The sequence below is a fragment of the Amia ocellicauda genome, chromosome 22 (assembly GCF_036373705.1).
Source record: "Amia ocellicauda isolate fAmiCal2 chromosome 22, fAmiCal2.hap1, whole genome shotgun sequence".
Lineage (NCBI taxonomy): Eukaryota > Metazoa > Chordata > Actinopteri > Amiiformes > Amiidae > Amia > Amia ocellicauda.
Genome location: NC_089871.1, coordinates 16,704,095 through 16,820,688, shown reverse-complemented (window position 1 = coordinate 16,820,688; position 116,594 = coordinate 16,704,095). Strand labels below are relative to the sequence as shown.

Sequence of the window (116,594 nt, the reverse complement as noted above, 5' to 3'; positions counted from 1 at the left end):
CTAGGTTCAGTCCCGACTCATTTTGATTGAAATCTGATGCATTATTAGATTAACTGATTTTTAATCTGTGAAGGAACTCTCATTCCTGTTGCTTATTTTAGTTTCATTTTATTTATTTTTCTTGCTCTGTGCCCATATGCATAAAACATCTCAATTACTCCTAGGAATCACACTAAAAGTTAGTTTAGGAGTAAAATTACTCCTTGCTCAGAGTAGGAGGTAGACGTTAGTCATCATACACCTATTTATAGCTGGGAGTAGGATCCATTCGTAGGAAAGACTAATGGCTCACTGTGACGTATTTTTTTCATTTTTGAAAAAAAAACAACTGCGAGATCACATGAAGGCAAGCAGAGGCGGAAAGACAACTATACGAATATTCTAAAATAACTCAGCCTTTTTAGTTATAATTTGACACAAAATAAGTGTTTCCCCCTCATTCCATTACAAGGAGCTTATGTGCTACTTTGAGTTAAAATACAAGGTTAATTTCACATTCATAATCGCAATCATAAAATATACATAAAACATCTTAAATGTAACCCTATTTATTCTTCTGTTGTACATAGGAAATTCACAGGTGGAATCACTGGATAATTTTTCATTCATTTTGCTGCTTTTTAAAATAGTTTTATTTGTGTTAAAACATTGTTGGATATAGAATTGTTGTAATGTAAAACCCTTGATGAATATAGGCTAGTATTGATTATGAATTGATTAGGATATCATATAGGCATAATCATTGAATATGAATGTTGCTTGTTTTGGGGGAATTTGCCACGCAATAGTGGGGACATAAATAAACTGTCGAACAATCTCGGGTGCTGTTAAAGCCATTCTGGTTTGATGGAAAATTCTGCTTATTGAAGGTTGTGATTATGATCCCAAATAATTTTTCAGTAACCTAGAATATACATTTCCTTTCCAATCTATGTCATCACAATAACTTTTGTAACTCAAGCATCAAGTTGGCTTTCAATTGATTAAGTGTAAAATAAAGCACCCCATACATTTACACTTTACATTTAATTCAAATTGAGTGTACAGGACTTTAATTGCACTGAATGTAACTCTCCTGCTCTGATGGCAGTTGCCGCTGGGTGTGGAGATGGAGACACTGCCAGGTGTCTCTCTGCAGTCAGTAGGGGGAGCTGAAGCAGGAGTTCGGGAATGTATTTCCTATGAGTTGCTTCTGAAGAGGTTGCTGTGTTTCAGGTTGGTGATGTGCATAGAAGAGAGATCTGCGAAGCAAACTACAGAGCCATTGAGGAGCACAATCAGAGATTCCAAGAGGGCAAGGAGACATACGTAATGGGCATGAACTGGGAGACCTGATGAGCACCTCTTTACTCCATGATCTTATGCATCTCAAACAATGTGCCATCTGTTCTCTGCTGAGCTTGTGTATCTGTCTCACTCTCTCTTCTATCCTGTCACTCAGACCACAGAAGAGTTTGTGAACCTGACTCAGGTGACCATGTCCAGGGCAAACACGAGAAACAACAATCAGCTGATGGCTGAAGAGCTTTGTGATGCGGCCAAAAATCTGAATGTCAAAAGCATTGACCCTGGGATACATCACTCCAGTTGAGGATCAGGTAAGTCCTACCATGCCACTATTCTTCAAACCTTGGCAATGGTTGCCTTAAGGTCAATGGAAAGCATCTTGAAGGCCCTTACCTCTTAACCACCCTCACCGCCTAAGTTGTCTTCTCTTCTCATTCCAGGACTTGTGTGGGTCCTGCTGGACCTTCAGTGCTGCAGGAGCTCTGGAAGCCCAGTGGATGAAGAAGACAAACAAACTGATCCCTCTAAGCAAACAGCAGCTGGTAGACTGCACCTTGAACTCTGGAAATAGAGACTGCTCTGGAGGATTGTCTTGCATTGCCCTGGAATACATTAAATCCAAAGGAGGGATCCAGGCTGCAGCCACCTACCCCTACGCCATGAAGGTGAGCCATCACAGTGCCATAGGAGTTCTGAGGCTGCCCACAAATGAAACAATACAAAGAGAGAAAATTACAGATAGTCATAATTACTTATTTTCAAAAATGACGTGAATAATAAATGCATAATGACACAATTTCCATGACTGATTCTGTTAGGAGAACTTTATATATCTCATGCTTTTCTCTCCCTCTCTATCTCCACAACCAGGAACAGGTCTGTGCTGCTGACCAGAGCAAGGACTGAGGACTGAGAGGCAGAGTGTGGTTAATTATTTTGCATTTCTGAGACATATGCTCTTGTGTATCCCTGTATTGGGGCCATCTGTGCTAGGATGAACCTGCATGCAGTCTCTTATTGAGGCATTGTTGTGAGCAATCTGATTCATTAGCTTTGTTTATTTGGCACCTAAACTCCTCTCCAGCACTGCAGCTCTCTCCTTGATTCTCTTGCAGGAGTCTTCTATGACCCCAAGTGTACCATCTGGAAACAGGCCATGGTCTTGTTTGGATTCGGTACTGAAGGTACTGACAAGTACTGGACTATCTAGAATAGGTGAGCATTCATTGACTTTAAATTGACTGTATTGATTTTAATGCATTTGCTGTGTAGACCAGTGACACAGACTGTTGCAAGTAATTGACAAGTGTAGAAGAACTATCCTTCAGCACTCCTTGTGATAATTCTGTGTTGAGAGGTTGTATGTAAACCCAGATTCCTACTTAAGTCCTTATGTTTTTAGTGGGATTGTCAGTGTAATCTTTGAAGTATAAATAAGCACAACTCCTTGGGCAAACAACAAAGAAACTGGGTTATCTGGGTAATTAGGTTATCCGTATGATAAATAAAAGGGGCTGGGAACTGGATCGGGAGAGTGTAATTGAGGAATTCTAATACATTTTTTTGCCAACTTGATCTCTGGGTATTTGGGTGTTGCTGAGGAGGGAAGCAAGAATAAGACTAAAACATACAGTACAGCAGCCTATGGAGGATTTACTGTGTAGAATTTGTCTTGTTCAATGACAATTCAATGCTGTGGCAGCAATAGCTTGTGAAACTCACTGTGCACCTGAGAGACCTAGACTATTCTTCTTTATCCAGAACCATTGAAATTCATAAAGGCTTGCAAATTTGTTTAGGATCTCAGCCATGGACTTCCAAATACCAACAACGGTCTGTATTACCAGTTGCCTAATTTCAGTCTGTCACTTCACTTGTTCTTTGATCCCAGTGTTATCGATGAGCTAGAAATAGTTGTTTGAGTTGGTGAAGGGGCATGGCAAGGAAGATCAACATTGTCATCTCTTGACTTGTGCGCCCCCCACAGAAACATTGCTGTGCTCTTTTCCAGCTGGGGCCCTTACTCAAACCTTAAATGTTCTTAAATATGAATGTGCTAATCTAGATATAGCAGCTTGGGTATAGTGTTTGCAAATAATGTTCTCAATTGATAGGTTAATAGGTTTGTCATGGTGCCATCCTCATTTCAGAATTATTTTTATAAAAAGGTCTTAAAAAGGATAAAGGCACATGGCTTAGTTCTAAATACATGGAAGGAATTAATAAAACAATGAGAAAGACCTGCCAATCATATGAAAACATGTACAAAAGCTGCCCAATAGGGGCCCTGCTGGGAGAAGGAGTCCCACCCCCGTGCTTATTATGTAGATATGTATTTACTGGAGGAAAAGCATTTTCCAAAATCATCCTTAGTGTTTTTGTCATGAACCCCAGAGTTGGCACAGCTCTGAGGGATTAATGGCTTCGATATAAAGTGGGAGGTATTGAGTCCAGGGGCTGACTGTGATTATTAGCTGCAGCACAGCTGTCCCCTGCCCTGGGGTGGGTCTGGGAGTTCAGGAGGAGGGTCCTCCTGGGGAAACAGTGACAGGACTCTCATTCAGGACAGTCCCCAAATTAATTCATCATTACTGGACTGGAAAGCACAAGAGAAGAGAGAAAGAGAAGGCAAGCGAGATAGAGGAGAACAAGAACAATCTGAACACATCTTTTTGGTGTTTTGAGTTTGAAACAGAGGAGAACCATTTTGAGATCTTCTCCTGCAATTCAAACTTGAATGGTGAAAATACACTGAAAATAAGGCGACTGGGGTGAAGTATCCAGCACTCAAAGTTAGCTTATATAACAAAGGTAACAGCTGGTAAAACTTGAAGTGTTTTGCAGAACTAGGCCTTAATTCACCTCAGTCCTCAATTCTGTTAAAATCTGCAAAAGTTCAAGTAGTGAAATTCAAACACTACATTATCTGTGTGACTCACAACATATCTAATTTGTCTTGGGCTTTTTCTTTCCCAACGTGCAATTTCCACTATTTAGTTTAGAATTCAGAGGTATCTTGGGATCTCAAAGTTGATTACACTATTTTCTTCTATATCCTTTTTTTTTTTTTTTTCATTTTGAATCCTCAAGGGGCCAGTGCAGACTGATTCAAACTATATAACGACAAAGATCGTACAGATCAGTTGAGGATTGTGGTCTGGGCACTTTCTCTGTTTTAACCAAATAGTTAAAAAATCTTGATCGAGCAAAAGGAAAACGTTATACTGATTGTTACTGACTAAAGTGTAATTAAAGTTGGATGTGTTGATATTATTCTGATTAAAAAAAAACGCAATTATAGATCAGCAATGACACTAGTTTTCAGCGTGAGTAGTCTGCACTGAGAATAATGCGGTTGTCTGTGTTGTTATTAAGAATTAATAACTGTGGGAGTTTTATCATCTCCTTACCATTGCATTTCAAAATAACGTTCAAGACCGATAAGGCAAAACGTCATCGCTAGCAACTGTGCGAAGAAAACAATACAATTAAAAATATATATAGTTTTAGTAAATTCCACATTCATTTTTTTATCTGATAAAATACACACTTTAATTAAAGGTTATTAGAATAAAATTAGTTTGGATAATTTAAGAGTATTAATATTTCTACATACCTAATTGTAGCATTGCCTACATCAAACGATTAGTGTGGGCATAATTAACAGTTGTTTAATGTTGTCTTGTTTTTGTATTGTTAAACTCCTACATAACAATAAAAAATAAAAAAACACCGATCTGAAACATAAAAACCAAAGGGAAAAGTGGACGTTAAAAGAGATACAGGACCTTGACATTTTATTGATTGGTCCCGGACGTTTAAAACCTAAAGAAGCAAAGAAAAAGACAACACTATTTGTCAAATATCCTGTCCTGGGCTACACAAATATTCAAGTGAATGTGAGTCGGGACTTCAAGATAGAGGCGGGGGAAAGGGATACTTATAGGAGGTTAAGTGTAAAAAATAGACGTGACATCTGCAGAAGAAAAATAAAAAATCTCATTAACTTCATTCATTATGTTTTGCACAGCTTGCCTTTTGTGGCCACAGACGGAGACCCCCCCACCCCCCTCAATGCTCCCCGTCTCCACTCCTTTGTCCTTATTATTGTCATGCCGGGTTGGGATTTCTCTATGGAGACCACAAGCTGAAATATGAGGATGGGAGGGAATGCAGCCTTGGTAGAGAGAGAGAGAGAGAGAGAGAGAGAGAGAGAGAGAGAGAGAGAGTGAATATGTGTGATTCCCAAATGAGTGTGTGAGGAAAGAGACCGCCTTCCCACCCCTCCACCTCCTTTTTTTTTTCTTCTTCTCACACTGGCTTTGTGTTCATGATGCTCCAGTGCAAAGCAATGCCGTTTACAACCTCTCGCCGGCTCTAGCATTGGATTGCACCCTTCAGTCCTTGCAAACACCTCCCAAATCTCGCAGTGGGTTCGCGGGTCCATTCAAAAGAGCTGGCAGGAGGCAAGAGGCCCGGGACAACCCTGGCACCTTGTTATGTGTGACTATTTATTCATTTGCAATCGCTCAGAAAGCAAGAAGCTCACGACGGACGAAATACGGGCTACTGTGTTATCCTGCAGGCTACCGAGGTTTATTCATCTGCTCCGATGAAAAGGACAGCCTAATGGATTGAGATGCAGCTGGAGAAATTGTAGCAGGAAGGATAGAAAAAAACATCAAGCAGAAAAACAAAAACGAGAAGAGTGCTGTTCCTTGAAAAATCTCTACTTTTGTTTCAGGGTGTTGGAGAAAGGAGAAAGGTGAGACATGCCTCCATTTCTGTCGTGTGTGTCTATAGTCTAGCACAGGTGCATGGCTGACTGACAGCAGTGGACATCAAAGCGTGGTCTGCAGAAGGATGCACCTATTTTTAAACGGTATCGGACCAGTGCATCACTAGAGCTGCTTCAGGTTTAGAAATAGTTTTAGAAATAGATTTTAAAAACGAATTCTGTCCTGACCTACTTTTTTTTTTTTTAATTGCGAGAAGGATTTTACCTCTGAATAATATTTTACCTTCTTTCTATTTGCATCGCTGCATATGGAGTAATGATGGTGATACATTAAAAACAATTAATGATAAATTAAAGCGCGTTTAATATTAATGTATCATGACAGGGTGTTTCATTTTCCCAGAAGTCATTTGCTAAAATGGAAAGGAACATCCATCAGAAAAACCTTAATAAGACCAAATTAGAAATCTGCTAATCATTTTAATAATAATTATTAATAATAATAATAATAATAATACTTGTTATTATTGCGCTATTAAAATATATGTAAATGTTTGCAACATCATGTTTTTAATAATAGATTGTCACCATCTCTATCAGCAGTTTTGCTTGATTCTGAATTTAAGCATCTACTGTTTTGAAATATTTTAGCCACAACTAAGTAATCAAATAAATGTGATTTGGACGTCTTGGTATCGAAGAAGTGCAGTTGCGAAAAGCTAGGTGCCTTAACAGGGGCTGGGTTGCGCTTTTTTTTTTTTTTTTTCTCTCTCGGTACTGCGGTGTTCCTAACTGCAGGAAGCCTGATATACCACCCCCAGATCCCGATAGAAACCCCAGAGCTGCTCAGTGGACAACAACCAGGCAGCAAAAGCCAGGAATTGAGACTCAGCACACGTCCCCTGTCCACCTGTCCGGTTCTGTGCTCCTGGACCGGACAGAATGTTGACCCTTCCAATAGAACCTGCGCTTTCTTTCCCCATCGGTATGTTTGAGCCCAATGCAGGTTTCCCCTATTAACGACCTGAGACAACCGTTTATTAGGATGTAGTGCTATTGAGACAGTCCCGGCGGAGCGCTTGATATGATGTAGCCTACGTTGAAAAACTAATTACTGTGTTTTGTAGATGGGTGCGATATCTGTAGGTAGATAGACGGGGACATGTGAGTCTGACAGCGATATGAATGCACCTGTGTGTCAAAAAGGATATCCATGCAGGCACATCAAAGACAGGTAAAGATACAAACTGATGCGTACAATCCCTTTGTCACTTTTTATTTAAAAATGTGCTTGGTCATTTAGACTGGTTATTATTATTATTATTATTATTATTATTATTATTATTATTATTATTATTATTATTATTATTATTATTATTATATTTTAAGTGTGTCTGATGATTCTTCCAGCTTTATGGATGTCTTTTACTAGGCAAAACAAAAAATAATGAACTCACCCCAACATGGTTATTGTATATTATGTTATATCATACCACCTCTTATATGAGGTATTTTTCCACTATGCAATACTTGCATTACAGTACATTCTTCTTGAAAAGCCTGTAGTACCACTGCAGAGAATGTGGTATGGCATTTTCATTATAAAAAAATGCAGATTCCGTCTTCTCAGCATTACCACCCTGGGTATACCAACGCCATTGTGGATTAAAAGTGTATGGGAATATATTAGACTAATCGCCAGGGAAGAGGTGAATGTGTGTATATATCATCACCATCAGCCTATATTGATCCACTGCTGGATGAATGTTAGATAGACATAGATATAGTTATAGCTATTTTATATTTACTGTGTCCAGCTCACTCATGCATGTCACTGTAGTATCCAGTTCACTATCTGTGGTCATATCCTCCTTTTCAGTCATAACTGTTTATCCCAGCAGGGTTACAGTTCAACCCAGGTAGCTTCCTTCCCACCTCACTATATGCCAGATCCATTGGGTTTAGTATAGTACAGTTAAATTGAATAAAACCAAGTCAAATATATTTTAAAGTGGATTTGTTAATTTCTCTCTCCTGCTTTACACAAATGTCTCAGTTTTATGCAGCAAATTGGTTTTCTGATCTGATTTTCAACAGTGGTCTTTTAAATAATAATCGTGATGACCCACACAGTGGCTTTGTAAGCTTGTAAATGTCTCCCCTTCAACACACAAATGCACAAACTTACCACACCTTGCCAGTGGAATTACCTCAACATTGTCATAACAGGCTTGCTAAAACATGACCAATATAACTGTCAGCAGTAATGCTTCCTCAATGTTTAGTAGTTAAAAGTCTGTCACTTTCACAAGCAAGTAAATTGGAATGGCTGTAAAATATAAGATATCTCTTCAGTGAATGCCAATGGCGAGCAGTGAAAAACTGACTGACAAGCTGACCCACATGTTATAGGTTATTTTGTCAGATAGAAGAAGAGAAAGTCATTTTGCTATTGAACCATGGTGAATTCAATACACTGTAAGATTCCCTCCAGTCTTCAGTCTACCAAAATCTGTTGAAAAGGGAACCCAGGCTCACTAATTTTGAAACATTTGGTTGGCAGTCCTATTCCTCTCAGTATAGGGTTGGGATGGTTTTATTTTGTCCTGTTAAGTTAAGGTTAACATGATCTTTTGCAAGTGCTGGAAGATATCTCTGAAAGCTGCCAAAATGGCCATGATATTAAGGTATCATGGATAGATCACTGTTAGCACTGCTGCCATACACAGCTCCTGGGACCTGGATTAGTTTCCGGCCTTGGGTGCTTGTGTGGAGTTTGTCCTCCCCATGGTTGCGTGGGTTTTTGTTGAGAGTTTTCATCTTACAACCCAAAGACAGACTGTTTAAATGGATTGTTTTTTCTAAATTGCCCTGTAGGTGTGTAGGTGTGCTACAATGCGATGGACTGGCGATCTATCCAGGGTGTACTGTGCCTTGTTCCCTGTGTCCACTGGATTATGCTGGATTTCACTGTGATCCTGTACTAGATGAAGCTGTAATTGAAAATAGATGGATGGTTGGTTAAAAATATGTGGAAAGGAAATGTGGATCGTAAGCGTGTTTTATTTTATTTTAATTATAGACACATGTGCTTGAATAATGCTACATTGTTTTGAGTCATTGAAGAATAGTGACATCAATTAAAAAGCAGATTGTGGCACAAACAAACAGGGTAGTATAAATATACACATGAAATTCACATCAGTAGTAGTAAATTGTTTCCTTTATGCTGTGGGAGAGAATCATTATTTTATTATTTCTCTTTCCTGCTCCCTCTCTCTATCTGTCTCTCTCTCCATTTTCCATTTCCAACTTATTGTAGACTAGCTCACATTATCTACCCCCGGCAGCCTTTGTTGTCAGTTTTCTTAATAAACGAACAGGTCATTGTCCCAGCCGATAGATAAAAACAGGCTTTCTCACACCTCATGGTTTCCTTCGTATGAATGTAAATTGTTCTTACCTCTGAATGAAGATCTCAATGAGAAAGCAGTCTCTCTCAGTGCATTTAATTTCCCTTTTCATTCATTTGCTTTCCCTTACTGGAGGCAAGCTGGTCCTTTCTGGCAACAACCTTGACTCTGTTCAACTTGGCTTGCTGAAGGATGATTGATCCTCGATGGACTGAATAGCCTTTTCTCTGACAGAACCCTCTTTTTGTGTTTAAATGAACTCACACTTATGGTGCGCACTCCTGGTATCCCCATCAGAACAGAGCTGTTTTCATGTTCAGAGCCTTGTCTTTCGCTCTTGTAAACTCGCTCAAAGAAAAACAGAACATATTAATGGACCCTTTTTTCTGTAGAACTGTTTTCGGTAAAAAAAGACATTCAAGGCAGCTAGCATCCTCGGTCAAGGAAACAGCCTTCCTTTAAACAAATTACTCCTTTTGTTCTTCTAAATTTGCTCTTGGAGCCCGAGGAACAGCTCATGGGTTTTCCTCAGTCCAGACCTTTCTGCTGCTCATAAGCTCACATGGAGTGGATCTCTTCTTCAGTTTAAAACATCTGACCGGCTTTTTTTATTTTTAAAACAGATTAGGGTTTTGCAATTGCCTTACATTTTGATTTCTTTCATTGTATCCAGCACAGCTTTTTTAACAATTTATTTTTTATAAAGATTAAAAATGTGATCAAGATTGTAGATTGTCGGCCTTCATATATTTGTTCTCCTAGTGGTTCTATGCACTTTGCATGGATTAATCATAAGAAAATTAAGCAATCCTAGTTTCTAATGGAAAAACCTGCAGTGCTAGGCCAGATCCCCCTGCTTTTGTGACATCGAACCAGTCCTATTATTTTCGTGAATTCAAATTACTTTCTCCTTCTACCTCCTAGCTCCCTGACAACTTAATTAGTCCTCAGCTGGCAGTAGGAGAGGTTAATAGGCAGAGGTAAAAAAAAAAAAACAGTAAGACAGTCTGTCCTGTTAATGACTGCTTGGCGAAAGAAAGAAAGAAAGCTGTCAGTCCGAAGCCCCCATATGAGGTCGAGGGGGGTTTCGCTGTCCAGCTCTGGGTCATACCGGGGTCATAGTATACCCTACCCCTAAACTCCCAGTAGACACTTCAATCATAATGCTGTCTTTAGAGATCAGAAACTGAAAATGAATGAACTGTTTCAAACATATTATTCTTCCCCTGTACTTGCACCATGCCTGTTGTAACGCACACATCCAAGAAAGGATTGGAGATGGAGCTTGCCATGATAAGGCTTTAGATAATTAAACTTGATGGATTGATGCCATGTTTGACTGAATAATATCTTTCTGGTAAGAAGAGCAGTTCTGGAGACTGCAGGGCTAAATCAGGGCAGGGGGATTCCAGATGCTGGATTTGGCCAAGGATGAGAAAACTGGCTCTGACTTGCCCACTGCTAATTCTGTTTGACCAGTTTTGTGCCCCCGCTGCACACGACTTGCCTGTGGTTTTGAGTGTATTTGCGCTCCAGGCTTTCAGGACTAGTACAGCACTATGGGAGAAGGCTTTTTTTTTATCACAGTTGGTCACACATCTTAAAAGCTGATTCCATTAGAATCACCCTGATCCCTGTGGAGTTCAAATATATGCCATGTGTATATATAGATAAGGCCAATATCTAGAAATTGTCATATTCAGTGGTTAAAAATATGTTGTGCTAATGCCATCGAAAAAGCCCATCTTAGTATGCAGTCAATGCTGTTGTATTGTTTTCTACCTTTATTCCAGGTCCCTCTACCATGCATATGTCCCAAATCACTTCCTAGTTAAATACATGTGTTGAATGTGAAAACCTAGGAATTATAAATGAATCTTGTTCAGTATGTTGTTTATTCAAGGGTTTTCTTTAAGATGAATAAATGTGCACCCATTGTACATAATATGTGTGAGAATCTACGTTAACTTGGTTGGCAAATGCTCCAGGTTTCAATAACTGGATGTGTGGTTTTAGGTTGTTTCTGCCTGGACATCACCATGATTTCGCCCAAAGACAAACCCAAGAAGAAGCCACCAAAAGACAGCCTCACACTGCTGCCATGCTTCTATTTTGTGGAGGTAGGTACCCACTTTTTTTCCTTCAACTGACTTTGTACCGTAACTCCAATCACTTAATACAGTAAGGAGAAAAAGGTGACCACGCACTCAAAGGTTTACAGCTGAACATTTGAAGTGGCAGCTATGACCTTAAAAAAGTAAATACAAGTAAACCTCAAGTTATTTGTGTATGTGGCCATTGCTGTTTTTTTTTGCCAAAATGCATTGTGATATAATAGCGTATCCCAGAAATGTATAATGACAGTTTTTTAGGTCCAGGTGTTTTTAGTTATCTCTGCTTGTAACTGTATCAAACTTTAAGGTGTAGTTTCTCTATCCAGTTTGGTTCCCCTATTGTATATTTCTGTATTTTTCTAAGTTGTTTGTGCTAATGTTATAAACCAACTGAATCTCGCGGAAGCATGACACCGCACAGGGCAGGGGTAGGCTTATCCATCACAGAACTCCCATCCACAAGTACTTTGATTACAAAACCAGCTTTGCCGTTAAAGATAAGTTAATACTTCCTGGACTGGGGTTTGAAGTCTGGAACAAATGGATAGTAACAATAAACAAAGCATGACAATATTCATTGCTATTTGCAGCAGATTAAAGAGCAAGTAGCGGGGTTCTGGAAATGTGTCAGCTTATGAATTGTGCCTATATAAAGTTAATTGATCTAACTAACACATTGCCTAACATCTAACCTATTGGGTTCAGTTTTGCTTTTCACTGCAAGTAATTCATTTTCTCAGTTATTTATTTACTAATATGGTCTTTTTGACTGCGTGCAACATTAATTTGCTGTCCTTTTCAAGAGCAATTTGTGTTGGAATAGATAGCATGGGGACTGCCAGTCTAAGCAGAAGCAAATAAACAGTGTCATGCTGTTCACATGTAATGGAAAAAAAGAGGTACCAATTTAAATGTAAATGATGTGAACTAATCCTTGGAGTTTGAGGTACGAATAAAGGAGGATGTGTAAAAGACGGTCAGTAAAGAGCATTTTCTCTGCCTTGCTTCTGTCGGTTCTAAGTCCTTGAATCTGCCATGATTTTCTTAATTAGTATAAAATCCTTCTTAACATCTTACAGTTGTCAGTGTGTGAACTGAGTGGAGGTGATGTGGACAGGATTTTTTTAAAGATTAAAAATGTGATCAAGATTGTAGATTGTCGGCCTTCATATATTTGTTCTCCTAGTGGTTCTTTTCACTTTGCATGGATTAATCATAAGAAAATTAGGTGATCCTGGTTTCTAATGGAAAAACTTGCAGTGTTGGCCAGATCCCCTGCTTTTGTGATATTGAACCAGTCCTATTATTTTAGTGAATTCAAATTACCTTCTCCTTCTACGTTCTAGCTCCCTGACAACTTAATTAGTCCTCAGCTGGCAGTAGGAGAGGTTAATAGGCAGAGGTAAAAACTCCCAGTAAGACAGTCTGTCCTGTTAATGACTGCTTGGCGAAAGAAAGAAAGCTGTCAGTCCGTGAAGTAAAGAGCATTTTCTCTGCCTTGCTTCTGTCGGTTCTAAGTCCTTGAATCTGCCATGCTTTTCTTAATTAGTATAAAATCCTTCTTAACACCTTACGGGTGTCAGTGTGTGAGCTGAGTGGAGGTGATGTTGATAGGAGTTCCAGTGATCTGTGCAGGAGGGGTGTAAAACAAGACAAGTTCCTTTAAAAAGGTGCTTTGCAGCAGATTACTCTAATTTTTCCTTGTCTGTTTTACATGGCTTAATTGTTACCGGTGAAATAACTCCTTCAATAGCCATTGCTGCTAAGTTCTATAGATCCCCACCCTCCACCTCCCCAGATTGATTGATTATTTACTTCTCCTTTTGTCACCCTTACAAAGTTGATGCCAGGGTAATGATTTTCAAAACATTTGCTTCTGTCTTCTTTTCCTGAAAGTAATTGTCAACATGTAAAGTTGTCCAACTATTTTGAGACAACACAATTAAACACACAGAAACCTCCCCCTCCTCTATTTACTCACAGTTTGTAAAAATCAGTTACAGTTTATTGGGATCAAAACCTCTACGGGTTTACAGTACAGGTTTGATTGTCAGGTTTGGAATTCAACTCAGTGTAAGCGAAGCAGCAGAGAGAGGGTTAGATAAAGTTCACTCTCAAAGGCCAGTGCTACTTTGTATGGGATCTTCAGTAATGGATTAGTTTTAGTAGATGTCCTACAGAAGTATCCTGCATTACTTAGTTAGTTAGTTAGTTAGTTAGCTCTCTTTTACTAGACATTCTGTATTTCATAAGAGACATGTGTTTCTACATGGAGAAAACATTGAATTGTCTGTGGATTTATTTGCATGGGTTCAAAAGTGTTTTATGTGCTTTTCTAAGCAGTCCAGAACAGGGTTTATGAACATTGCTATATGGACTAAGAGCTTTACTGAAATGGCATAAGCGCAGGTGTTTGGTTTTCAGAAGGTTGTCTTCCTGCCGGTATATCTTTCTTTCCCAGTTGGTGCTGGCAAGAGCTTGTTAGCAGTGACCAACTCTCTGCCGTCTGTCTCTCTCTCTCTGTCTCTTTCTCTCCAAGCTTCCGATCGTAGCCTCCTCCATGGTGTCTCTGTATTTCCTGGAGCTGACAGACCTCCTGCAGCCCGCCCAGGTGGGCTTCCGGTGTCACGACCGTTCGCTGAGCATGCCCTATGTGGAGAGTGGTGACGAACTGATCCCCCTGCTCATGTTGCTGAGCCTGGCCTTTGCTGGCCCTGCTGCCTCTGTGAGTAACCTTGCTTTTAAAATACACACATACATTTCTTAAAACAAAAATGTGGAGTGAGTCCTTGTGAAATCCACAGAGTGCTGCATTGTCGCATTGATATGATCTTATATAGGAGTTATATAGTGTTGCTCATCTCTCTCAGATCATGATGGGAGAGGGCCTGGTGTACTGTATGCAGTCCCGCCTAAAGATCCGTCCCAGAGCTGAAGGCAGCATCAACGCTGGCGGCTGCAACTTTAATTCCTTCCTCCGGAGGACTGTGCGCTTTGTGGGTAAGTCTTCTCTCCTGGTTTATCTCTTAGGCTGCAAGGTTGAGGGTCAATAATGCAACAAATACCAGAACTGTGAAAATAATATCCACCTTTTTTACACACAAATGATTATATATATTTACATGTAGAAGGAGCATATGACAGATGAGAACATTTTCCATAGCCAACAGGTTCACGTTACATGTTACTTGCAAATAAATGTACATAAAACATTTTCTTATTTAATTATAAGACAGCAAGATATGAAATTGTTGTACTCATTACTTTTTATCTGTCTTTTTCATGATGTTACCAAATAGAGTATGTCACAGTTACTGTTGCTTATTAACTGGATTTGGGTCTTTTATTTTATTTTTAACAAGCAAAAAGGAATTCTCTAATCTCTGGGTATTTGGAAGGTGTAAAGATATTATCGCAGTTATGAATACATTTATTTATCTACAGTGCCAGGCCTTTTAGTGTGCCTTCATTGCAGAATGTGAAACATGACGTTTATATCTGTAGTGGTACATAAAAATCAGCCCAACCTTGTTATGCTATCTGAAATGAGAAATTACTTTGTTTTTTACATTTTTTAAATGTGCATTTTGAAAAGGTAAGATGTCTGTCAAACTTGGTGTTCTTCGATCTGCAACAAATTATATGTTATTTTACCTAATGATAGTCTTCCCGCAATCTATATATTGGTGTATACATTGGTTCTGCTGCTAAATGGGTGATGATGTAAAGAAAACATGGCAGGAATATTAATTCAACAGATGTAGCAACATGAGAATCTATCACTGTATTTTAATAAACCTCACTGTTTGCTCTTCATCTCAATTAGAATTCAACACCCACAATACAGAGGTGTATTTAACTTCACCATGTGACTTATTGCATAAAGCCAACATAACACGCAGGTGGTTGACTCTCATTGGACAACGTAATTAGCATTATTTCTACACCCTAATATCTTCAGGCAGCACATTCCATAATAATGCTGCTTGAGCTTCAAAGGTATGGCCTCCAAAACCAACTCTAGAGAATCTAGGAGATGAAATACAGAGAGACCCATTAGAGCGCAGCACCCTAGTAGCAGTTCTAATACTAAGAATCACTTTAAGATAGATGGGACCTATTCCATTTAGAGCTTAATATACCATACAAAGAATTTGTAAATGTGTTCGCTCTCAGATAGGGAGCCAATTTAGATCTCTTAAAACTGGAGTGATATGGGACTACAATGTAGAATAAAGGAATGGATCAAATGCCTAACAAGACCAGGTTGTTCTGGGCCACTGTGATCTTTCAAGGTCTGTCGTGAAAATTGATCTCAGCATCTGAGCTGAATCCTGCATTGCAAAAGGAAAACAGTCCTCAAGTTTTCCACACGTTCTGAACCAAATCACTGCTCAGCTGGTGCCAGCTCCCCAGAGAGCATGTCTTTTATACTGCTAGCTTTAATGAGGACCTCCTTTGTGCCTACTGCAAGACATTCATGTTTTTATTCTATATTGTTCACCACTGACCCTGTTATTAGCTGTGACCTGAATAGAAAAGCTTCCTAAACTCCCCAGTGTACTTTAATACCATGAAGGAATGACATCTTCCTACCTTCCAGGTGTCCATGTTTTTGGACTGTGTGCCACAGCACTGGTGACCGATGTGATCCAGCTCGCCACTGGCTACCATGCCCCTTTCTTCCTGACTGTCTGCAAGCCCAACTACACACTGCCTGGCGTCTCCTGCGACACCAACCCGTACATCACTCGGGACATCTGCTCTGGGCATGACCAACATGCCATACTGTCTGCCAGGTATCTGCAATGGTTCATGGTGCTTTAAACCATACTTGTAGAATAACACACTGCAATTGAATATGTTGATTCTAGATTCCAGATCATTATTTATTTTTGTATTTTTTAAACAAATATTTTGCTAGTTGTACATTTAATGAACGCCATTTTGTTTTCCACACTTCTGCTCATGGTGGACACTCTGATTGAGAATATCAAGCAGCTCCTAATTAAGATACACCATGTGTGATCATGCTTGCACTGAACAAACTTGGGCATCGCCCAACCCTGACTTATTTCACCTTTCATAGATTTATTGATGATCAGTCTAGTTGTGCCACAATATAATCAGGATTATTATTTTTTTTAATCTCTGAATATTCTAATTGCTTCAAATATCAAATGATTATTTATTTATTTTCCCATTGTTTTTCCCAAGAGATTTTAATACAGCCACTTTGTTTTGCAATAGGAAGACTTTTCCTTCCCAGCATGCCACCCTCTCTGCCTTTGCTGCTGTCTATGTATCAGTAAGTATTCTGCCATGTCTCGGAATTCTCCACATCTCTCCTCCTTATCTGTGGAAAATAATATAGATGTAGTGTTTCCACAAGGAGTAGTCTTGATTTTACACATTTCAGGGGATTTGACCCATTTTCACACAAAATACACAAGGCCTGAAACAAATGAAAAGGCTGACAGAAGAGAGATGGATAATGAAGCATTCAGGGAATAAACAACAGACCCTGACTGTCTTTTAAATCGCCCATAGCTCAAAGCTTCTGGCTTCAAATTCACTGATGTGGGCTATGCAGTCACTCTCTATTGGTATACAGTCTCTTTCAAATTTCTTCCTGCTGTTGCCTTTCTGATGACCCCTTAACATAATCTTAAATTATAAACTATAGATCCCATTTTATGACTTTATAATTATGCCTATATTGCGTTTTAATATCCTTGTGATTAATTTGATTTCTGTTTTTAGTGTTTGTATGAAAAGCGTATGCATCTGTATCTTTGGTTGGCTTGGCTGCGTAAATGCAAAACAGATTCCCATGAAGAGTAACCACATATTGTTTGCTAATGTGATGACCACTGTAGTGCAATCAGTTGGGGGTGGTTGACTGTTCATCCTAGATTGTACGACACCCCAGTAATTTAGGTGTGTTTGGAGTTTTCCTCACAGGAACAGTGAAGGATTAACCTGAACTGTGATTTGCATTTGATTGGTGTTTTGTCTTTCCCCTCAGATGTATTTTAACTCCACCATCTCAGACAGCACCAAGCTGCTGAAGCCAGTTCTGGTCTTCGCCTTTGCCATTGCAGCTGGGCTTACAGGCCTGACCCAGATCACCCAGTACCGTAGCCACCCCATCGACGTCTACGTGGGTTTCCTCATTGGGGCCGGAATCGCTGCCTACCTGGTGAGTGTTGACTTCGGCTGAACCGACAACTGCCATGAGTTACAGCCGCATATACCAGGAGCATATTGATAGTGCTTTATGTTTGTTTATGTTACCAGGAAAGCCCATCTGTTTCTAGCTCTGTCTCTTTCTCTCTTCCTCTTACCCCGTTTGCTCCAGTGTTTCTGTACCAGGAGCGTGGCTTATACTCATTCTGTGCTTAGGCTAATTATAATGCTGCAAGAGTGCATGTCTCATCCTTCACTCTGCTACCCTAAGGGATGGCTGTCTCTGGTTTGGAAAATCACTCGGGAATGAACTGATACCACTGGGATGCCAGTCATTTTTCACTCTCTCTCTCTCTCTCTCTCTCTCTCTCTCTTTCATCAGAGCAGCAGAGACTGGATAGATTCCTCTCTCATACACTATAGGATTCTAAGCATTATTATACAGCTCATCTGATTCTGTTGCACTTTTCTTTCTTTCATCTATTTTATTTGTCCTCTCTTTTTCTTTCTTCACCCAAGGTGGAACTGACTCAGCGTTTCATTTTTTGAATAAGTCCTTCAGGAAAAAGAAACAAAATCAAATATACAAAGGCACATAGAGGACCCTTAATGACTCAACACTGAACCCCCACGCTGTGTGAATCAATGGGCATGTTTTGAATGCACTAAACACACTAATTAGCTGTCTAGGACCGTGATGTTTTTATTTATTTTGTATATATTTTAAAAGCGATCTACAAAAAGATTTAATAAAGAGCATATGGAGACCCTTTTATCAGGGTCACTGAATCAAAGGAGAACAGAGAACAATGCAACATTGTGTTAAGCTTTTTCCTTAAGATCAATTTGCATCTGAGGTATTGCTTAATTTACTTCATGGGTGTCTTGGTGTAACATAAGAATAAGAACATAAGAAAGTTTACAAACGAGAAGAGGCCATTCGACCCATCATGCTCATTTTGTGTCCATTAATAACTAATTAATAATAAGTGATCCAAGGATCCTATCCAGTCTATTTTTAAATGTTCCCAAATTTTCAGCTTCAGCCACATCGCTGGGGAGTTTGTTCAGATTGTGATGCCTCTCTGTGTGAAGTAGTGTCTCCTGTTTTCTGTCTTGAATGCCTTGAAGCCCAATTTCCATTTGTGTCCCCGGGTGCGTGTGTCCCTGTTGATCTGGAAAAGCTCCTCTGGTTTGATGTGGTCGATGCCTTTCATGATTTTGAAGACTTGATTCAAGTCCCCACGTAGTCTCCTCTGTTCCAGGGTGAAAAGGTTCAGTTCCCTCAGTCTCTCAGAGTAGGACATTCCCTTCAAAATAGTTCCAGGCAATAGTAATTTGACATAACTCCTTTAAACATTGAAGCTGACTGTTTTGTTCTGTTTCCTTCTTGTAGGCCTTCCACGCTGTTGCCAATTTCAAGTCGTCTGAAGATGCTGCCACACGTCCCCCCCGGCCGCCCCCCAAGGATGCTCTGCGGGCCCTCACCCAGCGCGGGCACGATTCTGTGTACCACAAGGGACATGCCTCAGAGAGTAACGATGAGCTTTCAGGCCCGCAGCGCCTGGATGGCTTGAACAGGCAGGTGCAGCGAGAGAAGGTGTCCCTCGGCAGCCTGAAGCGGGCGAGTGTGGACGTGGAGCTCCTGGCGCCCCGCAGCCCCATGGGCAAAGAGAACATGGTCACTTTCAGCAACACCCTCCCGCGGGTCAACACCCCCTCCGCCGAGGACCCAGCTCGCAGACACATGACCATCCACGTCCCCCTGGATCCTCTACGCTCTAAGCAACTGGTCTCCGAGTGGAAGCAGAAGTCAATGGAGCTCCGGAGCATGAGCCTGAGAGGGGACGAAGGGCGGGACGGCAGCATGGATGGTTCAGATTCGGGCGATGACGGGGGGGAGGAGGACCTGGTGATGCCTTCTTCTCTGTACCCCACGGTCCAGGCTAACCGAGCTGGCACCGGCCCCGGTAGTGTGGGCGCCAGGGTAGTAATCCCACCTAGACCAGGGGTTCCCCAGCTAGTGCATATCCCAGAGGAGGCCCCTCCAGTGTCCCCCAAAAGCTGCTCAGGTGCCCGTGCCAAGTGGATATCCATCGCTGAGAAGACGGGTGGTCCCATCCCCACACCGGGATCCCTGCGGGCCGCCAACCAGCCACGGATCATGCAGGTCATTGCCATGTCTAAGCAACAAGGCCTGATCACCGTCACCCCCAAATCCTCTGAGACCTCCTCCTCCTCTGCCACCTCCACCAGCTCAGAGTCACCACACTACAGGCCCCCCTCTGAGCGCGACAATGCCAGTATTGTCACTGTCGATGCCCACGCTCCCCATCACCCCGTGGTCCACGTGTCATCGGGGAATGGTAGCCCCTGGGAGTGGAAGAGCAACGCCAACGGAAGCGCCTCCGAGATAAGGGAGGCCTACGAACTCAATGACCTCAACCGGGAGGCCGGCCGTGGCTACCGCCCAGTCAAGAGTGTGTCTCCAGGATCCTCTGCCAGCGACCCTGACCAGGAGCCCCTGACCCACTCAGACCTGGTGTCTGAAAGTCGCAGCCGGGAATCAACTCTGCGCCGGAAACCTCCACTCTCAGGGCAGGAGAGAGAAGTCCTCCCACCCCAGACTGAGCAAGACCCTTTCTATAAAAAGCTCCAGGCAGGAAGGCGGTTTAAAGAAGGGAACTAAAACCACAGTATTTTTGTTGGGGTTCTCCTATTCATCAAAGGCATCTTTGTACCAAAGTGGAAACATGCTTTGAATGGGAAAAATATGATTGTTGCCTCAACTGGCCTTGCAGCAAACAACATTATTTTACAACAAGACAAAAAATGCCTAAAGAAAACATTCTGTTTTTGAACATTTACAGGCTTGATGGTTCAAATCAGGTTTGCGTGCAAAGTTTATGATAAATATGGCCTGAGTTCACTTCCAGAAACTCCATTGGGGAAACTTCTGGGCTCCAAGGATGTCTTTGAATAACAACAAAAATGCACACTTGCATCCTTGTGCTTTCTCTTTAAGTACTAAAAGCATCACAACATAAAATCCCAACAAAACATTACTGAACCTGAAGCCATGCTATTGACCCCATTTTTGGTTGTTTTAGTATATTTATAATATACTGTAACTGACTCCATTGTCTTTTCTCATAAAGGAATACTTGATAGACTGACTACGTAGTAAGGAAATGGCCTTCGTTTTGTAGTGGCCATCCCTCTGTTGGTACTTGATCGTCGAGTAGCACGTTGCTGTTTTTTTTTTTTTTTTTTTAAGGAAATAGATTTGAGATTTTTATTTTGAGCTGGACTCATTGGATTCCCGGTGTTGCAATTTCTCAAAGAAGTTCAGACTTTGAACTATAAACGTTTTTTTAATGCTATGGCATAACTGGTACACTTTAAGTGGCTGCAGCTCATTCGCTTCACTTTCCTCTACCAAAGTGGCTTCAAGCTGCAGCTCTCCACCACTGCCAGTGTGATGAGGGCCATTGAATGCACACTACAGTATAATGTACAGAACTTCAGAGCACTGCCTAGGAAATCCAGGAGCAAAATCACCAGAAACTCATGGGAGAATCTGATTGACTGCCACTATTGTGCTTACTGTGAAACTATGTTTCTAAAGAGACTTTATATGGTCTAGGTTTAGGTCTTTTACTTACAAACCTCAACTGTTTGTTTTAAGTTCAACTGCTTAGAATGAATTCATAAACAAATAATACATACAAACCTACATGCACACTGTACAATAGAAATACAGAGATCTGGCACACACAAAAGAAAAGGAAAAATATCATTTGAGATAACGCAGGTTCTTCACAGTGAAGTAGTCTACCCTAAATGAAATGGGGAGATTATGATAAATTGAAAGATTAAGATAGCAAATAATTTTCTGTGCTTATCAGGTTTTTAAAATCCAAGTGAATGGCAGAGCAGCAGTAGTAAAAGGTAAACTGCTGTCTTCAAAATAGCCTTAAGAATGGTCTGAAGACAGCAGGCTTTCTGCAGGTAATTAGGGTGAGTTCATATACTCCTTCCACAAAGAAATGCACAGCTTTAATTTGAAATGAGAAAAACCCATGTTCAGTCCTGCCATTTCTTTGTGTAAAACAATCCTATTTTTGTGCAACTATAAGCTACTAAGTTTCCTGCAGTGATCTTCAAATAGGCACATACTTTCTTGCTAAATCCTATAATAATTTGGCATCGAGTGCAGATTGCTTTTTTTAATTGAACTATTTCACCCTGGGGACTCCATCTTTGTTTCTTGATTTCTCGATAGCAATAATTTATTCCCGACCAGCTTTCATGTTCTATATCTTTTTGAAGATAGTCACAGACAAAAAAGCCTACTGGTAACGTCTGTAGCCAGCAAATTAATTATTCCTTTTCTGAAAAACGAAATGTCTCTCAATGCTATTAATGAGCCAGTCTCTCTAGGGAAATAAATGCAAGGTAAACTTTGGCTAAAACAAACTACGATTTACATTCCAGTTTTAAGTATTATGGTGCACAATACGAAATCACACTCTGCAGGCCTAAATCTGTTTTGTTTGCAAGTAGGATTGTGAAATGAATTGAAAAAAATTGCAGAAGAGCGTTTACTGACCCTAACATGATGCAGAACAAACTTAAGTGGAAAGATACTTTCTGTTTTAACTAACCCATAAACAACAGGTTAATATTTCATTAATATCAGGAAAACCCATTTGTAGGGGGAGGTTAAGTGAAGGGTTTTAGACTGGAGTAAGGGGTTAAGTGACATTCTTTTGTCAAAGCAATTTGTAACCCAACGCAGTATCTCTTGGGTTATTCCAAATGAGTGACTAAATTAGATCAATTATTTGCTGAATTAGAATATTTAAACCTATGTTTTGGTCCATATTTACTGTTTAAAGCCACTTATAACACAGTGGTTGTCTCTCTCGATGGACCACGGATCTAGACACCTGTGCTGGAGGAAAGACTGGGGGGGTAAGAGTGATGATGTTATTGTTTTATTTTTATTGTGTTTTTTTTTCTACTTATCCTTGAAAGCCTGTGGTTGGTGTAAAATCTTTGCAGTTTCGCAGCTGGTCTCCTGCATGTTGTGTATGTGGTGTCGGTTGGAAGTTTTGCTTTGTCAGTAAAAAAAAAAAAAGAAAAGATAAAAAAAAGGAAACCGTCTGTCTCTGGCTGTCAGTAAGATTGCTTCCTATGGGGAGATGGCTGCCCCAGAGGTTGTCTCAGATGGCAAAGTGATGCAAATTTCTGTGGCAGATGAGCACTGCTTCTCTCCCTGCCAGCGCTGTCGCAGTCAGAACTGATAGTGTGAGTCATGAGCCGCTTTCGACGTGGGAATGCTCAAGCTCATTCACGCCTAAACAGTATTTGAAGGGCTTTGTTTTTCTCCCCCTCCTGCTTTCTCCCTTTGTTTTGATTTGTTTTAAAATATATTTCTTTGTTATTTCACTCACATCCCCTAATTCCCAGTTGCATTTTTGAACTGCCTCTTAGAAGATGACAGATTAGAAAAAATAACCTAATGGATTACTAGCAAACCAAAAATATTTGTGATTGCAAAGGCTGGTTGATTGGGTTCATTTTCATCAGCTTTTTCCTGACCTAAGGCATTTCTATGGTAGTTCGGTCTGTGATTTTCTTTTTTTATTTCTGAGGATGTTTTCATTTCGTCATTTTCACTATCTACTGAAATTACTATTTACTGAAAAAGAAAGGTCTGAATTTCACCAAATGAAGTTTGCACAGGGAAGAATCTCATTGTTGCACAGTCATCAGTACACAGTCCTGTGTAGCATTGTGCATCACTCCTTTACTTCCCCCACCACACTTCCTCACAATCCAGTTTGAGTAAACCACGTTAGTAAAGCAAATTATCCCACCATAATAAACAGCAGGGAATCGAGCAAAACAGCGATGATACTAATTTCAACCAGGGGTGACTCTGAGCACAAAGTAGAACCCAGTGATTGGTTCTGTACAAACTGATTAAAAATCTAAAAACTGAACAAGGTATTATCCTGTTGATTACACTAATCTGCCATAAACCTCCAACTACCGTGCCTTCAGTTATATATGCAAGGTAGTGGTTACACTTGGTAAAACGCTAACTAGATAAAAGTAAGTCTTTTACAATGCTGAACTGACAATTGCAACTGACTATATTACTGAATTGACTGATTTGAGAAGAAGGGATTGCTCATGGAAAAGGTATTTTTAAAAATAAATCAACAATGAAAGACCCAATGTGGCAACAGTGTGGAGTAGTGGTTAGGGTTTTGGCCTCTGGAGTAGAAAGTTTTGGGCTCAATCCCCAGGTGGGGGGCACTGCTGTTGTACCCTTGAGCAAGGTAGTTTTCCTAGATTGCCCTAGTCAATGCCCAGTTGTATAAATGGGTACAAATGTAAAACTAATGTGATATGTTATAACAATTGTAAGTCACCCTGGACAAGGGTGTCTGCCAAGAAATTGGATAATAATGTGCCAAGAAGGAAGAAGCTCCAGCTAGTAGGTGTGAGAGTACTAATGTTATCCCGGCAAAATTAACTGCATCCACATTTCTCCAGTTTTTATTTAAACTGCAAATAGTGGGCTTCTGAAAAACATACATTACGAGGTGAATATGGAAGAAGCACAATATTTATAGAGTTGAAGTAACCTGTGATGCAATATTTATCAGAAAAACATTTTGCTTTTTACCCGCTTCCATTATAGAACGTTTTTTAAATGTAGGTTTTTAGGCAGGATTATACTCAAAAGCAGGCCTCTCTAGGCCTTCATGATGACAGCCTGCATGCGCTGGCACTTTTCTGACCCCTGCTTAACGAGGTGATAGCTGTCAATTGAAATTGCAGCACACACTGCCATTCCACTTGACCAGCAATTACCTCCAGCTGTACTCGGCTCTGTCCCAGTAGAAGCAGCACACAGCTCTCGTAGGCTGAAGAGTCGGTTGAGCCGAGAATAGAAATGAGTGACTGGGTTCTACCACAATGCCAGGCGACTGCTGGAGTGGAGACAAATTGTCACAGGATGTGGGTGTTTAAAGCACCCAATAAGGGGAACACCATACTTACAGGAAGAAGAGGCTGAAAATATCCTGTTTTAAAAAAGGTAAATCCCATTTAACTGGTTTATTTTTTCTTGACAGATCTGTAGTCTCGGTCCTTTGCTTGCAATGGATGTATTATGTACAATCAATTCTTAAATGTACTGGGACCAAAGACATGTTGAACAGACATGTTGTTCTCGGTGCATTCATCATAGGTTGTAGACCCAATCTTGGCCTTAATGATTGCTGCAGTCTATTGGAGCGGTAGCCAGAGTTTTTTCAACAATTCACCCTGAAACGACAGTGTTATACTCTCAGTCTCGACATGGGTAAGAGGCTGGGAAATTGCATAAACGCTGGCAGTACGCTTATGCAAAATTTCACTGGCAGTCAGGTGCCCTTAAACAAAAACATATGCATTGTGCATGCCATTCTGTATATTCTATTCTGGGAGGTAACTGAAACATTTACATTTAGTTTGAGGGAGTGAATTTCATGCCCCCATTTTCAGCCGTAGAATCTACTACTACTACTGATGTGAGCAATTGAGGAGCAGAATTTGCCACCCCATCTTCAGCTGTAAGAAATGTGATTATGTGTTTCTTAGGAAGCTGTGAAAAGATGATATCGCTACTGCAGGATGCTCAGCTCTTGATTCTGCCTCGATTATTTGCCATGCTAATTTACCGGCTCAGCTAAAATAGCTCCATAAAAGGCTTGTCGAAGATGAAAAATTAGCCTCGTAGTATGCCATGTCTTAGCCTAATCTCTGTCCTGTAGTTTCTCCTATACCTCAGGCTGAGTTAATAACAAATGTAACATCACATTAAGTTTGCACCTGTTTTCTTTCATGACAAAAGCACACAATGAAATTGTAAACAGTCCCATAAATCATTCATGATGCTTAATTGCCCATAGGCCGTTTAAATGTTTTTTTTGTCACGTTAGGATTGTCCTTTTCTCAAACAATGTGCAGTGAATGTACCTACCTCTGTTGCCTAGTATCTACACACCTCTATTTTTCCCTTTCCCATGATGAAATGCTCCCTGAACTGAGCATACTGCTAGAGGTGTTCCAGTCCTCACACTTCCACATTTTTGTCACTGCACCAGTCTTTCCTAACACCGCTCTGTAAGCATCACTGATTCTCAGTTGCGCAAGAACATCTCATGTTCATCCACATAGCAAAACAGCCACACTCTTATCTTCCTGGGGTTGCCCTGAGGCCCCTGTGCAAAATTTCTTCCAGAGTCAGTTAGTCTGGGTTGGCGCCAGACATTTTATAACCTGCAGAGGTCTCCAACTGACAGAGACAGCAGGTGACCATTTCTCAAAAATAAAGACATCATCTGACACTGAATTAATAAATGAAAACCATTTAATTAACCAAAGATATTCATTTCTAGCTGGTGTAAGTTAGAAAGGCTTTCTAAAGTTAAATAACCAAAACATTAATGCGTGGGTTAGCTTCTCTGAGAGAATTGTTTCCTTGTGTATCTAATAAGATCATAGAATCACATTAGGCTAAATATACAGTAGAGAAATGGTTATCTCTAGGCTTGTTTTCACATGAGTCAGTAATGAGTTTCTCCATAAGCAACTGCTTTCCCTCGGTGCATCAATTATGGATGGCCAGAGGGGGCTGAGAGCGAGGGGTCCTGAGGGCTGTGTGAGGGTGTCCATCTGTGAGCCCCTGGGTCAGAGCTGTCCAGATGATTGCCTTGACATACTCAAGCAGTATGACTCAATAAAATCAACCCTGAGGGCTATGGGTATTAATAGCATTTTTGGTTTTGGCTGACATATCTCAAAGCACTAGAATGGGAAATGTCCATCTTTTGCCTCTTTAATCACCTAAGTTTCTATAGGAGGCTTCAATATCTCAGAATTTTCTTCTTCTCCCTCCCCCTCCCGGTAAGTTATCTCTGGAACATGTTTTCTCTAATGAGGCTATTATGATTCCCAAATTCAGGTCTCTGTTGTTAATCCATCTGTGCTGTGCTTTAAATCTGTGCAATTGTTTCCCCAGACATGGCAGTTTTCTGTGAAGTCTGGTATGCTCTTTCTTTCCTGTGTTGCATTTAAAGTCTTTGTAGTTTCGTCCTGAAATTAAGCATTTCACCTCACTGTGGGGCAAAACCTCACCTCACCAAACATGACAGATGGAGATAGTAAGTGAAAAGAAGCTCTCCCTGCACCTTAGTAATCCAATAATCATTTTTTTGAAAGATGCTAAATAATCATAACATGATCATCATAAAATCTGCACCATCATTTGGTACTCTGGTCCTTTAAAAGAATTGGAAATCAATCCTCAATCTACATTTCTAAGAGCAACTGTGTCACACAGATGTGTTTGAAAGGGTGCAATCAGTGTTTCATTTGGTTCACTTCACTGTAGTCACCTCCCAGGGATCACGTGTTGGATGGGACCTACTGGAGTTGATCTGAGTCATCAGGAGAAAATAATGACAAGGTTGAATTAAATACTCAGAGGACACATGGGTAGGCTATTTCTTCTGACTCACATGAAGTATGGAAGGTGTCAGATAAATATGTGTAAGGCATTAAAAGACTGCAGATTACAAAGCTCATTTTTAACACCTCTAATCGTGCTCGTCTTTGACTTCCATTTCATGTCTAAGTATTAACCTTTATTTGAAAGTGACCATAAGCTGGTAAATGAGCTGAGAAGCTTTCAAGGGGATTGATTTTAGTTTTGAGCTCTTGCTCTTTTCCTTTCTCTTTCAAGGGGAAAGGAAATTCTGAAGACCATCTTTGTTCTCTTTCATTAGAAGGAGGAAACCTGCAGCCAGAGCTGTTGTGAGCAAAGTTTCACAACCAATCAGTTCACTGACAGCACCAGCAATCTTTGTTTCAGGGACTGAAGGAAGATTTTAAGCCATTGCACTTTGTCAGTTCAGAATTATTTCCCTGCATTATTGCTAGAATCACCTACATTACAGGTAATTTCACTGGATAATGTATATGATCCTGGTCAAAATCCCTTCACTGAAATAGCTTAATCAACAGTACCTCAATCACTGGGATCATGATGAATCACTAACTGCAATCCAACCAAGACTAGTAATAACTGCAGAACCAGCAGCCCTGCAGCTTGATAACACTTGATTAAATACATTGATAAGTTTTTGCAAAACACGTTACCATTGCTAACCAAAGCCTCTCCTGCTGTGAATGGACCACCTAGCACAGCTGTTGCTAGTTACCAAGATGAAACATGCAGTTATTTTTCCTGCTCCTTGGAAGAGCAAGCTGAATTATTTGTTTTGGGGTAATTATGGCCCCCAAATGGGCTTTTCATTGTACCCATGTGATGCCATCAACAGAAACTATAGAGTTTCTACCGCAAGCCCCAGACTGAACCTGAAGTGACTTGTAAGTGTAACAATAACTTACAGACATGGCCGAAAGTATTGGTAACGTTCCACTTTAAAAAAAACTATTTTTCTCTGAACTAAGTAGAAATTGATGAATGTATTTGGTATCCACCATTCTTTATTCCACATTCAATAGAACAGAAACTTTGATTTTGATTTATGTTGTAACATATTACTTTAAATAGTAAAACAAATGAAAATGGCACTAACAAGAATATTGGCACCCTTAACATATTATTTCATTGCACAGCCTTTAGAGACAATAACTGCAATCAAGCGCTGTCTGTAGCTCTGAATGAGATTTCTCGACTGGTAGTTTGGCCCACTCTTCTTGCACAAACTGCTCCAGTTCTCTTTGGTTTGATGGGTGCCTTTTCCCAACTGCGAGTTACAGCTCTTTCCACAGATGTTCAATGGGATTTAGATCAGGATTCATAGAAGACCACTTTGGAACAGTCCAATGTTTTCTTCTCATCCATTCTTGGGTGCTTTTTGAGGTATGTTTCAGGTCATTATCCTGCTGGGGGACCCATGTCCTGCAACTGAGACACAGCTTTCTGACACTGGGCTGTATGTTTCACTCCAAAATGCCTTGATAGTCTTTTGATTTAACCATGCCCTGCACAGATTCAAGGCACCCAGTGCCAGAGATAGCAAAGCAACCCCAAAACATCACTGAGCCTCCTCCATGTTTCACGGTAGGGATGGTGTTCTTTTCTTTGAAAGCTTCATTTTTTTCCTGTAAACATGGTGTTGTTATGATTTACCAAAAAGCTCTACTTTTGTTTCGTCTGTCCAAAGCACATTCTCCCAGAAGGACTGTGGCTTGTCCACATGCATTTTGGCAAACTCCAGTCGGGCATTTTTGTGTTTCTCTCTTAGAGGTGTTCTACCATGGAGCCCATTTTCAATGACGGATGGTGCGACTTGAAACTGTTGCACCTTGAGCTTAAATGTCAGATTGGTCAGTTTTGAGGTTTTCTTGGTTCTTTCTCCACCATTCGAACAATCATTATCTTCATTCTTGGGTCAATTTTCCTCTTGTGGCCACATCTAGGGATGTTGGCTACAGTCTCATTGGCAACAGTGCTCAACAGTGCTCACAGGAAGCTCTTTAGATATGGTCTTGTAAGACCATGCTTGGCTATTACCTTCTTTCTAACCTCCTCAGACAACTCTCTGGTTTTCCTTCTCTTTTCCATATCCAGTGTGATACTCACAGTGACACAAAACAGCAGAGTGAGTACTTTTCTCCATTTAAACTGTCTGAATGAGTGATAATGCGATTGAAGACACTTGTGATACTAATTAAAAGAGAATGGTCTGCTTGAGGTATCACTGCAATACAATGATTTCATATAATATAAATAATATTGTCCTGGCCATTTTAGAATGTCTTTATAGAATAAGCAAGAATTACGTTCTTTTCAGTTTTTTTTATTTTGTTCCACTGCAAACCAAAGACAAGCATGTATGGATGACAAAAGATCTTTTAATTTCAACACTTTTCAGTGCAAATGGTGCATTATTTGAATAAATAATTTTGGCCCTGTATGTACCTGCCACTTAAGTGTCCCTCTCACACCCATCTCTTTCTCTCTTAATTTTGCTCACCATTTTACACTGCATGCAATGTTGAGTCACCCATTACTTAATTTATATCAATACTGTCAGACAGGGTGATACCCTTCATGCACGCAGGGCAGGAACTAGCTTTGTTGTTAATCATCGCTGTTAATGACTAATTAAATGGAGCACTGTCTTCCCAGGGCACTGTGGACTTTAACAGTGTGGGTGGCAGACACATACACAGCTTCTGTGAAGTGAATACAACGCTATCGCTGTTTGACAGCAGGCTAAATAGTGTCCATCCAGATCCTCATTAACATATTATATATTGGTATGTTGCAGATCCCCCACCTTGTGCCTTGTATTCTGAGATATGATTCTGTTGCAACAGCTGGGAAAGTCCATTTGCATATTTCACAAACAACTGTATCACTGAATCTCACTCCTTGAACTGCTGCTTTTTTGGTCTGTGAAAAATCTCCTTCTGGATTTGTTTTAATTAATACATTGCCAGAAACCTCTGATTAGCTGCTTACTGCCTCTGATCATCAGCTAAGAGTAGAGTGGGTGCTCCAATTATTTAATCAGTGTAATTGGCTCTCTAGTAAAGATGTACATTTAAAAAAAAAAACATATCCTGATTTGAAATCTCCTAGGAATGCAGGGCCAGGTGGTACCCTTAATTTCAGTCAGGGATACAGGCCATTTAATATTCACTGCACCTGCGCTTGACTACTTAGACGGGACATTTAATAAAAAATACTGCACCCTGCACAAGTCAGTCATGCATCCAGTTTTCTTGCTCCACTGGCTAACTTGGTTTTGTAATTTTATTCTTCATTATATAACCCACTACTGTAAATAAAAAAGTTACATATTTGTTCAGTGAGTGAGAAATGAAGTCAGACATGTTTTAGAGGTCCAGTATTTAGTGTATCTTGATATAGTTCATTGCACAAGGACAGGGGAGGGGGGAGTTTAATTTGCCCAGTGAAGCAAATAATTAGTTCAGTTAGGCAACTAGCAGCAAGGGAGAATTGAATGCCAAAAAGAAAAATCTCTTCTGCTCTCAAAGACAACACAGAGTCTGACACCTTTTTCCTGTAATGAACCAAAGAGGTGCTTTGGTGTGTTTCAGTTCAAGGGGTCAACAGGCACCAGTGATTGGCAGCCAAAAACAAGAGAGTGATGAATGGTTCAGGTCAGTGTACTTCAAATCTAGTCCTGGAGGGCCAGAGTGTTTGTGGGTTTTCATTCCAACTGAGCTTTAAATCAGTTTATTGAACTAATTACTCACTTAACTGAACTAATGTAATCCCTTTCCCAGGTCTAATGCAGGGGACATTCAAAACATGCAGGACTGATGCCTTCCAGAGCTAAAGACATTTCCACACTGGATCCGATGATGTGTGACTATTACATGTGTGAACAGAGTAAAAAAAAAAAAAATCCTATCTCACCTTGCACACTGAGTCTGTAATTGTCATACGATGAGGTCTATTCAATCCAAATCTATGTACGTTAAAGATGACATTGACCATTGAAAAACAACAGGAAGTCATGTGGATTGTTGCACTTTATTTGTATCCTTCACAAACTGTGATGAACTATACAACAAAGCAAATAAAGACTACAAGGTCATCAAGATGAAACACAATATATGGCTAGCTTTTGTGGAGGATCTAGGCATGCATGGGTGAGTGGTACCTATCGATGTAGCTAGAAATCTTCTGGTCTGCTCAAGCACAGATAAACAACACAAACATTGCACTTTCAAATAAATAGCGTTGAACCATGCACTCTTTTTTGTCTATATGGTGAGGTGTAGTTTGTGTGCATTACGTTTAAAAAATATATATCATTGTAGTTTAGGAGGTAAAGAAACAGTGGCGTAGTTTGCGAGACACACACCAGCGCAAATAGTGGGAAAGTATCTAGTATGGTTGTGATGGATCCAATGTGCAATTTCCTTGACGCACAACTTTTCGGATGAATGACTGCAAATTACGTATCAGATCCAATGTGCAACGGCCTTCATTCTGTAGACTGGTCTTGGTGCTGGATATGTTCCAGTAGGTCGAATATACAACATGTTTTCAAGTAAGACCAATCATGATTAAGGACACTGGTTAATTGATCGTTTAATAGCCAAACTTGCACTAGCTGAAATGTAAGTATAGTAGGTTTCAATTACAATTCTGGAACCAACCAACTTAAGACCTCAGCTGGAAGGAAGCCTGAAGACACTGCAGAACTCCAGGGCCTCTTCCTCAGACCAGCATATGGGTCCTCAAATCTCCATCTCCAAGTTCACACCAGCTTTTTCCTTTTTATTTCCCAACAACATAATGAAGCTGCACTGTGTCAGAAACATCTTCCAGGATATGAAGTTGAGAGCCTTCTAAAGACAGGCCTGCTGTTTCCTTTTCATTTCTTGGCATTAATATTTTTTTTATCCTTTGCTGTAAATGTAAGTGTTGCAGGAGGTGTGGGGCAGTGTGGGTGTGTGTAATATGAGGTGTGTATGTGTTGAGGTTTTCTTTTATATTAATTATTAAATTTATTGGTTTGGTTCATTATTATTTTGCTTTTCCTTCACTTATTAGTTGTTTTCACTATGATTGTATCTTTTTACTTGTATTTTACATTCTTTTACTTTCATTGAGCATGGTTGCATTCACTGTGCACATTCCACACTGTGGCAATCACACATTCCAAAACACCTCTCCTCATTGGACAATCACCTCCCTGCACTGGACCATGAACTCGGCTTTAAAGGCAGCTAGTCTGCATGCTCAGGAGGAGCCAGGAACAGAGCAATCAGGGGGGACAGGACCTGGTAGTAAGCATGAGCATGCAGGATCAGTGGCATGACTGAAGCGATCTGCAGAAGTGGACTGATATGGATGGAGTGCATATAAGTTGAGGACTGATCTCGAACTTATTTGGAACACATTGGGCCGCTTCTGTAGGCTGCCAGGCTGGAGTATTTTCCTGCTCACCTGCAAAGGAAGTAGCACAGACTGCTACTGCCCAATTTTGCAGGGTTGGTGGAGAAGGGAGGGCTCCATGGATCAGTGCTGGTGGTGAGTCTGGGCCTGGAACATTGTGCCTGTGGGAGGGAGATGGGAGAGCCGAGAGACCTACATTATAGGTTCAACTGGCAGTGTGCAGTTCTACCTACCCTGCCCGATCTGTGTAGCAATCCCTCTAGCCTGTTTCCCCTTTTCTTGAGGGTCATGGCACCACTTCCAGACATGCATCGCAGCAGGCACCACTTCACCAGGAAAGTGGTGTAGTTGTGGCACTGGCAGTGAGAGGCAACCACAATACTGTAGTACATTTTGAATGTGGACCTCCTGCAGTTGCTATCAGACAGGACTTTTATGATATCAGTCATGATGTTGCACAGGGTTTTCTGTGATTTTATTGCATCCAAAAACAATTCAGAACCACTGCTCATCCTCTGGCAACAACATGCACCCTTTGTATACTTCAGGTTTGTCAAATCCTGCAGTTCTCTACTTCTAAAATACCAGTATAAATCTAAGCCCATTTAAGCAAACACTTCAATTGTCACTTCAGGTGACATCACACAAGAGAACTTGAATCACCCAAAAAACATTAAGGCATTAAAGCAGTTACAATGTCAGTCCTAGAAGACTGGACTGCCTGATGGATTGGTATTAAAGTACAGTGTTAAATCTTTAAGTAGATTGTTAAATCGCCTGTATCAAGATTACTCAGCTGGTTGATTATTCCATATGTTAAATGGTGTGCTGTGCAGCCATCTTTTTGTGGGAAAGACAAATGAAACCACAGGCTGTTTTGCCTTTAGTGATGTTCAATTTATGCTCTGTTTGATCCTTACCAGTAGAGGCTGCTGTCCTTAACAATAGCTAGTGCAAGGTATTGGTTATAGAACAAGAGACCAGCATCAATTCTGTACCAACCTTGCTGTTTTGGGTTGACGACGTTGGTACTGACAGCACAGTTCTTTGGATGTAATTTTCCAAGTGAAAAATATCAGAGTTGCAGAATTGGAATTGATCTAATTGAGGTGGAACCAGAGCTGACCCCAACTTCATAAGAAACAAAGTTTACAAATGAGAGGTGGCCATTCGACCCATCCTGCTTGTTTGGTGTCCATTAAAAATGGACTGGATAGGATCCTTGGATCACTTAGTTATTAAATGTTCCAAAATGTTCAGCTTCAACCACGTCACTGGGGAGTTGGTTCCAGATTGACCACTCTGTGTGAAGTCTCCTGTTTTCCTTCTTTAATGCCTTGAAGCCCAATTTCCATTTGTGTCCCCTGGTGTCTGTGTCCCTGCAAATCTGGAAAAGCTCCTCTGGTTTGATGTGGTCAATGCCTTTCATGATTTTGAAGACTTGAATCAAGTCCCAATGTAGCCTCCTCTGTTCCAAGGTGAAAATGTTCAGTTACCTCAGTCTCTCAGTAGGACATTCCCTTCAGACCTGGAATAAGGATTTTTTAATCTGTTTTCCTTTTTTGCGTGTTTTTTATTTATTTTTATTTTTTTATTTTATTGCTTCCCCCACGTTGTTTGGGTGGAGAAAGTGAGGAGTCCACATAATACCTTGCACTTGTCCACATTGAATTTCATCTGCCAGGTGTCAGCCCACACCTGAATATTATCTAAGTCCCTTTGAATAACCTGTGTGGCTGAGATTGTATCTGCCGAGCCAATTCTAGTATCATCTACAAACTTGACAAGTTTGCTAACTATCCCAGAGTCCAGATCATTAATTTACATTAGAAAAAGCACAGGCCCTAGTACTGATCCCTGTGGAACTCCACTAACAACCTCACTCCAGTTAGAAGCAACTCCTCTAATCGACACCCTCTGTTTCTTATACATCAACCAGCTCATAATCCACCTACTTACATTACCCTGAATGCCTGATCAGTCTTTGGTGTGGAACCTTCTCAAAAGCTTTTTGAAAATCTAAGTATCATTTCTTAATGCTTTCACATGATCTACAGCTGTAGTTGCATGTTCAAAAAATTCTAATTAATTAGTAAGACATGACCTGCCTCATCTAAACCCGTGTTGACTATCTCCAAGAATATGGTTTTCATTAAGATGCTCCTCTATTTTCTGTCTAATAATTTTTTCCAACATTTTACAAGTAATGCAGGTGAGACTGTAATTTCCTGGCTCAGTTTTGTCCCATTTCTTGTGAATAGGTATAACATTTCCCGTCTTCCAGTCAGTCCCCTATTCTAATATTAATAATGCCTTTTAAAATGTTACATTTGCCTCAGTGGTGTTTCCTATCCTGCACACAAAGGGGCTTTTATATTAGGACAATGCACAAGCATACACATAAACTTCTGCTCTGTAATCCCCTGCTGCTTTCCTTGGTGCCCAAGACTGAGCATTTGTCTCACACCTGGGGCAGTGTGTGAGAATGGCGCCTTGTGATGCAGTTGCCAGGGCAACAGGGAGGGCTGTGCTAATGCTTACAGCCGGGGTGATATGAGCCCCTGTAGGTAAGGCATTGCATTTTTCTCACTTGGGGACAGCAAAAAAGGCCCCACAATCAGGCTTTCACAACACGCCACCACACAGCATTTAAGAGACACTGGGGGGGACTTCCACATGAACAAACCACTGTACACACGCACACACACACACGGACACGCAGGCACACTTCTTGTCACACCAGGCGTTGCCTCCAGCTTTCAGAGTTTTACATGCCTGAGAGCTTCAATTGAGTCTAATACATGAATTGTTTTTTAAATGGTTAAAATGGTGCTGATTTGCTTTTGTTTCTGTGCTGAGGGCATCACCTTTTTGGGGGTATGTTTATTCTTCAATCTAAAATATTTATCCATGTATTTTGATCCTTTCAACGTAAAAAAAAAAACATGTTTAGTAAAATGTTATGGTCATGAAACTAGTTTCCTGTATTTTTCTTTTTGATTTCTTGCTTTTCCTTTAAAGCATGACTTAAAGAGGCAAACAAATAAAAAAATGAATGTAATTTGCTGTGACTCAGACCTGTGAAAGGTGCATTTAAGGATTGTGACAGACTAGAACAGAGAGACTGTACACATAGGTCTAAATGTGGATTCTGTGACCTTTATTCATTATGGACGCATTTTGGTTTAGTGTTCGTGCCCATCCATCCATGGCCAGTCACCGTCAAGCAACCTGAGCCCGCAGTCCGTACAACGGTATTCCTTTAAGCTTGTTCAGTTATTAAAGATAGGCTAATTATTTAGAAATTGTTGGTGGGTGCCAAGTGGAGGCTGGATACAAACCAAGAATCGTGTGCAAATAAATTCCTCAGAGATCCAGCATCTTTGGCAAGGAACAGGCTGTTTGTGTCTTAATCACCACTTATACCATTTATAGGTGGAATGCTTAATTTGTGAGACAGCGCCATATTGACTGATCAAACTGGTGACAGAAGGTGTGCTGAGCAGCAGGGGCAAGAGGGAATTTTGGGAAACAATGTGCAGTCGTTCCTCCATCAATTCTCAGAGCAAGTATAACATAGAAGATGGGCTGAATTATCTAGACAATAGAGGGAAGTGATTTTTATTTTTATTTGTTTACAAAATAGTTGTATATTAAAAGTGTAGAATTCATGTTAATACTTTACAATATGATACGCCAATGCACTCCCTAGAATTCAGCTTTGGGAAGCACACACCCAAACTAATATTGCTGCTCTGGGTCGGGCTCAGTCAAGAGCGATCATATTGACTCCAGGTCTCTGCGAAATCTAATATCCAGACTGGTTAAAGGACATTCATCTCTCTAGCGCCAAACAAAGGAGATGGTGAGAATGTTGGATTGGAGTGTTCAAAACCCATGAGAGGACTGATAGAGGCCAATGGAAAAATGTAAAGGACCTGCACTCTCCACGCTAGAATAGGCAAACCCTGTCAACATAGATACTTCTGTCGTGATTTATTTTAATCTTTTCACCATAACTCGCATTAAGCAGACGTGTCATACCCATGTAGAAATGGCTGTGAGGTGGAGGAAGAGGATGAGTAGTGAAGGGGCTGGGGGTTGATGGTCTGAATTTCAAGGCAACTGCAGCCTGGCTGTTGCCATGGCAATGGTGGCTGAGCAATGCAAGTACAGAGTGTGAAGCAATTTATCATTTTAATGAAGTGCATGAGAGAAGATTCAAGTTAAAGAGAGATATGTGGGTTTAGAGAAAGGGGGGATAAGGCATACAAAGACATAAAAAAACGAGAGACGGATCAATTTGATTGTCTTGTACTATTTTACAGAATAGGATAAGACAGTGTAATGTAAAGCACTGGGTGAACTAAACTGACAGTATTTTCCTTCTTTGTAAACCCTCTATAACCATTATAGCTCTAAATTAGCTCTGTTTTGTTTTTTTACTCAGTTTTCTTGCTTGAGCAGCTCTGAATATGTTAGGCCCCAAATATAAAAAAGTGTTTTCCCAAACCAAATTCACTCAATATAAAGAATTTACTACACAACAGCGTGTGTAGTGGCTAGAGAAATACAGCTATAGTGTGGCATTCTAAAGCCCAGAAAATGGGTACTACTTTAGCTCACGCTTTATACATCTTGTTGTTGTGTATTTCTTTTTTATTGTAATTATTCAAGACAAGTGTAAGGACATGTAAGATCGGTGGTGTAGTTCTTTAGTAAATTCTCACGATACACTGATGAAGAAGTAACAAGTTTATTACAAAGAAACATAAATACAGGTTAACCTGGAGCCCTCCTCTCACATGAAGTAGGAAAAGAACTAAGGATGTGAGTTGGAATAGCCTTTCTGTATCTTCAGATTGGCAGAAGGTTGCAGTCTTATCTATCAGAAGTAATTACATCTCATTAAAATAATAATTTTACATGCATAATAATTAACATAGACCTGAGTTTGTTACTGTTGTTAAAGTGTTGAAGAGCTGATTGGTGCATGAAACCATGAATAATATAAAGAAAATAATACAAGTAAATTGTCCTACTACAGTGGTGACGGTATTAGGATCCACACTATTTGATTATGTTTCCAATTAAATCCTCTGATTGTCATACAGATGGAAAACGATTGTGTTTTTAGAAGACGTCATGGGAGTTGGCAGTGCATAACTAGATGGTCAAAACCTGGAAGTGGGTCCTTGGGGGCCATTTCACCTTAATCTTAGTGCTACCTCGGACATCTGTGCGTTGTTCTTGTTTTTCCTGCTCCAGCAGTGCTTGTTTTGACAGCCATGTTGAGAAGACAGCACAAAGGCGAGCAGAGATGGATTGAGAAGGAGGGAGATTACAAGAGAGAAAAATATGGCCTGAAAGCAGAAACGTAGGTGTTACTGCAGTACAGTCTTCTTTCACTACTCCTACCTAGACATTTACTATATCAGACATGCACACACAACAAGAAATGATAACGCCACATCAGACTAAGCATATTCGTATATACACTGATAGTCAAGGGTATGATGGGACCACAAGGATAGTACAGATATAATCACTCCAAAAAATAACTAATCAGATACGGATTTGTATAAAAATGCTGTAAGATTCTGAAAAGAAAATACAACTGAGAAACTTTTCTCTTGTCGTTTTGGTGCCAACTATTCCGATTCTCATGTGTGTGCAATCTGTGGATTTCTGTAACAGTTGTTTGAAGTGTAATGCTGTCTCTTTTTGGCATGCAGTTTAATAATTTCCCAGATCTGTTTGGACTCTTCATTTATTTTTCATGTCTGTGGTAGGTTGTCTGAGAAAGGGAACTGTTGGAAGCTACCATGTTTTGTTCATTTCATGATGTGTAGCTTTGTGCTTATTGTTGTCTACTTTTTTACCACATGATTATGGTCCTGAAAAAGGTTATAGGGTTTGGTTTATATTTTCATTCATTTTACATTTTTTCCTTTTCCAGTTTTCAAAACATGTGTTGCATAATTGCTATTTGATCTCTGTTTATCTAACATAACCAAAAATATTTCCATGAACATCTGCAAGACAAACTCCAGGCTCAGTCCTCAGATTAAGCTTGTTATTTAAGCATTATGACTTTAAACCTGCACGAAGCCTGCATGCAATACTTTCTAAAACCTACCTTGTTTGTGGGCATTTCAAACTCTGATAGTTTAGGACCAAACAGTCTATAAAGACAACAATGGAGAAAGTTGCAGAGCAAATATGCAGTAATAACGTTGGCAACGAAATTAAACTGCAACTATCTATACAAAAAAATCCATGTTTGTTTTAATTAAAATTATATTTATCCAGATTAAACTGAATATGTTTCTAGTTTGCTCAGTAGGTCTTGCCTGGACAAATAGTATTCTTAAAGCTATTGTATCCCACTTTCACTCATTCCCTGAGTCCTTTTGTTTTTGCATATTTGGGTATTGAATTAGGAAATAATTGACTAACCACCCCAATTTACTGTGGTTTTATCATCTCATTTGCCACTAAGAGCCGAGAAACAGCAGGGTCACATTTCTTATGTAATACCCAAATTGAGCACCTTAATATTATATATCATAAACATAATTAGCCAAAGCGATCATAAGTGATGAAGCAGATTAATAAATTAAATTAGACTTTTCGAAAAAGGCGAGGTGTTTCCACTGGGATGGTATAGTATATCAAGGTCTAAAGATTTTTTTCCTCTACGCTGTTGACAATGAAAATGCACAAAAGCATTTTTTTTTTTTGCAAGCTACAGCACAAAGAAGCTTCTGCAAGGGAGAAATACAATGATAAATCAAACAGAATTGGAAACTATTGGAAGTATCCACCCGTATTGGATTTTTCCTTATTTTGATGTACTACAACCTGAAATGTTGGTAAATTTCAATGTGATTTTTTTCCTCTTTGATAAATAAACACAACCTACTCAACACTGAAGAGGAAAAATATTTTTTTATTTTGAAACAACAGTTAATGAAAAATTAAGAAATTAAATGCCTTAGAGAAGTATTCACCTCTGAAGCTTCCCAGTCCCTGCCATTGCAAAACCCCATAACATGATTCTGTCACCACCATGGGATGGTGTTACCTGGGTGATGTGTTGGGTTTTCGCTAGACATAACACTTTGCATTTAGGTCAGATAGTTCACATTTTGTTTCATCGGAGCACAGAATCTTTTGCCACATCTTTTTGCAAATTCCAAGTGGAATTTTACATGGGCTTTCTCAGTTTCTCAGACATGGCTTCATTCTTGCCACATTCCATACAGGACAGATTTATGGAGTACCTGAGTTATTGCTGACACATGGATAGTTTCTCCCATTGCAGCCATAGAATGCTGTAGGTCTTTCAAAGTTGTCATTGGTCTCTTGGTGGCTTCTCTGACCCCATGCCCTTCTTACCCACCTGCTCTGTTTGGGAGGACAGCCTGCTCCAAGCAGATTCTTGGTGGTGCCATATAACTTACACTTGTTATTAATTGATTTGACTATGCTCTAAGGGATATTCAATGCTTGATCTATGCCTTTCCATTAGTTTATCCTGGAGACTCCTTGGTCCTCATGGTAGTATCTTTGCTTTGAATGCACTACCCAAATGTGGGACCTTACACAGATGTATTTAATCTGAAATCATGAAACACTTTTTTTGCACACAGACTTCCAATCAATGGCTACAGGACTACATGACTCACAAATATCAGGTTTCATATTTCTTCTCTACAGTGTTTAGTTCACTGCCTAGAATGCTGATCTGTTTTTTGAGAAGATCTCAAAACAGTAGCACACATTTGGACTTCAGCCCTATAATGTATATTGTGTGTCCAACAGTAATGGCAGTTTGTGACCCAGTTTGCTAGACATTACATACAATATTTCTGTTATGGGCCTGGGTCCTTTGATCAGAGTGAATGGGACAGCTCATGTCTGTTTGTAACACCCTGGATCCTTACTTTAATGCAATGCTGACAGGGGAGCGTTTTCACCCCTGTGGGAAGCATGATGGCCAGAGTTGTATCAATTTAAGAATAAGCTTTGCCTATATTCCTAAGAAGCAAACCACGGCTAATGCAAAGAAGCCCAAACTCCTTACTTCAGTGCTTCTCAGCCCTGGCCCTGGGGAACACAGGCCCTGCTGGTTTTTGCTCCAGCTGAGCTTGTACTTGATTGAACTCATAATATGTTTAATGTTACTTTTGAAATTGCTTAGTTTACAAAACATCTGGGAATTCAGGTCCCTTGTATCATTTTATACATAACTTGAGATCTTCAACTGTCTAATAAATATCATTCAGAAGCTCTGATTAGGCAATCTATGAGTTAAATTAAGTAAGTGGGAACAATAAAGCATCCAGGACCAGGGCTGGGAAGCAATACCTTACTTATTTGTGCCTCACGGCCATCCCAATGCCTGTGGCCCTACAGCTGATGTACCGGAGACTGTTCTACAAAGGGAATCTCTAGCATTGTTAAACTTTGACTTTAAATTTGCAAAACTGACACAGTTTACTCTCTCTTTTCACCTTTGAATATCTGTGCTGCCCTGGGTCTGACACACCCTGCTCGCTGGCTCAGTCCCTGGAAGGCAGGGAAGCAACAGATGCTGCTTTGGTGGAAGTCAGCTTTAATTTAATGGCTTTGGCAGCCATGCAAATGAGCCAGCCGGGAGACTAAAACCAAGATTGTGCATGGCAAGTTGAATTACTTTGTTCATCCATTTTCTTTACGTGTTCAGTCTTTGCTTGGTATTCAAACTGTATCCTACCAGAAGTCATGAGACGCTAGGGAAACTTTGAGTTTGAGAGGCTTAGTTTGAGCTGTATATTTAATTTAGCTGCAATTTAAGCTAATGTTCTGTGATTAACACTTCCTGTTACTAGGTGATCACAGTGAAGATCAGTGGGACCTTCCCAGGATCCCAGATGGCAGATCTTGTGTTTTTCCCCATTTGGAATTTGACATTTGATGTTCATCCTGATATCCTATGGATTAATGCATCCCATTCTGTGCTGCTGAGGTTTTGCCTAAATCAAAAGTAGTGACATTTTTTTAAAGAACTGGAGGTTAAATCCTTGCAAACTTAATATAATCAATTAAAAAATACTTTTTTTTTTATCCCCCACTTTGTTCAGGTTGCAATTTGTGGCTCCCCACAAGCTGCTGTTTTCTTCCTTTACTGCTATTAATTTTTAAAAAGCTTTAATTAGCTCTCTTGCTTTTCTTAGCTCCAGGTATAATTGTTTCAAGCTGTCTTCAAAGCTCCTATAGCCATGGGATATGTTTTGCTGATTTCTTCTCTGAGTGATCAACACACAGGGCTTTCAGTCGGCACAAAGTTGAAAACTGACTTCCCCTATCTCTGTAAAATGTCCCAAGAGTTGATGTTTAATTTAATTAACTGATATTTAACCCTTCCTGTTTTAATTAAAGTTTGGTTTAAAATTAAATCCCAAGGTGAAACATTTTACAAAAGGTTATGCAAGCAGACCTGTAAACTGCTATGTAAAGGATTTCTGATTTCAAAACAGAATTTTAGCCATGTTGCCTGCCTTTTTTAGTTTCTCTTTTTTCCAACGGTGCTCTGAAAGGACTTGGATATTTTCCTCCGATAAAATATGATTTGAATTATATGTTACTTCTTTAAAACTTCCAATCACATGGATTTTTCCCCTCTGATTTATACAACCTAATCAACACTTTGAAGAGACAAGATCATTTATTTTGTGCAAGAACGCTGAAAGAAAAAAAAAAAAAAGTTTACCTGAGAGGTATTCACCCCCTGAGTCAATACTTGGTAGAACCACCCCACATTTTTTCCCCCACATTGAAAGTGTGTAAATCAAAGGGAACAAAATCCCATTTAAATGCATCAAAATTTCTGGCTGTGATACAAAATGCGAAAAAGTCAAAGGGGGATGAACACTTCCTACAGCCACTGTATGTATATAATATTTATTTATGTTTAAGTTGCTTATGGCTTTTTAAAAAGAAGGTGGTAAAATGGGGGCAATGGGAGACTTGGACTTTAATCTCCCAGAATTTAAATCCTTTCCTTTCAATCTGGGATCTAAAGATGTCCACATGCATATGCTGCCAAGAAATAACAAGTAGCTTGGTTTGTTTTGCCAGGATTGTGGTTTATTCTGCCACTCTTCCCTTTCCAGCTGGAACCTCTGCCATGATCTGGTGGGTATTCACCAGCCAAAGTGATCCAAAAGGGGGAAATATCAGTCAGGATTACCCAGCAAGAACTCTGACAAGCTCCCTGCGATAAGCCTTTGTTTCCTACTAATCGAACTATGCTATCCACCATGCCCTTAAAGATGTCGGCTAAAAGTGAATGGCAGGTAAAATCGTTCTGCTTTGCTTGGTTGCAGAAGAGGCCAGTGCAGTTTGTCACTTCGATGTAGTTCTATGGCACAAGCTATAAAATAAATTCATACTGATAATATTTTTGCTTTGTTTGAATTGTTAGAACAGCACAGTATGATCGTTTTAAAATTTAGATATTTTTTTTCATTAAGGAATCACGACTAAAAACATTTCAGGGAAGCAAATTTGTTTCAGGCATCATGTCAGTAGTCCAGTCCACAAATTAAATCCTGTAAATGTTTTGGAGCTACCAATCTTATTAAATAATCATCCACATTTTTGCACCATAACTTGCATACTGCAGAACAAATAGACAAGTGGCATAGATTGGATTTGCAGTGTACTTGTTCTGGCTGCCGGGTTTTATATCTGGTTTAATGGCAGAGAGCTTTTTACATGAAGGTCAATGGGTATATGTACAGTTAGGTCCATAAATATTTGGCCAGTGACACAATTGTCATCATTTTGGGTCTGTATGCCACCACAAAAGGAAACAATCAAGACTTTCATCTTTAATTTGAGGGAAGTTACATCCAAATTGGGTGAACGGTGTAGGAATTACACCCATTTTTATGTGTGACCCCCCCAATTTTAGGGCCTCAAAAGTATTTGGGCAAACTAACATAATCTAACATAACATGAATTACATTTTGAGTTTCAATACTTGGTTGCAAATCCTTTGCAGTCAATGACTACCTGAAATCTGGAACCCATAGACATCACCAGATGCTGGGTTTCTTCCCTGGTGATCCTCTGCCAGGCCTGCACTGCAGCTGTCTTTAGTTCCAGTTTTGCCTGCAGCAAGTGAAATGCTGCTCAATTGGATTCAGGGCAGGTGATTCAGAACATTCAACTTCTTCACCTTAAAATAGTCTCAGATTGCATTCACAGTATGCTTCGGGTCATTGTCAATCTGCACTGTGAAGTGCCATCCAATGAGTTTTGAAGCATTTGGCTGAATCTGAGCAGATAATATAGCCCTAAACACTTCAGAATTCATCCTGCTGCTTTTTTCAGCAGTCACATCATCAATAAGTACAAGGGAACCAGTTCCCTTGGCAGCCATACATGCCAATGCCATAACATGCTTCACAGATGAGGTGGTATGCTTCGGAACAGTTCCTTCCCTTCTCCATACTCTTCTCTTCCCATCATTCTGGTACAAGTTGATCTTTGTCTCATCTGTCCATATGATATTGTTCCTGTTGTTCGATAGGATGTTGTTCCTGGTCTTCCTGTTTCCTGTTCACATCTCATGGTAAACGCTCTGTATTTGCTCTTGTGAAGTATTCTTTTGATTGTTTTTGCTATCTCTCTGATTGGTTTGTTTTGATGTCTAAGGCAAAACTGAAGGCAAAACGCCCCAAGAACAAGCAGGAACTAAAGACAGCTGCAGTACAGGCCTGGCAGAGCATCACCCGGGAAGAAACGCAGCATCTGGTGATGTCTATGGGTTCCAGACTTCAGGCAGTCATTGACTGCAAAGGCTTTGCAACCAAGTATTGAAACTCACAATTTAATTCATGATTATGTTAGTTTGTCCAAATACTTTTGAGCCTCTAAATTGGGGGGACCACATATAAAAATGGGTGTCATTCCTATACCATTCACTCAATTTGGATGTAACTACCCTCAAATTAAAGATGAAAGTCTACAATTAAAGCACATCTTGATTGTTTCCTTTCAAATCCATTGTGGTGGCGTACACTGTCTAAATATTTATGGACCCAATGGTATATTCCCTTGAAAACAAGCAAAAACAAAACACATTGAGATCTCTGTTTATTTTTTTAAAGTTTTTCCAGTAACAGGAAGCCCGGTGCTGCCCTATGTAAGAAGGAAATGTTCTGATAGTACTCTTACTCAAGTAGTTCTTGCTTTTTCTCACTCTCTCTCTCTCTCTGTCTCTCTCTCTTTCACACACTATCTTTTCTGTCTCTCTCCCACTCACTTTTGTTTGTTGGTCTCCATATCAGACTAAATAATTAGCTTTTTTCTAATGTGTTGGAGATGCCCCCCAGGGCAGCTACTGAAATTACCATTCCTCCGATGTACTGCCATGCGGCGCTGTGACCGAGAAAAACAGTAGTTGGGGGGAGAGGAGGGGTGGATCAGGGATGTGTGGGAGGTGGTGGGGGGGTGGTAGGGGTGCCCCTTTGGTCTGCAGAGCCTTGAGTGCCGATTGTGTGCTACCAGAGCCCACTGTATTAATAGCTGCTGATTCATCCGCTCCCTGCCTTTCAAAAATCTGTCAGCAAGCCCCCCCCCACCGGCTCAACAACTCGTCAGGACTGCCCCCTGTCCCCTGGTCAGCACTTCGTCAGCTCCACCACTGCCCCCCAAGTGTGTTACTAACTGCAATGGGGGTGGGCATTGCCCCCCACAGTGTCTCTGCACGTCCCTGGGGTGGATGGTTAGGTGGGGGAAATTATGAGGCGCCGTTAGGGACATAACCCCATAGTACATACACTATACTGAGACGCATACACTACATACTGAGATGCATACACTATATACTGAGATGAACACAGTGAGATACTTCCGTATACAGTGAGATTTTCAATTACACACTATACTGAAAAACTTCTGTATACAGTGAGATTGGTCATCAGTCACATGCCCGCTCAGGTCCACATATATTAGCTCACACAAATGCCATTTTTAAGATAGATAGCATGAATTGTAGCCAGGGCACATTTCTTTGAATTCTTTATTTCTTAAAAAATCCAGTCAAATGATTGTCTGGCAATATGTCCCACTAGAATTAACATTAGCTCTGTTGGAATAAAACAGCTGTCTCCTGCAACTGAATACAATACATACGATATACAGCCTTTTTTAAGTTTTTGATATATGTATTATTAAAAATAATAATCAAATTGCATATCTTTTGATGGATTTAAATAGATGCCAATTTGCCACTGGAAGCATGTAATTTCACACAGGTCATGTGTACTGACCTCATAGTAGATCCAGCCCTCTAAAAGTCTCTAAAAGAGGCATACCTATTGCAACACAGAATCAGTCAAAATTACCTTTCAAGTCCATTCAAACTGTCAGTGTTGTATGGATGAATGGTCAGGTGAAATTTGTTACCTGCAAGACTTGTTTCCCAATCATTACTGAAAGAGTCGAGGTGTACCAAAAGTAACTGATTTGATTGAGCCCAATTTAATTGATCAGAATACTTTTACCAGTGTAGAGTAATTTTCTCATCTTTTTCAAAAACAATGTAAAAAGCACTTCTGGAAGGGGGTCTGAAGGCATGACACAAGGTCATGCCACACCTACCCCCTCGCACATGGAAGAGAAAAGCCTAAAGTGCAGCAAGACTGAAAAACAGTATTACAGTAACAGTGTTAACAAGGGGAAAAAAACAAAACCGGTATATTACGGATGCAGCTATATTTTTGGCTCCCTTTCAAACTTTCTTGATTTAGTTATTAAAAGCAGAGCAGGTATTCAACACAATTAAGAAAGTTCTGGACGAAATCTGGTAACCTATAATAATTTACCGTGCTGTCGCTCTGGGTGGCATACACGTGCTCTTCTGATGAATATTCAAATCTAGGTGACTGTGTCTTCCATAAATAATTTATATGAAACGCTTCTCCTGTTCTGCCAAGAAAATGCTTAATCAGGGAATTATCTTAGGTTTTATGTGCAGCTGCGAGGATTAGAATGGCATGCTTTATTTTTATTTTTTCTCTCTGTCCCTCCCTAAGCTCCAGCTACTACACCGAAATGAATGTCAAATAATTTTGTAAATTCATTATTATTATTATTATTATTATTATTATTTATATATTAGCAGATGCCCTTATCCAAAATATAAGAGCAATACAAAGTGCAAAAATACAGTGCAGGTACATTACAAATTCCAATTTACATATTACAGTGCAATTCAAATCATAATACATTTTACAAATTTCAATTTACACAAGTGTATACAATATATGAGGTCTTACATCTGGATTGTAAAAGCTGAGTGCAGACAAGATGTTAGGTCACAGTCAAGGGCCAAGGGAAAGGGAACAAAGGGGAAATCAAAATAACAATACGAGTACTAGTAACGCAAGGCAAGTAGTATGAATAAACGTTGTAAAGTGCAATCTTACAGGAGAATGAACGACTAAATTACAAGTAGAGTCTGAAAATATGTTTTTTGAGTAATTGACGGAAGGAGGTCAGGGAAGGTCGTTCCACCACTCAGGGGCCAGGGATGAGAAGGAGCGGCTCTGGAGGAAGGGGAGTGGAGAGGAGGCAGAGTTAGTCTTCTAGCACTGGAAGAGCGCAGTGGTCTGGAGGGGATGTATGGAGAGATGAGGGTCTGCAGGTAACTCGGTGCAGTGTGGTCAAGACAGCGGTAGGTGAGAGTCAGTGTCTTGAACTGAATGCATGCCGGTATCGGGAGCCAGTGGAGGGAGCGGAGCAGTGGAGTAGCGTGTGCGAATCGGGGCAGAGAGAATACCAGACGAGCCGCAGAGTTCTGGATGAGCTGGAGCGGGCGGGTAGTATTATTATTATTATTTTTTATTTCTTGGCAGACGCCCTTATCCAGGGCGACTTACAACATAAGTGCAAAAATACAGTGAAGTACAAGGCATCAATCATTACAAGTTCAACTTAGCTAAAACATAACAATTCAAAATACATTTTACAGATTCCAATTTACAATTTACACAAGTACAGTAAGTGAGGTCCTAAATTCTGGACAGTGAAAGCTAAGTGCTGTCAAGATGTAGGGTTACAGGCTAGGGCTATGGGAAAGGGAGCAAGGAGGAAAACAATCAAGAACGCGAGGAGCATAATAAGCTGAAGTGCTATCTAGCAGGGATAGAGGACTAATATTACAAGTGCTGTCGGAAGAGATGCGTCTTGAGTAAGCACCGGAATGAGGTCAAGGACTCTGCTGTTTTGACTTCAGTGGGCAGGTCGTTCCACCACTTAGGGGCCAGGGATGAGAAGGAGCGGGCTCTGGAGGAGGGAGAGTGGAGAGGAGGCAGAGTTAGCCTTCTGGCACTGGAGGAGCGCAGTGGTCTGGAGGGGATTTATGGAGAGACAAGTGACTGAAGGTAGCTTTGTGCAGTATAGTTGAGACAGCGGTAGGTGAGGGTCAAAGTCTTGAACTGAATGCATGCCGCTATCGGGAGCCAGTGGAGGGAGCGGAGCAGTGGAGTAGCGTGTACGAATCGTGGCAGAGAGAATACCAAACGAGCCGCAGAGTTCTGGATGAGCTGGAGCAGGCGGGTAGTGGATGCAGGCAGGCTGGCCAGGAGGGAGTTGCAGTAGTCCAGGCGGGAGAGGACCAGTGACTGGACGAGTAGCTGAGTCGAGTAGTCGGTGAGGAAGGGACGGATCCGACGTATGTTGCTCAGGAAGAATCTGCAGGTGCGTGTCAGCGTGGTGATGTGCTGAGTGTAGCAGAGCGCAGGATCGAGGGTGACTCCTAGATTTTTAGCGGAAGAAGAAGGAGAGATTGTCATAGATTCCAAGGGGATTGAGATGGAGAGATCAGCAGAAGGTGAGAGGGGGGCGGGGTGGAGGAGGAGATCAGATTTGGAGAGGTTGAGCTTGAGGTGGTGTGAGTGCATCTAGGCAGAGATAGCAGACAAGCAGGAAGAGATGCAAGAGGGGATGAGGGTGTCGGATGAGGGAAAATACAGGAAGATCTGGGCATTATCTGCATTAAAGCTTCTAACATTTATTTAAATCTTTCCAGTCTTCTCTTTCGTTTCTTGTTCTAGAAAAAAAATTGACACATTTTAAGTGAGCATTGTCACAGATTCTGATACTATATTTTGTTATCATTTTATTTGGGAGAGTTCCATAGGTTTCAGTTGAAAAAATATTATGAGAGATTTGTATGATATCTCACAGGTCCTAAATGGGCAACCATGTCAGTCCCCTCCCTTCATCACATCAAATACACCTTAAAATAATATTCCTGCCTAGTCATTTTCACCAAGTCCACACCAAACTGCTAAAGTAACTTCCACAATGTGTTTATATATTATATTCCAATATCCAAATGGCAATCAATAGACTTTAGTATTGTCTCTCCCAGATGATTGTAACTACTGTCCACAAGGGGGCTGTGTTTGGTCTCGAGGTCAAAATCATTTAGCCACGTAGGGCCAAGGGCAGAGGGACTGAAGAGATCAGCAGGGGAGCAAGGCAGAGGAAACCCCAGCAAAAGTGCAGACTGGACCAGGAGGGGTGGAGATCAGGGAACCACCCCCCACCCCCCAACGGCAGTTTCTGAGGGCCCTCCTGCCCAGAGGCGATTCTAGAGTCTGTAGGGGCCCTAGGCAGAACATTTTCAGTTTTTTTTTCAACTTTGTTTAAAAGAAATAAAAATATGTCCAGGAGCTGCTGAAGGAGTTTTCTCCGGTGAGAGCGAGGGGGGTGGGGGGTGCTGACGTGGTTTTCTCCGGTGCAGGCATTGCTGTCAATGTTGTGGATTCCATTTTGTTGCCCCTCGGGGGCCCCCTACAGTCTGGGGGCCCAGGCAGCTGCTTGGCTTGCCTGTCCTTAAGCTACAACTCTGCTCCTGCCCTGATGGTGCCTCTTCTGGGTTGTCATCAACTTCTGGGAGGAGTTACTCATTCTCACTCAAGCTCGGGCCATTCCAGCAGTGCTCCTCCTCCTCAGGCCCTAAAGACATCTGTGGCTCCTCTCCTTTCATTCCAGAGGACATCAGCAGTTGCTCCCTCTCCCTCTTGGGAAGCTAGGAATGCCAGGTGCATTTGGATCACCTCCAGGTATTGTTTTAGGAGGGCATTCCATGGTTTTTGTTTGTTTAATATATATATTTTTTTAATTTTGTTCAGATTCATAAACCACTATGCCTGCCCGTGGTTGCCACCAACTGTGTGGAGTTGGACACGGCATCTGGGCTCTCAGGCAGGACTTGGGAAACACAAAGGCAGGGTACTGTGCAAAGACTTGTAGATGCATTATTTACAGTGCTCTGTGAAATAAACAAATAAACCTACTTCTGCAGTCCTTCATTTCTTCTATCAAGTTACTGAACCATAAAGACCCAGCATGACCCCCTGTGTGATCACTCCGGCATCCTGCTGTTGCCAGGGAGTATCTTGAAGTTCGAGTATCACTTGTACCAGACATTAGAGAGCACATTAAGGACAAGAGCCATTGCTTGCTCATTAGGAATTGGGACAGCACTGCAAAGTTGCAGAGGGCCATTTTAAGGGTTGTGCACGATTTGAGAGGCAGTCAGTGAGCTTTAATGTTACTTTTCTGTCTCCTGGGTACTTCCATATGAACCATCTTTTTTGTTTTTTTTGGTGTGTTTTGTTTTTTTAATGAAGGAATGTTTCTTTCTCATTTTGGTCATATAATCTGTAGGCAGAACCCTGTCAGAATCAAAATATACCATATTTAGCCTCAGCAATAAAATAGCAGGATATTTATAGGTGAAACAACCTACTACACCTCATCAAAGCAAGCATGTTCAGAAAAACAAGCTGCTTTAGACCAGACTTGCCACATCAGCATGGAGACCGCAGGAGGGCAAAGACGATAGACCCCACTCCTGCCTGAAATAAATCTGCAGTCCCTCCCTCCCCACATCGCCCCCTCCGTCCTCTTCACTCACTCAGGAAGCCCCCCATCAATTCCCCGCGCTCTGCTACACCACTGCATCGCAGATTGCATTGATCTAGGAAATGGAGACATGTCCGGTTTCCAAGGCAACTGCTGTCGTGTGAGAGTGATGTGCACAAAAAACAGGGGAGGGGCTGTTGTGGGGGCAGTGTTTAAGAATTATATTAAAAATGACCAAGAGCAGCTAACTGAGTGTGTGATGTGTCTAACTTAGGTGTGATAACGCCCTCCTCACCCATACACTTTGGGAAATCAAAATATATTCATACATGCTTCTTAATCTTTTTTGTATTATTTTCTTCTTTTTTTTGCACAAGCTGCCCTCACCAACTGCCTTCCACACTGCAGCCAAGCAATCTAGCACCTGGGCTTCTCAAAAACACTGTAGCCCAGCTCTGTCTGCAGATCCACGTCCAAGCCACCGAGCCACTGTGACACATTCCCCTCCGCGCTGCGACCCAGCCCTCCGAAAACTGCAAAATTCAGACCTACTGGCAGCTTCCCAGTGCTCCTTTGGCGTTTGAACACTGCAGCCCGAGTTCTCAAATGCCGGAGTCAGGAGACGCATTCCCATTTCCCTCTAAGCTCAGAGTAGCTTTATGAGATCATTACTGCACAGACTGACAAGGCAGGCAGCTGTTTCATCTTCTGTTTCTTTTTGTTTTTTTCACCCCTCCAGCTTTCATTATCACAGCAGGACTTAAAGATTGATTGAACAGCCAGTGTTTAGCCACTAACAGCACAAACAGAAGCAGGCTGTGTCGCAAGAGCAGTTGGGCCTTGGTATATTAAGTAAATAGCTGCATAAGATCACAAACCCCACCTTTCTGCAAAAATTGGTTCTTTTGGATACTTTTATTAAGCCAGTGTTTGCCAACCTTTTCAAGCCTAAGGCATTCCTACTAAGCCTGAAATTGTGAGCCACACCCCATCTGCTCGTCCAACCCATTATAAATCAAATATACTATATACTCACTATATATAAAATATATAGTGAGAACCCCAAGATTCTACTATTGTAGAGTTGTGTAATTCTATGATTTATTTTTGTATTATGTTTTTTTGTTAATTTCTTAATTTAACATTTTAATTTAAAAATTCTGTTTCACACACAGACTTTGAGACATTTTCAATAGTAGCTTTTCATTTCAGTGTAGAGTGCAAAGTCAGTTCATAACAAAGACGCAGAATGTGATTAAGATGTTGGGCTAATTACTACTAAAGTATGCACAACAATTAAATGTGGTGATCAAATTAAGATTATGTTTTGGGAAAGGCGAGAGTGATGATTAAAGTCAACAGTGAACTTTCATTAACATTAGGGTTACTTTCCTACTGACTTGTATGGGCACAGCCTGAAATTGTGATGTTGACTAGGGTTGGGGTTCAGGCTGTTAAAAAATATTTTGTAGCACCCTAGTTTTTGTTTCATGGTCATGATCTGGTTCAATTTCAATACATAAGAGTATCCCAGACTCTTTGTATATGCAGCATCACAATCCAGTCCTAAAGTGAATCCAATTTGACCTTTGCTCTCAGCTTGGCTCACTGGTTGACTTGAAGTCCTGCTCAAATGTGTTCACTGCGGATTGTTATAATGATCTGCCTGATGCAACGGTCGCATCTGACCACAATACATATTAAATGTGAATTAATTCTGTATGTATGACTCATATGTGTCACGCAATCCCTTAAGTGACCATACTGTTTTGTTTTGATCCCAAAATATGTTGTTTTTGCATGGCTTATCTTCACCATTGTGTGTTATTTTGGATTGGATTGTCAGGGAATGTGCCTGTAAGGTTCAGCTTTCCTAGTGTATATAAAAATAAGGATTGTGAATGCCAGGCACGCTCCAATAGCTATAACACAACATTTAATCTTTTTAGTATCTTGTACAATTTTGCTCATAAATAATGCTCGTTTAAAATACAATTTACTTAAACAGAAAACTTTGCAGTTTTTCTCTTTAGACCCATACAAACTTCAGTGATCTTGCGTTTTCTTTCTCGCTGTGTCATATCATCACTGCTCAACTATATGTGACAATGTTCCTGTCAATGTTTGCCTAACTATGTAAGTAGCATCAATACATAAGACATAGTATTGCACATAGAAAATAGCATTGCAAAAGCAGAACACATGTTCCATCTAGCGGTTAAAAGAGGCATTGGACGGATCATTGCTTCATAATTTATCATAAACAATTGTGTTGGATCTGAGCACCAGGTGCAATTACTGAAGCGATCTTGGACTTGGCCGTGTAATCCCCTTTGAGAGCGTTATAGGTGGCAATGTGCAACCGCCACTGTTAGTTCCTGTCATAGGAGAATAATGTAAATTAAAGATTTCAATAGAAAGGGGTGTGTCTGTATGTATGCATTATGAGGGACATACATCACAAAGTATTTTTTAACTAATAATAATAATAATAATAATAATAAATAGGTGGTAACATTTTAAAATCCTTTTGCCGCAATTAGTAGCCTACAAACATAAAGTACTCATCTCATCAATGGTTAAACTTTACATGATTGACTAAAGACATCTGACTAGACACAATACATATACATTATACTAAATGAGATAAAACACACATTTCCAAACCTGTTTAGACGCAACAGTCGACATCTCAGTGCAAATGAAATCCTCAGGTTGAGAACCAAGACAACTAGCACCATAATTAAGGTGATTTACCAGTACCCAGATTCACCACCTGAGGGAGTAATGGACCGTGACAATGGAGCGGTTGTAAGTTATTCCTTTTTATTTTCTTTTTTCTTACAATATCGAGTAGCGTTATATGACCTAGGATTTTCATACGAAATGTGTTTTTGGTCAAATGCAATCAGTTTAATGAAATGCTGCATATTGTATTGTGGTGTGTGTGTGTGTGTGTGTGTGTGTGTGTGGTTTATGTAATCACATTGAATTTATTCAAATAGGTGTTTTTTTTATAAGGATTTATAGGGGTGTGGTGGTTTGAGTTCAATAGCTTTTTTAGCACAGGACGAGGCGGATCAAGCACTGGGTAGCTGCGCATTTTGTGGGAAAGTGCAGTGTGCTTTAAACTGCTCTGTTAATGCTGGGATGACATCACGTCCCATCCTGTCACATATACTCACATACAGAACCACAAAGTTCACGGAAAAAACGGATAGATTGATTCAAGGCATATTTATAATTTGCTGATCACTGCTCTTGTATTCAATGTGGGGATTTTTGTGGTTGTTGAAAAGTCGCAACTGATTAATTCAATCTTCATTTTCATGTATGTCTTTATTAATGATCCATCACCAACACTGTTGTTGCTGTGGTTGTAACTGACTCCATTAGATAGAAGTTGCCCCTCTTTTATAACAGCCAGCATGGGCAGGTTTTGTGATCTGAGCAAGCACAGTCCACATATTTTAAAAGTCATTCCCCGCAATGTAGTTTGTAATTCTAGGCGACTGTACGAGTTATTCCAGATATGTTCATAATATTTGTGCAGAGACTTTAGCAGAGACTTTTTATCCGAAACCACTGACAGAATTTAGGGAATGGGCTGTTGCAATGCACTGACAGCTGCTGCGGCACATTCACTTACAGTACGATTTGGTTTGACATCTCAGCCAAAGCATGGAGCACAAGGTTTGGTAACTTAAGCAGGGTAATACAGTGAGTTGGTGACCTTCTGCTAAAAACAATGTCCTTTTCTAAATGCACCACTAAACCCAAGATCAAGAGAAAATTGTAATTATCTAAACATGTATATATATATATATATATATATATATATATATAGAGAGAGAGAGAGAGAGAGAGAGAGAGAGAGAGAGAGAGAGAGTGTGTGTGTGTGTGTGTGCATGTGTGCCTGTGAGACGTTGGCTTTCAATTCTGAAGCACAAGTTTTTAACAAAAGTTTGAGTCAAGGCAATATTTGCATTACTGACGGATGAGGACATTTGCTGGGGCAGGAGGGGTGTGGAGGGGAAGGGGAGGTTGGGGGATGGGGGGATGGGGGATGAATGAATTGAAGCAGCTGGCATGCATTTTCAAGTTGTAAATCAGCCAGGTTGAACCCTGCCCAGAGAAGCTCAGCCCAACTATGCCAATGTGTGTCAAGATTTTCTAATTCCTTTTCCATTCTCAAATACATGAATGAGCTGTGCATGTTTTTTTTTTATATATATATATAGGGAGGGGTTTGGTTTCACAGCAGAGAGGCAGCCCAGAGAATTTAAATCAAGGAAACTGAAATATTTGTTGTTGTAGTCACCTTTATTATTGTTTATGCACTTTATCGTCTCTGTGCAGCAGCATTGCAGCTTATTTCTCCGTCCCGCCACAAACTCCAGCGCAGCTGTGCATTTTTGCTTGACTTCAGCCAAGCCACCTGGTGAGGCCTGTTTACAGTCCAAGCATTTCCGTCTCTGTTCAAGTCCCCCATCCTCAGCAGAAACAGAGGATATCCCCTCAGCCAGCGCTGCCGCCAGGCCCCTCAACGCTCACTGCGATGAGTTTTTTTTTTTTTTTCATTCTGGAGAAGAGAGCCTCTGGTTTATAGCAGGGGAAAGGGATATTTCAGATTTCAGAAGTTACAACCCCGACCACTTCTGAAGGAATGTTGGTGGAGGTTTGTCAAATGTTCCCATTTGTTTATCAGCTTTTCCGTCTGTCCTGAAAGAAGTGAGACTACATTTCGCAAGAGATTTATCACACACATTTCCCTTCCCTGCGTTACTGAAAATTGAAATTAAAACTTTAAGGCATTGTGATGAATGGTTGATTTTTTTTAAATTTTCCTACATAATTTTTTTTCTTTTTTTTTTGGCAGCATATTTGAAGATACAGTTAACGTAAGATGGGATAGGATGAAATGTCCAAAAGATAGTATAATCACTCAAGAACTAGGGGCATTTGCTTGACAAACCGATTGAGACCTTACAGTTTTTGTCTCTGCAGGGTGGGGTTCATATATTCAGTATGAGTAGAAGCCTCTCTCACAGTATAGAGTTCCCTGAGTTTAATTGCCTAAAAGTATCTAAGTCCTGACCTCCCCAGGAGCCAATTATTTTATAAGCATCCCTACCTCGAGTTTTTCCAGGAAAGTCCTTAGTGAAAAGGAAATAAACCTGCATTGACTGACTGTTTTGATTCTGACATCGACGGACCATATTTATAATATGATAGAAAAGGTAGTACACTGAGAGCCTGTCTGTGGGTGTTTTATTGCCAATAATGTTGTGTGCTCAGAAGACCATTGCAACTTTGTGTGGCCAGATGCATTGTTTTCTAGTTCTATTGGTGCTTCCAGAATATTTGTCCTTTCCTTTTCCCCTCATTGTTCGATGAGGCCCATCGGACTCCTACCTTTATGTTTAGCAGCGTTTGGCTTTTAACACTGCGAGGTTTGAAGGATTTGTGTGGAAATAATCAATGTTGCATCTGTGACGTTTTGAATGTACATATCTGTAAGGTGGATAGACGGTGGGAGGAAATTGCCTGAGGTAAAAAAAACATTTATTACACCGTATCAGATGGATTAGCCTGTCTCATTCCTCATTTATTACTAAGCAATTCTCTTGCTGAGTGCTAAAAGAAATTGAATCCAGGAAACACATTTTTTGGCTGAGTAGAAGTGTACTCAAACTTTTCTTGCTACAAAGTTTCTTCAGCAAATTATTTATCTACTGAGATCATCCTGGCACCAAGTTCAGCATCCTGTCCTTTATTTCCCTCTCTCTCTTTCTTTTTTCCCCAAAGACCATTTTTAATTCAAACAATACAATTCTAAACACCCTTAATGAAGAGGACGGCAGCTTTGTATACTGTTACAGCAATTGGTTAGACCCCAATATTTGTAGTTGCTGAACTCATACTGTGCGTTTATCCAGATAATCAAAGATAATTACCTAGCAGAGAATGCAACACGTCTGGATTGTAATGCATTGGGTAGAAGCACAATGCACATGAACACAATTAAAATGATGATGATTATATATTATTATTATTATTATTATTATTATTATTATTATTATTATTATTATTATAAATATTTCTAGAGATGTTAACCCTTGATGTGTTACACCTTCTCCCTATTGTTACTTTCCTATCCTCTCCCTATAGGTACATCTTCCTGCGGCCCCTTCCCACCCTTCGTCTCTCCGGGAGGGGGCGTGACTGTCTGTCTCCACTCGGACGATCTAGGGTGGGATTGAGTTAGACTACAGCTTGGAAGCCCTGGCGAACAGCAAACAAAAGGCAGTACAAAAAGAGAGAGAGAGAGAGAGAGAGAGAGAGAGAGAGAGAGAGAGAGAGAGAGAGAGAGAGAGAGAGAGAGAGAGAGAGAGAGAGAGAGAGAGAGAGAGAGAGAGAGAGAGAGAGAGAGAGAGTGGGGGGATAGGCTGGGATGCTGAAAGCGAGAAGCTAGGAGCTGTCTGCTCTCACACACCCACCCTCTCCCGAAGCTCGCAGATCAAGGGGCTGCTGTCAGATCCGTCGGACAGAACGCTTCTCCCCCACCAATAATTTGGAGGCGCTGAGGACCACCTCGTCATTTCCATTGCTACGGCAGCACAGGGCAGGGGAGGCTGACAGGAGCATTGCGTTGTGGCAGGGGTGTAGCTGCGCACCGACAGAGGATAAACAACGAAAAACAAAAGTCCGGCGGATCTTTTTTTTTTTTTTTTTCTGGGGAGGGGGGGGAAAGAGAGAGAAATAAATTGGTTTGCAAGAAAACAAACGAGAACGGGAAAGCAATAGAAGCGGAGAGCCATGGAGTGAGTATAGCGTGTGTGTGTGCATTTTAAACCCCGCTCACTTCAATTTCCCAGCTGGAGCGTCCGCAGCATGCTTCTTCTTATGCATATACTGTATATGATTTGAATGTATGGACGGACTGAGCTTGGCGTTCTTTTGCTGACTTGCATATATATATATTTGTTCATGATCGTTTGCAGTAATACGTGAGTTCTTTGGGCTACACATTGGCGTGGTCGTTAATTGAACATCTAATCGCAGCCTATCCCGACTGAAATCCTGAACTGTGTGTGTGTGAGAGAGAGAGAGAGAGAGAGAGAGAGAGAGAGAGAGAGAGGAGGGAGATGGGGATGCTGTCGTCCATAGCTGTGTCTGTCTTGCTCTGTATAGCACCTGTGATTATGCACGCATATACTATACACTATACTGTACTGTACCAAGGAGCGCAGAATGACTGGGGGAAGCTGAAGCTGTCAATGTCAGCAAGCAGCATTGTGAACACTGCCAACATATTATAAGAGGGAGGGGGAGGGAAAAAAAAAAGCGCTGGTGTTGCAATGTTTTCTTGTAATAAATCTGATGGCATTTCATAAATAAATGATTTAAGGAACCGGTGACATAATTAGTTATTGATCTTTAGATAATTCCTTTATTTTATTTTATGATATGATTATAGCCAACACCGCACAGGAAAACATTAAACATATATTCTGCATTAACGGGAGTCGTGGGTTATTTGTGCAACGGTGTGCTTTTTTAAATGCATTTATTTGAAATACTGCTGGATTGCAAGGAGAGATATAGCGGTGTCTACATGAGAGAGTGTTCATGCATGTGGGCAAGACCAGCGTTACATCTTCTCAACCTGACAGAGATGGGCTGATCCAATATGGCTGTGAAGGCCTGTGTGTAGCTATTGTCATTGCTGTGTTTTCGTGGTTATATGTTTTGCAGTTAGGAATGTGTGTGTGTGTGTGTGTGTGTGTGTGTGTGTGTTTTGGGTGGTGATGAGGTAGTTAAGAATGCAGAATGGTAGTCAAAAAATATATTTATTGTCTGATTACACTTGGTTTCACCATATGTATCCTTTTGTGGTTTATTAACTACTCATTGTGTATTGTATTATTCCCAGTGTACCCTGAAAACAACAGTTTAGCTGCATCTGCATTGTATAGGCTTGTATCTTTCCATGCATCCATTTGTCCATGTGTCAATGCTTTTATCTGATCATCAGTTGTAGATCTCAGTCTCTGTGTATCTATATCAACCAGGTTTTCACCTGCTGCTTCTGAGCTCTTACCTGTCAGTCTTGCGTGAGATATATTAAAATCAATGAATTATTATCTGATTGGGAATGACACTCCCCATTGCTTTACACTACAGCCTACTGTTTCTGGGTGGATTGGAGAAGCAGCAGGAGCCAGGCCTGGCATGGGAAAGTATGTATGTGAGATCTGGCTGGTGGTGGGTGGTGGTGGACCTTTGCCTTGCTTAGCTCTGATGTGAAGGCTGGGCCTTGATGGAGCTGTTAAAGGTAAATGGCAGGCCAGTGCAACTCCAGTTAGCATTGAGCAGGAGGGAGCCATGTGTAATCAGGAAGGAGAGCTGTAGGCATGAGTATATGTATGTAGTCAGTAGTGTGGTGTAGTGGTCAGGAGTCTGGACTCCAGTGTGGAGGATTGTGGGTTCACTTCCAGATGGGATACACTACCCTTTGAGCAAGGCACCTTCCCTAGATTGCTCCACTAAACTTGTGAGTCTTTTGGGGTATGTCTCTATGAGGTTTTCACATCTGGATTGTGCAATATTTTTGTACAATATTCTCCTTGGCAAAATTGTTCAAGCTCTGTTAAGTTGGATGGGGATCGTTGGTGGACAGCAATCTTCAAGTCTTGCCACAGATTCTTAATCAGATTAAAATCCGGTCTTTAGACATTTCCATTCTTGTTTATTCAGCCACTCCAGTGATGCTTTGTCTGTGTGCTTGGGGGTCATTGTCCTGCTGAAAGGTAAATCTCTGTCCCAGTTGTAGGTCTTTTGCAGACTGAATAAGGTTTTCCTCAAGGTTTTGTCTGTATTTAGCTCCATCCCTTTAGCCCTCTACCCAGACAAGCTTCCCAGCCCCTGCAAATGCAAAGCATCCCCATAACATTATGCTGCCACCACCATGCTTCATGATAGGATGGTGTTACCTGGGTAATGTGCTGTGTTGGATTTTTGCAAGACATAACTCTTTGCATTGAGACCAAATTGTAATTTTCTTGTGTGTAATCAGACCACATACCATTTTGCCACACATTTTTGCAAATTCCAAGTGGGATTTTACATGTTTTTTTAGTTGTTTTTTTTCAGAAATGGCTTCCTTCTTGCCACTCTTCCATACAGGCCAGATTTGTGGAGTACCTGAGTTATAGTTGACACATGGACAGTTTCTCCATCTCAGCCATAAAATGCTGTAGGTCTTTCAGAGTTGTCATTGGTGCCATACACCTTCCACTTCTTAGTAATCAACTAGGAGTGGCATAGGAAAGGAGGTGAATAGTTATTAAGGCTTTTCAGGTTTAATTTTAAATTGGTTGTTTCTTCACCCCCACCCCACACATTTATCCCCCACATTTTAAGTATGGAGTAGGTTGTTACTTTAAAAGATTGGGGCTCCTGAAGTGCTTAAACTCAATATTGAGGGTTTATGGGTTGGCTCTGAGATGCACTCTGTGCTGTAATCTGCTTGTTCCTTTTGAAGAGATTTCCCACTGGCTGCTCTTGCATTGCTCTAATTAGGACTGTGTACTGGAGCCTGTCTCTTGTTTCCCCAGACACTTATGTGTCTGTGTGCTCTCTCCCTTCAGACTCCTTCCTTTGTATAAGGAAAGATGTCCCTCTATTTATTCTCTCTGGTCTGTTTTTGAAAATTAGTTTGCCACTTCTTCACCCATTGCAAATACTTCGATAGTACAATGGCCATGGTTTTGTTTATTTCTTTTTCCATTCCAGTTTGTAAAATCAGTTATTCCCATCTTGTGTACAGGAGCCCACAGCAAACCACAGTTGTGAAATTCATCCATAATCCACCAGAAAATGAATGCAGAGTCAGTATGTGTTTCCAGCTCGTATTTGTAAACGCTCGTCAAAAGCCATATTACAACAAAAAGTGAAAACAAACACATTAATATATTACCTGCTAAGTGACTTTAGACTGTAATGTAAACTTAATTGATTCCGAAGAAAACTGTGTACAGGTCTTCCTCAGACGTAAAACGTTTTAAACTTTATAACTCTCACAGGCTTTATTCTTTATTCATTTTATTTTTTAGTTTAAGTTCACTTGCGTGTATTAGTACACTATGATTCCAATTCATACAACCCCAAGAGGTTTGCTTTTGGTTTTGTTAAGCGCCATGGCATGATAAGGCATTGTCAACAAGAGTGGCGCCAATAAGTTAGTCTTAATTGCCAGGGGTACACTGGCAATGTTCCAGCTGTAATCATTGTCCTGTTCTGGTTGTCCCTGGGCACTCCCTACATAACACCTGAGTTCAAGAGAGCCTCAAAACAGCATTGGCAGAGGAGCTGTTGAGAAACATCTCAACTCCTTTTGGTATTAATAACCTATAACAAGGATTACAGTCTATCATGTTATAGCAACTACAGGAAGAATGCACTATTACACCAATCACATTTTCAGTTCTTTCACTTTATGATGCATATATGTTTTGTCATTGTTTTAAAGAATAATTTCAACGTTAATGTCAAGCCAATTTTAGAGCCTGACCTGTTATAAAGTAGTAATAAAGCAGTACTTATACACTGAGGCAGTCATTCATGACTTTTTCAGTTTATCCAGTATCTAATTGCATATTTGTGTGAATGCAAGCAATAGTTTCCTCAGTCATGGTATTAAATCCAATTTGCTGGTCTCCTTTAAAAATATCACTTATTATGTAAAGCATGCCAGCTGTGATCAGAATTGCCTATTCTGGATTTTTCTTGGACAGTTCAAGATGGAAGACAATCTTTTAACTCTTGCCATTCACTGGACATTAGAGAGAGTTTCTGCCCAGGTATAAAGATGGGTCATCAACTCTTCCTTCCCAGAGTTCATTGCTTTGTGTCCCTTTGCCATATCCTAAGGGGCTCTTATAGTTGTTCCTTGTTCAACCAATTAAACTGTGAATCAGATTCTGTAATTTGAAGTTGTACAAAACTAAGCAACCTGCTGAACGTTTTTAGAACTGGATACATAATCCACTAAAGGAAATGGAAAAAAAACTTGGCCTAATATCTAATTCTTAAAATTGAGTCTTGTGTTTGTGTGCAGTGTCTTTGTTTCTTCAGCAAACGTATCCATTTTTTGTGGTGGTTTCATAGTGCTCAGATACTCATATTGATTTCTTTTGTCGTCATGTGTTATTTTTAGTTGCTTTATTTTATATACAGCCACAGTTCTCAGAGCACTTTTCACTGGGTGGTCTCCATAGAAACCAACAGCGTTCTTTCAGTTGGACAAACAGATTTGTGTTTCTCTTCCTTTGAAAACGACAAAAAAAAAAAAGAAAGAAACACTGAACAAAAACCGTGATCTCAGTGGTCACTTTTGCCACAACAATAAATACACTACCAGAGAACTAGCAAGTTGACAACATCGACCAGAGGTCCCACTGCTCTCTTCACAGGTGAGGAGATGAGTTGGTTGTAAATCTACGAATTCTATTTGGCTTATTCTTCCACAGGGGGTATGATGGAGCTTTTGAGATGGTGAATATTAGCGAGCTGCACCTTACTGCTTGACTTCTCTCCAAATGAAATGGCTCTAGAATTGTATTAATTGTTTTGCACACTCAATTAAGTTGATGGATGTTAAAACTACAAAGGAAATAAGACAAAAGAGTAAAATACATCTCCAGAAATTTCCAGGCAGTACATCATCGTAATTGCACAGTACCTCACCGTATCCCACAATTGTCCAAATATCGACATCATCTTGTTACTTCCAACAGTGCAATCGTTAGATCTTCTGAAAGCTAACCATTACCAAGAAAATAATTAAAAACTGTAGTATCTCTTCATATTTCATATCTACCATTAGACAACTCCTGAGATAAAAAGACTTCTTGAATGGCTTTTCTCCTTCTAGTGGGTTTTCTCTTCAATTTCTGTAGAATCCTTCAATTAAACCACCCGTTAACACATGCACAAACAACAAAAATACAGCTATAAAAAAAGCTAGCTGAGACTGGGATGATGTGTACAAAAGGAAGAGCTTAAGAAGCAACTACAAAATAACCTCTTAGACAGTTTCAGTCTGTCAAGGACCATTGGAAGACTGCTAGAGATATAAGGGTTGTGAGGATCTTGGAGCATGGGTGTGTTTTAGCCTGTCAAGATGCAGGATCTAGTCTAAAGAGCTTTGAGGTTGCTACCAAAACAGCCTGTTGATTTTATGCATTTACAGCACTCATATATTAACACCGATCATGACTCACAGTCAAAAAGTAATGTGACTGGAACTTGCTGTGCTGTACATTATTAAAGTTTTAAACTCCTATTCTTAAGAAGACAGAGAGCAGTTGATTTCAGTCAGAGATATATCTTTGTCATAATGGGGAACCGTTGTCTATCCTTTTTCTTTAAACCTATGAAGTTGTTGGCGGTCAGGGGTTGAGAGCTCAGTGGATGAGATGTGGTTCTGTATTGTAAACTCCTGGTTCTGACTTCTTTGCTCAGTTTACTCCCCATTTTCAGAAAGTAATTGGAACAGTTGACATCAGTATCATTTTGGAGTTCATACTGAAAATAAGAAGAAAGATTTTTTTATCTGCAGCTGTGAAGGTCTCACACCCATTTTAAATGTATAAGCAGGACAGAAAGAGCTGTTTTTGAAGATTCTGCACAAGACACGCTGCACTACTATGTCTCATAGCTGTGTTGTGAAGAAAACACATCCTGGGTGTTGCTTTAGCACCAGGTTTTGACACAAATGTGTGTCAGCTCCTTGAACTTTGACTTGCAGCCCTCATCCATCTCAATATGTGTGCCAGTGAATTGGAAAAACATTTGATCCCCATTGATGTCCGTGCTAAGGCCATCACTCACTAGCCTCTCGGGCTCATTGTCAGTGTGTCCTGGTGACAGACCAGAGAGCTTTCCGCCCAACCCTGAGAAAATGTGGTTGTGAGGCTAAGGTACTGCCCCTGCTGAAATCCCCTGAGGGCATATCCTCTCAATTCTGAGGAAGACTTTTTTTCAGCCAATCTGGGAAGTGAGAAACTGCAAATGAAGTAATGACAGCTCCAATCTTGGCCTGTATGAAAGACTAGAGGAACTTAGCATGCAGCCCCACAATCCAGCAGTTAATCTTTTACCAGGCAGGCGACCCGTCTCCTGCTGTTTTTCAATCGTATTTTTGGATCTTTTTTCCCGTATTGTTTTCCTTTTTAATCATCTTGGCAGCAGCCCCACGTCGGTGCAATCGCTGAGCCTCCCTGATAACGTGATACTCTTTGTATCCTCTTGTCATTGTCATACTTTGATTTCATATTTTTTACTTATTTTTAGTCCTTAAGACGATTTTTATTCCAAAGCTACTGCAGCCAGGAATGGCAAACCTTGCACAGTGATCTTTGTTTTGTTTGTTTTGCTTTTATTTGGCTTACCTGTCTTGAGGGGGAGCTCTTCTGTTTGGCTTGAGAGTAATTTATTTAATAGGTGATGAAATGATTTGATTACGCTGGGTGGCTTCAGTAAGCCTGACTAGTTTTGCTCTTGATGCGCTCAAAGAATGTGGTCCACTTGAATTGTTAACAAATATATCCCCAGCTCCGTTTTGAGCAGCACTCTCCTTGCATTAAGCTAATTACTTGATTTACGTTGAAAATTAGCTTCATTACAACCACTCTGGGGCTAATTCCTCCAAGCTGGAGCCTTGTTCCAAGTTTATGGGTCCCTATTCAGTCATGTTTTATAACCTGGAGGCGAGGAGAAGGAAGAGGGGGATGGGCCCCCTCATTCTCTCAAAAGCAAGGTCACTGTGCAGCCTACATGATTTCATAGCAGATAGATGGGCATATAAATCGTGGCCAGGAATATAAGCGTCTGGGGGTATAAGCTGGTGTGATGGACTGAGAACACTCAAGTTGTCATTGCTGGAAGGCCATGGTTATGGAAGTGGCAGGAGGGAGGAATTTAATGTCTCTTTAAAAAAAAAAAAATGGAGTGTGTTATATAAGATTATGATTGAGGTTGTTAGTGGAGTTCCACAGGGATCAGTACTAGGGCCTTTGCTTTTTCTAATCTATATTAATGATCTGGACTCTGGGATAGTTAGCAAACTTGTCAAATTTGCAGATGATACTAAAATAGGTGGCTCAGCAGATACAATCTCGGCAGCACAGGTTATTCCAAGGGACTTAGATAATATTCAGTTGTGGGCCAACACCTGGCAGATGAAATTCAATGTGGACAATTACAAGGTTTTACATGCAGGTAACAAAAATGTCCACTATAATTACACTATGGGAGGAATAGAACTAGATGAAGTAACGCATTAAAAAGACCTAGGAGTCTACATGGACTCCTCACTTTCTCCATCCAAATAATGTGTGGAAGCAATAAAAAAGGCAAACAGAATGTTAGGGTATATTGTCAAAAGTGTAGAATTTAAAACAAGGGCAGTAATGTTCAGACTGTACAATGCACTAGTTAGACCTCATCTGGAATACTGTGTACAGTTATGGGCTCCACACTTCAAGAAAGATATCACTGCTCTAGAGGCAGTTCAGAGGAGAGCAACCAGACTTATTCCAGGTCTGAAGGGAATGTCCTACTGAGAGACTGAGGGACCTGAACCTTTTCACCCTGGAACAGAGGAGACTATGTGGGGACTTGATTCAAGTCTTCAAAATCATGAAAGGCATCGACCACATCAAACCAGAGGAGCTTTTCCAGATCAGCAGGGACACACGCACCCGGGGACACAAATGGAAATTGGGCTTCAAGGCATTCAAGACAGAAAACAGGAGACACTTCTTCACACAGAGAGTTGTCACAATCTGGAACAAACTACCCAGCAATGTGGTTGAAGCTGAAAATTTGGGAACATTTAAAATCAGACTGGATAAGATCCTTGGATCACTTATTTATTAACAGACAACAAACGAGCATGATGTGTCAAATGGCCTCCTCTTGTTTGTAAACTTTCTTATGTCTTCCTTCTCATGTTCTTCTTATGATGATATTTGCCTCATCAGTACTTGCCCTTTAATCACAACTCAATCGAGACATGGAGGTAACAAAATGAATCAAATTTATCATTAACAGCGATTTGTTAAGCAAGCAAATCCATCCAAAATACATTTAGAATGGGACATACTCTGATACAAAATAAACTTCAAAACTTCAAGACCTACCTGGATTTAGGACTGATGTTTGTGTCTTCCATACGCTAAGGTCAGTCTTAGCAGGTCACAAATACTCCAAGCTCCGCCCCAAAGACCACATTTTTCCAGTCCTTTCATGGCAAAATGGATCTTGACTATCCAAGTCTAAATCATTTCCTGTGTGTGTGTGAGACCGATCCAGGTCTCGAAGTGGTTAGCCCATTAATTCTGAAGATTTGTATTTAAAGTTCTGAAGTCAAGTTTACAATGTGGCTTGGATTGCCGATTTGGGGATTTTGGGATTTTGGGAGCAATTGGCTGATGATACGTCTGGCAAAAGAATGAAAAGTCATTTTGTACTGATTTGAGATACAAACTGCTCAGTCATATGATCATCAGTATCTAGTCAGTGTGGAATTGTTTTTATGAACAGAAAGAGAGCTATTGATAACACAGAAATAGGCTGTAACTTGCTGAACATAACCAGTGATCCTTAAACGATTTCAAACCAATTCATATTCGACACCTATCTGTCAACGTGAGTTGTGTGTGTAACTTTATTTGTGTGTGTGTGTGTGTGTGTGTGTGTGTGTGTAGAGGGGAGTGGGACCACCCGCCTTTTTGAACTGTGACCCAAATCTCATTTGATCCCTGATCTACAGAGGACGATAGCTAGACTATTGCTATTATAACCCCTTTTCCCCTTTTCTTATTTCTCTTTGATCAAAAAAAGAAAAAGAAAAACACCACTCCTCTTTGATATTTCTGTTGAGGGAGTTTCTGAGAAGTAAAGAGAGCAAAACAATTATTCAGATGAAACAGGAAGGCCTGGTGAGGGGATGCATAGCCTGAAAGATATTTAAAAAAAACATTAACTCTCTTAACCCTTTTTATATTTAATACCCATATACTTCATGCAATTCATGTTCAATTTCATATAACGGTTCTCAGACGCTGCCAGGTCGGAACACGTGGAATTGGATGAATGGTGTTGGGTGTCTCCCGTGCTGTTCTAATGAGGCACACTACTCCAAAAATCAGTCAGTCAACCTAATGAGAGGAAACATGAAAAGAGCCTTTGACTGCAGGATCTTGAGGCCGATTTAAGCGATGGCTTGAGGAACGCTGCAGAGATTTTTTTTTTCTTCTTCTTTGTGGTCTTTTTCATTCACTGTGGATTTTATTGATGTATTTTTGGGTGATTTATGATTTATTAATGGAGTAAAAGAACGCCAGCAACGCTACATCCAAGCGAAACTTGCCTGGCTGCTGAGACCAGTGCGGTGATCAATCCTTGACAGAGAAAAACGAATTGCAGTCTGTTTCACATAAATTAAATAAATAAATAAAATCCATATGATGGCTCCTGTTACATATGTAAAAATGCTGCACATTCCACAGCAAATAAAAATCATGCCCATGCATAAACTCAGATATGTATGAGCTGATGCTGTACTGTTTGTGCGTTCTTCCACCATGTACACAAAAAGGCTCAAAAAGACAATTTTATTTCAAAAACGATTTGTCTACATTATAGCTCATTCAGGAGTTGTAGAGGGTAGTGTTTATTTTGGCCTAGGCTTGCTTGATTAAGGGAAGGATGACCTGGCCACAAGCAAGACCCCCCTGCCCACCAAGTGGAATGAGCCAAAGAGCTGCTGCAAAGGCAATGTTTGGGATGGAGAAGGGATGTGCTGGGAAAATGTGTTTGTTCCCAAATACTTATACTAGGTTCCTTCCAAACATCAGTTTAAGACTCTATTTAGACTTTGGGAGAGGAAAAAGAAAGTATGTATCTCATGTGACACCATTCAGATGATCACAGTATTCACACTACAAAAAACACATAATAATTACAGTCATAAATGCGAACTTCATTCTAAACTCCTCTGCAAAGATGCCCTCATTCTGATATGTACAATGTGGAGACACTGTTGGATATCTGACTGCCTTTTTATTCCATTTATTTGTTTCCCTTTTTCAAGTCATTGGAAGGTAAAAGGTTAAACCGATTATTCTCACGTCCCTGAACTCATCACTTGCTATTTTTCCGCAAGTTTTATTGGCCTCTGATTATTTATACAACTGGCCATTATCAAGACACGCCTCATTAGGCTAATCTTATTGAGCGAATGCAGAGGCCTTTGTCCTGTGTAGACTGCCAACTGCGGCTGGCTGCATACAGGAAGACCGGCCTTGGGGCAGAGACTAGCACTCGGTACTGTTGTGTGAAAGCGGAGGGAGAGAAAGCTCTTAGTAGAGAGTAGGGCTCTCACACCTTCTTAAACCTCACCCAGGATTTCTTATTGGTATCATGTGCTAGGTAATCCCAGATTAATGCTGATTAGGCTCTGGGATACCAGTGATAGGATAAGACACATTTGGATGGGAATTGACTTATTTTTGTGTACTTGCTTTCTCATCCCTTGGTTTGTTTTCTTCACCCAAAAAAGGGAAAAGTTCATTTGACTTCCATTGCACTAGCCTCGACTGATATTGACATTGTTTCTGTAATTTTTATGAATTGTGACCCAGTCCCACCTTGCTACAGTGATATCCGTTGTATCTGATAATTATTTGTAACATCAAGGCTGTCTTATGTAGCTTTAGTACGTTTCAGATCTTTTTTCATACACCACATAGCCTATAAGACGATGCCACTGAGATGATTACTGGAGTTTAACATACAATGCTTGGCCAGAATAGGAAAAGTTCATGGGGAGCCAAGCTCTGGAAAGTGCTTATTGCAAACTAGGGAGGAATCAAAATAATTTGGAAAGCATTTAAATGTTATTTTTCTGGCTATTTTGCTTGTCGTCTATCTTACTGTGCCACTTCTTGTTTGGAAGTGTAGGGTGCCACTGTATATTTCTCCTGATGTGGACAAAGGAGGTCTTCAAAGTATTTCCATCTTTGTGGAAAAGCTGTCTTGGTGATAGATACAGATACATACAAGGGATAAACCGTATTGCTCCTCCCACCCCCAAACACACACACACACACACACACACACACACACACACACACACACACACACACACACACACACATTGTTATGCCTTTTCTCAGGAAGCACTGTTTTTGGGAATTATCCTTGTCAGTTTCCTAGTTACAGTGAATGACCCAGGCGGTTGTCTCCTGTGACAACTTGCAGAACTTCCTTTTGCTTAGATTATTCCCCCCCCCCCTCTTACTAGAACAATTCTCCCGAATACTTGGAGAGAAAACTTCCATGTGTTGCTAGCTGTTCAATGACAAGCCCCTGCATTTTATTTCCCGGAACTAATTTCCCAGGACATTCTGTTCGAGTGCTTGGAAGCATGTGATGAAGTAATTGGGTGCTGGTGTGTATAAAAAAGTGGCCTCAACAAGAACTATTTGTAGAATACATAGGCAAGATGTTCTCTGGATTGGTTTGCTTCAGATATGCATCACACATGCTTTCCAGTCCTTTTGGATTTTATTCCCATTTTAATTGGTCTCCATAAAAATGCATTATGATGCAGCTTCCAGTTTTGTTATTTATGGTAATGCTCAGCCCCGTGTGGTCACATGGTCTCCACCTATTCTCTGATTGGATGATGCCATCTGCACCCAATCACCTGTAATTGTTTTTATCCTCCACAGAGCAACTGAGAACGGTTAAAAAAAGAAAGAGGAACAAGAGTCTGGTGTAGCAACCTGATGTTAGTACCGCTTATATAAATTCAAGATGAAAAGAAAGAGTGAGGCACTGGGAAAAAGCACGTAACAAATTACAGGAAAAATGCAAATATGAAAGACTATTTCATCACATTCTTTCATTTGCAAATTTCGCCACAATAGGCAGTGATAGAATGAGGATTTAATGAAGAAATGACATAACTGGAAAAACATGATTATATAAGCCAAGCCTGTGAGCACTTAAATAATTCAAGAGGGGTCTATAGCATGCACAGAGAGAAACAGTATATATTTAAGCACCCTCTATTTTTAAGCTTTTTTTTTTTTTTTTTTTTCTAAAATGTTTTGGCACCAAAATTAACCTTCTCCCTGCTGGGATGTGATCCCCACTGGGAATGTGTAAGAGCTCTTTGGAAGTGCCTGTGTAGGACCACTTTAGGTACTTGATGTAATCCAGCTGGATTCCTCCATGATCAAAATTAACAAGGGTGCAATTAAAATCCACTCACTGCTAAGCTGTTATAAGACATCATCCCTTAAAATGTAAAAAATGTTTTGCTTTTGGGGGGGTTGGGGGGGGCGCAATTCCCTTTGTGTAATTTGCAAGACCATTTGTCATGACTACTATATTGGTTGCCTTTAAGATGCAGTGATTGTATTGAGTATAATAGGGTCATTTTCTCTTTTCCAGAGGCCATAGGGAAATTCCTTGGCTGCGATGTGAAGAAAATGCATTACTTTCTCTATGGGAGATCTGGTAATAGTAGAGATGGCTTGTGGGAGCAAGATTCTTGTGACAGACAGATGTGACCAAAGATTATTCATGATAAGCCCCACAAAACTGGAAGAAAAGAGATCCCGGAGGAAATCAAGGCAAAAACGGCCCTAAGGTTGAGATAAATGTCCTGTAATGGAGAAAATAATTCTTGCACACACACACACACACACACAACTACTCCAGAAGAACCCACATCCCAAATGAATAGAGATGAATTGTAGACTTTCATTATTGGCAATGATGGACAGCTATCATCAGCATTACCATCATCCTCACCAGATGTGTCCGTTAAGGGCAGAGAGTAGAGACTTCAGTATATCATTGGACCAGCTGGGACCTCAATTCAAAGATGGACTTATAAACACATGATTTATTATTACAGGGGCCCTGCATTTTGCATGACCGCAATACAGTTTAAAAGCCAAGTTGTGCAAAATGCAGGTCCCCATTGTTTTCACCACTTATGGTTTGAAATGTATGGATATCGCATTCTAGAGATATGAACACTGAGTTTTTTCTTTCTTTTCTTTCTTTCTTTCTTTACAAAAACCAGACCTATGTTCATAAATGTTGGAGATACTGAAATTAGAAAATAATGTTTATGGTTCCCAATCTTCAAGCTACGTTCCGAAAAAGCACTGTTTTGGACACTGTCAATGAATATGAAACACATTAGATGATTAAGTTTTATTTGTTTTGTTTTGTTGTGTTTTTGGTTGTTTAATGTGCCTTAGCACCATCCTGCTCCCCTGAAACACAATTAACAGCTAAGTTGAGTACTCCAATTAGTAGCCTGAAGTGTGAAGTTATTCTAAATTCTCAGATATTCTTTCCAGATTTTCTGATCAGGTTTTGATTTTATGGGTTTGTTGTGGCACAGGGACATATCGGTGCATTTTGTGTATGTTAAAATAGCCTTTTATTCTGGTTCTGATTATTAATTACAATTACTAAAGGATTGCCTCTCCCAAATGTACCACCATGCTACTCCTCAGTATGGAAGTGTCTCAAAATGAAATGAAATCTATGGGACACTATTGGGAAGGGAAAATGGGTAAAACGGTATTGAGGAGTATCCAGTGCATTGCTTGCTGCTTGAGAAGCGTTTTGGAATGCTTTCTTGACATACACACACACACACAAACACACACACACACACACACAAACATGACCTTAGGACAACATTCTTTGAATAGGCCATGGTTTAAAAGCACTGTGAATAGCCTTCTTTGTTTGTTTGTTTTTTTTGTAAGAAATTCTGCAAAATAGTTCAACAAAAGATCGAAGGCAACCCACAAGATGGTGACCTCTGTTGCTCGAGTGTGCGAGGTACTCATGCGTGCCTTTTTGATTTTTGACCATCCCTTTCGGGCTCTCCTTCCCATCAATTAACTCCCCCCTGCCTCGCCGCCAGCCATCCTGCGGCTGTGTGCCCGCGTGGAAGTAACGTGGCTTCAAGCTGGCACTCATTGGAGCAGAAAATGCGGGAGACTGGACTGACAGGCCACACTTCTCCTGGCGTGGCGGCAGTCCCTCTTCTCTGTCTGCTCGGCTCTCCTGCTGCACACCGTCACCTTTGACCTCCCTCCAATACAGCTGGGCGCCCCTTGGTCATGTTAAAATGGGCCGTAGTGAATTGCTTTTCCCACCCCTCCCTTCCCATATCATTCTCCTCCTCTGTTCCTAGAATTTAGATCACAAAGAAGTGTGGCGTACTTTTCACTTATGGATTCCAGATTAAGATTTGTAAGGCAGTTTTTAGTTTCAGCTCCAATAATAAAGTTGAAAGAAGCCCAACAAGGGAGGGAGAGAAATTCCAGAGGAACTCTCAAGAGATATTCAAAAACTACTAAAAGTTGCTAGACGTTCTTGAGCAAGGGTCTGAAAGGTACTATGAGTCCTATGTGCTTATTACAGTTAGGATTTAATCCGAACCCTGTTCCTTTTTGAGTCTGTGAGATGTGTGAAGCAATGCTGCGGGGGTGTGACAGTTTGTCCTCTAAGCAAAAGTTTTAATTTTTTATGATTATTATTTTTCCCTGTATACTGGTAAACCGTTTACACAATTCATACTCGATACTATGTGCTGTACTCGTGTGTGCCAGGAAAAAAAATTACATTGGTTGGAAAGAGAGAGAATTGCTTTAGTGGAGTTTGGACTGTGCGCTTTGAAAGGAGTTTGCATGAGTCATGTTCACATTCAAATATAGACTGAATCATGTCCCATTGTGGGGCTTTTACAATATTCGGTATTCTTCTTGCTCCCTGTCGTGACTTTTATCAGAACCTCCACATGATTTTGTAATTGCCATCTCTCTTTGGAAGTCCTACTATCTTGGGGTGCTGTTTCAGACCAGAAGTGCTGCTGTGTCAAGCAACATACACACAAAACTTCTGTTAGCTCTACTGAGTTGGGGTAATTGAGTTGAAAGGGAGGGATGTGATTTATAGCTGCACGCTTCAGTAAAACAGGCAGTGTTTGTTTGTTTTTTTATGTTTGTTTTTTTCCACATTACAGCAGCATTTTCTGATTAGACCTGGCAGTCCAAGTACCCAGACAAATTATTCATTTGCATGGAGGGTTGGGATAAAGCAGCCTAAAAGGGTCAATCTGAACTCCACATGAATGAGCAGCAAGATTTGGCTGTGCAGTGGAGACTACAAGGTTGTGGAGCATAAGAAATCCATGCCTTTAAGATAGACAGACAAGCTGGCACCCTGCTTGGTGCCAGTCCAAAAACCCATTGTGTATCAGTCATGCTTGTGACGGTCCATCCAAGATGAAAGGTGTACGGTTCACTGCTGTGCTGGCCCACAAGCCTTGACCTTTGACCAGGCAATGGCGACTCCTCGTACATCACTGCTCTGTAAGCCTCAAGGCTAGATCCTTTTTAGGCCTTCAGACACATAAAACTTGTCTGCATGTCGGGGTCTGCATCTGTTTTTATTTCAGTGGTGGACTTCCACAATTGACTCCTGGTAACTTTCCAGTCTGCTATGACTTAACTTTAATTGAAATGGAGCCTTTGAGACAAACATTCAGGAACAAGATTCTTAAGTGTTTTAAAAGCTCTTTGTTTGTTTGTTAAAATGGTGTGTGTTGTTGTTGCCAGTACTGGCTCATGCCTATCAACATGTAAAAGGTTTAGTCTAACTTACCTAGTGGGCAAATCTAAAATAAAGTCCCACTGGGGACTTGGGGATATGGAGATAAAAGTCTGTGCTTTGAAATTCACAGCTTATCAAATTAAGGCCCCTAAATGACAGAGGAGGATTTCAAGTGATTTGCAGTAAAGCGTCGACATTAAGAATTTCATGGGTTTTCATGCTTCTAATTCACAACAGTTATGTTCATGCTTTGTAATGGGTGAATCTGTGTGACCTGAGGTCGAAAGATCTGGGTTTGTCGTAAGCATGCTTGCATGAATTGTATATTCACAGTGTAAAGTAAAGAAGCCAGCTTAAAACATGCCCTATTCAAATAATTTGCCTTAATGTTAGCTCATTTTAAAGATAGATCGATTTCTGATAAGTATATTTTCATTTTAGCCCGGGATGTTTTTGTAGAATTATATTTTAACAATATTTGTTGGACTGTCACTGCTGAGGTCCGAGCTTCTCAGTGTGTATTACAATGTTGTGAATAATCTTAATTGCAGTCTTAATGCAGTTACTTCCTAGGCATTGAAATTTGACACAAAAGCAGTGTGCCATGTGGCATTGATACCTGTTAGGCTATCGCTTCATTAGCAGTTTAAAATCACCTGGTTTTTGCTTTTAAGATGAAAACTATAAAACTAATGACTGAATAAAGTGAAAACGAAAAACAAAATACTCTTTCAGTAGCAGCCTCGTAAGAAAAAAAAGAACGAAAAAAAACTGAAACCCTCCTTTTGTTACCGTTCTCAGAAATTTGCATGTGACAAAAGCAGCTAAGCTGTGGTAATTTTTCCCCATCAGCCCTGTGACATATGACGTTAGATGTTTTGGAGATTGGGAACTCTAGGAATATGGTTGGATTTCGTGAACCTATTTTGAGATATGACAAGTAACGTTTTCCAGAAAAGTCTGAGAAGCCAATAAGCCTGGCGTGCTGTGGTGGTTTTGATGTGTTCCAGTTTTTCCACCCTACAGGAACTTTGTGCTAGTGAAGCCAAGATTTGAATGGTATTTTAATGGCATGCCAGGTGTGCATGCACAGCCCCTCAAAATTTGGCGAACTATCCAACTTGTGTGAAGTCCTGAAGCTTGTTCAGCCTGAAATTGATCAAACTGCTACAGGAAATTAGGTCGTATTTGTTTCCCTTGAAAGACAAGGTTACATTTACTTCACTATTGCATAGCAGTTTCCATTGGTATATCCGGCTGTACATTACCTTTTGCCAGACAGTTATAGAATTTGAAAAATGCAACTTTGAAATGTATGTATCATATCCTTAATTTCAATATTATTATTGTTTGTTTGTCCATTGTAGGGAAAAGTTGGACAACACATCGTGAAAGCTCATTTTAGTTGTTCAATTATGTGACTGGAGTTATAAACTTTGACTTTTTACTTTTGACTATAGATTAACTGATTGTCTATAACAGGGTTGTGGTTCTCATCAGGAATAGGAGAGCTCATTTATAATGTCCCATTCCTGTCTCCCTCTCTCAAAGTCATGTGTTTTTGGGCCCCTTCACTGACTGACAACATAAGCTGGTCGGAGGGAGAATGTTATCATAGTCTCTGTCCTCACCCAACTCCATCCATGTAGCACTGATGAGGCAAACTCCCAAGTACCCTCCTAAAAAACAATGATTACAGATACAGTACAAAGCATTTACCATGATCACAAAAATCCTTGCAAGACCAAGCAAGAGAAGATCAACTTTTTTTGTGTACTTAGACCTACTTGTGGAAAATGTTTTGACTCCTTCCAGAGATTGATTTTGCCCTCAACCTCTTGTGATTTTGAGCAATGGTCTGGTAATCGGGAATATTTGGAAATTCAACCTGATGCTCTGCAAGACTGGGATAGGGATTGGAATCACTAAGAGTTGAATAGCTTTGCTTTCAACATCAGATGTAGTTCAGTTATTTATTTGAATCAGATCGCCCCTTCCCCTGTGCCCCATTCTCCTCTCCTCCCAAGAAATGGGAGTGTTGTTTTTTATCCTTTCATTAATTTAGAAGTTGCCTTTTATTTTCACAGGTGGTCCCTATTATAAGGGGGCTGCTCAGGGACATAAAACACATGTCTTAGAGGGGATAGCCATTGACGTCCAAACATTCATACATTCCGATAGACCTCCCTTCTCTTGTTTCAGTGTAACAATATGAGGGGCGGTGTGTTTTTAACCTCCACTTGGGAGAGGTAATGGGATGCCAGCTGTATGGAGAACCTGAGAGGTATAATGAAGTCAAGAGACTTCTCTCTTGTGAACAAATCTTGAGAAAATCTGTCCCAAAAAGTAATGCATGTGGTCAGACAAAACATGGAAGCACTCAAATAAAAATAAATAAAAAGAAAAACTATTAAAAAAATGTATTATTGTATGGCGTGCAAATGCAACAGGAGGCTGAAACCTCTTATGGTTTCATTCACGGAAAACACCATTGCAAAAAGTCAAAATGTCTGAAATATTCAACTGAATTTTGAATTTGGCAATGCTGGCGGGGACACAATGGATTGTGGCAGTGGGTGATCCCGAGATCTTGTAAAAACCGGCAGTGTCGAAGGAAGGCCTGGTAGTGTGTGGAAATTTGTTGTGAGAATCATGACCCTGTGACTCGCCTTCTGAAAATGGGGGATGGTGGCAGTGGAGTGAACTGGCAGGGTTGAATGGTATTTAATGGGCAAGGGGCATTCCTTAGATATGCTAAGAAACTGTAACCTTTATCCTTGAAAATTTAGGTGAATTGAGTCCATCTCAAAGTTAGGGACTCTACTGTTAGAGGGTTAATAATATTCCTCACAAAGTGAAAAGCACAAGGAATTCAGTTGGAAACATTCTTATTCTGAAACGCATCAGGAGATGTCAATAATATTGAATTAACTCGTATGAAAACAGGAGACTGGGTGGAATGGATGGTAGGAATTTATCTCTGAATGTCTACCTCCAGCTGATGAAGATTTGATTTCAATCTGGCACCACATCTGCCTTTCTCCTTCTCCAAGAGAGCAAATGTGAGTCAGGTTTGTGAAATCTGGTTGGGCATCAGGGACTCTCAGTATCTGTCTTTCAAGAGACCTGCTAAACATGGGGAGACTACGTGAATTTCTCAAATGAATTTGTCATTTGGAAAGGGTCACATGTCTTAAAATGTAACTGATGGGTGGACCACTGAGGTCTGGAATGAGCCATCTGACTTGATTCCCTGCCACACTTGCCAAGAATAAATTCCTTTTTCAACACTGGTAATAAGTTAACATGGCAGTAGAAATGTCTGATAAAAGGCTGCATTGTGCCATCTTTCACTTGGCCTTCTCTTCACATTATACTTTAGTTGACCCCCCTTTATTTCCTATTTTTTGTAAATCCTAGCATTATTAATCTGACCTTGTTTTTTTGGGGGCTGGAATTAATGTAAAAAAGGACTAGATGGAGTCTGACTCTTAAAGGACATGGTCGGCTGCTCTTCTAAAAGACAAATATATCACCTTGCCAAAAGTGTTGGGACAACAGACGGAACACAAAAGGCTGATGTTCACAATATATTTAATAGGGTGTAGGCCTACCCTTGGGCATAAACTCAGCCGCTGTAATTTTCTTAGTTGGAATACTGTGGCTCCCCCCATACAATTTATGATGCAGAGAGAGAGATACTTGATCCACTGCATTACACTCGTAGCTCTGTGACAGGGTGCAACATTGTGTTGGAAGGTGAAACTCATCATTCAATCGCATGCACGCAGTACACCATTATTCAGTCTTCACATATGCTGACAGTCGAGAGAAACCAACCTCCACGTAGCATATGATCTTTCTTACAGACCATTACTGTCAGAGGGAGCCTTGGCCTGGGACCTCACTTCTTGAGGTCCCTCCCAACACAAATAAACAGACATACATGTAAGCAATCCCACATCACAGTCCAAGTCCAAATCACATAAGCAAAAGCTCAATGCCAGGTCCTCTCAATGTTCACACTTCTTCTCTTTAGCTCCTTCTACAATCCTTGCTTGATGCAGGCACCGGCCAATAATGGGCACCCTGTGGGTCCCACACACTGCTTCAACCTTCAATTCTGGCAAGTGTAGTGCCCCTCCTAGCACCATGTCACAGTAGCTTTGTGCCATGAGTAGAACACGGCTTAAATCTCCCCCCACCTTGCACTGAACCCTTTAAATGAGCCACACTGCAATCTATGCAAAAAAAACAAAAAACAGCTGAGAGTCACTGCTAATAGACACAGAAGGATCTGAAGCTGTAAAGAATTAAGGAATAATGATGTAATTTTGAGCCACCCCCTTAAATTGCTTTGGATGAAACAGATCAGCACTTTGTTGTAATGAGATGTTACATATAGAGTGAGTTGTAAATGCTTAATGTATAAACATAATCAAAAGTAATAATGGTCAAATTACTTGTTTTTACTGTAATATATTTGCTAAACAGCTGAAATATGTTTCTATGATGTATCTTGGATGAAAGTCTGGGACATGTTGTAGATCTCCAATACCTCAGTCCTATTTCTCGATACCAGAGCTGAAATTCTTTAACTAAAAATTGGAGCAGATGTGTTTGAGACTGTATCTGGAGTAATAGAGGCTTATCTGCAAGGATTTCCACCCCAGCCCACATATTCATTCACTAGGAACAGACTTGAATGCTTGCTTGAATGGTTTTTATTTTTTTTCTTCCTATTTTACAACCTCAAATACTGGACATGTGCTTCAACATATGGACCCCGTCACATTAGGAATTTTCAGAGGAGCTCTTGGTTTGTTATTCATTCATTCCTTTCTAAATCCTGATGGGAGTCTTTGGAAGTGGGATTCCTATCGTGTCACATGATTCCAGGATGTACAACACATTAATGGCTGAATTTAAACTGAAGTTCAGGAGGAAAACAGCCCGAATCTCACGCCTGACTTCCGCCTTACCAGCATTCATTACATTGTATCCCTTCTCCACCCCAAACAACTAGTGGGGAGGGTCCATTGACCTTGTCCTCATGGCCAGGCCAAGTGAATCTAGACCAAAATAATCTCTATTTACCTTCTACGTACGCTGAGCTACTGATCCAAAAGTAATGAAACAGGCATCCCTTTTCCACTAATGGATTATACCAGAGGTTATTGGCTGTACAGAGATTGCTTTTTATTTAGGAATTTGAAGGTGCTCCCCAGCAGAATAATGGCCTGTGGCACCCAAATGAGAGTGTAACAATTCAAAGATGACCTTCTCCAGGTCCTTACCTCAGTCCAAGATGGATTGGAGCAGTAAATCAGGCCCCAGAGACTGAAACCGCTCTATCTGCATCTAAAACTGTGTGGGAGTAGTGGCGTCATATTCCTCCGGCCATTTATCAATAGGGCTGAAGCTGTCCTTAAAGCCAAGAATTGGTCCTACACTTCTGTTAAATACATTGCAGGTATATATTTTTTTCTATCTCACCTTCTATTTAGTACTTTGTGTTTGGTTCTTCCTCTGGAAACGTTTTCCAGACAAAACCCAGGAGATAACACCATGGTCTTGGAGCATGTGCCGCAGTGTTAGATAGACCGTAAGAGAGACTAATTAATTTGATTCTCCATGAACTGTCAGCAACGCATTTGCCAATAGTCCCAAAATGGCGCTTGCTAGTTCATTAATTTTTTATGAGTTTCAATTATACTATCCATAGTTTTCTTTCCCTGTTACTAAAGCAACGGGGATGAGGTTGTGGTGTCTAAAATTACTATATCTTCCTGAGCCTGAGAATGAAAAAGTTACAAAAGCATTTCATCATTTATATCTGGGCTACAGTAATGCTCTGAGTGTGCGATTTCATTAAATATTGTAAAGTTCATTGTATTGACTTCAGCTGGCCTTCCTGCTACAGAATGCTAGTTTTTCTGCATGGTGTTCTGCCAGGAGAGTAGTTTAAGATTATTATTTTTCCTGCTCCTATCAGTGTAGCTTTATTTTTTCAAATAGAGATCGTATTCTAGTTTCTGGCAGAATAAAGCCCTGTCCACTGCTTGTGCAGTCTACATAATTGAATTATTAGTCTGGAAAAAAAGACATTGGAATGAGAGCCAATGATCTGAAGGCATACAAAAAAATACCTTTCGCTTAACCATTGGTGGTAGCCTGGAAAGTAAAGATCCACTGTCTTGGATTTTGTTTGGGATTCACAGTTCCCAATACATATTATTAAGATCAGTGTTGGTTTTCACTACGAATACAACTGAAAATATTAATTTATATGCACTACACTATGGTGAAATACCATTCTCTAGATGTGTGTCCATATTTTTCTCTGCAATATAAATATACACAGAGCTATAGTGTCTTGAAGGGAGTTGGTGACACACGTCAACAGTGCTATCTCATAATAAGAATATAGCTGCATTTCTGAAACCACACTCTCAAAGGTATGATGATATCAGATAACAAACATGACAGACAATCATAGTTTTTGAATGGAGGATTATAATTATAATTATGTGAATGTATATCATATTATTGGTTGTCTTTCTAACTGCTGGGACTGGAAAATATCTGGGTTCTTTCATTTCAGCTCATGAAACATGGGACCAAGACTTTACATATTGCGTTTATATTTTTGTTCAGAAAATACATTAGAGGTCCGTCCCAAACCCTATTCTTGATGGCAGGTTTGTGTTACATCCTTTTTCAAACATAAAAACACCATCAAGTAATGAAATTGGTATTTGCAATATTATTTGGTCTTGGCCTTCTAAAGGTAAAAGCCTAAATCTACACTTGGTTTTCCTGGTCCTTTAATGGAAACTAATCCAGATTTCAAGTGGGGAAATTAAAAAGACCGTATCTTACCCACAAATCAAACCTCTTCTCATTGAATCAGGTTAGAGAAGGATGGTCAGAAAGCACAGTATTAGATGATGTAAACAAAGCAGAACCAAGATTTCTTCAAGTTTCTCAGAGGAAGCACTGAACTCTAAGAAGCCATCAATACTGAATTCCAAGTTTCCATTCAAAGCTGTTAAGACGTCAAGAGTCAAAGAGTGTGTTTCATCCGATGTAAAATGATGCGTACTGAAACGAATGGGAAGGGCTCAGTGTATGTCCAAGTGCTTTGCTGTGAAGGCAGGCTTATGTATATTTTTCATTCTGCTTAACTACATGCAAGGAAAGCAGACAACACCATGGAAATCAGGGGGTGCTGTCAGCTAGGGAGAGTGATGGAATGCAGAGCAGATTGAACTAGAATAGGGGGGGATGGGAGAGTGAGGGGAGGCGGGGGTGGGGGGGAACAAAAAGAGAAATCTGGTCTGCCGCCAAGCTTGTAGATGGGAGTAAGTGTGTGCATGTGCGTGTGTGTGAAGGGTCAAGGATGAGAGCGTTAGAACTGAGGGAGGAAGGAAATTAACCCTTTCCTGTCAGAGGCGAATTCAAGTGCACTTCTAACAGGCTTTCTCTGCTCTACCTTGGCTTTTCCTTTGAAAGTCTCCAGAAGTCTCTGATTGCATCTCAAAACATGGTCAGTGTGGTCCATAAAGCGCTCCAGCTTCAGAAACCTTTTTATGATGGCTCTCCATTGTCTTGTTCTTTCAATTTCTTTTCTCTCTTGGTTTGCTAAAAATGTTTGCTTTCTTTCTTTTCTCGGCAGGATGTCTGAGGCGTTGACACAGCAGGAGAGACTCCAAGCTATAGCGGTGAGTGATCGGCGTTCCCAAGACTCTTATTTATTTGTTTAGCCCCAGGAACAGCGCTCATCGTCCCACTATTCCTCACGTAGCCCTGATGCACAGTCCGGCACATATCGCAAGATGTGGGACATCTGATAACATCGAGGCTCTTTGCTTTTGGCTTATAATCAAGAAGCCTTGCCTTGTCAGAATGAGCAAGGACTCATGAACATAAATCAATGTTTTGTTGTTGTTTTGGTTCGGAGTTGGAACTGATTCCAGCCCAGGAATTGAAATTTGAAAAGCTTTTGTGAGCCCATCCAGGTTTTCAAATGGACTTGCTGGCTCTTGTCTATAAACCAATGCTCAATAAGAAGCTGGATATCTTGCGATTACACTCATTTGGGCTGCCGCTGAGCTGACAGGCGAATGGAGCTAAAATAGCATTTTCCAGCACCACCAGTTCAAATGGGTCAAAACAGCTGTGAGCTTGTTGGTTGCATATGTGGTAGCAAGGTTGTCTATTGGTGGATCTTATGTTATATGAAGCAGAACAGCGATCGATGTGTTATTTAAGAGTAATTAAAGTAAGTAAATGCATGGAAAGCAGCACATGGTGAACACTTTGGGTCTGAATGGACGGTGAGTCTGTGAGTTCTGCTGAAGCTGAGAGCAAGCCAGGCTTTCCCCCTGTTGTTACCATCCCCCAACTCACATGCACTGATGTGCCAAGTCTTAACCTACATTTCCTCAGCCCCCTCCACCACCACCACCACCACCACCACCCCCCGCCCTGCTGGGGTTCTCACAGTGGAGATCTGGAAGCGTGCTAGGATCAGATAGATGCCCCCCCTCAACCCCCCACATCGTAATATGATCTCCAGGCTTGGCTTTTGTTGGAATGTGTTAGTTGAAGTACTGAGTGTATTCAGCCAACCCCCCCCCCATCTCTATCCCCTTCCAATTCTAATCACATCCCCGGACAAGGCTAGAGGGAGGTAATGCACTCTAATGCATCCATTGATCGGTTCCACTAGCATACAAACAGACACACACACACACACACACACACACACATGCCCACACAACACTACATATACTACAGATACTACAGATCCACCCCGTTAAAAACAGAATAACAAATGGAACCTTTACAGAACTTTATTGTTTATTAAGCCTCTCTCCAACCATCTCTCTTGGTCAATCCGTCCCCCTATTTCTGCCCCCCCATTACATCTCTTTCTGTCTCTCTCTCTCTCTCTCCATTTTGCCATTTTAACTCAGTTCAATTCAATGTGTTCAATTTGTGCTGTATTGGCACAAATTCCTGGCCTCGTGTTGCCAAGGCTAGTATGCAGAAGACAGAGCTGGGAGTATATAAATAATGCGCAGCAGCGATGCAAAACAATCTATCTGCCCTTCCCCGGTTCTCCCGCCCCCCTTTTCTCCCTCAATCCATCAGTGACTCACTCTCTGTCTCATATTCCTTCTGTTCTCTCTCTGATGCTTTCTGTGGACCCCATCAGGAACACACTAGCCAGCATTCTGTCTATGGATTGTTACTTGGTCCCTCCTTGGACAACCCCAGTTTGTTTGTTTTTTGTGGAAAGGTATTCAATAAATGTGTTTCCTGATTCATCAGTACAATTAGGACAGGACCCTGCAAAATAGTTCACCTGAAATGGAGCCAAAGACTTTGAAGTCACTTAGTTTGACAAGAAAGAGTTCCCTGAGTGTATAGTGTTGCAGAACGTTCCAAGTACATTTAATACTAAAGGTATATTACGTATGGTTATTTATCCAACTGGGCAATGGCCTTAGACTGGTCTGGTTGTTGTCTGTATGTCTGTTGGTGGTAAGAAATACATTGAACTTGAATTAAGACAATAGATGGATTAATAAGATTACAGGTTTGGTTTCCAAGACCGGGTTTGGAGATGCTTGTTTAGCACACCTAGACCCCAAACCTACAAACCAGTTGTTTCTTTCTAAAAATTGGTTAGACATCTCCTACCCCAGGAAACACAAATTAGGCCATTCAGTCTTTCTCTCTAGCTCATCCCTTGGATACCAATGTTGCCCTCTGTCACTGGCCTAGCCTTATCTGATGAGCTGCACAAGAAACCGAACCATGTTCTGTGGTTGACTTACAGGCAATTTAGCGGAGCACTTAAATCCGTAGGATCAATCATGAAGAATGTCCGGAGAGTTTTAGCCAGTTTAATTTAATTCAGCAGAGGAGGAGAGCCGTGAATGTGCCGAAGGTGCTGTGTCAGCCCTCAAGAGGAGCCGTGTCTTACATCCTGCCTGACCACTTAATCTTAATCTCCCTGTATTTCTTAACCTACTCCCCTCTGGATACTGCTCGGACAAAGCCACCCATTTCCATGCAATGTTTCTGTGGGTAGGAGGCTTTAATGGAGAAGTTGCATTCAACAATGGCTGAACAAAATAAGATTAAAATAAGATGTGACACTACTAAGTCGAGCAAAATGAGAAATGAGGTTTAGGGTTGAGCAATCTGCTGGCGATGTGGTCTTCTATAGTGGTGGTATAACATACCTCTGATCATAGATTTTTTTAATTAATTTTTTTGATGAATGCACAACATTATTCCAAAGCTAATGCAATAATTTGGTAAAAAATTATCCTAGTGGCTGAAAACGCATGCACTTTACCGACATTAAGCTGTTTACAGTAAAGGGTTTTGGTCCAACTAAGTCCTTAATTGTTTAATAAGCCAATAAAAGTGTTAAATGGAGCAGGTGCCATGTTTCCACTGTCTTGAGAACCCAGACTCTAAAGATGCTGTGTCAGGGGAACTAATAGCCTAATAAAGCTTATCGGCAAGCGCTGGCAGTAGGATCGAAGCCAAGAATGCTGTTAGTATTTGAGTATTTTGAGTTTACTATAGAATTCAAGGAAATATGTCTGAACTGCCCAGTCTCCATTGAAAAGTTTGAAATTTTACTGCAATTTGAGTTCCTATGTATGGTTATCTTTGGTTTCTTTCCTAAACCTTATCTACCTTACCTATCTATCTAAAGACATCCCTTGTGATTCTATGGTTCTATGTCAGTGAAGTATGCAACCACTGTTGTCTCGTACTTTAACGAGACCTCAGGCTAAACCAGATCAAAACGTTGGCCTACCTGTGAATCGGAAATTACAAACTTGTACCCTGCCGCATTCTGATTAATCAGTAGTAGAAAATGACTTCTGACAATACATTAAATCATGATAGGGTGCAGGTTTGTACTTTGTGATTCGCAGGTACACCAATGTTTTGATGTGGTCTAGCCTTTATTGTACTTTAGCAGGTGCTAAGGTTTGAAGAAACAGGAATGTGGAGCTCTGTTGTCTCCGCATAGTTATAAATAGCTGGGGAGGGGGGTCTCTCTGTTGATCTTTCGGTTGATTTATATGAGATTATGAATATGGGAAAATCAGCATTAGAGAATTAATAAGAATTTGTTTATTAGTTATTAATAAGAGGCAGGAGTGTGCAGTAGTGGTTAGGGCTTTGGATTCCCTTGAGCATGGTACTTTACCTACATTTCTCCAGTAAAAACAAATACAGCTGTATAAATAGAAACTTGTATGTATAAAACAATGTGATGTATTGTAACAATTGTAAGAAGCCCTGGATAAGGGCATCTGCTAATAAATCAAATAATACTAATATATCAATGGAATAAATAGTTTAAAAGCTAAAATGATTCAAACTGATCATATTAAACCTCTTTGTAGGCTCATATGGAGGATGAACTTCCCATCTATAGATAATCCCAGTATACTTCACCCACAAATGAGCCATCCATCCTGAAGAGTGTGGTTGTGTTGAAACCTAGAGGATGCCCCTGACTGCATTGTTCTTGCTCTCCTGTAGGAGAAAAGGAAGAGGCAGACAGAGATTGAGAACAAAAGGAGGCAGCTTGAGGATGACCGCAGACAGCTCCAGCACCTCAAGGTAAGGAGAAGGGAAGTGGGGGGGCCATGGGAGATGGCACAGAGTCTGGGCATGGACTAGCAGCGCCATTGTGGGTCAAGCAGGGTTGGGTTCAGATGCATTTTCAAATCCTTGTCAAGTACATAATGTGATATATTGTAACAATTGTAAGTCACCCCGGATAAGGGTGTCTGCTAAGAAATTGATTAATAAAAGTCAAGATGCAACCTTTGAATAACCGCTCTATCTATGACCGTCCATCCATTCTGTTTAATGGGTCACCTTTTCAGGCAGAGAAGGTCGCGATCAAGTGAGATGAGTCGAGTTGAACTTGATTGGATTTAATTGGTAAAGGGGTGATTAAAAGTGAGAAGCATCTTGATAGGATTCTGTAGATGGTTCTTCGCCGTTTCAGTAGTCAAGGTGTTTACTGCCAATCTATAAACAGCAGTTTGAAGGACTTTTAGTCACATCCATTTTATTTGCTTCTTTCACTTAACTGTCCTTTTAGGCCTTGACACAAACACGCTATATCGGTCACAATTACTGCCAGGAGCTTGGTCTGCATTGGCAAAAGGGGTACACTGCAAGGTGTAACATGATTTTACAACCTAAGACATTTATGAACACTGTGATTGTTACATGCTGTAGCTGGGAGAGCCTGTAAAAGGGGTGTAATTGAAATCTTGGTGCTGCAGCAAAGGTCCCTGGCAGAACAGGGGGTCATTAATGTTTTACCAGCAGTCTCATCTCTGCAAGGGGGCAATATTAACATTTACAGCTGTGCATCCTGACCACAATGGGCAGCAGGGGACTTGCGTGGGGGCAGCTGAATGGACGACCGGATTGATGGTCTCATAGTTTGTGTGATGTCAGGGACCCACCCCTTTCTGCCTGCACACAGACAAGGGGTGTGGAGTTGGCAGGACAAGGGTTTAGGAAAGAAAGGATCAGACTAGCCCTTGAACACAGTTTATACTGTCAGTGCAGACGCAAGTGAGACATAGATAGTAAAAAGCTTTCCAACATTTTCTTCATCATTATTTTTCTTGTTTTAAGTTGTTGTTTTAAAAAAGGCAACTATAGAATACTGTCCTGTCTCAAATGGAGTCATCTTGTCACTCTAGAGCTACTTTCATGGGCTGGCAGAGGTTATCGTGGCTGGGTTTGCTGTGTTTTCTTAATAATTGTGGGCCAAATTGTGTCTTGTTTCCTAGCCATGGTCAGACATCTAAAGCTCAACTGTAACTCTGCTGTGATAAGTTAGGAGATGCTGAACCAAGTTGGGTAGACCATTTTTGGGCCACTGTTGTTTGTTTTTCTTTTTTTTAAAGGGACTATTTCCATTGAGCAATGCGACATTCTCCTTCAGGGACTTGATCTGTAGTTGGAAAAATGCAACCTACACTGGACAAACCACCGCAGCCCCCACACAAGATATCTTGTGAAAGGAAAAGCCTTATTGTTCAAATGGGTAGATAGGAAGCTGACTGACAGATTGACACATACAAAAAAAAGTTCACAGAGAGAGGACAGCTTCCTGTTTTGTAGTGAACGAGACTTCTTTCCATTTCCTTCAACCAGCGGTGGTGTCAGTTTGCTCCAAGGTGACAAATTCTTTAGCACACTTTATTTTGGAAAGCCAAACTAACTGCCTGTTTTGTGGATGGGAGACATGCTAAAGTTATTTTCTTTTTATAATTATTTAAGCAGTTAACGGTTACGTCTGTTGTTCGAGGCAGTGAAAGCAAAAACCTTAAACACCTCCAAAGTAGGCCTTACCTAACTGCAATTTTATGTTTGCTTTTTAAAAAAATGGGTGGATATAAAACTTCACAGAAAGCTCTCCTGGTAAATGTATTTTTCAATCCTCATTTGTGTGTTTCTGCACATGAATGTGGAGCATTGTCCTTAGACTCTTCCTAATTTGCAAATCCACAAGCAGAGTGGAGCTGGTAGTGTACTGATATTAATCTAGGTAAGGGACAATGGTTATTAGCAAGGACAGGCTGAACTGAGCTGAGGAAGATTTTTGAATACAGGCCTGGAAAGGGATAAAAGAAAAGTCCCTATTAGCACTTTTCAGGGAGCCAGACAAAACGCATACTAAGCACATTGAACGGCTGCAACAGGAAGCACTTTTCACAAAACAACCAGTTGTGGATATTGGGCTGGGGCTCCGAAAGTAGCAATGACTTGCACTATCCTGTCATTTACTACCGCAAATCCATTTCCAGTAGACAGTCGGGATACTCTGATTTCCTCTCTGCATTATCATATTAACAGCCCTCTCTCTCCCACAACAGTCTGTGACCAGAGCCAGCAAGAGCAGGCACTCTCGGCTCTACCAATAAGACATTCATATTTTAGAGAACTCATTTTAAAAAAGACACCCTATTTGTTATTTTCCTTGCCTTTAATTAGTGGAAAGTCCGATACCAGTTGAGCTTGAGACAGAAAATGTTGGCGTGCCACTGAATAAATGAATTAATCTGCCTCACACACCGATTCCAAGCGAACGGGTGTTTGTTGACTCATAAGGGGTGGCTCGTATATTTTTTGCTTTCAAGGGCAATCCACTTATGCTAGACTCCTCCTTGGGCTGGATGCTGGGAGTTATGATGTTGGACCGAACAAATCTTTTTTCTTTTTGCTTCCGAAGTCCAGAAGTCACTGGCTGGGATTTGTCTTATGTCAGGCTTTTTCAATCTGTTAAAGGAAAATAAAAATTTTGAATCCAGCTGTTACGCACAACTGGAACTTGGCAAAAGCAGATTTACACACAATTTATAATTTTTTTTGTGGCTATTTTGTTTTTTAAATCGTTTTTTATTGCTTGGAATGGCCTGCTAGTTTCAAAAAGCAGCTTGACTCCAAGAAATGACAAGCTACTCAAATATGATCTTTTGAGAGTGAATAGTTTGAATGTCATAAGCATCGAGTTACTTTTGGTTGGTTTTGAGAGTCATACCTGTAATCCATTTCTCTTATCCATAATCTCTTATAATGGCAGCAATCTTTGAAGTTTGATGAGTCCATACTATTACTTATTACTCTGACCATACATCTTTGTAACCCTTGTATCTTTGAGTTGTAAGTATTAAAAACACTAAGTCTTACCATTTGTTACTTTAAAGTTGTGTGTTTTTGCATTATTGCTAATTGAGGCTTAGATCCCGATCAGTTATGAAGGAATATTAAAGGGACACAAGCACAGTTATCAAAAAATATGGTTTAATGAACCTTTTATATTTTTATACCCATCCCCTGATCTGTGCTGTTCAAAAACTTTGTCCCAGAGTTCTTTTGAAAGCTCATGGTTGAAATGCATGACCCAGCAGAGGAAACCTAGGGTGTAGATTTTCTAGAGGCACTGTATATATGTTTATAAATCACATGTAGGCCTGTATTATGCCAAGTTGCTTTTGCTTTTTCAGAGCATTTATCTGCAGCAGAGTGATTTGAATATTGCAGCAGGCAAAGACAATCCAACAAACCTGTGTTGGTGTTTCAAAAGAATCACATTGCAAAGCAAATAGATATACTGACAAATTATATGTTGAGGTGAGTGGGACTAATGTTCTGAAGTATTAAAAGCATTAAAAATAGATATTAATTTCTCCTTTCTTGTAAACGCACACTGGCCCATAGCACAGAAGAATTTTGAACCAGCTTTCTTATGATTTGCTGCTTGTTGAGAGATGATCTTTTGGAAGCCTTCCATTAGTGCTGGTCGGCAGAACAATTGATCCGAGCAGGTTGTGTGTAGCGTCTTGGACTGCTTTGATGCATTCTGTTCTATTTTCGTCCTTCGATTGTGTACATGTGGAAGGGTGTGAGTGTGCCGTGATGTTTGACGGCCCTGTCCAGTTGCCAGAACCCCTCCTTGCAGAGGTCTCGGGGGAGCGGGAGGGTGGAGAAGCGAGATGTTTGTAGGCTGGGACGCATCAGGAGCGAGAAGCCGAGGAAGTGAAGCGAGAGGACAAAGCCGCAGCAAGAAGTGGCTCTGTCTCTTTCTCTTTCTCTTTCTCCCTGAGGTTAAACTGATCCAGTAAAGAACATTTGCCAAATATATTGAGGATGACCTAAAAGATACAACTGACACCTGATCACAGTGTATTGTATAGACCTACATCACCCTTATGTAAGTTTACCTGCATTTACAAATGTATTTTCACACTTGGTTTGACTGTGGTTTTACCATAGTTTTTTATTGGTTTCCAAATGGTTCAATGTGCCATCTACACTGTACCCTGAGTACACATTGGTATATGATTGTTCACATGGTCTCATTATATGATATATGGTGTTAACATGTTGGTATTTACAGGGGCCTTCACTATAAAGTACTGTCCAAAACAATGCAATACAACTATTGCATTATAATGCTAACCTCTTGTGCAATTTATGACATGGGGAGCTTGTCCAATTATTTTTGTTAGTATAGTACATACAGATTACTAAATTACACAATCCCAGGGCTTGAACAGACATTAGCATTTGATATATTTCACAACATTGTCTTGGCACAGGCCTGAACCATTCCATTCTGTTTGAGCTTTTTCATGGGAGGATGTCAGATCTCTCTACAACACACGCAGATACACTAGCACAAGGCATGCACACAAGACAGTTCCTCAAAGTCATAAAATCTTCATACATCAGTTATTTTCAGTACGCTTAATGTTCAGGCCTGTCTTCAGCTTCCCCTCCGCAGAAAGCCTGTTTAATTAAAAGCAGTGCACTTTTAATTCTGGTTGTTGAGCCTTGTTTAATTGGATTTTAGATTTTTTTTTTCTTTAAATATAAATTACATCTAATTTAATTTACATAATACTCAGCCTTCTTTCCATGCAAACCAGTGCTTCACACATCTGTTCCAATCACCGTGATGTTTTATGTTGGAGAGTTTAGTGTGTTTATGATCGCCTATTGCTAAAAAAACATAAGACATAAAAAATACATATGCAGAGGTCAAAATAAAATAAATGTAGCATAAAACGACTGCATACCAACTGCTTACAGGAGAAAGAACTGCTGGCTACTGAAAAGAGTGAAAAAATTAAAAAATCTTTAAATTTGCATCTTGAAAAATTTGTCTAAAATATGAGTTTTCAAGTCATATTATAAAAATGCAGGTCTGTGTGTAATCAGAGCCAAGGACTGACTTTTCCTTTGCGCAGCTGAAGTAACAGCTGGTAACAAATAATCCATCATCATTCAGGACCCAGTTTGCTCTGTTACCAAGGCCTGGATTAAATTAGGACATTTGATTTGCCAGATTCCAACTCAGAAATCTTTCAAGATTGTGCACAATGACAAGAAATTTCTAACCACTCAACTGCAAATTCTGTAAGCGCACTTGAATATATGCAATGCTAGTGCTCTCCTTGCTCTTTATTGTGAAAAGGCAAAGACGTGCAAACCATTTCCCAGATTTTAGGATACATAGAACCCGCACAGGCCCTTGTTGATCAGGCACTGTGATTGAGATATCTGCATCCCTCTGAATGTGACACGCACAGAGGAAGGCTAGAGGAAACGCCCACAGAGCTTTGACAAAACCAGGAGCTGTTATTCAAAAAACACCCTGCTGACCCCATGTCTAATGAGGTTACGGCAGCACAATGCCCCACTCAGAGGAAATTACACATGGAAACTGAATGCTAATTGAACGTTTCTTCAGCATAATCTTGAGTATACATTTGGTTAACACTTCATAATTAGGTCCGCCTTTACAGCTTTTATGCATGATTCATAGGTGACCATTAAAATATTAACATTGAGTTCTAAATCTGCTCAAGTGTATAAAGGAGTGATGTGCCAGTCATGTATATTCAACAAATTTGAAGTTCAAATCTGTGCTTCCTATGTCCCATGAATGACAGACACTCTCTGGCTGAAATCACCATTGTAACAGCGCTTTTTAATAAGGGCGTTTCTAAAGATTTGTGTGTTCAACTCGTTTCTAGGGTGATTCATCTCATTCTTGGTTTCTCTCCTTAATCCCAAGAGCGACTCATCACTCGCTCTTTAATATTTCATGTATCTGTTAGTCTTGCGTGCAGGCATAATAAAGTGTTTATTGATAGAATGCAAAGTGCGAGTCCATTTGTTAAGAAGTGTTTTGGCGTGTTGGATATGATTTAGATGTACAACACCTGAGTGAATGTATTTTTTGGGGAATATTACATGGTCAGACTGCAGCAAGATGAACTAAGCTGTATGGCAGCCCATAGAAAAATCTATCTCTATGTAAATGGTCAGCGAATGCCCCACCATTGACATCTAATATCGTTCAGTTCGCTTTTTTTGCACAGCCAGCTTTATTGCCACAGTGTTATACATATTCCTGACTAATGAGGCCTGTATCTTGCTAACCCCAGTCCCTGCAGGGTTCTTGTCATGTTACAAATCCCAGACCTGGGTGTGACCAGTCTCTTCACAAAGTGCACACAAAGCGAGAGAAAGAGGGAGGGAGGGAAAATGTGTGCGTAAGATGGGGTGATTGTGAGACTGAGTAGAGGGAGGTACCCATGTGGAAGATCGATAAATCTTATGGGTAGGAGTAAGGTAAGATAAATGATTGCAAAATAAATTCACTTTCATATATTCTATTTTTTTTATTTATACAGATTTCTCGAAGGGATGTTTTTGCAATTGTAGATGATAGTATGAGAGTTCGGTAATGTGCTTACTTTAATAAATATTTTTAATTAAACTACTTATTTATCAGTGACATCTTTTCTGAGATCGTTAAACACTGACAGATATCAAAGATAACATTGATAAATGAGACTAGCTTAATGAGTAATGTGTCTTTAATTAAACAAATTGCTGAACAGCACTGTTTTTGCAGAAAGAACATAAATACTCTTCACTATAACTGTGTGAGGAGAGGAAAGCTGTAACCTAAAGGGATAATAGATCAGAATTTAGATTAAGTGTTTTGTCCTATAGGCAATATGTCATTGAATGTGAATGGGTCTTTAGTAATCAATACGCATTAATAATGTCTGAAATGAAAACCTCCTAGTTTGGCAAATGTGTCTTTGCATGTGAGATTGTGTTTACTTCAGGGAAAGGATGGTCCACGGACAGACAGGGATAGTCAAAAAGATTTATGCCAAAACCAAGGAATTTTTAGAAGCGGAATTCAGCAAATGGGCTGAAGCGCCAGTGACCTATGACACTGTCTAGGCTGAATCTCGGGGGAAACGTGTTTATGATGCTGGCAAGTGGCCAGAAAGACACTTCAATTCGATCACTGTTGAAGTTCCTTGCTGTCATGTTACCAAAGGAGTTGTGATCATTTATTTTTTGTTATAAATCTTTAATTTAACAGAAGCAGAGTCAAGTGTAGAGTAGCTAATCAACCTATAGACAGGTGCCAAATTAAAGGAAAAACCTGAATAATAAATAATAAATGAACGGGGGAACGTAATGAATGCAGATGCCTCCAAAGAGGTGTACTGCATGATAATTCAGCAATTAACATCCTTTCATACTCTGTGGGATGTACAAATATACTGAGCAGGCCCAGTTGACCTCGATTTTGGACCAAGATGCCAAGAGGAAAGGATCTAAGTGACTTTGAAAGAGGGATCATTATTGGGGCATGAATGGCAGGAGCTTCAGTCACAAAGACTGCTCAACTGGCTCGTGTTCTGGACAAGTGGGCGAGTGCATGTGTGGCGACACCAAGAGAACGGTACAGGCCTGACTGCTTGACCCCTACTGTGAGGGGGTCCAGAGGCTCTATTATGCTGTGGGGGGCATTTTCCTGGCATGGTTTGGGTCCACTTGTACCCTTAGAGAGAAGGGTCACTGCAAATCATTATAAAGTTATTCTGAGTGATCACCTTTATCCTATGGTAAAGCATTTCTATCCTGATGGGAGTGGTCTCTTCCAGGATGACAATGCCCCTATCCACAGGGCACAAGGGGTCACTGAATGGTATGATGAGTATGAAAATTATGAATGATATGCTATGGCCTTCGCAGTCACCAGATCTCAACCCAGTTGAACACCTATGGGAGATTTTGGACTGACATGTTAGACAGCGCTCTCCACCACCATCATCAAAACCCCAAATGAGGGAATATCTTTTGGAAGAATGGTGTTCATCCCGCCAGTAGAGTTCAGAGACTCGTAGAATCTGTGCCAAGAGCATTGAAGCTGTTCTGGTGACTCGTGGTGGCCCAACACCTTACTGAGTCACTTTATGTTGGTTTTCCTTTAATTTGTCACCCGTTTATAGGTAGCATTTCTTTGGTAATTGCCCCTAGGTCCCAGCCTAAAACCCTTTTTTTTTAAATCACAACATTTGAGAAAGTAGAGGAATAAAATATACAAAGGCCCAACACTGTTATGAAGTTATTTTGTGTATATATACGGAGTGATCTGAGCTGCGCATGGGCCACACAGAGCTAAAGGGAACAATTTTGGGGCTACACAGCTCTGCTTAAGCCTCTGGCACTCATTTACAACTCTTCATCCATTTCGTTTGAGTGATTGTGGCACCACAGCAAGGAGGATCAGATGGGGGGCGGCTTTTACATCACATTTTGTTCAGTGGTTTTGTTTTGTGCTCAGTTATTTACACACAGAGACAAAATTAAACATATAGATAACCCCAAAATGTAATTCCATTGATCTCTGAAGGAATCCAGAGAGTTGGATTCATTTGCAAGACTAGGTAGCTCGTTTCAGACCCACGTCACTTTGTTCAATGCATTTTCAGGTTTAAAGACACCAATGCTTAATTTCCCACCTAGGACTGTAGTGATTGAATATCGGTGCTTAATTACTGGGAGAAGCAGATGGGTAATAGCAAATCACATGACAAATGTTAGTCATTGGATTGGGAAAGTAATTGCCCATTAGCTTTTATGTGCAACGTATTCCGCATTAACAGAAGATACATTGTGTCTTTGGCGTACTGGTAACGGCAGACGGCAAACAACAACACAGTACATGATGTGAAGGAAGACAAAATACAAATCTCTTTTGTGCCTTTGTTTGCTATTTTTAGTGCCAAGCAGGGTAATTTAATTTAGCAAATTGGCCAAAGCATTGTTCTTCCTTTAAATGTTTAGGTTCCTTTTGAAGACAATTTTAAAACCCAGTCTTAGTGCCCCAGTGAATACGGAGCCATAGCATCATGCCACCGAGAAATGACTAGAAAAACTCTGTGTGAAATAGCCTATAACCAACCCACACACCTGCTGTCTGGGGCTCTGCCCATCATCTTCCAGCCCTGTGTTTGCCCAGTGCTTGTCTGTCTGGCGTTGAATTAAGGAGGGATCCTGGCAGGGTGCCCTGGTGTTTGCTGGCACGCGTCCCACTATTCCACTTAATGGCAATGCCCTGTGGGGTCGGGCGTGCATTAGCAGACCTCTGCACTGCTCAGTGAAGCGGACGCTGATTGACTGCTCTCATGTGGTCAGCTGGTTGAATGACAGCTCCTCCTAAGTGCTGCGGCAGTGGCAGCTTCATAGAATGAGGGAGGCTGGTTGAGGGAGTGGTCGGGGGGGGGGGTTATGCAAAGTAAATCATAAAGATAAAGGCTGAGTGCTGTCAAATGCAATCACAGGCCTGGGTAGGACTCATTTAGGTTCCCAATTAACCAACTGACTTAAGCTCACAGTTTGTCAGGTTTGTCAAAAGTCTTTTGGCCTTTCTTTCTTTTGGGAAAATTTCTCTTCAGGCATGACCAAGCCTTCTGGTGGCTCCAGGAAGCTACCCTAATCACTGGAGATTTTTTTTTTCTCTTGGGTTTCTTTAGTTTTTAATTATTTGAGCTTTGTTTTTTCCAGTTACAATCTCAAGGGAATTTGCCTAACATTCATCATGAGTCCTAGATATTTTTTGTGTTTTGCCCTGCTTTTTTAAGTGTCAGATATTCAAAAGTTTTTTGTTTTTTTTTAAATGAGAAAGACATTCACACGAATTCACACGATCTGAAAAAACAAGTATGTTATCAGCTCAATGTTTCTTTTCTTCAACAGTGCTGCATTTGCATTGAGAGGATACAAACACTCCCCTGTCTTCAATTCAAACAACCGGCTTCAGGTTTTTTTTCCTCAGCAGGAACATACTAAATTCTTCCAAGACTAAATGAAAGTAGTTTTAATTTGTATTTGTTTTAATAAACAAATCTCCGAATAACACTATTTTACATGACTTTGACTTGTAGGAAGAGTCAATCTTACCATTACCATCAATTGATGAGTTTTTGGGGAGTCTATATGTCTCTCTCTAGGAACTTTTCCTGATTACAGCACCCTCTTGCTATGGTCTAAAATTGGTAGTCTTGGTCATCAATTCCAGTGGTGGATGTTGTGACACTGTCCAGTTTCCCAGTCTGTTAAATTAAACATTTTTTGGCTTGTAGTGCACGTAGCCTATAAAATCATGTATTATGTATTTTTTTCTTCTGGTATATAGGCTAAGCTTGAGCCCAAGCTGACCTTTTCTTTGTCCATTTCTCCCCCCTCAAGTCAAAGGCTCTGAGGGAGCGATGGCTGTTGGATGGTGCACCCTCTGCTGGCTCTGAGGAGGATGAAGCCAAGAAGCAACTTACTGAGGACGAGGCCAAGACCAAGGGCCTGGAGGAGGCCATTCTGAGGTGAAGGAGGTGGCAGTGGAGGGGTTGGGAAGGAACCACTGTTAATGAAGGGAGGTATTGGGTATCTCAGGGGATTGGTGCCAACTGATCGTGGAAGGGTTCAGGGTAGTGCATCAGTTGATCAACAAATGAGAACTGGAGCTCTATTTTATTTAAATGTATAAAAAATAGTCCCAAAAACAAGAGATAGATTTGGGGGATCTGTCCAGAAGTAACTGGTTCAGTAGACAAGTGGAAATAAACAGGTGTAGGACCCAGCAGGAGATTGTTACAGTGTCGTCAGGGAACAGCGTCTAGCTCTAAAAGGGACCAACAGTGAAGGCTCCCCTCTTTCTTTTTTTCTTTTTGATTTGTTCATTTTCGCTGACAGCGGACCAGTGGCATCAATCTTTTTTTCCCTGGCACTTTCAGCAAGCACAGCGCTCCAATCTTCTGATTAAATTCAGTCCTGGCAGCAGTGAGCTCTAGGCTAGCTCTCTGGCTGTGTCATTGGGAGTGGGGGAACAAAAAAAAAACCTGGCAAATCCGTAAATAACAGGAGCCCAGAAAGTTCACCATTGAGAAAGGGGAAATTCTTATTTATTTATTTATTTATTTATTTATTTCATGATGATGATGAAAAGTAAAAGGCCTCCTTTTTCCATTATTTTGAGTTTTCTCTGTATGCTTGCAGTCCCAGATCTTTTTATTCATATATCAATGATAGAATTTAGTAAAATAATAGCTTTATAAGACATCTTCTCAGTACAGTTCATAGTTTATATCCTGGGAGGCTGCCCGGATGTTTCAGATATTTCCGTAGCAAATGTGTGAAATATTAATACACAAACTTTAAAAGTGATATCAACCAATTAAAATAGCTAAGTATATGAATACATCTCATATCGTGAGAATAAAATTTAGAAATGCAACTTGCATTTATGTAACTCTCCATTACACAGTGCTTAGTACAGAGTTAACGGTATGGAGCGATTTCTCAGACAACAACAACAGGATCCTGAGGAAGCTAACTGCCTCACTCTTTGCCTGTCTGATATAATGCATTATTGGCAAAGAGAGTTTTCCAGTTACAGTTGATAATGTGGTGTATGATTGGTTCAATGCTGAAGTTCATCATTCTATGTTGCATAATCGTATACATTTAAGCTAAAAATGGGTAGTAGAGGACCTTTCCGTATCAACACTACAATCGGCATAGGCCTGCATCCGACATCAGCGCCACAGACGTGAGGCGAGAGCGAGTTGTGTGTGGGCTCAGTGCAGTGTGCTCCAGTCAGTGTGTAGCAGCGCTCCTCTGTGTGTTAAGCCCTAGTGCGAAGAGAAAATGTTTGCCATTCTAGCAGGGTTTTAATCCCCATGAAGACAGATGTCTGTGTTCCTCGGACAGCTTAGCGTTTAGTGGGGAATGTAGAGCTCCTTGACCTTACTGGCCTCTCAGATAAAATAGGATGAGATACCGTTTCGGAGAATTAAAACAGGAAAACTAATATTAGTGGGTGTTTGCGTTGCCTGGGCACCGATGTTGAAGGAGCAATGTGTGTATATATAGTACTGTGCAAAAGTTTTAGGCAGGTGTGAAAAAATGCTATAAAGTAAGAATGCTTTCAAAAATAGACATGTTGATAGATTATATTTATCAATTAACTAAATGCAAAGTGAGTGAACAGAAGAAAAATCTAAATCAAATCCATATTTGGTGTGACCACCCTTTGTCTTCAAAACAGCATCAATTCTTCTAGGTACACTTGCACAAAGTCAGGGATTTTGTAGGCATATTGTCAGGTGTGTGATCAAACAATTATAACAAACAGGTGCTAATGATCATCAATTCAATATGTAGGTTGAAACACAATCATTAACTGAAACAGAAACAGCTGTGCAGGAGAAATAAAACTGGGTGAGGAACAGCCAAACTCAGCTAGCAAGGTGAGGTTGCTGAAGACAGTTTACTGTCAAAAGTCATACACCATGGCAAGACTGAGCACAGCAACAAGACACAAGGTAGTTATACTGCATCAGCAAGGTCTCTTCCAGGCAGACATTTCAAGGCAGACAGGGGTTTCCAGGTGTGCTGTCCAAGCTCTTTTGAAGAAGCACAAAGAAACCGGCAACGTTGAGGACCATAGGCACAGTGGTCGGCCAAGGAAACTTACTGCAGCAGATGAAAGACACATCATGCTTACTTCCCTTTACAATCGGAAGATGTCCAGCAGTGCCATCAGCTCAGAATTGGCAGAAAACAGTGGAACCCTGGTACACCCATCTACTGTCCGGAGAAGTCTGGTCAGAAGTGGCCTTCATGGAGGACTTCATGACAAGGCCAAGCAACTCAACTATGCATGAAAACACAGGAACTGGGGTGCAGAAAAATGGCAGCAGGTGCTCTGGACTGATGAGTCAGAATTTGAAATATTTGGCTGTAGCAGTAGGCAGTTTGTTCACTGAAGGGCTGGAGAGCGGTACACGAATGAGTGTCTGCATGTAACAGTGAAGCATGGTGGAGGTTCCTTGCAAGTTTGGGGCTGCATTTCTGCAAATGGAATTGGTGATTTGGTCAGAATGAATGGTCTCCTCAATGCTGAGAAGTACAGGCAGATACGTATCCTTCATGCAATACCATCAGGGAGGCATCTGATTGGCCCCAAATTTATTCTGCAGTATGACAACGACCCCAAACATACAGTGTAAGACATTAAGAACTATCTTCAGCGTAAAGAAGAGCAAGGAGTCCTGGAAGTGATGGTATGGCCCCCACAGAGCCCTGATCTCAAAATCATCGAGTCTGTCAGGGATTTCATGAAAAGAGAGAAGCAACTGAGACTGCCTAAATCCACAGAAGGACTGTGGTTAGTTCCCAAGATGTTTGGGCCGACCTACCTGCCAAGTTCCTTCAAAAACTGTGTGCAAGTGTACGTAGAAGAATTGATGCTGTTTTGAAGGCAAAGGGTGGTCACACCAAATATGGATTTGATTTAGATTTTTCTTCTGTTCACTCACTTTGCATTTAGTTAATTGATTAATATAATACTATTTTTGAAAGCATTCTTACTTTATAGCATTTTTTCACACCAGCCTAAAACTTTTGCATGCACAATACTGTGTATGTGTGTATATATATATATATATATATATATATATATATAGCATATTCTGGAGCTGAGCTCAACTTCTCTCTCTCTCTCTTTCTCTCTCTCTCTCTCTCTCAGACTGGAGCAGGAGCTGGAGGAGTTGGAGACAGGCGTGTCTGCAACTTCGACCAAAGAGAACCTATCGGAGGCCGCCAAAGAAGAGGAGGGGAAGGCCGGAGACAACCCAGAGAAGGTGAGAAACTGCAGGCAGGCACTACAGATAATAGTGTCACCACGGGACGATAGGATATTCGACCATAGCAGACCATAGAGCATTCATACCATATGGGGCAGAAAGGTGTTGAGGGGAACTATCATTTTTTGTATTATCCTCAAGGGTTTGACAACTGATGTCCCCACTGGTATGCCAATATCAGCTATATATTGACAATCTCTATCTTCTGCTGATTGACTGAAGGATGGAATAGTAGACCATAATGATATAATGGCGCTTGCATTACCCATAGACAGGACAATGAGCAGTAGGGTTGAGATGCTATGGTTTCACCTCAGGTGCAGAGACATCCCCACAGCTGTAGGTCTGTTGTTGTATTGACAGTAGGTGGCACTGTTACTTCAAGCCACCAGCAACAGTTATGCCAACCCTGCACCCCAACCTCTCTCTCTCATTCTCTTTGTCATCAGTGTCTTTCAGACCTCCTTCCTCCCCCTCCCACCTCTTCCTTCTCCCTCCTTCCTCCCCATCTCCTGCAATCTTTTGGGATTCTGCAAGTGCTATAACTATATAACTAAGCATGTGGCCCAATTTAATATTATAGATATTCCATTGAAAATCTATTACTATTCAATTACTTGATCATTAAAGTTCAATAGGATGTTAATCTAATATCTATCTATGCCAAAAACGTTGTCAACATGGACAAAAACAATGGGTCAGTGGAGATATCTACGTTTGCCCCAATAGTTTTTTTTAACTTGGCTTATGGGTTTGATATCTCCACTTTAGATGGCGGAGCAATGTTGTAACTTGCATTTGTTATCATGCAGACAACATTGTTGGTATAGATAGATCTTACATTAACATTATATTGATAATTATTGAGCAATCTGTTGAGTGTTAATAGATTATCAATCGAATATCTATTTAATATTAAATTGGGCCATGTAATCTAAAGTGTTAAAAAAAAAAATCATTTCAAAAATCATTTCACTTTTACTGTTTCCAAACCTTATATTTAGGTGTGCTTGCTCTTCAACACAATAATAGTAATTAATTAATTAATAATAATAATAATTAATAATATTTGCAACTAACTCTGCCTCCAATCCATTTACGTTAGGCTTCCCTGCTAAAGTGGGTCAAATTCCCTGTGTCTCCCGATTTACAATGAAAAGAGCATTTATTAAACTATTCTGCCCAGCTGTAATTGATACTAATTGGATTAAGGAGCTGTTAGCTCACACTCCAAAACTACTTTCCACTTCTTTAGTGCCTCCTCTGCAGCCCTCTGATCCTTTGACAGCTTGTTCTCATGTTTTCTTTGTTAAGATAAAGAAAGTGTAACCTTTAAACTAGTTAATAAGTTATTAAGTTATTGGTATTGGTTATCTTTCAAGTCGGAAGCACTGACCAAGGGGTGAGAGACTCCTCCCCCGGCTTGTGCCCACACTACTGTCCGCAACTGTGGCTGTAGGAAATCTTGCTCTCTCAGCTCGCTGAGAAAGAGCTCTGCTACAAGGGTTTGTGTCTGCAGGCCTCGGTTTTAGATCCCGCTATGGCAGGTGGTCTACTGCCCTTGGCCCCCTCAGACCCTGGACCCCACGTCACCTGGTGTCCCTGGAAACCCAGGCATACACTCCGTGGTTTAAGCCTACAGGCCTAGGCGGCACTGCACCTGGTGCTTGGAATATACAGTGTTCTGTCCGGCAACAACAAGGTTGCATGTGGTTGGTGTTGCAGTGTCCCCGTGTCTATAAACATTGCTGGGTGGAGACGCTAGGTGCTCCACTTGTCGTGGCGGTGTTTCAGTTGTTGTGTGCCCCCTGGTGCAAACACTGACCGACGCCACCGCTGCACGTTTCCCTGGTCACACGCATGTGCGCTCGGTGATGAGCTCTTCGCGCCCCCGCCATTGTGCCACTTACAGCCGAAGCAACTTGCCTGCCTGGATTGGGGACATTCTATGCCCTGTCTGTCTGGGCACCAACAAGCGGGCATGAATTGGCTGTGACTTCCGGGTCCACTTGGCACCACCACAATCGCCGTCACGTCCGGCGATCTCCCACTCCGGCGAGTGACAGATTCGGTGGCGCTGGATCTCCGTCTCTCCCCGACCCCTCCGTCTCCTCCTCCAGAAATGCAGCTTCGGAGACAGCCTTGCCTCCTGTGCTCGCTTCTCTGCCTGCATCTGCTGCTGCGCTGACTGTCACGACTGCACCTGCCACGGCAGCTGCTCCCCCCGTGGCAACCGCGTCCCCCCTGCCGGACACGCGAGCATGTAAACAACAGGGAAGAGCGAGCACTCGCTGGTCTCACCCACCCCTCCTCCAACATTGAGTGAGGACATCCCTCCTGCTCCTGCGGGACAGGACCAGGAGTTCTGGATGGTGATTCAGAGGGCCGTGGAGTGTCTCCAGCTCCCCTAGCCCTCTGATCCTGCCCTGCCATGCTCCAGGTTTGAGAGAGGTCAGCGCTTGCAGCGGCCCTCCCGTTGCTTCCTGACCTCCTTGATAAACTGAGGGCCATGGTGCGGCAGAAGCAGGCCTGGTGGACTTCCCGCGGGTCAACTCCACGCTTGTCTCCCTACCTCTGCTGTGTGCAGAGCTACGTGACCTGGCCTGCCCCAACAGGCAGTGTCGTGTCATGGAGACGCTGCTTCGAAGGGCGTTTGAGGCAGGAGCCCAAGTGGCCTGCCTCAGAAACACAGAGAACCTGCTGGCCCTGTATTTGGCCCAGCTGGCTGAGCCCTCGGAGCACGACAACGCATCACCAACCCCGCCCCCTATCTCGGAGATAGCGGTGGAGGCTAACCAGCTGGTGACGGTGATGCATCAAGGGGCAAGGTCGACTGGGCAATCCCTAGCAGCCATTGTGGCAGTGCACCGCTAGATCTGGCTATCGCAGGCTAGGCTAGGATAGGACCCGCCTCATGGACACCCCCATTTCACACACCCTCTCACGCACCCTCCAAGAGAGAGAGCAGTCCCTGCAGCTGGCCCATGTCTACCCCGTTGCACCCCAGGCCCAGCAGCACAGGCAGCCTGCGGCAGCTCGCTGATGGGGAGGACTCCCGATCGCAACTCCCAGGCCACAGCCCAGGCAACAGCCCCACCCTCCTAAAGTTTCCACCCCATCTTGGATCGGAGATGCCTGAACCGCCACCTCAAGGTGTTGCGCTTCAAGATGCTCTACCTGCACACCATGTCCCAGGCCATCAAGCCCGGCAACTGGTTCACCACAGTGGATATGAAAAATGTGTACTTTCACATCCCCATTGCACAAGCGCACAGGAAGTTTCTCTGGTTCGCCTTAAAGGGCAGATCGTTCGAGTTTGCTGTTCTCCCCTTCGGCCTGTTGCTTGCCCCACGTACTTTTTCCAAGTGCATGGACGTCGTGCTAGCCCCTTTGCATTGCCAATTGGTCCGCGTCCTCAATTACCTAGACGACTGGCTGGTTTGTTCTCACTCGAAGGAGCAGGTTTAGAGCTCTCAGAATTAGGCCTCCGGGTCAATTGAGATAAGAGCCGCCTGATTCCGTTGCCATGCTCGCCACGCTGGCGCCAGAGAGAGTTGCCTCCATACACGCATATCTCTCCCTCTTCCGACTGAGAGCTCGTGTCAGGGTGTCCCTTTGCCAGAAGCTGCTGGTCCTCCTAGTGGCTGCATCACAGACCCCCACCTTGGCCTCCTCCAATTGAGGCCGCTGCAGTGGTGGTTCAGGTCTCTCAAGATGCACCCTTGCCGTGATCGAGCATGCCGAGTCACAGTCATTCCAGAGTGCTGGAAGGTGCTATGTTAGTGGCGGAGCCCTCGGTGTGCCCCTGGGCCCAGTCTGCCGCCGAGCAGTCATGACGATAGACGCCTCCAAACAAAGTAGGGGAGCAGATTGCGATGGACGTGGAATCCGAGGCAGGTGGACGGAGCCCGCACGGGCCCTCCATATCAACATCATGGAGTTACAAGCAGTACTCCTCGGACTGTCTCATTTCCTGCCAAGGAAGTCTCCGGTCGCGCAGACTGTACTGTCTAGCACGCCGTCTGCTTTTGTGGGCGCAGCCACCGCTCCATCAGAGCAGTTCACCTCCCCGGCCTATCCAACACGGTGGCAGACCTCCTCTCTCAGGGAGGCCCCCCCGGTTTTGGAATGGCGCCTCCATCCACTTGTGATACAGCAATTGTGGAGGCAGTTCGGCAGAGCAGAAGTGGATCTCTTTGCCTCGGTAGAGTCCACCCGCTGCCCACTATGGTTCTCCATCCGAGACCACTCAGGAACCCTAGAGGGCGCTAGCCCACACATGGCCACGCTGTCTCATTTACGCGGTGGTCCTGGAGAAGGTCAGTAGAAAACGAGCAACAGTTCTGCTGATAGCCCCACGGTGGCCTTGCAGATTCTAGTTTGCAGACCTGATTGCCCTCCTGCACGGAGAGCCTTGGCAACTCCCAGTGAGAGTGGACTTGTTGTCCCAGGTGCAAGGCAATGCTTTGGCAGCCATCCCTGCATGTCATGTCCAGATTGATGGCGAGCCCCCTGGCGTGTGCAGTTTCTGAACGGAGCTCAATGGCTACGGCCTCCTCGCACACCTTCACTGCCCACATGGCGCCTTGATGTAGTGCTGGATGCACTTTCCCAAGCCCCATTTGAGCCACTGAACACAGCTGAGCTGAAGCTAGTGTCACTTATGACTGCGTTGTGCTGGCAATCACCTCTGCAAAATGTGTGAACGAGTTATGCGCGATGTCCATACACCCATCGTGTGTCCGTTTTGCAGGAGATAGCTACAGGGTCATGCTACGGCCTAACCCTACGTTCCTCCCAACAGTGCTGTCTCCATTTCATGTCAACAAGCCTATTGAGTTGATGGCTTTTCATCCTCCTCCTTTTGCTTTGGAGCAAGAGAGTCAGCTCTGCCCTGTTCGGGCCCTCAGATGCTATTTGGAACGCACTAAGGACATTCGGCGCTCAGACCAATTGTTTGTCTTATGGAGCGCGGACATAGGGCCAGGCGCTTTCAAAGCATTGAATTGTGGACACTATTACCATGGCCTACGAGTCCACCGGGTGCCTGAACACGGTGCCTTAGGAGGCCACCCTGTATATAGTTTGTTCATTATTGCATTATGTTGTGGTGGTGCAGGCATCTGGCCTGTACCCCGCTATGTATATATAACATGTGTAAACAGCAGGACTATGGCTCCACTCTAGCCTGTGTAGAATGAAGCTCACTGCTGCTGTTCACAGCTGATGATGCTCGACTTGTTTGCTGCCTCGCTGTGTACATAGTTCCTTGGTCAGCAGGTCTTTGGCCCACTCTGGCTGTGTGCCATAGAGCAAGAGACCGCTGCTGCTGTCCTCAGCGGTAAGCACTTGAGCGGGCTCTCATGTTCCGCTTTGTACATTGTTAATTTGTCAGCACAGTAGAGCTAGTGTTGCCCTGCGTTAGCTGGTCTAATCAGCAGGCATCAACTGCTCCTGTGTTCCGTGGGTGGCGCAAGAGTTCGTTCCTGCACCCCATGGTGTATATAGTTCGTTTGTATGACATTTTAAGTTGTCAGCACAGTGGAGCTCTCCGCTCTGTACTGTTCAGTTGCGGATGCTCCTGTGCTGCGCGGAGGCAGAATGAATGCTCCTGCTGCCACACAATATATATTGTTGTTTTCAGCTCAGCTACTCTGTTGACTAGCCAGCTGTGTATTATGTTGTGTTTCAGTGGGTCTGTGGCCCCGCTCGTATTGGATCAGGGGTCCACTGCCATGATAATGCGCGGAGGGCGCATAAGTTGCATGATTGCCTGCGCCAAATATTGTGCAAGTAGTTTACGGCCTCACTCCTAGCTGCACTAGTAGAGTAGCCAGCCTTGCTATTATAAGCGGAGGGCGTAACAGTTAACCTCTATAGCCCTGCTTTGTATATTCTGATTCTGGACAGTTCCCAAAAAGAGCGTGACTGCAGTCTTCGCTCCTGGGCGGCTCACTATGGGGCCACTTAGATTACTCCCTTATCAGCTCACTGCCTCCTCCCTTGTGACAGTTTTGTTATACATTAACCTCTCCCCCTTGAGCAGTGCTTCCAACTTGAACAATAACAATAGGTTGCGATTGCAACTCCGGTTATCTGAAAAAGGAAGCACTGCCCAAGGGTTGCAAGGTCGCGCGGGAGTCCTAGCTCCCGGCAAAAGGGGACGAACCTGCGCAGACATCACGTTTTATAGAACAGGAAGTGGGAAGGGACCTGTTCTCAGTGACGAGTGCAGGGGCCAATGGTAGCTTTGATAGATTGATGTTTTTCAATCAGGTTCCTACGGAAGAGCACAGAAACCCCTCCCCCTAGGGTAGTGCTTCCTTTTTCAGATAACCGGAGTTGCATTTGCAAACTATCGTTATATTGTTGCTGCTCTGAATGTGACTAATCGCCACACAGATATTAATAGAACCAGTAGCTGTTATTTGGATTTACTTTATTAGAGCCAAGAGCCTAGCGATAATATAGATAAGACACAAATATTGCCTGCTGCTTTAATCTTGTGCCTTATGCAGGGCTTGGTGTTTATACCCCAGCTGCTTGTTTGCTGATTTCTACATGGCAGTTTTCTGAATTATAAAAATGAAGAAGTGGTGCCTCCAAATGTATTCTGTCAGTGCAAGATATTGTCTGGATATTGGCTTGAGGAGATCCTTATAAAAATATGGATTAAAAGCTTGTACTGCCCTGTACCACTCACTAATTCATAGACTGTAATCTCATCTGAGAGTATCTAATCGAATACTAGTAATAAAAGCATCTCAGAGGGTCGCAGCCTGTAGGAAATGTTGAAAAATAAACCAGAAGGAAAGATGTTACATTACTGCTATTCATCATAGCAGCTCTGCCACGGTTTATTAATTATAATCCTGTTTTCCATTTCTGTTCCCTTTTTCCACAGGCTCCCTCAGGCTCTGCGAAAGGTACGTTATTTTACTGTCGCAATCTCCACATCTTCAATTCCCCACGCTGACACTCCCTGAAACTTGACTGTGTCACAGCTACTGCATTTTCATAGGATTTACACACTTGTGGCTGAGGGGTTTCTTGTCAGTAGCATTTAATCCAGCAGGTGCACGTGAACTTAGGAGAAAAAGCCAAGGTTTAATCACAAAGATTGATGATTTCCATGTCTAAGACTGCTGATTTGATAGCCAGCAGTTTTGATGGTTCTCTCAGAAGTTCTCGTAAAAAGCATTTGGCGTTCCCTTGATTTAGTGCTGGAGGAGCAGACAAGCAATCTGTACATTCCTTCATGTTGTAGTGGTGGCTAAGGTTATCAACCTCATTTTTATATCAAGTCAATTTCGGATCCGTCCCCATTCAGTGGATTACCTATGGTTTTTCAGTGGTCCTGCAAATGTCCCTCAGCAGGCTACCGTCCAGTTTAAAAAATGAATAAATATAGTAGCTCTTGCCTTAACTAGAATATAGACTTCAAAGTGTCAAGATACATTGTGCAACAGGCTTATATTCAATGAACATTTATTGGAAAATTAAGTTTAAGCTGGTTTATGTATCTGACCAATAAGCAAGTTATAGTTTTCAGTCTGTGACTGTTGTAGCCTAGAGTATATGAAAGCATGTTTAGCCTTCAGATAATTTCAAGGAAATTTTATGTTGTGATTTGTAGATCCATTCCTCGGATCCAGCTCAAATTCTGATCCTGTTCATGAACTGCATCAGGACTCAATCCGGATTTTGAAAAGATACAGGGAGTCCGAACTAAACAAAAGTACAAAATAGACAGTGGGTATTAAGTGACTTTTCCTCACTCGGCAACTCGTGGGTGATGTTATTCACAGTGATAAATACATCTTTCTGACTGTAAAAACAAAGGAAGATTTCTACAAAAACAAAATGCACGAGAATCGACGTTTAACTGTATGTAAATAAAATATTAAGGGAGGGCATATAGACAGATTATGAAAATTATATATATAAAAAGGTATATTACCGTGTGTGCCACTTACGAACCGGAAACAAAAATCGGATCGCTTGACCCTGAGCCTGAACTGCTTTGTACAACATTTTTTTTTTTATGATCCAGCTCCGGTGAGCTCTGATCTGATCTGATGTAATAATTTTCCCCTCTGAAAAATTCAGAAGGCTGAGGAGTATTCTGGTCCTTGCCTGCCTGGAGAGAGAGCGAATTTCAATCTGTGATCTGTAGTTTTCCTATCTTTTTCTTTTTTTTTTCTTTGGCTCCCTCCCACACACTCTTGGTCACCACCTGTCTCTCTGCATGTGTGTGTCACTGTCTCTCTTTGCGTCTCTGTCCCCTTGTGCATGACCCCTTCTTAGAGGTCAAAGTTCACAACAGCCCTCGTCTGGACAAGTCCGGAGGTGCCTCAGGTATGATGAAAGCAGGTGAGTCTTCATCCGCTGTAGCCAAAATACAATCCTTAGAAGCCAATACATTTTGTTTTTGTTTTTGTTTTTTTTGCTGAACTATATTTGACCCTGATATCCTGTGCACAAGCCATGTATCATCTGCTATAAACCTTTTGCTTGCGTGACGCTTTTATCTGCAGGAAATTTAGTTTGTCCGTTCATATATTCGAATAAAAATGATGTGCCAGAAAGTAAAAAGGAAACTGCTCTATAATATGATGAATCTATTTTGCAGAAAACAAAGTACCGAAAAAATATGTATTTGTGTAAGTGTGCACTGGTTGGTGTGGTGTACAAGATTTGTAAATGTTATTCACTTAATTGTCTTGAGTTCGCATTATATAGTAAGGCAAGTACGAGGAAATTAAATGAGTAAAAGGAGCTCGACAGATGCCAGTTTTTACTTGGCTCTTGTCCTGAAGCTTTCAAAACAGGATGTATAACGTTCTCTGGCTTGCTTACAATTTGGTGTCTGAAGAGCACTGATTTAGCCCGTTGCCTCCTAAATTAAATGGGAGTGCATTACAGTAATAAATGTGGATGATGAGTCTTTGGATATTTATGAGATCATGTGGGGCTCTCAAACTCTAGTGGCTTATCCAGGTGTTGTTTTATTTAAAAAAAAAAACATTTGCTTTCAGCCATGCAACGATACTGTAATAAAGAGTGTGAGAGATTACACTGAAGTGTCTCTTTATGAACAGAAGAAGGTCGGGAAAGAAAGCTGTAATTTTATAGTTGTGCCGTTCGGCTGAGCGAGGGTCCTCACCGACGCGACTGGAGACTCACACAGAGGTAGAGCGATCTGCCAGCTGAGTGGGACATGTTTGCTCCTCATTTTCTCAAGAGGAGTCGTTCATTAACAGTCCTGCCGACTTCAGAAGAAAAAGAAAGAAAAAAACTCAGGAGAATTCAAAAAGTCCACGATGGGGGGAAAACATTGAATGAGAGACAAATTGTCTACAAGCACTTCAGTTACACCGTGTAGTCTTGGCCCATCAGTCAATTCTTACATCTCTCTGATCTTAGAGACAATATTATGTATTCTTAACTGACAGATAGCACGAAGCACGTGCTCGGTGACTGTCTATTGCAACGTACAGTTTAGATCAAATGTGCACTGTTTGTTTTAGTCTGTCCAAATGATAGATGGCAAGTCTAAAATCTATCTATTTATCATGTCATGCCCACATACCCAACAGCTTTAGCAATTTGCCATCTTTACAAAGTCCCCTCAGCCACAGTGGGCTATTGGCGTAGCCTCGATTTTGGACCCACAATCCCCATTGTGGGCGAACATGATCTCTAAAGTCAGTATCCTTTGTGTAATACATGAAAACAATCATTGGTTCCAAACATTTTAAAAAGAATGACCCTTTTAAAATGGGGGGAAGAACAACATGATGGCCTTTAACACAACCAATGGATGGACATAAAATGACATATTTTAATCAATACTGATCAGGCAGGAGTGGAATGAAAGGAGCAGAATTTGACATGAACCCTAAAGACACACAACACCTCGAGGGCTCGAGCCCTCGTACATCTTTGATTTTTACAAACCCCCACGGGGTAAAACTGTCATGGTTGGGGATTGTGCTTGCCAGTTCCCTGTCACCTTAAGGTACCGGCCCAGGCTGACAAAGCTATGATCGCTCACTGCTAGTAAAGCTGGTGCTTTCTCTTGGAATCTGACTTGATGCAGAAAATTGCTTTTGGAATATTTCTAATGAGAGGGATGCTCTTTCTCCCTAGAGCTGAGCTATATCTGAGCCTTTCCATGGACTAATGCAACCCAAAGATCCCCCTAGGGGGCAATGATGGAGTGTCTGTGGTGACCTTTTCTATCTAGAATGTCTCTGATCAAAACCACAACAGTCTGATATCTGAATGCATGAAAGAGTTAAACTCCTGCTGTTTTCATATGTGTAGGATCTGCCATGTAGCTCTTGTTGGGGGGTGGGGCTCAATTCATTCAATGGGTTTTGCTCTCTGAAATAGTTGCTGCTTAAAAAGTGATATTTTCTTTTGCTCTGAATTCCCGCTACTTAATTTCTGTACTACAACATTTTTTTTTTCTGTTGCCTTTTTGGTTTGCTCTCCCTGCGCCATCCATGTTGCAGGAATGTGAAATATGTTGTACATATTGTATCAAGTCTTTAACGGTGTTTCTCCTGCTTTTAACAAGTGTACTGTTTTTGTTTTCCTTGTCCAGTTGTTTTCAATAACCACCTCTGTTTGTCTGTCTGTGAGGGTGGGTGTCTGTGTACACTATGTAGCTGAGCAGTTACACTTCTGGGAATCTGAATGTTAGTGTGTACCGTACTTGCATATTAAGTAACCCAGGGTAATAACCTTCTATTTTTTTTATTTTATTTTTATAACCATCCCCCATATTTCTACACTGGCAAATTTGCTGTTACCATGGTACCAAGGCGCTGTTGAAAAACTGGCTGTTGCTGTACTGGCAATTGGTGGTTGCCATGGCAGCAGCATACTCGTACAGGTCGTCACTTTAGGAGGCTGAACCTGTAAAATGCCTTTTTTTTCATTATTGTTTAAGGCCAACATGTGCCCAGTTTTTGGGCTTGTTGTTGGATTAAAGTCAAATCTAACCTCTGCCATTGCTTGAGGAAACAGGAATGGATTGAAACCCAATCTGAGGAGAAGTGATGTTTTTTGAGTTGTCACCCAAGCTTATTTATATATCAGTGCACAGGACCTCTGTATATTATGGTTTGCATTCTTCCAGAGCCCGGAATGTAACCAGGGCTCCTTAACAGAACTACTTATTGCACTAATGTGCTTTTCAGAGAGACCCGCTTAAAGAAATGCAGAAACAAACAAATCAAGGAACTAAATTCACTATTGCCACTAATTATAAATAAAAAAGGCACAGTTTTAAAGCAGGATTTATAAAGAGTCTATGAGGTGAGAGTGAATGGAAGAAGGGGTGAATGGAGCAAGTGAGCTTGTGGCCCTAATGTCTCCTCTTGTCGACACCCAGCCATGTACTCAGTAGAGATCACCATCGAAAAGGACAGACTCACAGGGGAGACAAAAGTGCTGTCTACCAACACCCTGCTGCCCAAAGACCTCTCGCACCAAGGGGTCAAAGTCTATGAGGATGACCAGAAAGGTGACTTGAATGTGGATGGGGGGCGGGGGGGGGAGCAAATGACAGCGGTCAAACTTTACGAGAAGTGTTACGCAATCAGCCAGACCATGAGCGGAGTGTTGGATTTGTAAAACGTAGTAAAACTCTTCTAGCTCGAGAGTAGACGCGTTACAAATACTATTATTCAATCGTGAGCTGCCATAACATCCTTCCTTTTTCTTATTTCTTGTCCTACCCTGTGTCTTTTTTTGGACGTTATTATGTACCAAACTTAACAAAATTCAATGACCATCACCCTTTGGTTGCAAATAAAATTCACGAGAGAGTCAATCCAAGCACACAGTAAAGGATTTGAAACAAGAACGGAAAAGGGGGCAGCCATAGGATGCTTCATCAACTCATCTAAATGCAATTCTGTTTTTTCCAATAGGATCAGGTCTATATCTTACATTGTAATCCACTTCTCGTAAAGTAAACAATAAAGAAGTAAAGTGCATTTAGTCCTGCATGGCATATTGTAGCAGAGTGACCAACAGACCAAGAACAGGTAAAAAAAATATTAATACCTTAGTGGCTCTTGGAATTCTACATATTCCTTTTTTTTTAACAGATAATTTTTTGTAATTCAATCGTGAAAATTTATATAATTGCTTGCAAGTGTTCTAAATATAAAATGACAAACGTCTAGTTTCAACTAAACTTTGCAAAAATATATTTCATGTAGAGCAACACCCTCTTCAATGCCTTCTGTGATACATTTTTAAATCCACCCCAACATTGAATTGCTTTCAACGGCGATTTCTTCATTTCACGTCACCAGTGTAATCTTTTTCCTTGTGATGTCCAGAATCGCAATGTTTAGCTGAAACCTAATGTAGTGCCTTTGAGACATTTGTCACTTGGTCACCCTGTAGTGAAGGTTCTCTGTAGATATCACAGGCATGCCACCACCCCATTAATACCCCAGACTACCTTGACTCTTTCTGGACGAGCTATGCCTGAGCTACAGTCTTCCAGAAAAGAATGCACCCAATCACACTCTTCCCCCAGACCCTCCGATCCAACCCACCCTGTCTTCCTTGACAACTGGAGTTTGGTGGGAAGCTTGAAACTGGTTTTGGGGGGTTGACTACTGAACACCTTAGCTGGTGTATCTATGTGCATGTGGAAGATATACTGTTTTGCGTACAATTGTACTTGCTAATGTGATCCAGTGAGGATTTGAGATGGAGGTAAATATGGTTAATGAGTGGTTGTTTTATACAAAAAAAAATAAGGATCTACTGGTTGGCAATGGGTTGTAGATCTTCTCTTGGAAGCTTTGGAGAGGGGCAGCCAAAGGAGAGACAATCAAATGAGATGATAGTGATAGTGATGATCATTCTGTTGATGAGGCTACTAGTGGAAGTATGGAGTCACATTGTAGGGACCGATGATGTAAAGAAAATGCAAAAGAGAGCGGATTGCATTTAGCTTGTTTTTAATGTCACTAACTAACTCAACATGGCAGTACTGTACCTTACTGTATTGTATGATATGAAAAAAGAGAGTACATCATCTATGGATGCAGAAGATGTTATACTGCCACCTATGGGATGGAATATAAGAATCTGGAATCACAGTGATTTGGGGGATTTAAGAGGCAAATAGCTGTGCAATGGAGGGGCTGGTGGGTGGGAGGCCAGTCACATCTTGTGGAATTGGGATTTAGCTGAGAATCCAATACAAGTTGTTTTTTAATCAAAATAAATGAATAAACTGCTGCTACACTTTCAGCAAATGCGTCATGTGGTGTCTGAAATATGTTGTACACTTTCTCCCTCCTCTCTCTTCTTAATTAACATTGCTGTCAGCGTACACCCACACATTGCTCACCATGCCATTTTACTTAAATGCTCATATAATAAGATCATTAGAGGAGAAAAGTCTTGCATCTAAAACTTTTGGAGGACGGAGGGACTGCTGATAGCTAACAGTGTGTTGAATGTGTATGTTCTCAAGAAAAAGAGAAATCTTATAAAAGTTTAAGATGGGTGTCTTGACAAACGCAGTTTCTTCCAGATTTTGTGGGAGTCCAATGCGTTTCTAAAGGTCTTGCAAAGTTAAACTTAATGATCCAGTGAACAGCGACTGCCAAGAGAGTTTTTAAATCCTGGGGGGGGTTACATTTCTCTATGGTTTCCGCTGTGAAAGGCAGTTCTCCATTTCCTTGCTTTGCTTGTCTGCGCTTGATCTGATGTGCTGCAGTTGCTTCTGCTTTGCAGCTATTGCAGTGGAAGTAAATGTTTGTTAGAGAGAATAGCTCTTTAAACACTCCTTGCTTCTCCATTGTAGGAGAAATGGCATTGTTTTTCAAGCTTTGCTCATTGAAAACCTGGGGAGATTTCAAGTCACGTTCCACTCCCTGTTCATGTGAATTGAGATTCAAATCTGAACTGCAGGACACATTTGTTTTCAGAAAGTGAAATTGCAAATACTGTTGTCATTCACTAATTAAGAGCTTTTACTTAACTCCGGGAATTTTTAATGGTGTTGCCGTCAGCACAGGGACCAATAATGTGTAAATTGAATCGATAACTATATATTGGGTAATTGTACGGTTCACGTTAAGGAATATGAATGTAACCCAGCACACAGTAGTGGTTTCTGCGCTGACAACTGCCCCATGAGTCCTAAAATAGGCCCCTGATTTTCCTCTTGTCTCCCCTGCAGTGGTTCACGAGGTGCGTGGGGTGGATGGAGCCTTGGAGAACGGGGTTCATCTTCTGAGCTCTTCAGAAGTGGACGAGCTCATTCACAAGGCTGACGAGGCCTCCATGGGCGAGGGAACCCCTAAGACAGGGAAACCTGCCGAGGCCCAAGAGCAGACCCCCAAGAAGGAGATCACTGGCATGGAAGCCAAGCCCACTGACAGCCCCCAGACAGCGGAGGGAGAAGCCACAGAGGATCGCCCCGTTACCATGGTCTTCATGGGTTACCAGAACGTGGAAGATGTGAGTGAGACCAAGAAGGTGCTGGGTCTGGAGGGCACAGTGAAGGCCGAGCTGGTGGTCATTGAGGATGGGGAGAGCAAAGGAGGCGCCGACGGGGCCAAGCAGGAGCAGGCGCCCCCCAACGGGAGTGCGGCGGATCCCTTGAAAAGCCAGGAGGGTGGGGAGAAGGCAGCCGAGGCTGAAGCCGGAGCAGGAGACGTCAACACAAAGGAGAAACAGCCCTGCAAGTGCTGCTCAGTCATGTGAGCCTAGCCCTCAAACGAGGACTTGACTTTTCGAGTAAAAAACAAACAAAAAAAAACAAAAAAATACATTCTGTTCTGTACCTTTTGAGCGACTGTTTTTCCCCAATGTTTTTAGTTTTTGTTTTGTTTTTTGTTTTTATCACATTTTGTTATTTTAAATAGTTTTATTTTTGGGGGGTGGGGGGCATTTGCATCTTTACGATTAGTACTAAAACAAACTGTCAAAGTCAATCAGTTGGTTCAGCACTGAGTTATCTGAGGTTGATTTCTCCAAAATAGGGGGAAGGAGGTGGAATTATCCCCTATCCGTCTTGTGCTGAAGTTATTCAGTGTCATCCTGAATGCATAAATCTATCAAACTAAACACAACATCTCATATACACTGTCATTGATTTTGTAGTCTTACATTTCCCGTATGAAGGACACAGATGCGTATATCAATCTATATATTAAAATAATAAAAATAAGAAACATTTATTTTTTAAATATATTTATTAGGCTTTTTTTTAAGCTTTACATATTCGTCACTGCAAATACAGATGCATCTGATTAACTCTGTGTTATGCCAATATTTTTGGTTTGAAGTAAAAAGACATGATTTAAAAAAAAATAAGACAACCTTAATAAGGAAAATATCTTTTAAAATATGAAAAATATGAAGAAAGTAACATGAGAATCTTTTTCTATTGATTTCAAGAATGCTTGAAAGAAAGAAAAGCATAATGCCAAAATTGACCAATTATCAGTATAGGAGTGAGGTTGCAAACAAAGTGCCAGTTATACATTTGTATAATAATATTAAAACAGCTCGCGATGTAAAAAAGCAATTTTCATCTTGAAAAAACTAAATGGCAAAGGCACTTGAATTATTAAAATAAATCCCCTCGAACAAAGTCAGAATGGAAATAGACCTAAAAGGTTACAATATTTAACTACCTGACTACTTCAAAATAACATTTATTTTCCATTGTTTATGTTTTTATTTATTTGTTTACTGTTGAAACATCAATATTGTTTATTCGCTGTGCCATCAAGTGTCTAGATCGGAATTAAACCAACATGTTTTTTGTTTTTTGTTTTTCTTTCTGGGAATTGATATGTACTCTCCCATTATCACATTAATATTAATTATACTGCTACTTTTAATCATTTGAATGAATTCAGATACCTCTGTCTCTCATACCGGAGTTTGAGGCTCATTAAATAAATGCCATTGTGTAAACAGCCAAGTTTGCCTGATTCATTTTATGAGGCTTTATCCCTGGAAGAAAAACTAAGCCTTGGATAAATGGATGTTGGCTGGTGCCATTTTAAAAACAAGGACCACAGCAATTTGTATTTATTCCAGTGATGCAAACACCTACTTAGACAGAGCAATGGTTAATGTTTTTGATCCAAAAAAGAAAATAAAAATAGGTTTATTTTTTCTTATTTTGGGTATACTTCTAAAAATGTATTTTTATTTTTTGTAATCTTTATGTAAATTGCCCTTTGAAGTCTGAAAGCATATTTTGATGTTTATAACGGTGCTGTCCAGATCGTATTACTAATGTCTTGCTGTTTGGCTTCATTCTAGATTCTCGATTTTTTTGTTTATGTGTCTGTTTTGTTTTTTTTTTAACATGGTGATTTTCAGTTTGAGAGTGATCCTTAGTATTCACAATCCTTTGGGAGATTAATGATCAGAACAATGTTGTCTTTCACTTCTTGACCTGCCGAAACCTAGTTCACCATTTCTGCACACACAGACACGGTTTCAAAAACACAGCAAATGACACAGCAGGTGTTTATGAATACAGATAATATTGGTCTGCATCCTGGTGGTTTTTAATGTGTGTAAAGGTGTAAAGCTAGAGCGAAACTCGGGAGCATCCTGACATTCAAGGAATTTATGAGAAATTATTTTTCCCATGATACTCCTTTTATTCTTAGCTTTTTTTTCCCCCCAAATACACTGCTAATGCTTTGAAGCTAACATTAAACAACTGTTTTTTTATTTTATTTTCTGTTGTTCTGTTTTTGTTTCTCCTTTATTTCCTTTTAGATTTGTTTATTTCTTTGTTTGTTTTTGGAGCACATTTACATATCAGCAAATAGGAAACGTGGAAGTGAGCGCTAATGAAGTGAAGCCACACGAACACCAAGCCCATTTAAATAGTTTTCCTTTTAAGAGTTGTTACGATCCTACGCTGAAAGCTTATGTGCAACTTATCTAGGAATAAATTGAATCTGTTTTTCAAAATTAACTGAATATGGCATTAGGCTGGACTCACTAAAGTCATTTGTGGTGAATCTGTTTTTATTTCAAAGTCTGACAGGCAGTGACCGTGAGCCTGTCTATAGTTCTTCTGAAATGTTGTAACAGACTCTATGCAAGTATTCAGGTATAAAACAACCACCACCCCCTATCCACCTCTATGCAGAACTGGACCACTTTCTGCAACTTGTTTTTCTGTCACCCTGCACAACCGCAACCCTGTGAACAACTGTGAAGTCTGCTCCTTTTGTTGTGTACTTCTTCAATCACAACAAAGCATGCTGTATCTGAAACAGCCGTCAACTGGGTCCTGCTGTTTTTTTTTTGAGTTGTGTTCGTGTACAGTGTCTTACCAATAGAGCAGTTTGTGCATTTTACTCCCAGGCAAAGGACTGTACGGTGTGTTTGTTTCCTCTTGAGACCTTACAGTTACATTAGTGAAATGATCCCACAGAGCAAGGGACATTTTTCTGAAGGGGTTGTCGGCTTCATCTTAAACGTTGGCAGGTTTTACAATTTAATTAAATTTTTAATGTAAGTGTCATCTGTTGGGGGTATGCATCCAATGGTTTGTCACGATAAGTAAAATTAAGTTTGAAG

At 41.1% G+C, this 116,594-nt stretch overlaps 2 protein-coding genes across 4 annotated transcripts; both read left to right on the top strand.

Moving 5' to 3' along the window:
• The first annotated feature begins 5,612 nt into the window (after positions 1–5,612).
• On the top strand, positions 5,613–23,779 carry plppr3b (phospholipid phosphatase related 3b). Its single transcript, XM_066695956.1, has 8 exons — positions 5,613–6,052; positions 11,455–11,558; positions 14,092–14,277; positions 14,423–14,552; positions 16,156–16,351; positions 16,803–16,860; positions 17,581–17,754; positions 19,138–23,779. Exons 2-8 carry the CDS (start codon positions 11,478–11,480, stop codon positions 20,428–20,430), a joined length of 2,118 nt encoding a protein of 705 aa, XP_066552053.1. The 5' UTR covers positions 5,613–6,052; positions 11,455–11,477; the 3' UTR covers positions 20,431–23,779.
• A 33,293-nt stretch (positions 23,780–57,072) lies between these two features.
• On the top strand, positions 57,073–115,738 carry palm1a (paralemmin 1a). Of its 3 annotated transcripts, none has more exons than XM_066696301.1 (8): positions 57,073–57,479; positions 81,062–81,107; positions 84,970–85,050; positions 95,533–95,660; positions 98,867–98,981; positions 105,889–105,910; positions 110,389–110,520; positions 113,212–115,738. In XM_066696301.1, exons 1-8 carry the CDS (start codon positions 57,475–57,477, stop codon positions 113,736–113,738), a joined length of 1,056 nt encoding a protein of 351 aa, XP_066552398.1. In that variant the 5' UTR covers positions 57,073–57,474; the 3' UTR covers positions 113,739–115,738. The 3 variants fall into 3 exon arrangements, with proteins under 3 accessions (XP_066552398.1, XP_066552401.1, XP_066552400.1); XM_066696303.1 differs by lacking the exon at positions 57,073–57,479 and adding an exon at positions 80,799–80,932; XM_066696304.1 differs by lacking the exon at positions 110,389–110,520.
• The last annotated feature ends 856 nt before the right edge of the window (positions 115,739–116,594 follow it).

Bases quoted from the DNA above. Each gene is read 5' to 3' on its own strand.
- plppr3b (XM_066695956.1), top strand. From the start codon at position 11,478: ATGATTTCGCCCAAAGACAAACCCAAGAAGAAGCCACCAAAAGACAGC. The intron at 16,352-16,802 runs GTATCTGCAATG...GTTTTGCAATAG, and splicing joins CATGCCATACTGTCTGCCAG to GAAGACTTTTCCTTCCCAGC. The intron at 16,861-17,580 runs GTAAGTATTCTG...CTTTCCCCTCAG, and splicing joins TTGCTGCTGTCTATGTATCA to ATGTATTTTAACTCCACCAT.
- palm1a (XM_066696301.1), top strand. The intron at 81,108-84,969 runs GTGAGTGATCGG...GCTCTCCTGTAG, and splicing joins AGAGACTCCAAGCTATAGCG to GAGAAAAGGAAGAGGCAGAC. The intron at 85,051-95,532 runs GTAAGGAGAAGG...TCCCCCCTCAAG, and splicing joins GACAGCTCCAGCACCTCAAG to TCAAAGGCTCTGAGGGAGCG.